This window comes from Tamandua tetradactyla, chromosome 1, assembly GCF_023851605.1.
Source record: "Tamandua tetradactyla isolate mTamTet1 chromosome 1, mTamTet1.pri, whole genome shotgun sequence".
Lineage (NCBI taxonomy): Eukaryota > Metazoa > Chordata > Mammalia > Pilosa > Myrmecophagidae > Tamandua > Tamandua tetradactyla.
The window spans coordinates 35154311-35260672 of record NC_135327.1 but is presented as its reverse complement, the minus strand read 5'-3'; the positions used below and the strand labels follow the sequence as shown (position 1 = coordinate 35260672).

Sequence of the window (106362 nt, the reverse complement as noted above, 5' to 3'; positions counted from 1 at the left end):
GATTGACTATGCCACAGCTCCCTGGCATTTTTATGCCATTCTCTAACATAATTCTGCGTTTGTATAGTTTGATGTAATGCAGTTCCAGCGACCACAGCCGCAATGATAATTCCAGTGATTCCAATGACAGCTGCAACAATGAGTCCAGTTAGTCTCTTAGTCCTTTTTAGACATTCTTTTGCCAAATGGATTAGGATTCATGTTTCTGGAGAGGATCGCCAAGGTCTTTACATCTGTACAGGCAGCCAAATACCTCTTCTTCTCCTTGCTGCTAAGATCATCTTATTTTCTGTAACATAAGTGCTTAGAGACAAATGAATAGAGAATAATTCTTGCAATTCCCAGGAAAACTTTCTATAAATCTCTCTGACTAATGTTGTATTTATCATCCCATGGATTTGGCATAAATCATCCTCTATGTATTAAACTCTGATTTAGCTTGCCTTTCCACATAGTCTCAGTTATCTCCGAGTTAGAGATGGGTGGTTCCACAGGGGCCGCATCTCTTACAATTCCATAGGAATTATTAATTATGACAACTGCTCGATCCATATGACATAAGTGCCATCCATTCCAACTTTCTTTCCCATCTAATAGGCAAGTATCATTTGATTTCATAGAGTTTAAAGAGGGATATACATATAATTACAAGAATCATTCTTAAACTTAAACCATGTAGTTCAATTACTTACTGTATAACCTATGCATATGGGTCTTTCTAAAAACGGAAGACATACATTTGACACCATTCTTCCCTCTTCGTTAAGTAGTCCCAGAAGCCTTGAATCTACTGGACCTGGGAATCCTAAACTAATATTCAGATATATTGTTAAAGTTGCATCTGCCCATGTTAGGGGCCGCAGCAGAGGTGGGTTAGGAGTATAAGCCCAGTAAGTATAATTATGTCCTATAATGTGCATTACCTATTTAGTTATTTTCATCAGAGTCGACATGTCTGGGTTTTATTCTTTTCAAGGGAATCCAAACCGAGTTTCCGTCATCTGTAATGACAAAAGCAAATCCTCTTCCCCACACCTTTATCATGCCTGGTTTCCATAAATCATCCTTAACATCTTTCCAACAGATAGGCTGCAGCTGCCTATCTATTGTCATATCTATTGATAGATATTGTAATATCTATCTATTGCCTATCTATTGTCATATGTCTTGTCATATGTCATATGTCATAATGTCATATGTCATATGGATCACAGAATTATGTTAGAGAATGCATAAAAATGCCAGGAAGCTGTGGCATAGTCAATCGCATATTTATGAACAAATCAATAATAGATTAAATGGCATAGAAACAGCATTGGTTCATACTGAAGATCAAATGTACAATTTACATCACTTTTTCAATACTATAGTCTTAGGTTTGGGGCTGTTTATACTCTTTCTGTTCCTCCTCAGCTGTGTTAAATAACAAATGTTCAAAATAGCAAGCCGCGCCACTAAGTAAAGCCATGCTAGTAGTATGGTTCTGGTAAAAACCCTTGGCTCCCTCCCAAATCAAAGTCAGAGAGCTTGACTGGTAGCCAATGATGGGTAAGACCCTTTCTTCAAAGCTTAAGGGCAACCTAAGACAGGCATAATCACCTTGGCTAATAAAATAAAAAGGGAGAAATGTAGGATCAAGGGTTAAAACAAGACCTGTGGAATTTGTTGAGAACAGCTGGCTTCAGAGTGGTGACAGTGGTAATCTGTGGAGATTGCTATTTGCTTAATGGAGAACAGTCTGGGAGAAAGAGAATGTTTGTTTTGTCTTAGCCCCAGGTTCTTTAAGGTCATCTTAAGTAAGCACTCTATTCTCACCAGGTGCATGTGTACTCTTTGTCACGTGAACCCTGCAGTATCTAAGCAGGAACCAGTTAGGAGTAAAATTGTCTGTTGTCGCTGAGCTTCAGACCCCCTGATCCCATCTGTCTCGCTCGTCATTCCTTAATATCCTTCGCACTCTGCTCCAACATGGAAGCCACGCAGTGCCTTGATTTCTTTAACAGTAGACTAGAATTAGCTGAAGAGTGAAGGAGGTAATCATTTAAGACACTGAGAACGGCACCAGGCACAGGGAGCACTCATATGCGTTAACGTCTTTATCATCTCTCGAAATAATCTCACTGCAAAGGGGCATTTATGAAGATGTTCGCAAGCATTCATTATGGGAGAAAGCAGAAGAAACAAACGACGTGTCCAGCAAAAGGAAACTCGTTAAACAAGTGTGGGTACATCCGCACAGCACAACACCAGGCCGCCCTAAGAAAGGGCAGGATTGACCCTGGTACAATGTGGAAAGAGTTAAATAGTACATAGTTCAGTGAAAAGGACAAATTTCAGAATAGTATAATCTCATTTTTGTCATCTGAAGGAGCAATTGGGAGAGAAGTTTGAAATGCAGCTTATCAAATGCAGGTTCCCTCTGGGAAGGGAAGCTGACCATAGAGAGGAGGAGACAATGAGGAATTTTTGTTTTCCATCCTTCTGCATTGTCTTTGCGTGTTTTCAAAAACACATACGGAGATTTCACAGAAAAAGTTTTCAACCAGCTGGGTCCCACACCCAGGGAAATCTGATCAAATGCCCAGACACCAGCAGAAAATAATGGATGACGCTCGGAAAATTGAAGATAAGGCCCAGTCAAAGGAACAAACCAATAGTTCAAATGAGATACAGGAGCTGAGACAACTAATGCTGAATATACGAACAGAAATGGAAAAACTCTTCAAAAACCAAATCAATAAATTGAGGGAGAACATGAAGAAGACATGGGCTGAACAAAAAGAAGAAATAGAAAATCTGAAAAAACAAATCACAGAACTTATGGGAGTGAAGGACAAAGAAGAAAAAATGGAAAAAACAATGGATACCTACAATGGTAGATCTAAAGAGACAGAAGCTACAATTAGTGAACTGGAGGATAGAACATCTGAATTCCAAAAAGAAACAGAAACTATAGGGAAAAGAATGGAAAAACTTGAGCAGGGGATCAGGGAACTGAATGACAATATGAAGCGCACAAATATACGTGTTGTGGGTGTCCCAGAAGGAGAAGAGAAGGGAAAAGGAGGAGAAAAACTAATGGAAGAAATTATCACTGAAAATTTCCCAACTCTTATGAAAGACCTAAATTTGCAGATCCAAGAAGTGCAGCGCACCCCAAAGAGAATAGACCCAAATAGGCGTTCTCCAAGACATTTACTAGTTAGAATGTCAGAGGTCAAAGAGAAAGAGAGGATCTTGAAAGCAGCAAGAGAAAAACACCATCACATACAAGGGAAACCCAATAAGACTATGTGTAGATTTCTCAGCAGAAACCATGGAAGCTAGAAGACAGTGGGATGATATATTTAAATTACTAAAAGAGAAAAACTGCCAACCAAGACTCCTATATCCAGCAAAATTGTCCTTCAAAAATGAAGGAGAAATTAAAACATTTATAGACAAAAAGTCACTGAGAGAATTTGTGACCAAGAGACCAGCTCTGCAAGAAATACTAAAGGGAGCACTAGAGTCAGATACGAAAAGACAGAAGAGAGAGGTATGGAGTAAAGTGTAGAAAGAAGGAAAATCAGATATGATATATATAATACAAAAGGCAAAATGGTAGAGGAAAATATTATCCAAACAGTAATAACACTAAATGTTAATGGACTGAATTTCCCAATCAAAAGACATAGAATGGCAGAATGGATTACGACCCAGCAATACCACTGCTAGGTATCTACTCAAAGGACTTAAGGGCAAAGACACAGACGGACATTTGCACACCAGTGTTTATAGCAGCATTATCTACAATTGCAAAGAGATGGAAACAGCCAAAATGTTCATCAACAGACGAGTGGCTAAACAAACTGTGGCGTATACCTACGATGGAATATTATGCAGCTTTAAGACAGACTAAACTTATGAAGCATGTAATAACATGGATGGACCTAGAGAACATTATGCTGAGCGAGTCTAGGCAAAAACTAAAGGACAAATACTGTATGGTCCCACTGATGTGAACCGACATTCGAGAATCAGCTTGGAATATATCATTGGTAACAGAGACCAGCAGGAGTTAGAAACAGGGTAAGATAATGGGTAATTGGAGCTGAAGGGATACAGACTGTGCAACAGGACTAGATACAAAAACTCAAAAATGGACAGCACAATAATACCTAAGTGTAATGTAACTAGGTTGGAACACTGAATGAAGCTGCACCTGAAATATGGTTTTTTGTTTGTTTGTTTGTGTGTTTGTATCTTTTGTTTTTGTTTTTTTTTCTTTTTCCTTTTTATATATATATATTATTAGTATTATTATTTTAATTCTCTTCTCTATATTAACATTCTATATCTTTTTCTGCTGTTTTGCTAGTTCTTTTCCTAAATCGATGCAAATGTACTAAGAAATGATGATCATACATCTATGTGATGATACTAAGAATTACTGAGTGCATTTGTAGAATGGAATGATTTCTAAATGTTGTGTTAATTTCTTTTCTTTTTTTTGATTAATAAAAAAATTAAAAAAAAAAAAACACATACAACTTAACCCCTGCAATTTTTTTTTTTTTGTTTGCATGGGCAGGCTCCTGAAATCGAACCCGGGTCTCCAGCTTGGCAAGTGAAAGCTCTGCCTGCTGAGCCACCATGGCCCATCTCCACAAGCAATTTTTCTAAAAAGTGAAAAACCTGCATTTTTACCTATTGAGGGTTCTCAGATTCCATCAGAAATTAAGTTGTCTTCTGTGTGTGGGCACTGAGTTGGGTGAGGGTCCAGGGTGGGGGCAAAATAGCAGCTCTTTCTCACCCCGCCTTCCGCTTAGATCAAATGTGTGATCAAATGATTGCCCAGGCCGTGGACAGTGACAAGTGCTGAGGAGGCAAAGCACCTGCTCCCCTACTGAGCCAGGTGAGCTTCCTGGAGGAGGCAGCACCAAGAGCTGAGATGAGACGTGGAAGCATGGGTGTCAACTCACAGAAAGGGAGGCTGGATCGCCTTCCCAGTGGGGAGCAGCCAACGCCCACGACCTAAGGTGAGAAGGATCAGGTTGGTGGAAATAGAGGGTGTGGGGGGAGCCAGGCGAAGAAGAGGGCCAGGCCGGGGCCCTGGCTACACACTCCCCATCTATCATGTGGCCCGCATGCTGCAGAGGACAAGCCCTGAGGTGCGCCCACAAAAAGAAGTGCAGCCATCAACCCACTGCTTGTCTGGGTTCCTTCTGCAGGGGCTTTATTTATCCATCTGGGGAAAGCATCACTGCCCTGAAAACCCATGCTGTGTGAGCCTGCCAGTTCCCTCCCAGGCACTGACATCTCCTCATGGTCTCCCGTTCTCTACCTGGCATACCCTGCCAGCCATAAGCCAAGCCTGGTGATGAGGAGAAGTGGCTGCACCAGGTAAATGGGTATGGACGTACCCGTGGAAGTCCAGGAGGAGGAACCCAGGAGTGCCCTGGCCAGGAAACAATGGGCCCCACATAATGGGAAGACCAAGAGCTGTTCTTCAAGCTGAGTGGAGGAGAGCCTACTGGTACCAAAGGGACCCTGCTCAGCTTCTTTTAAAAGACTAAGTTCCCACACACCAAAGGATTTTATCTTCTTACTTATTTTCTTACAAAGGATTTTCTTTTCCCTCTCTAGCAGCTTGCTGACAGCAGAACCATATTGCAGTCAAACACATGTGTGATTTCCTAGAAACAACTACAAGGGCTGATCTAATGAAGGAGAAGGCCCCCCATCTCAGTTCTCCCCAGAATTTTCTTCCCTGAAAGGGCCTGGATCCCAGACTCAGAGAGGCTCCCCCAGCTGAGACCCCATTGTCAAAACAGAGCCAGTGCTGCAGGGGTGGGAAGTCCTCTCTTACCCATGACTGGGCATCCCACAGCACCGTCAGGTGTGGGGGACTGGCCAACCCCTGCGGAAGCCAGGTGACAGCACATGCAGGTGAGGACAGCAAGGACAACGTGACCCTCTGTGGGGGTCAGGCCAGCTAGAGAGTCACAAACACTCACATTTCTCACCCAAATCTTGCCCTTGGGAGTCACAGGGTGGCAAGGGAGAGAGAAAGAAAACCTGAAAAATGGCATAAGGTGGAAGGCAGGTGTCATTAAAAGATATGACAGACAGGGTTTTAAGGGTTCATACAAAGAAAAATACTTCCAAAGAGAGGAATCAAGGAGCAAGCATTTTGTAGGGAAGCCGAGGCAGGACTGGTGGTTGGACTGGCATGTGGGAATAGAAGGGATGGAGGCATGGTAGAAGGAACAACGTGTACAAAGCTGTAGAGGTAGGTGGGCATCAGGCACACATACCAGTTATGTAGCACTGCATCAAATGATTCCAAACTTAGTGGCTTAAAACAGCAAACATGTATTATCTCACAGTTTCTAAGGACCAGGAATCTGGAGTGGCTTAGTTGGGTGTCAGGTTTCTGGCTTAGAGTCTTTCATAAGGTTGCAAGCAGCAGCTGGCGCTCCAGTCATTGGAAGGTATTCACGTGGTCGGAGAATCCGCTTCCACGGTGGCTCACTCACATGCTTGTTGACAAAAGGTCTCCGTTCTTTGTCACATGGACTCTCCACAGGGCTCATGACATTGTGCTGGCTTTCCCCAGAGCAAGTAATCTGAGTAGGGAAAGCTACCTCACCCTTAGCCCCTTATCTCTGAGCACATTATTCATTAGAAGTGAGTCACCAAGTAAAACCCGAATTCAAGGGGAGGAGGATTTGACTCCACCCGAGGAAAGGAGAAGTATCAATAAATGTGTGGGCAAATTTTTAAGCCACCATAGCATGCTGAGAGAAATTGGCTACCATACATGGAGTAGAGTGGTGAAAACTAAGGCTGGAAACATGGGCTAGAAGCAGAGCAGGAACGTTCCGAATGGGTGCAGGCGGGGCCCAGCGAGGCTGAGGGCACCGTGGCCACACGACTGGAAGGAGGGAACTCGGGAAGCTGTGGTGGGGCAGGAAGCAGAGGGAGTGAGAATGAAGCACCAAAGTCCTCGTGGGAGGAGAGGAGAGCCTCGCTCCAGGACAACACAGGCTGACAACGGTGCCCACCCAGGAAATAAGGTGAATATGCTAAAAATACAGCCTAAAAACGGTGGAGAAGAGGGAATCTTGGTTGCTTAAAGAAGAAAATAATTTGTTTCTACTCCCCCTTCCAGAGGTGGAGTTTAATCTCCTCCCTCAATACTGAGGGTGGGCTGCCCTTGGTGACTTTCTCCCAAAGGATGGAGTCTGGGAAGGGGGAAGGAGGCAATTCCTCCAATTCAGTGGAGGAATCTGGCCAGCACCAAGTCAGCCAGGTAAAGAAGGACAAGTTCACCTTGAGTGACAATTCATGTGGGTCCTCCCCAACCCCAGAACTCTAGTCTAATCATGAGAAACGCATCAGACCAACCCAATCTGAGGGCATTCGATATGCTATAGACCACTTGGCTGGTCCTCCTCAAACCTGTGGAGGTCATAAGGACAGAGGAAGGACAGAGGCACTGTCACTGCCCAGGGGAGCCCAGGGAGGCATGACGACTAAATGCAACGTGGTTTCCTGGATGGGATCCTGTGACAGAAAATGGACCCAGCAGAAAAATTAGTGAAGTCCAAATCAAGCCTGGAGTTTGGCTTATCATGTTGTGAAGTGTGCATTGAGGTTGTTGTACACTCTGGTCTTTATTTTGACAAGTGGGACATGCTCATTTAGGATAACAGCAGATATTAGGTGAAACTGTGTGAGGGTATATGTTCTCTGCACTATCTTTACAACTCTGCTGTAATCTCAGTGTATACTAATAGAAAAAATTGTCAATACACACACACACACACCCTAAGAAGTCAAGCCCTGTAGCTGCAGAAAGCTTCTCTTAGGGAAAGGGGAAAACTTTGCCCACCAAACATTAAAAAATATCTCACAGCCTTCGTAAACATGTAAGTGAATGAATGAATGAATGAAAGGCAAATGCTGGTGCAGAAATCCATACATAGATCAATAGTAAACAATATAAAGCTCAAAAGCAGGCTTGCAGACACATGGGACTAGATAAATGGTAAATTTGACAGTACAAAGCAATGAATAAAGGACAAATTGGATTAGAAAAGCTAACAATAGGGGGAAAAAATGTATACCGACCTTCCTCCTTGACAAAAATGGACTTCAGATTAATTAAATACTTAAATATGAACAGTAAAATTACAGAACTAATTGAGGGAAATAGCTTTGTAATCCATGGTTAAGAATAGATTCCTTAAAAATAAATAACTAACCATAGCGCAAAACCTGGATAGATTTTTCTATATCAAAATGAAATATTTTGATTCAATAAAGCACGATAAACAAAATTAACAGATAGATGGCAGATTGCAGGAAGACATTTGTAGCACCTTTCTATTATTGTTAAAGTTCCATGGTTGTTTTTTTTACTTTCATTCTGGTAACATATATACAAAATAAAATTTCTGTTTTATCCACCTCTAAATGTACAACTTAGTGGTGTTAATTATGTTCACATGGTGTGACACACCACCTCCGTCCATCAACAGTGCCCTTCCATCTCACCAATTCAACATTAACACCCATTCCTCACCCATCACGGCCCCTGAGAACCTATATTCTAGTTTCTGACTCTGGGAATGTGTTTATTCTAATTGCTTCGTGTCAGTGAGATGATGCAGTATCTGTCCTTTGGTGCCTGGCTAATGTCACTCAACATAAGGTCTTCAAACTTCATCCATGTTGTTTCCTGTACAGAACTTCATTCCTTTTACATTTGTGACACTGACATCCTGACTGGTGAAGGATTAATGTTGAGATTATACAAAGAACTTCAAATAAATAAGAAAAAGGACAGAGAACACAAGAGGGAAAGGGATGAAGGGGACAAAGAGGCCATTCAAGCAATGGGACCCTTCAGCTTAGAAAATGCAGGAAGAGGCTCAAACTCACTGGTCGCCACAAAAAAGCAAATTTTAAAACACTCATGAGGCTCTGCTTCTGTTCAAATTAGAGTAATGGACAACAGTTTGCCGCACTGTTTGAAACAACTAAAAATAAGGACAAAATATATGAAATAACTACTTCCGAGACTAGGACATCACATAACAAAACCTACTGAGCCCTGAGAGTTGGGAAGCAGCAGAGACAGCCTGGGATTGCTCCAGGAGGGAAGGGGACCCCAAGCAGAACCTGGGGGTTCCCTGAGTTCAGAAGGTGGCCAGGCGGCTAGTCCCCGAGCGAAGAACCAACAAGAAGGGCGCAGAGAGAACCCTGCGTGCCCATGCGCCCCCACGCTGTTGCAAAAGAGCTGCACAGGCATGGGGTGGCCACTGCGGAGGGCGGACCCACAAGAACGAGGAGGAGAGACAGCCGTGGCTCTCACGGGGCCTGCGATCCTGCCCCGTTCCCGCCAGCCCCCTGGACACCTCAGGTCCCCAGGACAGCAGGTGTATGCTGAGAAGCCTCCTGCCTAATTCACGGGAAAAATAGCCCTAGACAAAAATGCTGCTTGTTCTCCTGACAGTGTTTAAAGGTGAGGCCCAAATGCATTAAACTGTTTCCAAGTAATTTCATTGCCTCCCAGACAAAACTCAAAACCATGTAGAGAAATACAAAATTCTCTACCACCCAACAAGCGTACAAAGCAATAGGAAAATATGATTCATCATGAATGCCAGAAATATGAAATAATTGGTAGTAAACCTGAGGAAAAGAAGTAAGCATTCAGTGACCCTTCATCCCACTCCTGGGTGTTCTGGAAGATACACATGGAAGGATGTTCTTCAGGACCTCCCAATGGAATCAGGGCAGACTGTGGCCCCTCAGGGGATGAACTGAATGACTTAAATGCACATAAACAGCAGGAGAAAGCAATACCAGATGCCCAAGAAGCACAACAGGTAGCTCTCAAGAACATCGTGCAAGAGCAAAAATGTATGGTGCAAATTCCATTTATGTGAATTAAAAATACACAAACACGCAAAACAACCTTGCACACCTCACAAGTTTCCCCCAAACATTGTGCAAGTTTGTGGGGAAGTGGGGCTGAGAATGGGGAATGGAGGGCCATCGAGCCTGCAGGCGGGTAAGATTGAGAGAGGGGCCTTCCATGGACCAGCGATGAGAAAGCTGTGTAAAAATTAGCTCAGCTCTGCGCATGCAAAGATCTGGCACTCACCAAGCCTCCTTCCGCCCATGAGGGCAGCACCACTGGCCTTGGCAGGTCTCTGTTCTCCCTTTCTCATTGTTGGAAGAGAAGATGGAGAAAAGCAGTGACAGGTGGTTTGATAAACATGACTCTGTTAGGCTAGCTCACTTCCCGATAACTCCTGCCTATTGATATAGAACATACCTTGCACAATTCTCTGTGATAGCCAGAAGGAATTAAAGGTCGTTCCTGGTCAGCTCCTATGTCTGGTTCCAGAGAAAGTGTCTTTGACTCTTCTGTTTCCCTTAGAGACTCATGGCTCTCTGTTTCCTGTCCAGCACCTGCCTCATCCCAGCTGCACTTTCCCCAGGCAACAAATACCTGCTGGGCACTTTGTGCAAAGCCCAGTCCTAGGTGCCAGGAGATCGTCGTCTCCTGGGGCTGTGTAACAAAAGACCACGATCTGGGAAGCTTACAATAACAGAAATTCATCTTTGGAGGCTAGAAGTTCACACTCAAGGTGACAACTGGCCCACCTCCCCATGAGCTCCGGGAAGGACCCTTTCTTACCTGTTTCAGCTTGAGTGGCCCCATGGGTTTCTCCGCTGGTGGCAGCATCGCTCCATTCTGCCTCCGATTTGGCCATCTTCCCTCTGTGTGTGTCCAAATTTCTGTCTCCTTATAAGGACACCTGCCATATTGGATTTGGGGCCTACCCTGCTCCCATCTGACCTTATCTTAACCTAATTGCATCCTCAAAGACCCTATTTCAACTAAGGTCATAGCCTGAGGTTCCAGATGGACGTGAATTGGGGGCACACTATTCAACCAAGTGTGGAGGTTTGAAAGCACATGAGATCTGGCCGTGCCCTCTGAGAACGTGCCATCTGGTTACCGAGCATAGTGCAGGGTCCATTATGGAATGTACAAAGGGCCACCCACTAAAGCCATTCACTAGGTTTTCCCTCCTGTACTCATTCTTTTGGCTAATATTTGAGCACCCACTTTGGACCACCCTGCAGATTGAGCCACAGTCTAGAACATTGAACTTTAATGAGTCCTCCTGGATTGGGGGCTATTTAATAGCATCTGGGAGCTGCACTGACCCCTCTGGTGCCCCATATGCCAGTGTCTCTGCCTGGCATCACTCAAAGATTCTCTTTCCCTGAGGACCAACTTCTCCAGACACCTGGGCCAATTCTGTCCCATGGAGGAGGTAGATCAGCTCCTTCCCCACACCAGTCCGGGAAGTAAAGGGAATGGAGCTAGAGCAAGTGGCTTAAACAACAGCCATTGTATCTGCTCTTGACTCTGCAGCCTGGGCGGCACTCAGCTGGAAGGTCAGCTGGGCTGGCTCAGCAGAGACAGCAGGAGCACATTCCTCCACTCTTCTTAGGGCCTTGCGCTCTCCATGTGGCCTCTTCGCCAAGGTGGATAAGCAGCTCATGTAGCAGCTCAGGCCATGAGGGCGCAAAAGCTGAGGCCGCCAGGCCCAAGGACTGGGCTTGAAGCCAGCACAGGGTCCCTTCTGCCACATTTGATCATTAAAACAAATCTCATGACAGGGGATAACATGCAGGTGTGTATACCAGAAGGCTTGGTCCATCAGGGACCCTATGCTACTGCCACAGAGCACACTCCCAAATCTATAGCATCCCCATCTCCTTCCCACATTCCTCTCCTCCTCAGGAAACAGCCAGTCTATCCTGGGCCCTTCCATAGCATTTCAATGCACTTTGGATAGAAACTCTGTCCTAAAATTCAGGCAACTCTAAGTGGTCCAGATCCTTCCAAACTTCTCCTCCCAGAGAATCCCAGCTGTGGCCAGAATGAAACTTGAAGCACCTTGTCCATACCTGCCCAACATAGGTCTCATCTGACCCCCGGGGGGGCTTCCCCTCCTGCCCCTCCCCATGCATCCACCAATAGGCACCCCGCCCTACCAGTCACCAAGGAGGAAGAGGTGTTCTTCTGATCAGCTGTAACCAGGCATTCTTGAGGGGACTAGGGGATGGGGTACCTTCAAAGTCATCATCCTCATGGAGCCCCAACTCCCACCCCTGCTTCCTGTCCATCCCATCTTACCCCCAGCCCCTTCTCCACCCCAGGCTTGGCAAACCTGTCCCAAGATTCATACTTGGTTTGGGGTAGAAGATCTGTATTTTAATTTCCTCAGCTGTTCAAGCAAATACCATGCAACAGGATGGTTTAAACCATGGGAATTTAGTGGCTCATGGTATTGAGGTTTAAAAAAATCCAAATGAAGGTGTCTTCAAGGTGATGCTTTCTCCCCAAAGACTGTGGCCTTCTGGAGTAGGTTGCCAACAATTCTTGATCCTGACTGGGCTCCTCTGTCACATGGCAATGCACATGGGGGCCTCTCCCAGCCTCAGTCTCTTCCAGGTTCCATTGAATTTCACCTTCTTACTCCTTGTGGCTTTCTCTCTGTCTCTCTCTCTGTCTGTCCGTATTTCACTCCACTTATCAAGGACACCAGTAATATGATTAAAACCCATCTTGATTGGGCTGGGCCACACCTTAACTACATAACCTCATGAAAAGGTCCTTTACAATGAGTTTCCCCCAATGGGAATGGATTAGGTTTGAGAACATATTCTTCTGGGATACATACAGCTCCAGACCATCAGTCAGTTTGGACCATGAGCATAAGTTACAGCTGCAACTCATCCTTCCCCCGGAGCCCTGTCTGAAAGCCAGGAGCAGAGATGTCTCTTCCCCTTTATTTGCAGCTCTGCCCTACAAGATGGCTCCTCATGTTCACCTTGTGGTATTATGTGTCAGAACTTCATTGTTCTCTATGACTAAATAATATTCCATTATATGGATATGCCACATTTTGTTTATCCATTTGTCAGTTGATGGACATTTGGGTTGTTTTCATTTTCAGGCTATTATGAATGATGCTGCAAGTTTTTGTGTATATGTATTTGTGTGAACAAGTATTTTCAATTCTCTTGAATATATCCCTGGAAGTGGATTTGCCGGGACATATGATTACTCTATGGTTAACTTTTTGACCAGCTGTCAAACTGTTTTCTAAGGTGGCTTCACCACTTTACATTCCCAGCAGCAATGTGCAAGGGTTCCAATCTTTACATATCCCCACCAGTACATGTAATTGTCTACCTTTTTTATCTCTGTCTTCCTGTGGGTACATTTATTTTTACATCGCAAAAATGCAGTATACCAATTTTAGCAAAAGTCTCAAGTTACTTTCCAAATGTAATTAGTAAGATGTCTGAACCACATGTGGTGGCTTTGGAGAGCGACAGCTGTCAGGGAGGCAGCTTGTGTTTTCCCACAAGGGCCCTTGGTGCTCCTTCCACCGGTGAGTGGGGCCTGTGTTCTCTGCTCAACTCTGGACAGCTCATGGCTGTCTTGCCCAATGGGGTCTGGTAAAAGTGGCACCATGTGCCTTCCGAGACCTTGTCCTCACCTCCTGGAGCCCCAAGCCACTACGTTAAGAGGTCTGACTCATCAGAGGCCAGTACAGGGTGGGGATGCCAGCTACATAGCAGGCCACAAGGACACGGTGGTGTTCTGGCAGACTGTAGCCCAGGTGAGCCTCACCTGTGCGGGACCCTCAGGCTGCAGATACACCAGTGACAAGGTGTCCTGATTAGCCTGATGCTGGGAATGTAATTAAAAGTACTGAGTCGGTGGTTAGAATGGGAACGTCTGTGCTGTAAAAAATGTTACCACAAAAAAAATTTTAATTTTTAATTAAAAAAACAAAAGTTAAGAAAAATGTTAAAGTGGTTAAAAAAAATAATAAAGGAGAAGTGAAGTCTCCCCTCAATCCCAGCTGCCAGACCTCGGACATCCTGGAGCGAAGTCCAGCCAGCTCACAGTGGCAGGCCCGCTCCCCGACCCACAGTGTCATGCAACAGGGGAATGGCTGGGTGAGCCTGCGTCTGGGCTCACACCACCGGGCACAAGGAAGCGTGGCAGGGACAGCACCTGGTGTCTCAACTGGTACTGGCTCCGAGCGCAGCAGCACCCATAGACAACCGCGTGAAAACTCTTACAGCTGGGGACCAGGAAGTGGTACTTTGAGCATACGGCATCTGGTATCATGAACGTGGCCCTACGTGGAAACAAGGTGTCCGCAGCTGTGATTGAGTGCCGAAGAGTCATTCCGGGGCAGGGTGGCCCCTCGCCCCAGGACCAGTGTCGTTGGAGAAGAGAAGAGACGGAGGCAGACACAGAGGGGAGTGCACAGTGAAGACAGAGGTGTGGGAGCCGGCCACACGAGGATGGAGGCAGGCTTGGGAGGGATGCGGTCACAAGCCCAGGAGCACAGGTGCTGCCAGAGGCTGGGAGAAGCCAGGAAGGGCCCCCTGCCACTCCGAGGGAGTGCAGCTTGGATTTGGGCTTCTACCTCCAGAGCAGGGAGGGGAACCTTCTGTTGTTTCAGCGATGCCTTCTGTGGCCTTTGCTACCAGGCCCCATTCCCCTGAGCCTGTCCCTGCAGACTGTGCTCTCCCACAGGCCCAGACATCCCCAGGCCGGGCGGAGGCCCCAGGCAACTCCTCCCACCCACCTGGAGGCAGAGCCCATCAGCTGTCCCCTCACCCATCCCAGCTCTCCCCAACCAGCACCTGTCCCTGGGGGAGAAACCAGAAGGGGGATGTGGCATGTGCTGAAACAGGGGAGGGCGATTTATTAACCTTTCACTCTGCTCTCTTCGCCTTCCTTGCTATGCAATCCTCTGGGGGGTGGGGGTTGACTGCTCTTTGTCTGGCAGTTCAGTTGCTTCTTCCCATCATGGCAATTTCCAGCAGCCTCCTGGGGAGTTGGCAAGCAGCCCGACCATCAGCAGGGAAGGAGGCACCGCTTAGGCCCTTCAGCTTGGACCCCAGCCCCCATCCTACATACTCTCCTCCCCTTCACTCCCCTCTCTCTTCAGAGCTGGAGAGTGCACCCTCCTTCCCCCGCCTCCAACCCAGCTGCCCTGGGCACTGTGGGGTCCTGCAGCTGCCCAGGGAGGCAGGAAGAGCCCTGGGAGCTGACTCCACCCAGCCTGGCTTGGCTCGGTAGAGCCTGTGCATGGGGCTCACCCTGGGTAAAGAGCACGTAGGAACAGTAAAGCCACAGCCACTTCCTCCCTGGGGAGAGAAAAGTGGGGTGGGCGGCAGTCACCTGGGGCAGCCTGGACTCATGGCAGCCTCTGCACCAGGGGGCTGTGTGTGGAAACCCCCAGGCCTTGGCCCGACACTGGAGAAAATCCATGGGGGCTGGCTGGCCACACGGGTGCAGATCTGGTTGAAGCAGCCTCCCCTTGTCTCCCGTGACCAGCACCCAATGGGCCAGAACCAACGGTCCTGCTGTGCACAGAGCCCCTCAGCCCCTGGAGCTACGGGCAGGAGGCCTCAGGGTGGAGCACCAGACAGGACGACAGCAAGAGGGACCCACAGGCCATGGAGACCAAAACCAGCAAGTCCACCTTCCCAGGAGGGTGGGCAAGGGAAGAGGGACTAGCCCCAGTGTGTGTTTTGGTTTACTAAAGCTGCAAGAATGCAATATACCAGAAACGGATTGGCTCTTATAAAGAGCTTTGTTAAGTTACAAGTTACAATTCTAAGGCCATAAAAATGTTCAAATGAAGGCACCAACAAGAAGATACCTTCTCTCAAGAAAGGACGATCATGTCCAGGGTTCCTCGGGCACATGGGAAAGCATGTGGCAACATCTGCTGTCCTCTGGGTTCAAACGGCTCTCTTGGCTCCTTCTGCATCGCCAGATGCCTGTCACATGGCTCCATCTGCTCTTTGTATCAGCTCTGAGCTCTCTATATTTTCTGCCTCTTATTCTTTTCAGATAGAGCTCCAATAAAAGGATTAAAACCCACCTTCAATTGGGTGGGTCACATCTCCACTGAAATGATTTAATCCAAAGTTCCCATACACCATGCCGGAGACCCAGGTTTGATTCCCACAGCCTGCCCATGCCAAAAAAATAAAAATAAATAAAAAATAAACAAAAAGTTCCCATTCACAACAGGTCTGCTCTCACAAGGCTGGAATAGAAGAACATGGCTTTTCTGGGGTACACAACAGCTTCAAATCAGCACATTGTGGGATGCTTCTCGTCTGCTCCAGGAATGGAGAGCTCCCCAGCAAGGCCTCTGAGTCAGCACAGATGGAAAGCCCGGGAGGAACGGGGGCCCAAGCGCAGGGCAGTGCAGCCCAGCCCATCATGGGTGGGTGTCGTGGTCTAGCCTGCACCTGACACAAGACCAAACACCCAGATTACCCTCGTGGAGAAGGATGCACCATCTGATCCGGATGGAGAGTGGGAGGGGGTGGGGGAGGAGGCCGGCTGTGGACCCGGGACCCTACCCTGTTTTCCCGCCTGTGGCTGGGGATCTCGAGTGTGTGAGCTCGTCCCACCATGGCCCGGGTGGGGCTGCGTCATGGGCCATCCCTGTAGGACAGGATGAAGCCCACCCATCAGCGCCCCCATAGAGAAAGGAAATGTTATCCCTGGAGGCCATCACTGCGATTCAAATCATCTTAAAAGGGAGCAAATAATAATAATAACACAAAGGGGGAAGGCACTGACTTTCCATGCACAGCCTCTGCCCACCTCAGGCTCCCTCCACCGCCTGTCTTGTGGGCACACACTCCCTCCAACTAGCCGCTGCCACACCACCAGCTCTGGGTTCTCCCCTGTCCCCCCACCACTGTGAGCCCCACAACCCACCCCAGGGCTGATCAGTGTGCAGCACGCATGCCCCACCAACCAGGGAGGGCCGGGAGTGAAGCCACCAGGAAAGGTGGCCACGAAGGGGGGCTTGGGGGGTGGTAGGGGGCGGGTCGACCTTTAACCCTCCCCAACTCATGGGCTGTGGGACTGGGTCATTCCCCCACCAGCTCAGACACGCAACTGCTCTCTGCTCCCTCTTTCCCTGCCACTCCCCTTCTCACAGTCTGCTCCTGGGATTGCACCCCATAAAGAGAGCACAGAATAATGTTCCATCCTATGTATGCACCATATTGTGTTTATCCTTCATCGGTTGATGACACCGGGGCTGCATCTGCCTTTTGGCATCTTTTGAATAATGCTGCTGTGAACATTGGTGTGCAAATGTCTGTTGGAGCCCCTGTTTTTGGTTTTTTGGGTATATACTGAGTAGCAGGCTTGCCAGGTAATGTGGTAATGGAATATTATTCTGCCATAAAAAGGAATGAAATTCTGATACATGCAACAAAATAGATCAACTCTGAAGACCTGCATTGAGTGAAATAAGCCAGACAAAAAAGGACAAATAGTGTATGAACTCACTGATAGGAAATAATAAGAATTAGCAAATTCATAAAGTCAGAGTCTAAAATAGAGGTTACCAGGGCATGGGGTGGAGATGAGGAATGGGAAAGTAAGGCTCAAGATGTACAGAGTTCCCATCTGAATGATGGAAATATTTTGGTAATGGATGGTGATGATGGTAGCAAATACTGTGAATGAATTCGCAACACTGAATGGTATATCTGAGTGTGGTTGAAAGGAGAAATATTAGGTAGTAGACATGGCAACAGAATAAATATTTTTAAAAAGATTCATAGAACTACACCACACAGAAAACCCTAAGTTAAAACATGGACTATAGTTAGTAACACAATGATAAAAACGTGCTTTCGTCAATTTCAACAAATGTACCACACAAATGTAAGGTGTTAATAATAGGGTCATATATGGGAATCCTGTATTTTATGCACAGTTGTTCTGTAAACCCATGTTATAGCTTGCTAGCTGCCAAAATGCAATATACCAGAAATTGGAATGGCTTTTCACAAGGGAAAATTTATTAAGCTGCAAGTTTACAGTTCTAAAGTAGTGAAAACGTCCAAATTAAAGCAAGTCTATAGAAATGTCCAAACTAAGGCACCAACAAGAGGTACCTTGACTCAAGAAAGGCCAATGGAGTTCAGGGTTTCTCTCTCCACTGGAAAGACACATGGTGAGCGTCACAGCATCTGCCAGCTTTCTTTCCCAGTTTTTTTGCTTCATAAAGCTCCCCCGTAGGGTGTTTTCCTTCTTCATCTCCAAAGGTCTGCGGACTCGAGGCTTTGTGGCTTTGTGGCTTTGTAAGGGACTCGCTCCAAAATGTTTCCTCTTTTAAAGGATTCCAGCAAACTAATCACGAACCAACTAGAATAGGTGGAGTCACATCTCCCTCTAATCAAAAGTTAATACCCACAATCAAGTGAGTCACATCTCCATGGGAACAATCAAAAAGCTCTCAGTCAACAATATTGAATGAGGATTAAAAGCCGTGACTTTTCTGGGGTCCACCACAGATTCAAACTGGCACAACCCACAACTAAAATAAAATAAAGTGGAGTGAAAGATGCAATTGCACAGAAGCCCTTGCCCAGGGGTCTCAAATCTTGGAGAAGGATCTCGCTGTGGGAAACCACACAGTGTCCTCTGACGTTGCCTTTGGTTGTCTTAAAATAAAGGGACAAAGATGAATGCCCCCTCCAAGCGCTCTTTGCCCACCTGGCCCTCCATCCCAACATGCCCTGCACAGCTTCTGCAGGCCCACAGCCCAGGCAGAGCATCCAGCAGCTCCAGCTTCATGTGCTACAAAACCATCTCAAATGGTTTGATGGACGTGCTGGACGGCCCCCTGCCCCTCTGTGCTTTGAAAAGGAGAGTGTCCACTCTGGGCCAAGGCTTGCCACCCACGCTGGTCTCCCCTCCCTCCCAAGCTCGTAAATGAGTTTTAAAGGAATAAACCCATTACGGCAAAATGAATTGGAGGCAGGCCAGCACTGTGCGGGCACAAGATTTCTATCAGTTTCGGGAAGACAGAAAGCAGATGGAAAAGCGTTGGCGGATGAAACACAAGTGGGAGTCACAGCCCAAAATATAGGCAGGAGGGGGCAGGTCTGCCCAGAAGGACGCAGAGAGGTCCGGCTCACTGCAGGGGGATGGGAGCAAGTTTAAGAAGAATCCTGAGAAAAGAGCACCGCAGATACCCAATACGTGGGGGATTTCAGCCCTGCCCCCTTAGTCCAGAAACCAACCAGAAACCGCCCCCGTCAGCCACTGATAAACTTGATTTTCTCACCCTCCAAGAGAAGCTCTTGGGCCTGATGGGCCCTGGGGTAAGGGAAAACAGAAAGGGGCTTCCAGGGTCTTGCTCCCAGGGTAAAGGCACTGTCTCCCACACCTCTTCTACCCCTCCTTGCAACTGCCGACAAGCAACACAGCTATGCCAAAAAGAAATGCCACCGACATCTTTGACAGCCCTGCAGGCCCAGAGTCCAGGGCTCAGGCCACCAAGGGCTCAGGCGGGCTGCAGTGTCAGAGGCCTCCTGCTGCCAACTGACCCCAGCAGGAGCGGCAGCCCACCCTCAGCGCCCCCCGGTGCGTGTCCAGTGCACGTCTGAGAGACACAGTATCCTACCCGAACATTCTCTCAGTACTTAGGTAGACAAGCAAAATCAGGGGACATCAGCTGTTTGGGAGGACAGGGAACTTCCAGCCTTTATCCCTTCCTTCTCCCACCCTCTACAAACACGCAGGCTTCCCTGGGTCTGGCAATTCCTACTGCAGCAGTGGTGTCTTCCACAACTCTCGCTGCATGCTGGCCAGCTGCACAAGCTTGACGCATGCCAGCCATCTAAGCCCTGCCACACTCTGCATGTCCTACAGAGTGCAGCAGAGGAAGCCGAGGCACAGGGATGCCAAGGAACTGGCCTGTGGAGGATTGAATCGTGTCCCCTGTGAAAGGCACGGTCAGGCTCCAATCCCTGGTCCTGTGGGTGTGAGCCCATTTAAAAATAGGACCTCTGGAGATGTTATTAGTTAAGGTGAGGCCCGATTGAATGTGAATGGGCCTCAATCCAATAAGACTGAAGTCCTTATAGATAAAGGAAATGGAACACAGAGAGAGAAACTGCAGGAGAATTAGAAAGTTAGAAATCAATGGAACCCAAAAGAGAAACAAGACACGGCCATGAATATGGTCATGCAGCAAAAAAGCCAAGGAGTCCCAAAGATTGCCAACTAGCCAGAAAAGACCAACACAGAGAGGAAGCAAACTTTCTAGCCTCTGACACCATGAGCCAATAAATTCCTGTTGTTAACCCATTGTGTGGGATTTGTTTTAGCAGCTGGGAAACTAGAACAGGCCCTGAGCCACGCAGCTGGGGAGTGGCAGAGCTGGGGTCTGAGCACGGCCACTCACCCCTACAGTACTGTGCTGAGGCAGTACAATTTCCACCCTTTAATTTTTTTTTAAGTTAGCGTACAATTATATCACTCTTTTTTTTATTACAGTTAAGTGCTTTTTGACAAATGTGTAAAGTCACATACCACGACCACAGTCAAGATTCAGAAGTCACATCACCCCAGACAGTTCTTTGTGCTGCCCCTTTATGGTCAGCCTGTCCCTAGACCACAGTTATAGAGACAAGGAGAAAAGAGAAGACACCATCTTTGGACTCCATGACTTCACCCCCATCCCATAGTCATGGCCCCTGGAGTAGTGCGAATTAAGGCAGAAAACATTTGAGAGACAAAAACTTCCAACAGCTTTGTCACCTGAGTCCAGAGAACGGACATCAAAGAAGCAGCCAGGCCAGGCTCAGCTGAAGCAGAGAGGCTTTCCCACTTCCTGATTCCCCCATTCCACCTCCCCACTTGGGGGCAGCGGGGAAGGCTGTGCCCTCTGCCTTTGGTCCTGGGCTTTTAGCATGTCATGTTCTTTGGCATCTGCCAGCAAATAATATGACCCAAGCCAGGCTTCACAGCTTCTACTTTTTGTGCCACAAAACAGGGAAATAGGCAGCCACCACCTTCCCCAACCATGCATGCCCTGATAACAAGAGAAGTGAGAGTGAGCCTGGGTCTGCAGATGTTTGCACAACAGAGTCGATTACCAGGGAAGGAAAGGCACCAAGGAAATCCCCCATGTAGCTCTTCTCACTGCAAAAATAACACACACCAATGGATTCTGAGAAGTTCCAGGGAAAGGCTGGGCTGGGCTAAGGTTCTCTGTGCCCCTCATTGCCAGCTCTCTTTTATATGAGACCTCAGTGTAATTGGTAGCATTACACATCAAAGAGCACGTTCACTATCAATTTTGCTGTGTTCTTATCAATCTGCTTGTGGCACTGGTTATGACTGATTTTTGTAAAGAGGAAAAAGGCCTCATTTCTTTATATGCACAACCTCTTCTGGACACAATCAGCACTGCTAGGCTCTTCACAGAGGTCACATCAAATGAGAAATAGGGACCTGATATAATAGGAAATGGGATCATTTGTAGACTCAATCAGGAGGATGATCTTAGGGAAGCACAGATTCAAGAAGGTGGTTCTGGGGCTCTACCAACACGGAACAAGAGGCTGACCCCAACCTCGCCCAGCCAGCCCAACGTGGAAGATCGTCCTTGCCACACGCAAGGCTACTGGGATGGACCCTACAGAGACTGCAACAATAAAAACCATTACCTGAACTAGTTCTATGGGCCACATACCACTCCCACTTGGGTACACCTGGTGAGCCCTAAAGAGATGGGATTGAATTTCCCCTGAGCAAAGCCAAGATTCCAAAGCCAAGCCCCACTGGCTCTGAAGCCGACACCTGAGACCATGTGCTGCGTTGCCCACCCTGCACCCTGTGAGCCCCATTCCCTGACACCTGGGGGAGCCCCTTTGATGTCAGACCTTTCAAATAAAAGTGAGGAGGCACACAATGGAATGTATTTAGCCATAAAAAGGAATAAACTTGTGATCATCCCACATCATGGACACCCCTGAAGACTTCATGTTGAATGCAGTAAGCCAGACACTAAAATGCGTGATCTTGTTTATAAGAAACCCCTAGGATAAGCAAATTCCACAGAGTCAGGAAGTAAATTCCAGGTTACCAGGGGTGAGGTTGGGTGGGGGCGGGGGTGAGGTGAAAGGGTAGCTCTTGCTTACTTGGGGCAGACTTTGGTTTGGGCTGATGGAAAAACTGAGGTAATGGATGTGGGTGATGACAGCACAGCCTTGGGAATGTAATCAATACCATTCAATCTTACACTTGAAATTGGGTAAAAAATGGAAATTTTGAGTTGTATATATTTTACTACAGTAAAAAATGTTAAAAGAACGTATCCAAAAAAAAAAAAAAGTGAGGCAGCACTAACTCTGAAAAGGTGAGTCAGATACAGAGCTCCTAGAATGTGGTTGTATTGGCATTGGGTAAAAAATAAATCATTGCCTTTATTTTGGAGTAACACAGAAAGACTCACTAACTTCACATATAGAAACTGAGTCTGTATACATAGCAACATGAGTTTTGAAAAGTTATTTCTAATACATAATTTGATAATTTACAATATGGTTAAACATTGCACATGGCTTCAAAATTGAAGGAAAATGTAAATTTCATCTTCAATATACCAATGTTATATATAAAGGAATTAATTACTGGATTCTGCCACAGAGATAAAATCACATCCTTAAGATTTATGTTGAGTGATCATTTAAAACGTGCTAATTTATATTTGACTGAGTGTTTGGCTGTGATGGGATGAAGGCGGAGAGGGATGAGCATGTGTGCCTTGACAAAAGGATTCTAGATGTGTTTAAATCTGGGCAAAAATCTTCACAATCTTTCATGGTTATGGGCAACTTCTTGCAACCAAATAACATGAAATTAAATCAACAATCTTTAAAAAGGTTAAAATGTCTGTTTTTATTTTCGAATACCATCGAGGAATGTAAATAACGTACATACAAACTGGGATTCTGTCAGTGACAACAACTGTGTGTGGGTTCATAACAAATGCAAGAATATTAGATAATCAAATGCACAATTTTCTTGTAGTTTCCCTTAATGCGCAGATTCATCATGGTAGTTAGGTCCCTTCACTAGCTTTCTGCGAGTCTCAAACTGTGTTTCTTGTGTCATTACCATTACCTCCACCCCAGAGTTGCTATTGTTTTCTTCTTCTTTGCAATCCTTGTCATCTTCCTCTCCTGGAGATTTCCAAAACTGTTTAGAGGATTTCTTGGCAGTATAAGATATTTTTCCCTTTTGAACCTGCTTTTTCTTTCTTTCTTTTGCCTTTTTATCTTCTATTACTCTATCCCCTTCTTCCTTGGCAGAAGTATTTCTGCCTTCTCCCTCAGTTTCTGAAGATCTCTGTTGCTGAATTGCCTGGTACCCAGTAAACTTTACTCCTGGCCTATTTTCTATTTCCCACTATCCTCCATTAAATGTTTTCCATTTGTTTGACTTTACAAACTTGCCTTTGTATTCCTTATATGGGAAAAGGTATTTGGACCTGTAAGTGCAGTTTGACAGGTGCCAAAAGAAAAGATAGGATACTTATTTGCTGGAGGTTTCATAACTACTCCTGGGAGTTGAATCTGGGCTGGCCAGTGCAGGTAGCCTGTCATCTTAATGAAGACCAGGTCTCCTGCCTCGTATCCACGGGGCCACAGACACACTATCCCAGCTGCTCCCCTTCCTGGGCATCCTTGGTCACCCAGAAGTGTTAGGTCTCAGAAAGAAAATTCTAAGAGCAAAAGGAACTCTTGAAGCAGAGGCCCCTCAGCCTCCCTCTTCAGCGTCCTTGGCAGGTCCAAGGATCCAGATATAAACCTGTTACTAGTACCATCCAATCAGGAAACAACACACCACCTAGTACCCTCCCCTCCCGGCATCACTGTCCCTTTAAAACACAGCTCCAAGAACAAAGAACCGGAGCCATTTTCTTTTTCTTCAGACTCCTACCTGCTTTCTCCCTTTTGCTCTCCCACATGCTTCATCCCTGCTTTATTCCTTCAATAAATCTGTTCATTTTTTACTCTCTGTCTCATGTGGAATCCTTAATGATCCCGTGCCGAACAAGAAGACTCCAGGAGGCTGCCCCCACCTCACCCACCCAAGGGACCACAGAATGTGCAGCACTCACCATGGGCCCATCTCATCAATTTTCATGACAACCTAAGGGAGTGTGTTTTATTATCAACATTTTATAGAAGATGAATCTGTGACTCAGAGGGTTAAATAACATGTGCAAGGTGATACAGCCAGCAGGTGGTGGCACCATTGTTTGCAGCCAGCACCCTAAACTATAATGAATACCACTTTCATCACAGGCTTTGTTTTACATGGAATTTATTATAAGTAGGTAAAAAGATTTAAAAAATAATAAACATGAATGTATCATGTAATTAAAAATAATAATAAACATGAATGCATCATGTGATTATTTCTTCTGAGTGTTCTTCAGGACTGGTACAAGTTATGAAAACCATCCGATTTTCCTTATTACCTTGTCTTAGAGGAAGCTCAATGGGCAATTGCCTACTTATTTGCTGTAGTTTTCCTTTGTCATTTTTTTCCATCAACTTTCACCTACATTTACCCAATGAGCTTTGTGATACTGCATCTATTTTCATGTTTTTCTCCTATTTGTGGCATTTGAAAAAAAGGCATTTCAAATCCTTTTTGAAATGAGGCAGAGTAAGGATATGTTTAAAAGAGAGAATGAGAGTCATCTGAAGAGCGTCCTAAGAGAAGCGTGGCATGGCCAATCTTTGAGGGTGTCAGCCATGCCTCGGTCTTCTCCTGAAGGTCTCTGATGCCAAACAGAAGTCTGGTTGCACCAAGGGCACTTGCTACAGAGGCCTGGAGGTCTCAGGATGGTGAGGATGTATTATGGTCAGGCTCATGTGTCAACTTGGCCAGGTGGTGGTACCCGGTTGTCTGGTTGGGCAAGCGCTGGCCTGTCTGTTGCTATGAGGACATTTCATGGACTTAAATTATGATTATGTCAGCTGCATCCACAGCTGATTGCATTTGTAATCCTCTAAGGAGAGTGTCTTCTGCAATGAGTGATGCTTAATCTAATCACTGGACGGCTTTTAAAGTGGATTCAGAGCAGTCTTCCCTGCCTGCTTCAGTCAGTGAGCCTCTCCTATGGAATTCATCCAGACCCTTCATGGGAGTTGTCAGTTTCACAGCCTGCCCTATGGATTTTAGACTCTTCCATTCCCATGGTTGTTCAGCCAGCCTCTCCTGAGAGTTCGCTGAGGACCTTCATCAGAGTCACCAGCTTGCAGTCTGCCTTACAGACCTTGGACTCCACATTCCCATGGTTACATGAGACACTTCTATAAATTTTATAGCTACGGATATCTCCTGCTGATTCTGCTTCTCTTGAGAACCCTAGCTAATACAGTAGTTAAAACGAAAGAAGATTTGCTAACATTCTCCTCAAATTGTGAACAAAGCAAGTGGCAGTTCCTATCTTCCACTGAATAGCACATTTGTCTAACCCCACCCACCCCCCAGTTAGAGGGTAACACACCCAGACTGTTCTGTGCAGCTTGCACCTCCTCCCACTGAGGAGGCAGCCCTAGAGGATTTGCCACTCTTTGTTTTGGGTTTGGCCACAGGACATGTTTGGCGGAAAGATCAAGATGGGGGTGATGGTGTGGCTGCTCAGAGGCAAGGTCTGCTCACCCTCGGTGTGGCTGCCACTGCCCTGAGAACTCACCCACACCAGTCTGCTGGAGGAGGGGGGCGGGGCAAAGAGGACCCCCAACCTCAGCTGGTCACTCCTGGCCAATCTACACATGCAGCTGCACTTTGGTGCAGTTCCCTACATGGCAACAGTTGACACATCCAATAATGTGTCCTTCACTTGAAATGGGCCCCTGAGACTTCCAGCTTTACAGCCATAGAGGCTGAGGCTTAGTGGTAGCCAAGATCAGGTCACAGAAGTAGGAGGTGATGGGGCCGGGAAGTGACATCAGGCCTTCTGGTTCCCAGGGTAGGGCACTTTGCTCCCTCTGGTTAACTATTTGTGGAATTGAGCCAAAACTGTTTAAAATACTTTTACCAGATGGTTGTTTTCTGGTTTTGTTTCTTTGGACTCTGAACATCCAATTGTCTGGCTTCCATTAAAATCTAGCCCAAAGACATGACAGGAGGAAAGCTCCGGAAATGGAAGGGGGCCTTTCTTCAGTGGAGGTGGCCGTTGGCTCTGGGTATCAGAGCATGGTTTAATTGTGCTCTGTGTGGCAAGATCTTTGTGTAATAGACTTGGTTGTGATCTCCAGTTTCCCAGCCAAGCCTTGTCAACAAGTATGTCAAAAATGCAGCTGATCCTCTTAAAGATTTAATACCAGTTGTTAAATCAATCGAAGGCCCATAATTAAGAGATGTGGAACATTGTAAAATCAAAGTCTTCTCAGCCTGCTTCAGCTGAGGGGCTGAGTACCTCATTATTCACAAGAGGTCTAATTCCCACACTACTAGCATTATGAAATATAACTCCTACCTTCTGTTAACTCAGATATTTTTCAGGAGCCCAGCTTACACATACAAGTTGGATCTTGTAACATGGACCAGCAATCCTCTTTACATTTCTTAGACACAAGTTGTGGCAAACAAGGTGGTTGACAGACATTTCTCCTCTTCTGGCCAACAAGCCTCAAGGGTTTTCAATGGGGGGTCATAACTGGTCCAAGCCAGACTTGGGAGCCCAATTTATTTTACAGTCATTGGTTCATGGATGGGCACATGACCCAGTTCTTGCCAATGACATATTAAGAGAACTCCTTCATGAAAATCAGAGGAAGACATCTTTACTCTATGATAAAAAGAAAAGAGAGTCCAGACGCTACTACCTCTCCCTCTCTCTCTCTCTCTCACACACACACACACACTTTCCGAGTTGTCTGCTTGCTTCTTGTTTTTGAACATGATAATGAGGGGAGATGGTATGAAAAAATGAAGTCTATAGTCAAGGTAGCCATCTTGCAACCCTGAAGTAACAAACCTAAAGGCAGAGAGACAACAGGTTGAGTGAGAAGAAAGATGAACAGTGTCTTGTCTGGGTCCCAGGTGACAGCAATGAGACTGAATTGTCCCTGGAATAGCTCCCTTCCTATTCCTTGTAATGTGTCACAATGATCAGTCTGGTTCTCAATTTCTTGCAGTGGAAAGCAATTAACTCATATGCAGCCGCAGCAATTCATTTTATGAAGCCAGCATAACCTTGCTGGACATTTTAAACCTTGAAAAGGACATTTTAAGCATGGAAAACTAAAGATTAATCGTTCTCATGAGCATAGATGCAGAAATCTTAAGGAAAATATTAGCCAATCAATCCAGCAATATATTTAAGGGGAATAGCAGCACCAAGTTGGCTTTATTCTATACTTGCATCATTGATCTATGATTTAAAAATCATTTATTACATCTCACCACATTAAGAGAATAAAGAAGACTCATGAGCATCCCGATAGATGCAGATGCATTTGCTAAAACACTCATACTTGGGTGGGGATGAGAGGGCCACGATGCCACTGCTCTGGATGCTGGCTCCATGACATGCTCACTGCAAATTTTCACCAAACTGTAACTTGTGAACTGGGTTCTTTCCCACATGCCTATTATATTCCAGTTGGAAAATTTTACTTTAAAATGACAGCCCAAATAGCCGCACAACAATTAAAGAAGCCACATTTTAAATTTTTCCCATGTAAAAAATACCAGGCCCTGATGGCTTTACAGTCAAGTTTCAGTCAAGGAACAAATCAGGGACAGACCAGAGGACAGATCAGGTGGTTACATAAACTGCCCAGAGTACATAAGGGCAGCTTCATTCATGCAGATGGTAAAACCTTGACACCAAACCCAAAGAAGTTACCAGGCAAGCTTGTTCACTAACATAAATTCAAAATCCTGAACAAATGTTTAGGAACTTAAATGTAGAGACTAAAAACTGATGATATTAATTACATGGAATCCTGAATAGGGCATGAGATCTTGGTGTGATATCCTGATACATCCCAGAGTAATCTGGGCAGAGAATAAAAAAGTATTTGCAAAGTCCCCTTCAGGGCTGAGGAAAAAAGGAGGAAATATTAAGCTTCCCCATCTGAGAAATTCCTGATATTCTTGCAAGCAGTGAGGATAATCAATTCAATAGGCTGAGCCTTCAATCTTGGGGCATGCCCCTATGAAACTTATTCCTGCAGAGGAGAGGCTGATCCTACTGATAATTATGCCTGAGTCACCCCCAGAGAATCTCTTTTGTTGCTCAGATGTGGCCTCTCTCTCGAAGCCAGTTCAGCAGATGAACTCACTGCCCTCCTCCCATGAGGGTCATGACTCCCAGGGGAGAAAATGGCAACCTGGGACCTGACTCCCAGGGAGTTGAACTATGTTCCAGTAGCCTCAACTCTTGAAGACAACTGTATATAGCATTTATAATGTGACTGTGTGACTGTTAAAACCTTGTGTCTGATGCTCCTTTTAACCAGGGTATGGAAAGATGAGTAAAAAAATAAAGATAAAAATTAATAAATAACGGGGGGATAAAGGGTAACAAATTGGGTAGATTGGAATACTGGTGGTCAATGAGAGGGAAGGGTAAGGCGTATAGGATGTATGAAGTTTTTATTTATTTCCTTTTCTGGACTGAAGCAAATGTTCTAAAAATAATCATGGTGATGAATACACAACTATGTGATATATTGTGAGCCATTGATTGCATAATATGTTGGACTCTTAGTGTGTAAAGATTTCTCAATAAAATATTTTTTTTAAAAAACTGATGGCATGACAAAGTGGGGTTTATCTCAGATATGCAAGGTCAGTTTAAAATTTAGTAATGCATGATGGATTAAAGGAGAAAGATCAAGATCATCAATAGGTGCTGTGATGGTTTAAAGCTTTATGGACCCCAGAAAAGATCATGGTCCTAAGTTTAACCCATACCTGTGGGTGTGGACCCACTGTAAGTAGGATCTTTTGGTGAATAGGATCTTAACCTATTTGAGATGTGACCCACCTTTCTCAGGGTGGATCTTAATCCTCTTACTGGAGCTCTTTATAAAAGACAGAGAGAATACACAGATAAAAGTCCAGAGAAGCTGAAAGAGAAAAGCCAGGGAAGCTGAGAAACAAGGACACATACAGAAACTTAGAGAAGAAGCCACTGAAGCCAGATGCTGGAAGCAATGAAACACGAGAGAGAAGAGAGAGAACAGCAGACACTGTTACGTGCCTGGCAATATGACAGAGGTGCTGAGAAAGGCCAATAGCTAGTCTTTGGGGAGAAGGTATCATCTGTTGATGCCTTGATTTGACATTCTCACTAACAACTGTAAATCTGTAGGTTAATAAATCCCCATCATAAAAAGCCAATCCATTGCTGGCATATTGCCTTCCAGCAGCTTTAGCAAACTTAAACAGGCTCTGATACTGAGAGTAAAGTGCTGGTATTGCAAAAACCAAACCTGCTGGTACAACTTTATGAATGGATAAGGGGAAGATTCTGAAAGAATTGGGAGATGCTTGATAGAAAAGGCCTACATTGCTTAGAAGAGAATGTTGGTAGAAATATGGGCACTAAAGGTATGTTCTACTTTGCTAGCTGCCAGAATGCAATATACCAGAAACAGAATGACTTTTAAAAAGAGGAATTTAATAAGTTGCTAGTTTACAATTATAAAGCCGAGAAAATGTCCCATTAAAACAAATCTATAGAAATGTCCAATTTAAGGCATCCAGGGAAAGATATTTGGTTCAAGAAGGGTGATGAAGTTCAGGGTTTCTCTCTCAAGTGGAGGGGCACATGGTGAACACAGTCAGGAGTCCTCTCTCATCTGGAAGGGCACATGACAAACACAGCATCATCTGCTAGCTTCTTCTCCTGGCTTCCTGTTTCATGACGCTCCCTGGGAGGCGTTTTCCTTCTTCATCTCCAAAGGTCGCTGGCTGGTGGACTCTACTTCTCGTGGCTATGTGGTTCTGCTCTATTCTCTCTGAATCTCTCATTCTCCAAAACGTTTCTTCTTTTATAAGACTTCAGAAACTAGTCAAGACCCACCTGAATAGATGGAGACATGTCCTCACCTAATCCACCTTAACAGCCACTCTCGATTACATCACATCTCCAGGGAGATGATTTAATTACAGTTTCAAATATACAATGCTGATTAAAGATTAGAAGAAATGGGTGCCTTTACAAAATGGGGTTAGGATCAAAACATGGCTTTTCTAGGGTACGTACATCATTTCAAACCAGCACAAGGTACTTCCAATGAGGCCTTAGAGAGGAATGATTAATGTGCCGTTGTCAACCAAAAGAAAGGTGATCCCTGTTCTAAAGTGGCAGAGTATTGAAAACATTGAGTCCTAATGTCAGAGAGAAGGCAGAAGTTGAAAATGATGAGTTTAGATATTTAGCTGAGAAAATTTTCAAACTAAATAGGGAAAATGTGGCCTGACTTCTCCTTGCAGGTTATAGTCAAATTTAAGAGGAAAGCGATAAGCTGAGAACTGAATTCTTGGGTACAAAGAAACCAGAAATTTACAGTTTAGAAAATTCTGAACTTCCTAAAAGCAAGTCTTCAGAGGATAGTGCTACATGTGGGGATTCAACTGAACCTGGAACAAGCCAGTCATTACAGGACAAGCTAGGATTGGAAATGGAGAAATCTAGAAAGGATCTGTGGAAAGCCCTATTGTCTAATGGCCAAGACCCATATGTACTGTATGCAAAACCAACAAGTTTCTTGCAAGTTTTTTATGAATGGAACCACTGCCAACTCAGACAAAAAGGGAACAAAAAGGGACAGACAGAGGGGGAAAATAGCTTCAAAGGCAAAACTTTGCATGCTGAATTCAGAAGCAAAGACATTTTCTCAGTTGAAGAGAGTGGACCCACCCATGATGTGGAAAGGGTGAAGTTGCCCCAAAGCTTGCAGGCCTTCCATCCCATTGTTCAGGAACAGTGTTAACCACCCTAGGGCTCTCAGATGTCTGGGGGATTGAGGATACCTTGGTCTCCCTTTCATTCAGGAAGAATGCTGCTACCCCAGGCTGCAGAGACAGCAGAGCACATTTCCTGGGGAGTAGGGAGCATCCAGCCACCATCCTACTGTTCTGGAAAGATTAAAGCTGTTCCTTGGAGATGGCAGAGAGTCTGTTCGCCACCCCGATGCTTGAGGAAGGTAGGGACCGAGAGTTCGGCTGTCACCCTGATGCTTGATGAGGGTGGCAACTGAGAGCATGGCCATCTCTCCACTGCTTGGAGATTTTGGAGCTCTCAACCCAGTGTTTGGAGAAAGCATGGCTGTTGCACAAGCTCCTGGAAAGAAGAGTGGGACTGCCATTTCATCAAGCCCAGAGAACAAGGAATCTTTTCCATAGATCACTCTCAGACCTTCCAATGTAATGGAGATTTTCCGGCAGAGTTTCAGAACTGGTTGGTAACAGTGATCCCTGCTTTGTTTCCAATTTCTCACTATGGCAATAAGAATTTTTATCCTAAAACTGTCCCTTCTTTATAAATTATTGTGTATTTGTACATTGGAAACAGATAACCTGTTGTAAGTTTCACAGGTCCACAGACAGAGGGGAATTTTGCCTCAGGACAGACCACATCTGTAACTAATTGATTTTGATGAGACTTTGTACCTAATATTGTTACTGAAATGATTTAAGGCTTTTAAGATATTGTGATGGAATGAATGTATTTTCCATATGGAAAGAACATGTCTTTTGGGAGGTCTAGCAGGTGGAGTGTGATGGTTTGAAGTTTTATGGATCCCAGTAAAGATGTTCTTAAAGCTAATCCATTCCTGTGGGTGTGGACCCATTGTAAGGAAGACCTTTTGGTGAATAGGATCTTAACTTGAGATGTGACCAGCCTCATTCAGCCTGCGCCTTAATCCTCTTACTGGAGTCTTTTATATGAGGATAAAAGGCAGAGAGAAGACACAGGAAAAAAAGCCCTAGAGAAGCTAAAAGAGAAAAACCAGAGACACTGAGAGAGAAGCAGCCAGTAGCTGGAAGCAAGAAGATGCAGGAGAAAAGGCAGAGACCAGCAGACATCACCATGTGCTTGGCCTTGTGCAGAGGAGCTGAGAATCGCTTGTAGCCAGGCTTTGGAGAGAAGGAATCATCTATTGAGGCCTTGATTTGTATGTTTTCATGGCCTAAGAGTTGCAAGCTTTTAAGTTAATAAATACCCACTGTAAAAGCCAACCCATTTCTGGTATATTGCATTTTGGCAGCTTTAGCAAACTAAAACAGTTGCAGAAAAACATTTGATAAAACTCAGCTCCTCACACAAGTTAGAAGCTCTTAGAAAAATAGGAATAGAAAGGCATTTGCTCAACCTATTAGGAGTTCATGCAAAAAGGCCTAAGCAAACCTCACACACAACACAAGTAGTTCTGCTCTCAATGCACTCTGCTTTAAAATCAGAACAAGACAGCTACATTCACAACTTCTATTCAACATCGTGCTGCAAGAAATAGCTAGCACAGGAAGGCAAGTAAATTTTTTCTTAAATATAGAAAAAGTGGAAAGGAGGAAACAAATGTGTCACTTACACTTGATGTGATTATCCACATAGAAAAACCAAGAAAAAAGAAGTGACAGAAAGTTCTTAGAATTAGAGGTTCCCAAATATAAGCTCATGTTACAAAATCAAATGGATTTCTATAGACCAGAAATACACAATTCAAAAATTAATTTGAAAAATAACAGTTACGATGGTAAAAAAAAAAAAATAGAGGGAAGGAAAAGAAATAAAGAAAGAGAGAGAAAGAGATAGAGGGAGAGATGATTATTCAGAGAAAAAGAACCAACAGGATGGCAGGGGGTAGGAGTGAGGATTTATCACAGGCATTGGCTCATGCAACCATGAGGGCTGACAAATCCAAATTCTTTAGGGCAGGCCTCAAGCTGGAAGCTCTGATGACAATGTAGTATTTCTGTCTGAAGAAGAGGCAGAAATTCCTTTTTGACTTCTGAAATCCTCAATTCTGGCTTTAAGACCTCCAACTGATGGGATGAGAAGACTCCCCTCACTGCTGAGGGCAATCTCCTTTATTGATTGTAGATGCAATCAGCCATAGATGCCATCAACTGGCCATAGATAAAAATCCATCTACAAAATGCCCACACAGTAACAATCAAGCCACTGCTTGCTTGAACTTCCAACTGGACCCCATAATCTAACCAAGTTAATAAATGATATTTAACCATCATAGTACATAAGAATAAATCTAACAAAAGATATGTGAGGCCTGATGGGGAAAAAAACATAAAACTGATTGAAAGACATTTAAGGAAACCTAAGTAAATGGAAAGCTCTAGAAAGAAAGACTCAATATGGTAAAAATGCCTATACTCGGTGAAGATCAGTTGATTCAATGCAATCCAATCAAAATTCCAGCAAGTAGATCCATGGAAATTGACACATTGATTTTAAAGCATATCTGGAAGGGCAAAAGGTTTATCAGAACCCAGCCACTCCCAAGGATTTGCTCTGCAGGATGTCACAACTTAGTATAAAGCCAAAATAGTGAAGGGTGTAGTATTAAAACAAGAGTTAACAATAGAACCGCAGAATAGAATATACAGCTCAGAAGGAGACACTGCATGTAAAGGCAACTCTTAAGATCAGGAGAGAAAGAAATGAGCCTGGAGCAACTGGAAACATGCAAAAGAATGAAACTGGATCACTACCTCAAGCCACATACTAAACCAGTTACACAGATGAAAGACTTCATGTGAGTGTTGACTCCGTACAGATTTCAGAAGCCAGCAGAAGAAACCATCTTTATGAGTTTGCAGTTGTAAAAGATTCTCTAAATAAGGCATAAGAAGAGAAAATCAAATGGATATACTTACTGATGTCATTTAAAACTGTTCATCAACAGATGCCCTAGAAAGACTGGTGTTCTAGTTTGCCAGCTGCTGAAATGCAATATACAAGAAACAGAATGGCTTTTAAAAAGGGGAATTTAATAAGTTGCAGTTTACAGTTCTAAGACTGAGAAAATGTCCCAATTAAAGCAAGTCTACAAAAGTGTCAAAATTAAGGCACCAACCAGAAGTTACCTTCACTCAAGAAAGACTGATGAAGTTCAGGGTTTCTTTCTCACCTGGAAAGGTCCTTGGCAAACATGGCGATTATATTAGTTAGGTTTCTCTAGAAAAACAGAATCAACAGGGAACACTCACAAATATAAAATTTATAAAAGTGTCTCACGTGACCACGGGAACGCAGAGTCCAAAATCCACAGGGCAGGCTGTGAAGCCGACAATTCCAATGGAAGGTCTGGAGGAACTCCACAGAAGAGGCTCACCAGCCGAAGCAGGAAGAAGAGCCTGTCTCTTCTAAATCCTCCTTAAAAGGCTCCCAGTGATTAGATTAAGCATCACTCATTGCAGAAGACACTCCCCTTTGGCTGATTACAAATGGAATCATCTGTGGATGCAGCTGACGTGATCATGATTTAATTCTATGAAATGTCCTCATCGCAACAGACAGGCCAGCACTTGCCCAACCAGACAAACAGGTACCACCACTTGGCCAAGTTGACACATGAACCTGACCATTGCAGCAATGTCTTCAAGATTCCTCTCCAGGCCTCTTGCTTCATGAAGCTCCCCCAGGGGAATTCTCCTTCATCTCCAAAGGTCGCGAGCTGGTGGACTCTGTAGTTCTCATGTCTCTACTGCTCTTGTCATTCTCAAGCTTTCACCAAAATGCTTCCTCTTTTAAAGGATTCCAGTAAAGTAATCAAGACCTGCCTGGAATGGGTGGGGTCACATCTCCCTCTACTCAAGGTTAATAACCACAACTGGGTGAGTCACACCTCTGTGGAGATAACCTAATCAAGTTTCCAACCTAGAGTACTGAGTAGGGATTAGAAGACTGATTATGATTAAAACATAGCTTTTCTAGGGTACATAAATCCTTTCAAACCAGCACAGACTCCAAGGCCTTCAAGGAACACAGGGTTTCCCACACACTGAGAACCCAAGGCCTTTCATCCCAGAGAGCTTTGCAGTTGAGTGAGCACTTTCTCGTTCACAGACCACACGTTCCCGAGGAGGACCAAGGACTGCAAAGAAGTCCCCAGCCTGGCACTCCAGCTCTAAACACACAGAGGGGCCTGGTAGCCAGGTGAGGGGAGTGGAGGGCCCAATCTGAGGGGACGAGCTGGGCAGGGGAGAAACAGGCTGGAGCCAGAGGAGGCATGAGGCTCAAGCAGCCCTTAGAACAAGGAGAAAGGAGGAGCTGGTGGCTCATACCTGAGGAGACAGGCCCCCATGTGGTCATAAGTACCAGGGGCCCTGAGCCGAAGTCGGGAAATGGAAGCGTTCTCAGGACACTCCCATTTCTTAGAGCACATCGCCACCTGGTGTACAAAGTTCTGCTTACACGTCCCTGCTTAAACAGCTCTTTGGAGAGAGGTTTAAATTACATTCTTCACGGAGAACTACAAAAACAAAATAAAACACATCTTCTAACCCACCATTCACAGAACCACTGTTGACTTTAAAAAAAATACAAACAGAACAGACAGGTTGCTGAAGTTACCCCCGTCCGCTTGTCTTGACAACCTTCCCCCCATAACTTCCCCTGGGGAGGCAATTTATCCTTCCTCTAGCACTGATTATGTTCGTGGGAAGGAACCCCCTCTTATGCATGGGTAGGTGTCTTCTGAGGCCCACCTTACCCCTTACACTGACCGCACAGTCTGTGACTTTTTGCACTATCTATCTAGTAATTCTCGAAGACCCAAGTCCAGTGTGCCCGTGGGTGAACCATCATCCGTCTTCCCCCAGTCCATCTGGACCTCAGTGCTGGGCTGGGTCAGAAATTCCTGGTCAACAGGAGTGTGCAGCCAGCAGCTCCACCAGGCCCACACACTGCCCCTGCCCAGCCCCAGAAGCCCAGCAGAGGGATCCGGAAAATTCTTACCCCCATAGCAAGGACAGGGAAGACATGGGCAGGCCACATGGAGCCCCAGCTGGGCACAGCTCTGGGCACCTTCCTTGGCCTCTTTGTGCCTCCATGTCCCCACGGGTGGAATGGTGGTATAGGAATTAAATGAAGACATACTTGTCAAGTGCTTAGGGAGAGTCTGCCCGTCCCAAGTGCTGGGAACACAGCCGCTGTCATCATCATTATTATCGCGATTATTATTGTTAACAAAGCACAAAGTGAGGATTAAAAGACATGGCTTTTCTGGGGTCCACCACAGATTCAAACTAGCACAAAGGGCCTCCCTGCACCTTTGCCCACCCAGGAGGTCTGGGGATGATGGTGGATGTCAGAGAACAGGGATGACGACCATCCACCTGCACAGAGAATAGGAGGGAGGCTGAGGGCAAGCCAACACAGCTGCAAGGAGCAGTAATAATAACCTGCTCACCTTATGTCTTGGAGGCTCGAGTGAAATAAATGTCTGGGAGTGCAGTGCTAACAACCCAATGAAGGGGAAACTGAGGCACAGAAAAGCTGGTACTTGCCTCGGTTCACCCAGGTGTTAAGAAGCAGAACTGGGATTCAAACCTGGGCCCTGGCCCCAGAGCCCACACACCTACCCATTAGGCCATCCTCTGCTACCAGATTGAAATCCAGTAGGAACCTTTGGGGCAGGTGCTGCACTCAATTCTCTCTCCTTTGCCAGTTTTGAGCAAAAGTTAGGAAGCAATCAAACATCATTTGATCAACAAACACAGCTCATCTTCTGATTTCCTGCAGAAACCAGGGCGTGTGTGCTGACCTCGTCAACAGTGTGACTGTTTCTAACACTAACCTCTTTGTCCTCCAGAAGGGCAGGTCTGGACAGGGGACTTGCTTGAGCCCCTCGGAGGAGGTACCGACTCTCACCTGGACAGTCTACCTGTCTCACAAAGCCAAGTCTTTGCAGCAGGGCATGTCCTTGGGAGAACGAAACCCAAGTGATTCTGCTTTTGAAAATCCCTGCTAATTTTTGGAAAGCAATGTGTCTTCCAGGTGTGGCTCGGGAGTGGAAAGGTCACACACGGATTTATTCATCAGCCTTGCCACCCTTTCTCCTTCCCCAGCAAGAGACTACTGCTTGGAAACTCTCAGAAAGGAAGCGGTTGCCAGTGTGGTCTCTTGATCTGGAGATAGAGAGCTTCTGGTTAAAATGATTAAGCAAGAAACCCCCCGAGCCGAAAGCAGACAGGCGCACCTCCTCCACACCCCTGTGGTCTGCAGGCAGCGCTCCTCCCCTTCCCGTCCTGGCCCCTGACACCAGTCTCAGCACAGGGTGTAGAGGGCGCCTGCAGAACCTGGGCTCAGATCCCTGCGGCCCGACTCTCTGCTGTCTGCACCATGAGGCCGGCCTGTGCACTTCTCGGTCTCTGCTGCCTCATCAGGAGCATCACGGGGCGCCCTGCTGGAGGTAAGAGGAGGGCTTCCCCTCCCGCTCTTCTCCTGGGACTCAGTGCTCCGGCATCCCCAGGACGTTCTCCTGCTCCCTGGGGTGCCCGCTGACCCTGTTCCTGAGTTGTTCCCAGCGCACTTTCGACCTTGGTGGCACCAGGGACCTTGGTGGCACAGGGCTCCCCGCCCAACTGCAGAGGCTGAGGCCACCTTTTGTGGAAGGGCTTCAGGGAGAGGAGGGCCTGGGGACACCGCCAGCTCAGCCCTGTGGGCTGGACAAGGGAAGCTGGGCACGTGCGTCCTCCGTCCTCGCTGCGCCCGGCGGGGCTCTGCAGCCTGAGTGGGGCCGCCTGAGACAGGGCTCCCCACTTGCGCAGTTTCTATCTGATGGCTGCTCCTTCCTGTCCAGTGGCTGCTGTCCTGTGACTCAGCTTGAGGGAGTGTGAAGCTCGTCACCCCATCCCTCCTGCGTCTGCACCCTGGTCAGCGCTGGGGAGGGGAGAGGGCGAGAGGGGCCGAGGGAGACCAGGAGCCAGGTGGGGATGCCCACCAGCATGGAGCCCTGGGAGCTGACTCCAGGGAGCCTGGGTGCTGTGGGACCTGGAGGACCCACCCCATAACCCATGAGGAGGCAGGCGCCAGGCCCAGGCTCTGAGCAGGACGGGCCCAGAGGGAGGCTGGTTTCTGCCCTCCTCCCTCGCGGGAAGAGGCAACAGCGACAGGCCGAGGGTGCCCAGGTCAAGAGGATTAGGGCCAGTGGTCCGTGGTGGGTCCCACCCCCACAATTGTGAAATGGGCCTGAGCCTGGCCAAGGATCAGTGCCGGACTACAGGGCCCAGGCAGGTGGGGTGGGAGGGGACGACCCACAAGTACGTCTCCACCAAGTCCACATGCCTCGGGCCAGCCAGGGCCAGGGCTGAGGACAGATCAGCCCTCTGCAGGGCCCTGCCCCACCCCCCACCCCCACCATGCTCTCAGCCTGGCAGCCTCGGGCACCCCCTGGAAGTCCCTACCTTCTCCCTCTCCCTCTGGCCTCACAGGGGCCCCTCCTCCCAGGCCAGCCCTGTCCCCCCGGCCCCAGCCGAATGCCTGTTGCCTTCCTGTGCTCTGTCCCTCCCCGTCCAAGGGGCCAAGCCAGAGAGATGCTGGAAGTCCGGGCCAGAGGAGCAGGCGCCTTTGCTAGGCTCCAGAGAAGGGCAGCCTCGAGGACGGGCAGGCTGCTGCCTCAGCACCCACTGGCTGGGAGCTGACTTTCATCTTGACTGTGAACTGCTTTCAGAAGCAGCTTCTCTGTGCTTCAGTTTCCCCATCTAAAAAGATGGAAACAGTAGCAGGACAGCATGGGCTGCCCCGCTGTGAAGCCCTGGGTGACTGCTAGGTGGCATTTACAAGTGGCACTGCCCCCCACCCGGGTCCCCTCTCCCTTTCCCCAAGGACCTTCACAGAAGTAGAGGATAGTAGCCTCACCTTTCCCAAGAGAGAACATGGCAGAGGCCCCAGGCCTGCCCCAAGCCCCTCTGATCTGGACCCACCTCCTGGTCCAACCTGCTCCCTCCTCTGACGGTGTGTTCAGAGGTTCACACCCATACACATGGGGCCTTGGGGGCTCTATAGACCCCCACACCTTCTGCTGGGGACCCTAGAACATCACTAAGCCTCTGTCTCCCCATCCATGATATGGGTCATTAAAAAAAAAATTGCCTCCACCTTGGAGTTTCAAAAGGAATCAGGTCAGCATGCCCAGTGGGTCCTGGAGGGGGTCAGGGGCTGGCCCATGTGATGTGCTGAGCTAGCCACACACACAGGGTCTGGGGTGCCCTCCGCAGCCTCTCAAGCCTCCTGCTGCTCCTGAGTCACCAGGGTGGCAGGAGCTGCTCTTGCTTCCCGTATTTGACAACCAGCTGCCCAAGCAAGGACCTTGGGTTGGCTGTAGTCAGGGCACGGGAAGACCCCCTTCCCGTGGGGCTCGGGGGATGATGGGGACTCTCAGGGGGCGTCCACTGGCATCTCGCAGCTCTCACACCCGGAACTGGACCCCTCTGAGCCCCTCTGCAGTAGCTCCCCAGCCCCGGCCCTCAGAGCTCAGGAAATTGCGGCACTGCTTTCCTCAGACCCTCTTTGCAGCCCTTCTTTCTCAACCTACCTGTCTTCTTTTCTGGGAAGTGCCACTGGCTGACCTCAGCCTCACCCTTCCCCAGCCGAGCCTGCAGTTGGGGTGGGGGCGGGTCAGGAAGACCATCGGCCCCTCCCTCTACTTGCTGTGGGACATGCGGGTGGGGGTGCACATGGGTGACTCCCCAGGACAAGACAACAGTCATTCAGCTCCTATTCGTCAGGCACCTGATGGATGGATGGAGGGACATATGGACGGACAAATGGATGCATAGACACATGTGTCCCTCTGCGCAGGGGTGAATGCCATCCAATTAGGTTTTACTTCTCCTCCATAAGTTTTCAAAGCACAGGGTCTTCCACCTCCCTGGAACCTTCCACAGTCCTGCTCCGTGTGTCCTCCTGCCTCCCCTCTCTGTCCTCTCCCTTCCTGCTCCCTGGCTCTTAAGTGGCCCCTCTCATCTACTCACCATCTCCCACCCCAGGGTATCCCAGCTCTCCCCTCCCCAGCACCCAGGAAGCTGCCATAGGCCCAAAGCACTCCAGTCCTCTCCCATACCCCACCTCCCGCCCTCACACACCCCAGAGGGCTCTGACCTGGAACCTGCTCCTTGCAGACCCCATGTTGTGAGTCCAGACAAGGACAACCCCAGGGTGGGGAGACTGAGGTTCCCTGGCCCCTCTGCAGGGCCCACGTGGTCCCCAGTGCATCACGTGCTTTGTGAGTACAGGAAATCTTCCCCACAATCCTGTGAACAGGGTTTCTGTGGCCTGCGTTTTACAGATGAGGAAACTGAGGCACAGAAACACAAGCTGGCAAGGGGCAGAGACCCAGGATTGAGGCCTAGATCTCAACTCCATCCCTGGGCCCTGATGCACTCCATCTGGGTGAGGGATACCAAGTCCACCCTCCCCTCTCACCCATGGCCCCCTTAGGCTGGCCCTACCCCACCACCTCCCCCTGCCATCCCTGGGTGGGCTGATAGGCCTAGGAGCACCATACCACACCCAGGGAGACCACCCATGGTGGGGAGAGCCACCCTCCTCCTGGGGAGGGGCCAGGAACTGTTTCTTCAGGTGGCTGTGTCTGGGCCCCGGCAGGGACCACGGACCCACCCTCTGTGGTTTGAGATTTTTTTTTCCAATGGGAGCCATCCGTTTGCCCCCAGAGGCTGCCGCTGAACATCATGTGTTTGATGTTATATTTTGCAACAATTGCCCTGTTGCACGCCATTCACTGACAAACATGTTCACATGCTGCCTCCTACCTCCGTCTCCTGGGAGAGCAAGAACATGCAAGCTCAGAGAGGTCATGCAGCTTGGCCAACACGGCAGTGATTCCAGCTCTGGGTGTGCCTGTGGGTTGAGCCCAGCATCCTGTGTGTGCCGGAGGCCAGGAGACCCATGTGCTGTCCAGAGGACAGGTATCCACTCCTGTGCTCCCGAGAGACCCCCAGAACCCACAGAATCCACAGCCACGACCCAGGCTCAGTGAACTTGGATGGTGGCATGTGGGGGGAGCAGAAGGGCCTAGGCTTGGGGTGGGCAGAAGGTGGGTGCCAGCACCCCTGAGCTTGACCGGACCTGCTCTGCCCTGATCCTCAGGCAGTGAGTCCCAGGAGGACTGGGAGGACCTACGGTCTCCGCACCCAGCCCCTCTTCCCCTCCCCACCCCCTCAGGGCCCAATGGCCGTCAGCAGGAGAAGCCAAGGGGAGAGGAGCTTCCTGAGCAGGGAGCCCCCGCAGGTGACACGGGCAGGCAGCCATCCCTTCCTGTTAAGCCAGCACCTCTTACCCTGCTCAGGTTTCACAAGCCAGGGGTCTCAACTAGAATCCTCCTGGGCCTCACCTAGAATCCTCTTGGAAGAAAAGGACCCCAGCCCTTTCCCCACCAAACACAGGAGCTCCCCAGCAATGTGCCTTTAAAGTCATCGGGCTGATATGTGTGCTCATAACTTGTCAAAATGTCGAATCTAAATATCCTTCTTTTAGTATAATGTGTTCGCAGCAGAGTCAATTCAGGGGTCAAGAGTTCCAAACGTACATACGGAGTGCAACTTAAAGAAAATACTGGGAAACGTCATGAAAAATAACAGGACAATGTTGAAAACAATGTTTCTTAAGAAAAATACTAGAAACGCAATGTTAAGTCCATCACTGGGGCTGGCAGGACAGAGGGTGGCGGGACGTGGGGCGAGGGACAGACAGCTCATCCATGCACCCAGCGCTTGGCCGGGATCACAGTTCCAGGCCCCCAAAAGCTGCACGCACCCAGTGTGTCTTCATCTTTCAGAAAAGTCAGTTGAGGATGCATGCCCAAAGCTCTGTCAGGGGCCCACTCCTTCTCAGGGCGTCTGGCTACATTTGGTGGAGAGTCTAGGAAAGGTGGCATCCTGTCTAATCTACCCGTAGACACGTCACTGTTGCTGGAACCTCCCCTTTCCCAGCTTCAGTGCCGCCTGCTCAACTCTGGGTTGCATTTCCTCTGGGGAGTGTTTTTGTGAAGAGTGGGTCCTGATGAACAGGTATGGGAGCCGTGGTCTTCCACGGGCAGCTGTGGTGAGGGGGCAGGACTCAGAGATCCCGGGAGCAGGCTGCAGAAAATGCCGCTAAAGAGAAATTAGAGCAGGTGACTGGAGCTTCGGAGGCAGGGCAGGGTGAGGGGGCACTCTGCTGTGGGAAGAGGAACCATCTGCTAGTTATATGGAAAACTGGTATTTTTAAGCATTTAAAAAAAAAAGAAATCAGGACCTTTCCTTGCAATTTTGCTTCCCAGTCTGATCATTGTCAATTCCAAAGGAGTTCCTGGAATTCCTTGAACCATGGCACATGAATGTCAAAGGGGCTAGAAGTGGTGTGTGTGCAATCCCTTCGCTTCACAAAAGAAGGTGTGCAGGGAATTGGGCGCACAGGGACCCTGCCTCAGCCTCAGAGCCCTCTGGACGTCACTGGCTGCACTTTTTGCTGTGGGAAGTCCAGACCTGTTAAGGGTCAGGGCGTAGAAGGCAAAGGCACCATGTTTCACACACCTGTCCAGGTGCTCCCAACAGCTGTCCTCTACCGGCACTCTCTCCTCGGGCTCTGCCCTCATCTGCGGACGGGACCCTGCAAGTCCCTGGGGCTGAGCAGACAGCAACTGAGGTCAGTTGTAGCCACCCAGGGCCTTCCTAACCAACACCAGCTGTGCACCTGAATCCATGGCACACTGCATTCCGCACAGTGGTGCCCACGCCCCACCTTGTCCTGGAGACGATGTCTCTGTGCCCATGTGTGTCCCCCGAGGGTGGTGCAGAGCTCATCCTTCCTGTGAGGCTCACCCACTTCTCAGGCTGCAGCTTCTAGAGGACGCGGAGACAGGTGGCCGTGGTTCCTCCAGGAAGAGGTGACACAGGGAGGCCACACGAGCTGAGGGGCGTGTTGGATGCCCAGAGGAGCTCCTCTGTATTCCCAGGGAGGCGGCCCAGAAAGATGTACTGCATCTCAGGAAGACACTGCTGGGAACACTGGGAGGAGGATGGGAGGATGCACAGGTCAGGCCCAAATGCTTCCAGTTCCTCCTGGCAGCACCTACTGAGCTTCAGGCACCGTCTCTGCAGGAGGATCTCCTGCCTATCTGCATCCCCACTTCCCTCCATTCCACCCCTGCCTCCCCACCTCCACCTGAGGCCAGCTCTGCTCCACAATCTCCCAGCTCCTTCACCATCCCCTTCACACCCTCTTTTCCGAACCCACTTCCACGCCTGCCCCCATGTGGGTGCTCTCTCCCCAACTGGATGCCACGCAGAGCTTGGCCTGTCATCCCCATACCTCCCACAGCACCTGTTAGTGCACAGTTCTTGAGTGGGGATTAAAATGCTCCTTAGAATTTGGTAAGCCTGGGTTTCACCTCTCACCACGACAGGTCTCAGTCTCATCTGTGAAGTGGGTCAGCTCTCCGAAAGGCCTGCTCTGACTCTCATGGCCCCTCTAAGACTCCGCTGTGCACGTCAGAAATCCCAGATTCCCCTGAGGACCTGAAGACAGCCCAGGGGTCCCTCGGGGGTGGAGGGAGATCTTCCAAAGGGTTCCTGCAAGGCGTCTGCAGCACTGGCTGAGGCTTGGCCCAGGGGCAGGGCTCTCAGCCTGAGGTTTGGCTGTGGGTTTTCCTCCCAAAGGCAATTCGCCACTTTGGGGATGGTTTTTCTTAGAGGAGCCTTCTCCTAGTGATTCCTCTTGGCAAATCATCCTAAAAAACGTTTGACATTTAACCTTTTAGTTTAAACTAAAAACAGAGCTTTTAAAGTTTCGTTAGACAACTGCGAGACCACATGAAGGTTTATTGCCTCAAAGCCTATATTTAAGAAACACGTAGATAGATAAAAATAAACCAACTTCAGTACTTTTTGTAACACTTTTGTGACCTTGCAGGAATCCTTTAGGAACTACCATCACGTGTCTGGAAGAGACATTCGTCTGAAGCTCAGCATGACCTGTTTCACGTCGTTAAAAAAAAAATCTGTTAAATTCAAACAAAGTGAAGTCTAATACATCTTATTTCAGAACAGTTAACAGTAAAAATCATTCATGATTTTTAAAGTTTTTATTATATTCTTCTGCATTTTTCTAAATCTTTCCCAAAGACAAACTTATAATCAGAAAAGTAGTAAATGTAGTCTTTACTAATAAAAAAAAAAGTGGATAGCCGTTTTCCTTCAGGAACAGAAGAAAAAGGAAACCGTGGGCACAAATGCTCTCACGGCACCATCAGGTCCAGTGTAGGCTGCAGCCACAGGCATAAGCTAAGCTGGTTTCCAAAGCAGGCTTCTGTCAGAAACCACCAAGCATCAACCTCTGCTTCCTGTCCTCCCCCAGTGCAAGGAAGATGGCGGGGGGGGGGGGGGGGGGGAGTGTTGGGTTGGCATTAGGCCCCTCTTTCCTTCACCTTCCCCCTTTTACCTTTCTCACTGTTCCCCCCTCCTCCCACTCTTCAGGCCTCCTTTCTCTCTTCCTCCCTTGCTCCCTCCTCCCCCTCCTCAGCCCCTTCCCTCTCCACTGCCTGGGGAAATGCAGGTTCCAGACCCACCAAGCCCAGCCCAGGGGCTCAGGGAAGGAACAAGAGGTATGGTCGCTTGCCTCCCAGGGGCCTTTGGCACAGCTTCCCCCTGACTCTGCAGGAATGCACTGACGAGAGCTGCACTCCCCAAAGGAAGGTCCCAAAGGGCGCTCCTGGTTTTCTGTGGGATGGCAGGCCAGGCCCCTTGGACTGCCCGCCAAGGGGCCCTGCAGAGGAAATCTGTTTGCGCGAGTCCCCTGCCATGTCCGGCTGCTGCCCCTCCTTACCTTCCTGAGGCTCTCAAGAAAAGACCCACAGGAGCGCTCTCGGCCCTGGGTCAGGGTAGGGGCCACATGCACTCCAGGGCCAGGCACTGGCTCCCAGGGAGGCAGCCTGCATTCCCAGCCCGCTCTTCTCATAGAGTGACAGCCCTGTTAGGGGCTCCCAGCTGCCCCAACACCCTCGATGTCCCCCAGGAATGGGCCCAACTCTGTCAGTAGGGCCACAGGGGCACACCCACACCCTCCATGGGCTCCCATCCCCACACTAAGGCCTCCACCTGTCTGTGGTCCCCTCCCTGGCCCCCTCTGGGAAGGCCTCTGGCCTGTCCACTAGGCACCCAGAAGATCCTTCTGTGGACTTGGGTCATCCCCACTCCTGCTTACAGTTAACATTTCCTCAGGGCTGGGGCTGCCAGCGCTCAGCACTCCCAAAGCCCGGCCCCTGGCCGTCACATGCCACTGATCACTCTGACCCTCAGACCTCGAAACTCAGAGCTTGGCTGCCTGGTGCCACATCCACAACAGACACTGAGCTGCCACCTCCTGCTGCCCCGTGCGCCCATCACGCCAATGTCCCAGTCTTCCCGGAAAGGGGCATCCAGGGGGTGCAGAGCTGGGGTTCCCAGGACAGGGCTGTCCAGCAGGGCCCTGCACTGGCCCACCCGGGCCCCTGAGCACTTGGAACTGACCTATGTGACTGAGGAACTGAGGTTTCACCTTATGCAATGGTATTTAATTTTACTTAATTTTAGCTGATTCCATAAAATAGCCGCATTGGTCAGCGCCAGCCTAAGATACAGCACAGTGCTGGGCATCACTGGCACACAAATAGTTCGGTAAGATCTGAGGAAACCCTGAGTAAAGAACCATTTTACAAATCTGAAAGCTCCATTCCTCCTTTTCCTGCCCCCCCCCCCAATTTATTTAGATTTTCAAAACTTGTAACTCTTGATCATCTAATACACAAATAATCCGTGTTGTTGTAGAAAAATTGAAAATACAGAGAACCCTAAATTCAAGCCACCCATAAGCCACCAAGGAAAGGCCCCAGGCACTTTTTATTACATGTAGCCCACAGGGTCTTTTCCACTCATGCTCATATTCACTCATATTTACTAATAATTAAATCCAAACCCGGTAACCCGACTTACTTGGCCCTGCTCCCTTTACTTCCACACTGCAGCCCCTCTGGTCTCCTGGACTTCAGACACCAAGCCCGCTCCTGCCCATCACCAGCCCATGGTCTTTCCATTCAGATTGGTTCAGGCGTGGCCTTGGCAATTCTCCCCAGCAATAGTCTGGGGGTCTCCCTGCCTAACTTCTCTTGGAGCTCCAGGAATTTTTCTTTCTTATTCATAGAATATAAGTTTCAGCAAACATAAGGGGCTACTAACCCAGAACCTGGCAGGTCAAGGAAGGTTCTGGAAGGTGCTTGGCAAAAGTTGGTGAATAAGGTGAACAAAGTTAATGAACAGCTTGCACATTCATTTCAGCAAGATGGTTCTGACCTGAGCGGGACCATCAAGAAAAGGGGTCCTTATGTCTACCATGGCTCTGCCCCGTGGAAGCCAGGGGGGCTGTAGTATCAGGAGTCACTGGCTCAGCCTGGCTCTGGTATAGATGCCAAGGGACCTATTTGGGAGAAGCCCCTCTTGTTGTTTCCCTCACCTGTTGTCCAAATACGGGCCTTCTCAGTACGGGAGACCATGGCATAGGTTAAAGAAACTAGCCCATCCATCCCTCTGTCCATCTATCCATCCACCACAGGCTCCACATGCCCAGCTCCGGAATGGGAACTGCATGGGATCCAGTTTTACCCCTCCTGACCCCCACTCCCAGGGCTCCTGAGATTCCAGGACAGAGAAGGCCTGTGCCCAAAGAACTCAGTGGGGGCATCACCCAGGGGCACCGGGAGCCCAGCACTGTGGGAAGCTGTGGGGAGGTCAGGCTGAACCCCACTCAGAGTCAAAAGTTGGAAATAACCTGAGTCCTGAGCACAGTGTGGGCAGAGATATGGGGAAAGGTGCTGAATCTTATCTGGCACTGTGCCCACACAGCCTTCCACCCACAGCACCTGATCCTCAGCCTTGAACATGAGACTCCATGGAGGGCAAAGGGTGGGAGAGGAAGCCCACCTGTGAGGAGTAAGGGAAGCTGGGCATGATGTGAGGTATGATACCAGAATTGCTCCCCAATGACAACAATGGTCTTGTGTGTCTGTGTTTCTCTTTTAGATTTTTGCTCCCAGGACCTTATCTCAGGTGCAAAGCCAGGATTTCCTACAACCATAAAAACCAATGACCCAGGAGTCCTCAGAGCTGCCAGGCACACTGTCGAATGGTTCAATAACTGCACAAATGACATCTTTTTGTTCAAAGAGTCCCACATCAACAGAGCTCTGGTCCAGGTGAGGGTCCCTGTCCAGATGACAACCTCAGTCCAGGTGAGGGTTCTGAATCGGGTAAGAACCCCAGTCCAGCTGAGGGCCCCAGTCCAGGTGAGGACAGTCCAGGTGAGGACAGTCCAGGTGACAACCTACACAGCAGCTGTCACTTAGACAGGGTCGTCACCTGGACTGGGGCTCTCAGCCGGACTGGGGCTCTCAGCACACTATCCTGAGACCAATACACCATGGGCACTGCTCCTGGACAGCTCAGCCTCCCCCAAAAAATGCTCACCTCAGCAACTCTCCCACCTCTCCTGATGCCCCTGGTTTCGGGAAAAGCCACCCACCTTCCACCTGTGCCAAGTAACCCAAGAACTCATCCTTCTGTGTTCCTCAGATAGTGAAAGGCCTGAAATACATGCTCGATGTAGAAATTGGCAGAACCACTTGCAAGAAAACTGGGCACCCATGTCTGGACAACTGTGACTTCCAGACCAACAGCACCTTAAAGCAGGTATGGTCACCTGCTCCTCTCCTCCCCACCCCTCCTCCTTGCTCCCCAGGGCTTGGGAAAACACCCCCTCCACCACAGCTCTGACCCCAAGGCTCCTAGCTTCACTCCTGAAGTAGCTGGGTCTCTCAGCATGCCTATACAGCCCAAGGCTTTGGGGAAAAGTTTCAACTCCTAAGAGAACATGGGGTGAGGTGGGAAGGCAAAGACACTGCATCTCTCCAACTGCATGCTGCCTCTCCACCTAAAGGGCCACATCTCCAGGGAACAAACACTTCAGGCTGGGTGGAAGGGGCTGAGAGCAAAGAGGGGCTTCTGATAATCCAGAAAGTCTTTATTTATCTATACACACACATACACAGAGGCAGAGAGGAGCACTCTCTGGGGGCAGTTGACCAAGTCCGGAAGATTCTCGGTGATTCCTTCTGCTTGCAGACTTTTGGCTGCTACTCCGAGGTCTGGGTCATCCCCTGGCTCCACAAGTATGAGGTACCTGTCCTCCGCTGTCACTGAGCCCCTCCTTACCAAGGCTACAACATGGGACAGATGTGCGGCTACTCTCCCTCTTCGTGTCACCCTCTGGCTGTCACCGTGCTCTGGAGTCTTCTGAAACAGGATCTCATGTGTGAGCAGAATGGGAGGGCAAATGAGCTCATGACACAGCACGAGGAGGCAGCAGCCCACCCAGCACCCAAGCTCATTCTAGCAACTTTGCTTCTAGATAGAACTCATTTCACAGATCCCATGCACCTAGATCTAGGGCCTGGTGTAGAAGGCTGAGTTCCTGGATGGGGATTATTTGAGTCAGGGGTCGGGCACGAATCCTGGCCTTCTGAAGGATGTCAAGGTGTGGGTTTCCCCTGCCCCTGACCATCTGCTGGCCACAGGTCTGCAGATTTGAGTCCCTAGGACAGTGTTTGACCTGCGTAATAGTCACAGCACTAGGGAGGGGATGAGCCTCCTCCTGACCACCTTGACCTCTCAGGGATAGACAGTTATGAATAAAGATGAACAAGGAAAGCCACGCCTGTGCTCTTCCTTTCCAAATGCCCGGTCAGGAAGGTGGGGAAACACCATGAGGATCTTCCTCCACAAGTAGTCAGAAGAGTTGTTTCCAGAAAGCCATTCAGAGACTTCTCCAGTGATTAGCTTCTAAAACACATAAGAGGTCAAATGCCTGAGGCAAGCAGGTCTGTGCCAACACCACTCGCCGGTGGGACAGGCAGCCAACCCCCCTCAGGGATCACTGTCCACCTTTGTTCCACCTTACCCTGATGCTGGCAGAGGGACCCCAAGAGTGAATGGCCATCAGCCGGGTTCTCTCAAGAGTGTAGAAATGCTTACCACAAGCAGGGACCCCTTGGGCAGCCGGGGGTGGGGCTCCCTACAGACCCACTCAGAAGACACAGGCCCACTGCAAATAAGGCTAAGAAAGGGGGCTCATTTGAGCGCACGTTGAGGGCTCAGGAGAAAGAGAGACCACTGCAGGCTGGAGGGTGCCAGGGTCTCTTGGAAAAGACAGGCTTTGAGCTTGAGCCAGAAGTGCAAGGCTGCACCACAGAGAAGAGACTCCAGGAGAATGCAGGGGCTGGGACAGGCAAGGCCGGGGACAAAAAAGATGGCTCTTCCAGCTGTCTGTACCTGAGTAAGCCCAAGTGCCTCTCATTGGCACTTAGCCCCCCCACCCGTGACAAAATAGAGCACACAGGCAGACAGCATATATTGTCACCTGCAAAAACTATGGATTCGATTGCAGGAAACAAAAAATCTGTTTTAAATGCATATGGCAGTTTAGCAGTCTTGACCTTGAGCCACACGCTCAACATTTGATTTCCTTCAGTTATAAAATTAACTATAATCCCAAACTCTCCTGTACTTCTGCTGCCTCGATTCACCTTCTAGGCATTGAATCCAAGATGGGGGTGAAAAACAATGCTATAAGACATTTAATTAAAAGGCTTCAAGTCAACCCTTTCTACAAAGGATAAATGAGCTTATCCCAGCCCTGTCAGTCCCTGACATTCCCAACGTGGCTCAAACCTGACAGTCAGAGAGCTTTGTAGCCATCAGAGCCTTAGAACATATCTAGAGGGCCCAGCTGCACCACTAAAGGGATGAAATCCAAACCTGAACCCATCAAGGTCAGGTCACCTCGCCTTGCCTCTCAGCATCAGAAAGGCACATATAGGTACCCAGGGCAGAAGCCACAGGCTAGAAAGCAGTGCTGGCCTGCACAGAATTGGGGCTCCCCTTCTCCCAGCCAGGCCTTCCCAGGACAGGAGGACTGGGCTTGTCTTCCGGCTGTTTCACTGTAGGAGAAAGGAAACAACAAATCCTGATCTGACACCAGGAACATGTACTCAAAATCCTCAGGTTTGAAGAGTAACCTTGGACTCAAGGTTGTCAAGACATTATATGGGGACAGGTATTTATCCCACCCTATCAATTTAAAAAGAAAGAGAAGTCTTAAAATTAAAGAAGCCTGTTAACTGTGTGGCTCCGACCCAACACTCAGCCCATCTTTAAACAGTCTCTGCATGGGGAGGCCCTAAGCAGGATCTGCGGAGGGCAGTCTTCTTCCTGGCGTACCACGAAGGCTCCATGCAATGACACGCAACCATTTTCATTGTTTTGAAGCTGTTCCATGTGCTATACATCCCAGAAAAAGTGTTTCTAACTTAAGTAACGCTTAAGCCAGAGACAGTGATACAAAAAGGGAAAGCACATGGCCCTGACATCAAGTTAAGCAGGTGTGCTACCCATGGCACAGTACCTGAAACCAGCCAAGCCACGTGCACACACGCCGCCCCAGGCACCAGGGAGGAGGTCACCAGACACCGCAGCACATGCAGCCATGCAGACCAATCACTCACTCCCTTGTAACTCTCAGCTCAGACAGACTGTTCAGGCAGGTGTGGCATACCCAGGGCCGTCTCAGGGGAAGGTGGGTAACTCCAAGACCATGGTAGGCTTAACTTCTTGCTGGTAGCAGATGTCAACCACTGATGCCTGAATTCCACACTTCCACTCCCATTTTATTCAGTTTTTAAATTGATTTGTCAGCTTCCCCCCAACAGACTGACACCAGAAGAGAGGGTATCATCATCTATTTTTACTGTCACTGAGAAAATTGGGTATAGATATCCAGAACTCTAAGTTGTAGCAGAATTCTGATGAAAAAGAAGAAATGCTTCCTTTCAAGGTCTTAGCCTAGCCATACCAGAGTCAAAACTGCAACTGAGAGGCCTGCACTGTGGATGCTAACGCTTTCCTTGGTCATGCACTTCATGTACTGAGCGTGGCTGCGAGTCTCCAATGTGGTTCAGCTCAACTCCTCTTCAGATTGCAAACGGACCCAGGCCACAATGATACTGAGAAGCTGAGCCCCACTGCTGCCTGCAGGAACCACTCCAAGACCCTGACAGACGGGGGCAGGAACCACACTGCCTGCCCTGAGCCCTGCGGTCCCGGAGATACCTCCCTGTCTCCCTCATGTCCTAGCATCACACACTGACTCAGTCATCCCTGGGGGCCTTGCTCAGCTGTGGCCTGTGCCCAGGCAGATGGCTCTCCCTCAGAGCCTCAGGTCCCCCATCTGTAAATCAAGGCAATGGCTCCTTGTCCCATGGTAAGAGTCAGTGTAGGTGAGAAAACCTTCAGAAATAAAGACGGGTGTGTTGAAAATAAAAATCTCAAAATGAGGATCAATGTCTATGGGAACTGAACTCCAGAGGAGTTTTTTTAATAGAGAAGAAAGAGACACACAATGAATCACTTGGTTTAACTTAAAAAGCATGTTGGTAATTTATATAAGAGCAAATTCTTTTTTATGCTTACTACAAAAGCACAGCACATATTTAAACCTAATAACAAGGCTACAGCTTGCACATTACTTTGCCCAATTACCAGATAAAACACAGGAAATGACACTCTAAGTCAGAAAATCACGAGTCAAGGTCAAGCCTCTTTTGCTGAAAACTGTGAAAACCAATTTAGCTGCTTTTCTGCATCAGTGAAAAACAAGCACTAAAAACAAAAGCCCTCTGTTCTCTGCCGAAGATCTGAGAAAGGAACTCACAGGCCCAGCACATTTAAACTGCTTTTATGAGTGCACCCAATATAGCTGAGGCACAATATTAGCTACTAAAACTAGCAACTTGCTCCAGTAATGCAATACACATTGCAATTTAAAAATCACCTAATTAATAAAAACTCGACTTTCCTTCCTATAAAGTCATATAAACAACACTAACAGGAGTTCACTGGTACCATGTGGGTGCCTCAAGCAGGCTGAAGACCTTCCTGGCTCTAGTTCTGCTGGTTCCCCACCAAGTCAGCCCCACACAGGGCAAGGTGGCAGGGTCCACCAGCATCCACATTTCCAACACTTTTGCCCCCTAAAATGAGGCCTGACCAGCAAGTGGGGGTGTGGGGGGTGACGGGTCTATTCCGGGGAGAAGGAACAGAGGGGTAGACAGCCAGTGGACAAGACCCAAAAGACACAGGTGTCACAGCTGCCAACGGTCTCTGATTTCTAATGCCATCACCTGTTTAGACACGTGTCTAAAATACACTACAGACAAGGAAGGTGGGGGGACCTATTAGTCCCATTTGATGGGCTGAAAACCAGGGGAGAAGATTAACATCAATGTCCTCAAGAGCAACATCGGGAGGCACGACGCTAGGATACTCCCTGAAGGTGGGTGGCAAAGTGGGTGGGCCTGAAACTTTCCTTCCAGAGAAAATCCAACAGATTTGCTTGTCACCAAAACAAAAACCTTTATATCCACACTTGCTGCCATTACATTTTCAGTCACTGTATTTTAAAGCAGAGAAGGAATTTCAGACAGGACCATAAAAAAGGTTAATCAGCAGAGAAAGAGATTTAATTTGACCATTATTCCATGGACCTCCCTGACAAAACCACAACCAGTGTGTAGACAAGTTGACAGCAACTCAGAGCCTCAAGTGCTTGAGAAATCATGACATTAGAACACACCATTGGTGCCACCAGGCCAAGAGGGGATAGGGAACAAAGGTGCATGTGCAGGCCCTCCCAAGTCCAACTCTGTGGTGCTGAGTCCCTGAATCATTTAGCTCCAGCATGGCAAGTGGTCTACAGGAAGAGACCCAGTGAGGTCTTCTCAGAGTTGTCAGAATACCCTTTCTTAGGCATCTGCGGCCAGGTCCTTGTTTGTTTCTAACAGGGACCAAGGAGTCTTAGGAGTCCCTGGCACAGAGGGAATCCGAACCGGCAGGAGTGGTGGATGCTGCTTTCCCTCCTCACTAGGGAAGGTACACCAGTTCTTGGTCTGCACAGTGTCCACCAGTGGCCTCAGCACACTTCTGCACTGTCTTCCCACTGCCCATTCCAGGCACACCCAAAGATAAGCTATTACCCCATCTTTACAGCAAAGTCACTGAAGCAGGCAGGACAGAGACAGAAGCATAAACAAGATCCCTGAGCAGCTCCCTACTACTCTACCCACCAAACCCTGAGCCCTGGTAAAAGTGTATGAAGTGTTCCACCTCCTAGAAAACAAGTCTACACTGACAGCTTTTTTAAAAAAAAGAGAAAATGGCTTTACAAGGATTTATCTTCCACAGTAGATACATGTCCCTTCAAATAGAAAGCCGGACAAGGTGGGGGTAGGATAGACAGGTAAACATGGACAACGAGGCGCTCACAGCTCCCACAACCAAACAGCCCTCCCCAGATGCCAGCAGCCTGACGATGCTCTAGGGGACACATTCTGGCCAGCTCCAGCAGCTCTGGGGGAAGGAGCGCCAGTTAAACCAACTCAAGACTGAGCCTGCAGATGAATGGGGCCTGGAAAGAGCCTAGGTACAGGTGCCCATTGTGCTCGTGCACTTCACTGACGTAACTGGCTACCACCCCACTGGGGTCATGCAGGCTTCTCCGGAAGGCCCCGCTGTCGCTGAGTTCCAGGACAAGGCTGTACCGCGGCACAAGCTTCATCACCGTATCCCGACTGAAGAGCTGGAAGGAAAGCACAGAACAAGGAACTCAAGGTGAGCAGCCTGACCACACAGCCAATTCCCATGTGATGATAGTATGTTCCCCGCCATACCCAGGAAGGATGGGCTGAGACGAAACTCAGCCCAGCTCAGCTGCCAGTCCACAACTGCCCACCATACAAAGAGGCCCTCTGCAACTCAGATCCAAAGATGCAAGGATACCCTGGCCTGAGAATGGCACATTAAAGGATAGACAGCAAATTTTCTTGGGCCTGGCTGAACACAGAGAAATCCAAGTCCATCTGAGGAGGACATGATGCCGAATGTGAGGTGCCACCAGAAGGCTGGGCCAGCACCAGCACAGCTTGACAGATATAAATGTCAATTCCTGGGATTAGGTTTAAATATTTCAAATGTGCAAGGTTCCAAATGGATAACTGAGTAGTTCATATAAAAACAAATCTTTTAGGGCTGAATGGGCACGTATGCACCCCATGAGATAAGGCTCCTGTAAGAAGACCCCTCAGCCCCAATCTGTGAGGACTTCTGTTTACTCAGCACTGGTTGGAGCACAGGCTAAGGGCTCAGGCTTGGATTCTGGGAGCAATCAGACTTCGGAGGGTTAAAGAGAGAAACCAGGTAGCAAGAGTCACAATTTCTGGCAGAGCAGGATGATAGCTAAGAAATTATACAAAAATACACTATTGCATAAGACAAATGAATGAAAATTAGTATGCAGATTTATATATATATATATATATATTTTTTTTTTTTTTTTTTTTAGAGAAGGAAGGAAGGATAGAAGGAAGGAAGGGAGGAAGAAAGGGAAACATCTTTTAAACATTTTCTTGTTTTTATTGTATTTTGTTTCTCCGTTTTTGTTACATGGGCTGGGGCCGGGAATCGAACCGAGGTCCTCCGGCATAGCAGGCAAGCACTTTGCCCGCTGAGCCACCGCGGCCCGCCCCAGATTTATATTTTTAATGTAAAGAAAATATCCAAATAATCCAAACGTCTAATGAGTAATGTCTCCTAGTCACAAGAAAGTCTCAAGCAGACATACGAGTAAACTACAGTGCTAGGGTAAAGTTGCATTTTACTTCAATCTATCCCAAAAGGCTCTTGTGATCCCTGAAATGCTGTCTCCCACTATCCTGGACCATCTAATCCCTGAGAAAGTTCACCCTTCTCATTACTTCAACTTTTTACTTTCCCAAGAAGTTCTCACTCTCAAATCTCTACCCCTATTTCCAACCCCCAGTGCTAGATTCCTCAGTGCCACCCAGACTTTCTAGCTGTACTTTCCCAATTCAGCAGAGAGGACCCCTTCCACCCAGCTGGGTAATCCACGATCCCTGGGTTCCTGTCCTCCTGCACCTGACAAACTCCCTCCATCACTGTGTCCTGCCATCTCCAAAATATGTTGGTATTGGACTAGAACTGGAGGTGTCAGAGTGAACTTGTGGAGCACAGGTGTAAGTGGATATGGACATGTATATTAAAACATACGAACACACAGGCACATGCTCACTTGCTGTGTCCACTGAAGACATGTGGGTCTGTAACCCCCAAAAGCAACAAGTACACTCAGCATCCCAATCCCTTCCAGAAGAAACCAGGCTCCTAGGAGAAATAGCTGACAGCAGACCTGGGGCAAGGAAAGTACAAGACAAGGCTGTGGTGCCTAGAACAGCAAGTAGTGCCTTGGGGAACTACTCAAAAAGTGATGAGATGTGTCCAAAGGTCAAGGAGCCACATGGAGGGGCCCCCATAAGCCATACCTGGACAATTCGAGTATCAAAATAAATAATCACAGCCACAGATTATAATCCATTGGATAAAGTAGGGAACCGTAAGATCATATGATTAAATTAGTTATAAAATATTCATTAAAAACAAATGGAGAAGGAGAACTGAGCAGCAGCAAAACCTGGCCTTCTCCAGCATCAGGTGATCAGCTACCTCCCCCAGTGAAAACAGGCACCACCTGACAGGTGAGAAGACCACAACCTCTACTCCAGTAGGGTTCCTGCCAAAGATGCATTACCTATGCCTCATCATGAACAAACATCAGATAAACCCAAAGTGATAGATGGTCCAAACACAACAGAAACTGGGCAGCTGTTCCACACTGAAGGAGAAAAAACTTGTTACAGCTAAATGCAGTGCTGGGTCTGGGTTAAACCCTACAGTCATTAAGGGCATGCCTGGACAGCTGGAGGCATCTGAGAGGGGTCTGTGGTCTGGTTAGCAGCCACGTATGCCTGTGAATTTCTTGATTTTGTGAATTTGGGTGGTTAGGAAGGAAAATACACACTAAAGTATCTGAAGATGATGGGGCCTCGTGGCAGCAATTTACTTGCAAATAAATAGTTCAGGGACAGAAGTTCTTTCTACTCTTCTATAATTTCTTTTTCTTCTCTAATATTTTGAATAAGACCTAGTCCCCTTCCCAAATCTATCTGGCCATCAGTGCCCTCTCCCTCCTCAGTTCCTTCTAGGTGATTCCTTCCAGAGAATATTTCATAGTTTCACCCATGAACAGGAGGAGAAAGCTCAGGCTGTGGTTGTAGGGCCTGTGCCCGGTCACTGATGGGCTGTTGATTTTGTTTTAATGGGAAAGAGCTTGGCATGTTAGAGATCAAAGGGTAGGAACCTGCGGAAAGGGGTGTCCATCAGGGTGGTTGTGAGAAGGCTTAGGGGGAGAGTGGAACAGAGGTTGAGGTAAGTTCATTTACGTGAGCGGCCTCAGGGCGATGAGGACGGTCCACCGGATGACTATATTCTTGGTGAAAAAGGAAGCAGCGTCATCTGCCAAAAGTACATGGAGGCAAAGCCTCAGGGTCTTGAGGGGATGAAGGAGGTCTGACTAGTCGTCACAGAGAGGGGAGCATGGCCGGGGGCACGGGGGCAGGAGAGAAGAGAATGAGGAAGATAATAACAAAAAGACCCAGAAACAGAACTCATTTGAGGACTCTCATTTCCTGATTTCGAAACTTACTGCAATGCCATTGTCATCAGAACAGTGTGGTATTGGCACAAGGACAGGCATACAGACCAATGAAATAGAACTGAGATAGAAATAAACCCACACATCTGTGGCCAACTGATTGTTGACAAGGTTGCCAATGGAGAAAGATCAGTCTCTTCAACTAAAGGCGCTGAGACAACTGGATTTCCACGAGCAAAAGAATGAAGTTGGATTCCTACCTAAAACCAATACAAAAATGTAACTCAAAACAGATCAACAACCTAAATATAAGAGCTAAAACCATAATATTCCTAGGAGAAAAAATACGGAACATCTTCGTGATCTTGGACTTGGCAATGAATTCTTAGATTTTACTCCAAAAACCATATGCAAGGAGAGAAAAACAAGGCAAACTGGACTTTGTCAAAAATTTAAAATGTTTGTCCATAAAAGGACATTATCTCGCAAGGGCAAAGAAAAGTGAAAACAATGAGAAAAAAATAGCTAGAACCAAATTATTATCCAGAATATATAAAGAACACCTACAACTCAACAACAAAAAGACAAACCACTCAATTTAAAATAGAAAAAGGATTTAAATAGACATGGCTCCAAAGAAGATATGCAAATAGCCAATAAGCATGTGGAAAGATGCTCAAAATCTTTCGTCATCAAAAAAATGCAAAGCAAATCCATGAGATCTCATTTCACACTCACTAGAATGGCAAGAATCAAAAAGACTGATGAGAAGTCTTGGCAAGTGTGCTGGTTTGGAAGGATGTATGTCCCCTAGAAAAGCCATGTTTTAAATCCCATTTCCTAAAGGCAGAAAAATCCCTATTCAATACTGTATGTTTGAATCTGTAGTTAGATTATCTCCCTGGAGATGAATTTGATCAAGAGTGGTTGTTAAACTGGATTAGGTGACAACATGTCTCCACCCATGTGGGTCGGTCTTGTTAAGTTTCTGGAGTCCTATAAAAGAGGAAACATTTTGGAGAATGAAACAGATTCAGACAGAGCAGAGAATGCTGCAGCACCATGAAGCAGAGAGTCCACAAGCCCAGTGACCTGTGGAGATGAAGAAGGAAAATGCCTCCCCGGTAGCTTCATGAAACAGGAAGCCAGGAGAGAAAGCTAGCAGATGATTCCGTGTTCGCCATGTGCCTTCTCACTTGAGAGAGAGACCCTGAACTTCATCAGCCTTCTTGAACAAAGGTTACCTCTCCCTGGATGGATGCCTTTGATTGAACATTTCCACAGACTTGTTTCAACTGGGACATTTTCTCGGCCTCAGAACTGTAAACTAGCAATGTATTAAATTCCCCTTTTTAAAAGCCATTCTGTTTATGATATATTGCATTCCAGCAGCTAGCAAACTAGAACAGCAAGGATGTGGAGAAACTGGAAAACTTGTGCATGACTGGTGGGAATGTAAAATGGTACAGCTGCTATGGAAAAGAGTTTGGCAGTTCCTCAAAAATTAAACAGAATTACCATATGACCCAATAATTCCACTCTCAGGTATAGACCCAAAATAACTGAAAGGAGGGACTCAAATACTTGCACACCAGTGTTCATAACAGCCTTGTTCACAAGAGCCAAAAGGTAGAAGCAGCCCAAATTTATAACCACTGATAAATGGATGAACAAAATGAAATGTGTCCACACAAGGGGAGATTATTCAGCTGTAAAAAGGAATGACATTCTGAGACATGCAATAACATGGATGAACCTTGAAAACATATTGACTGAAATAAGCTAGACACAAAAGGATAACTATGTGATCTGATCATATATAAATATTTAGAATTGGCAAATTCATATAAACAGAAAGCAGATCACAGGTTACCAGGGCTGAGGGGAAGGGGGGGAAATAGGGAGTTATTGCTTAATGGATACAGAATTTCTGTTTGGGGTGATGAAAAAGTTTTGGAAATAGATAGTAGTGAACATTGCACAACATGGTAAATGTAATTATGCCATCAAATTGTACACGGAAAAAAGGTTAAAAAAGTCAAATTTTACGTTACATATATTTTACCACAGCAAAAAAAAACAGAAACAAGGAAAAAAAATCCAAGGGTTAAAATATTTAAATTTATATTTTAGGCAGAAGAATGAAAAAAGTTTTTTTTTTTTTAACATGGGCAGGCACTCACTGGGAATCGAATCTGGGTACCTGACATGTTAGGCAAGAACTCTGCCACTGAGCCACCGTTGCCCACCCTGAAAAGTGTTTTTTAAAAGTAGTCTTTAAAACTATGAAATATTATACGCAGAACTAGAATTTTTAGGGTTATAAAGGTCAAAAAATGATACATTCATTTCAGTTTGTTTTTTTGACACTATAGTTTTTAGAGTTACCTTAAAAATTATTCTTTTAATCCAAGGCCTCTCAGCTAAGAAGTCCAACATAGAAAACCCAGGGTTGGAGCGGACTGTCGCCATGCCGAGCCAGTATCCCCCGGAGCTGCTGGGTCGGATGTTATCTGGAAATCCAGGCAAGTTCTCCACAAACACATCTGCCCCTCCCTTCATCAGGCCGGACACGTAAAATCTGAAAAATTTTCCCATGTAGACACTGAACAGTAGCCCCTGCTTTAAGGAAGAAGTTGTGATCAGCACCAGACCAGTTTGGGTCAGGCCCAATTTTCAGAAACAAGTGCAAATGTTCCTGTCCTGAAGGGGGAAGAGCGCAGGACCTTGCCCAGGGGCCAAGGACGGGCACACTGGTAGCACAGCAGGGAAATGGGCCTGGATGCCGCACCGGCCTTCCATCAAGCTGCCCACACAGCTGGCCACCATCAGGCCACCTGAGACATAGGAGGAAGGATGGGGCGTGATTGCCTGATGGTGCCAAGGAGGACCTGCGCATCTCAGCTCTCAGCAATCAGTGTTTACGCGCCCGCCCGGCCATGATGAGCCTGGCAAGTCCACAGCAGTTCTGCACGCACCTGTGGATTCTGGCCATGGTGGTTTCAGCCACCAGGACAAAGTCCTCCGCAGGGGAGAGCTGGACTCCATTAGGAAATCGCAACTGGTCCAACAGAACCTTCACCTCCTTGGTCACAGTGTCATACTCAAGCAGGCTGTGGAACACAGAAAGGAAGGGTCCCAATCAAGGAGAATCCATGGTGCCTATGGAATGCAACTCAGCCTTACACAGGAGAAACGGGCCTCTCCGGTGGGTTCTGCTTGGACATGGCTCCAGGGCGGCCCATGAAGGCCCTTCCCTATCCAGAGAGACCAAGAGCATTATCTCTGAGGGACCCTGCACAGTCTTCTCATTGGCCTCGGGCATGTGACTGCCCCAGGGAAACCAAGCATGGTTTCAGCCCCCTTCAGAGGGGTGACCCAAAGCCTAGGCTTGCCAGGATCACTTAGAACAAACACCCAGTTGGACAAGCTGAAGACAGGCTGTCCCCAGAAATGCCCTTGACTCCTGCCAGCATGGACCTCCTCAGGGAATACCCCTCCCACACCTGTCCTGGCAGCACCCTTCTATTTCAACGTGCTCATCTTTCCCCTGGAGAGAAGGGCCACTAGTGCTCTCCCTGTCTTCCCCTGAGAGTGGGGAGCCTGAGGGCTGGCCTGCAGCTGCTACCATCCCTGTGCAGCAGACTGCACCTGAGCTGCAAGAGCAGCAGGACTTCCCCAGAGTAGACACCACATGCCACGTCTCTCAGAAGGCCAAGTCCTGCAGGACAAATGGCTCCAAGGCTCCGTCAACGTGCACCTCTTTGGAATGCCTCCAACAGTAGTCTCTGGCAGGATGCATCCCATGTGAGGACTACCTACTGAAGAGAAGGGACACCACCGAGGTGCCAGGTCCAACTCCACCTGCCACAGACACTGTTTGCTACTCCTACCTATATAGTTTATCCACAGACCTGACAGCCTCAAATGTCTGCCTCAAGCAGAGAGGACCAGGACAGAAGAGAAAGCAAAGGGTGGTTAGGAGTCTAGGGGACCCCACACTCTACTCTAGAGAAATCACTCATTTTCTTCCTTCCCTGAACATCCCCACCATGAATTCTCGTGCACTCTCCAAGGAGGCAGCCCCAGGGTGAGGATGCTGCCACTCGGAGCTGAACCAAATCAGTGAAACAGTAAAAGGCCAAGATGCAGAAGATCAGCACACAGGAAGAGGGGCAGCTCAGTGCTGGGCTGAGGGACTGCACAGATCATCAATACGACAACCCTAAAGAGATGTTAGTCACATGGAGGGAAATGTCTATCACAAATCCTATAATGTTATTTCTGGCATCTTGCTCAGTTTTATTACATCCATCAACTGTTCCCAGAAGCCACAAGGTCTTACTTTGAGGGCTGAAATAGTGTGCAGTGAAGCACTCCAGTGATTCCTAGAAGCTATAAACTCTGCTGGCATTATCCTGCCTGCTGATTGTTTGACTGAGTAGGAGATACATACCGCCCATCAGCAGTTCCCTCCATAACCAAAAGAATATAATCTCGTCTCTGCCATTTGCTGCTGGAATCCGTAAAATAAATTTTTCTTCCATCCTTAGTTATCGTGAGATCATTGACAAAGGACATTTTCTTTCCCTCAATGGGTGTATCAGAAGATAACAGCAGTTTCACTTCACCTGTGTTTTAAAAAAGGAAAGGAAGGAAGGAAAAACTTGCTTTCATTCTATGAACTTGTTTCTTAATAATTTCAAAATAGTAATCAACCCAATTTGATATAAGAATAAAAACTAAAATAAGTTTCTCCAAGCCGTATGTCAGATGGTTCCCTGCTACCTAGAGCAAAAAATCAGTATATTATCTATTCATGGACTAACATTATCAAAGGCAGAATCTTGCTTCTAAAGTTGAGAAACTTCTTCTTTTATTGAGGCCAACTGACCTTAAAAAAAATGTGTTGGGCCTTAGGTAAAAGGCAATTTAGTTCTGTTTTATTGAGAGAAATATAAAATGTTCCACTCACATGCTTTATAAATAAATCAGCAGTAGTAACTCGTTAGAGTAAATGGGCCCGAATGTTTACTGAGTGCTGAGCAGCTGCCACATATAATCTCACTTACATCCTCACGGCAGCCCCAAGGGGCAGGCGCAATTACCCTCGAGGAAATGCCCTGGGGTTGCTGCCCAAGAGAAGAGCCCCTCAGAGTCTAAGCAGCTCACACAAGCAAGGAGAGCTCTGGTTAAGTGAAGTGAGAAGGACATAGAGGGCAAGGGGAGGGAGGAGATTGAGAGACAGTAAGTATTAACAAAAAAATAAAGACAGAAGGACAAACCTTCATGCCCTAATATCCTTAAAATGAGACCCTGTGGCTGAAATGCAATTCCAGGGTAATCAGGGCAATGACCAAATACAGTCAAGGAAGGGGGTTACATGAGGATCAGCTGATACTTGTAGCTAATGCATGCAGCACTACTATTCAACTGATAAGAAAGCATTACAGTCTCCAACAGGCTATATTCAGTCAGTTCTATTAAATCTGCTTATACACATATTGTTTAAAGGATCTGAAATCTTCACCAGAAGAAACACAATGTTGCCACGTACGTTTCCAGGGATTTACTTCAAACAGTCCCTTATATGCATCAGCCACAAAGAGAGTCCTGTTGGGCCCTGCCCGGATGCCCAAGGGTCTCCCACAGACAGGCTCATCATCTCGGGTTTCTAGGAGAATAAAAAGAGGAATCAACAACTGGCCCAGGATTTCATCCGTGTTCTCCTCAGTGCCCAGATGCCTCATCTGTCCCTTCATAAATATATATTGGGCTTTATAGCGCTCAAAAGTCATGGCATAGAGTCAACCCACCACTTACCTAGTATTCCAGCCTCCTCAGGACTTAGAGTGACCATCCAATGGGTCCAGAGGACGTACACATAGCCACCAGTATATAAGCATCCCAAGACTTGAACAGCTGACTCAGGAGCAAAATAGGACCCAGACACCCAACTCCAGAATCCACTCAGAACCTCAGGAGTTAAGAGTTTCAGCCCTACAACCTGACCTAACACTTGTGCCCAACTATCAAAATGAAATAGCTTTCTCTCCACCTGGTACAAGGTGGAGACACCTGTAAGTAGACAATTCACCCACTCCACTACCTGCATCTTTTAAATCTGTGGCAACACATTTTTACAGCAAGGGTGCTTACTGCAGGGTGTTTACTGCAGGGAGGTTCCTACAGGGTGCTTGCTGTAGCATTCTCACCATAGTATGCTTACTGCAGGGGTGATTACTGCAGGATGCTAACTGTAGGTTGTTCACTACCAGGAGTTCATTGCCAAAATATGGAGTGGAAAAAGGCAAGTTAAAGAACCACAGCGCAATAGGACTCCAAAATTAAAAACTGAGAAGGGGTGAGGGGAGGGTATCCATAAACAGAAAGTTGTCAGAAAATCTATTCACTAAAATGCTAATAATGATAACATCTGAGAGGACTCAGAGATGATTTTTACTGTCTTCCTAGTGTCTTTGAGTTGTTTGCACTTTAAAATAAAAATGCATCAGTCTTATAAAAATATTTCAAACTACTAAATAATGATAACTAGTAACTAATGGGAATGCAGCTGGTTACTAGTTTTTAAACAGTAAGATTCTTGTTCTCTAGTTTACAGAACTCAGTGACTCAGGGTATTTCACTTTGAACAGCCCTGCTGAATCCTTGTGCTGGTAATGCAGGAATGACATGCAAATAAAGGCAAAGTTTACTGCTTTTCTACAGTACCACTCTGACAGCACCAGTGAACTTGGGTCTGAGTGGGATGGCAGGCTGGGCCCAAGGATAAGCAAGCACTTTCACCAATTAGGCTTTGGGAACTCCAGACATCATGCTGGAAAATAAAGAGCTCTTGGTACCACCCACGGCCTGTTCTGTCAAAGACCAGTTAGCTCAGGGGCTTTAGTGACTTCTTTGGAAAAGGAGTCACACATGTTTCCTTCCGTGTGACCAGGGAGACATACAGTCATGGGGCACAGCCAATGACTTACTGCATGGGCCTGTTCCAAATCGGGCGATCGTCTCTACTTCACCATTTTCAAGTTTTACTACCCGGCCATCTGCTGTACCACTAAACAGCACATCTATTTAAAAAAAGAGAAAGGAGTGAGAGCATTTCCAGGCTGGACCACAGAGCTGCCACCATGCTTCTACTCTCCTACAACAGGGGTGGGCTGTTTATGTTTTCATCTCCACTAGGAGAGGGCCGTTCTGAAGACGAAGTAGAAGTGATACCTGGGAATAAAAATCATGAAAACAGAGCAATAACACCATGGGAGCCTCGGGATTCCAGAGCAAGGATACAGGAGGATCCAGTTATCAGAAAAAAAAGGACTGGCTACTCCCAAAAGAGAGCCCAACCACCCTGCAGGCCTCAGGCTGACGCCAGCAGTCAGGGGCGGGTGCTCAGATTTGCTTCGCATCCACGTCTACTGCTCATGTCAGTTAGATCCACCTAAGGAGGAAGAGCTGGTAGGAAGTCCTTCAGGATCAAATGAAGCTCGTTAACTGATGATCCCTGCCCTTCAGCGCTCTCCTGGGAGACTAGTTCCCCTCCACCGTCAGCACCACGCCAGCCACCCACAATTCTGGAGGGGGACAGCGGTAGTGGGTCTCTAGAACCTCCCTGTGGCTCACATCAGTGGGGGAACCAAAGGAACCCCACAGGCCTCACGAGAAATGTCACCCAGAGGATAATGGCACCATCCACGTGGGGAAACGACAAAAAAGGTGAAGTCTGGTGAAAAAAAGACGAGCAGTCAGGCCAGGAAGAAAGGGAGAAGACAGGAAAGCTTCTCTTGGAGAGGTAAATAAAAGACCACTGCATTGCACTTTAATGCCTATAAGTTCCAGTTTTAAATATCAGTATCTGATTTTTATCACCAACCAAAATTTATGAAGCTTATAAATAAAATATCGATTTCGTTTTAAGAGAAATAAAAAGTTGTATTAATAAATGGCCCACACGAAGTATTTATCCTTCCTGAAACAATTTTGACTTCACCAATACGACTGCAGAAATACTCTAGCCTTTGGGGCATGTCAAACAGCAAGGAAAGGGCAAAAAAAAGTAGTCAAATACCTCTGGAAAAGGGGCAGCTACTTTTTCCAGATCTGCTTGAAAAAGAAATCAGAACCCTGGACAGAGGTCTACACCCATGTCATGGACAAATATTGACATGTTGAAAGATGAGGAATATGTCAAAACAAGCTGTTTGTAAATCCTTACACCCTTTCAAGTTCACAAACTTTCCATCAGCAGTAATTCACGAACTTTTCATCACAGTATTTTTAATTCCTGCTTTAACAGTTAGAAAATGCCTTGCTCCAGACTGCTAGAGACTCAAGTAAGAGAACTGGATCTGCCTCTGGTTCTCAGGTTTAGGCAAGCGTGATGCCAATGGTCAGCCTTAATTGCAGACACCAACATGAGCTTTTAAAAAAAACAAAACAAAATGGAGGAACTAATGAGGACAGTTCATCATCATTTCAAAATTGAAATCTATACAAGGACAAATAAAGCTAAAAAAACAATGTTAAGTAATACCTACTAACTTTGATAAATGAATTCATCTCCAATGTCTGCATTTTCCTTTCATTTTAGTGGGCCCAATACTTTCAACAGAGTCAAGTGCTCCATGGAGATGAGCTCAAATTTGCCCAGCCCTCAAAGGGCATTGGACCTGGAAGGAGCCACTCCCAAATAGAGCCTGTGGTCGCTCCCAGGTTGCTGGAGTGACCCACAGTGCACATGGAGCTAAGCAGATAACCCAAGACCCCCTGTAGCTGGGGGTCCACTGTGCCCACTCCCACAGAATCTATCCCTCAAAGGGCTGCTGACCGTGAAGGCACCTCAGTGCCACACTCTGAGGATCTAGGCCTGTACTTACCCCCGATGCTGGCTATGGACTCAGGTCCAATTAGTTGATTTTCAAATAACCTTTCCGCCAGTCGTAACTTCGTATTTGGTTGTAGAACACCGAGCAAGAGAGGAGGTTCTTTGAAACTGTAAAAGAAGGCAATTATAGGGATTTGCCCATAAAAACAAGATGAAGAAAATATTCACTGAGGTGCTATTACATGCATGATGTCCCATTCTTCAACAAAAAGAGTGCATTCCCATAACATCCTTAGTTGCTGCAAATGCAAATGTTGAGGAAATAAACTTTTCTAGAACATCAGAAAATAAATATGTTTCAAATAAATATGAAAACATGAACGTGGCTTAGGCAACTCCTTCATTGTACGATCAGCAGAGCAGTCACCTGTCAGTCACCTGCAACCTGGGAGCACCTGGGGCCTCTGCCCATCCCCAGCCAACTCAGCCCCTCTGTCACCACTGTCCAATGCCTGTAGCCATTTTACTTAGACAACCCTGGCTTTACTTTCCCAGCCCCCATGTCCATGTCTTATCCTGCCAGCCCCCACCTACACTTCAGCTGCCAGTCTTGCTTCCTGCTTCAGAGAAGACAGAAGAAATCAGGGGAGACTGTCTTCAGCTGGACACATGCCTCCTGCCCATCCCCATCCCTCCACATGGCCCATCAGGTGCAGTTCCCACTCCTCACACACTCGTTCTTTTTTCTCAATGGGTCAGTCCCATCCATGTGTAAAAGTGCACTTTTCCCAGTGCATCAGCAGACCCTACTGCTGCTGCCTTCACAACACACACACAGTGGAACCACTTCCCCTGTCCTCTGCCCTTAGTATAGGGCCTCTGTCTCCTCCCTTCTGCCCCACAGCCTGGGATCAGCACAGCAGACAGGGTGAGCCTCCTGAAAGGACCCAGATACATCATGCCTCTGTTCAGGACCTTGCAGGTCTCCCTTCTCAAGTACTGAACACTTGGCCCATGACCTCATGTGAGGTACTCTGCCAGCGCCCACTTGCTCTGCTCCAGCTCCCAGGCCCTCCTTGCTGCTCCATGCACAAACCCCATGTCTCCATCTGACACCCTGTGGGCTGGTGGGGCCCCCTCTCCCAGAGCACTCCCTCCCTCACAGACCCTCACGTATGTTTCTCCTTCTCAGTGGGGCCTACCCTCCCCACCCAAGTTCTTGTTCACCCCTCAACGATGCTCCCCTTGCCCTGCTCTGATTTTTTCACAGTACACGACACTTTCTCACATCCTATCTCACTGACCTCTCTGTTATTATCTGTCCATCCCCATTAGGTCTCAGCTCCTCCATGAGATCGGGGATCTGTTTCTTTCTGTGTTTTTCTCTGCTGTGCCCCAAGCACTAGGCCCCTTATTTGGCACCTAGAGACTACCTGGGAACAACAATGAAGGAAAGAAGAACAAGGAAGGTCCTCCAATTCCCTCCCTCGTGCAGGCTCCTAGCCTACCTCGCAAGAGTGGGAGAACCAAAGGGTCAAAGGTGGTCACGGGGTGGAAGGATGGAAACTGCTCTCTGCCCTGCCTGTACCCCACTTCCAGGCAGAGCACTTCACTCCTAAGCATCCCCTCTGAGTCGACACCTACTCAGGACATGTACAATCCTCCAATTCAAGGCTCTCTCCTTTCTTCTTCACCTGGCCCCAATCTGTGGCCTCCTACCTGCACTTAGAAAAATACTCCTGGTTTAACTAATGAGCTCAATTTGCACTGGGAGACCAAGGAGGCACTTGAAGGTGGCCTGCACACTTGGATGAAACAGCATGGCGTCAGACCCAGCAGGGTTCAAAATCTAACTTTGGGAAGGTCGTCCCTCCCACCTCAGAGGATACTGTGTTCTGGGGTAAAAGCCCCAAGACAGAGAGTGGCACCCAGCAGGTCCTCAGCCGCTCCCCACCCTCCTGGGCTTCAGACTGGGCCTGATTCCTTCACATAGGAAGTACTCAAAAACATTTGTTCAATTAAACTAACCACTCTAGGATGCCCCATTCCTGCCCCCATGAAGTCTGGCTGTAGGTAGGTAGACAGGGAAGCCTTCTATAAGATACAAAGGGCAGGCAGGAAAGGCCCCCTCCCCACAGCAGGGCAGGGAAAGCAGCAAGGAAGGGCAAGCACAAGCAGCACCAGCCAGCAGCCAGACCACAGGAACTTTTGCTAAAGCAGGTGTTGGGGGGGGGGGGGGGGGCACCTGTTCACTCTTAGTTGTGTCCTTGACTTTTTTAACAAAAACATGGGACTTTATGTTCAATTTGAACTTTCATCTTGTTTCTCCCCATGGCTTTCACTGGTCAGGCTCTCTCTTGAATCTACCTGCCAGTTCTGTCATCCTGCAAACAGGGTCTACATGGTTGGGTAGCCTCAGGGCACCATCTAGTGGACACCAACTCAGGCTCCAAACCTTTCAATCTCACAGCCCAGAGTCACTCTAAAAAATAACCTGGCTTCTCTGGAGGTCACTCTAATGCAAGCTTCAGTTAGACATTGCTACCTATCATATCTATCACTGCTACTCAAACCCCAACCAAAACCATTCCTGCCAATCCTGAAGAATACCTAGGGCATTATATAAGATTCTACAGAGGTTCCATGCACTAGGGTAACTTTCCAGAAGCCTACAACCTCCAGATGGGTTCCTGGACCAGTTAAGTCCTGAAATGCAGAGGGGCCAGCCTCTCCAGAACATCAACTGGTTCCATCCCCCCATCCCATATTATCGACAGTCCCTCCCAACATGAAAAAGTTAGAATGGGCATAGCCCAAATACCCCTAAAAAGTGGGAGAAAGATCAAAGGTGATGGTAGAGTTATACAGTATAGTGTTTAACAAATGAGTATGTTTGTTGAATCATTATATTGATAGTTCTTTTAGTTTCCAGAACCTTAGAGCAGCTAGAAGTAAAAACCTAAAATTGTGGAATTGTAACCCATACCAAGCTCCGAAATCTGTTCTACAACTAATTGTTGTGATGTACTTTGAAATGTATTGCTTTTTTAATATATGTTATTTTTCACAAAAAAGAAAGGAGGAAAAATAACCTGGTTTCTACTCAAAAGAAACAAAATGATTATATTTCACTAGAAACAATTAGGTTTCTAGTTATTTCTTAAAGGATCTGTATCAGTAGAAGTAAACATTAAGGTAAAAAAACACCTTAGTGTTTTAAGAAACAGATTTTGTTGCTAGAGTTTTAAAGACCAATGGGAACTTTTCAATTAGCAGTTGAAAGCCATTTCAGGACTGTCAGAAGTACATATTTTGCTACCAGGGCAAAACTGTAAAACTCAAAGACAAAAATAAAAAATAGCCACAATCTGTATGGGTGGCCAGGGGCATGAAGAATCAATAGAAGCACAATAATTAAAACTCAGGGAGCACAGGAGATGTGCAGAGGAGGAGACTGAGGGAAGCACAGTGTTCCATGCTCCCTGACCACCCACAGCAGAAAGACATGGACACTGGCAGGAGCTGATTCTCAGAAACACTTAAGAAAACCTCTTGTCCATCTGGGCCAGCCTGGAAGCCATCTGCAACTGAAAATCATGGACCATTGCCATTTCACTCACATCTCAGCATACCATCAAAACGTACCCTGAAGGCACCATCAAATTTCTAGGCAAACTAGTCTGTCCACAAATGCCATGTCTCTGGCTTTCCTCTAAACTTTCAAATAACAAAAGGAAAAGGAAGGTCCTCTGCGTGGCAGGTTTCCCATAAAGCCCCGCTGTCTTCCTGCTGAGCTGCTCGCTACACTTCAGCCTCAGAAGCCACCCTAAAAGGGTTTCCACCTTTCTCCTCTTGGCCCACTCCAGACTTCTGGTCTACCTGTTCCCTGTGATTTCTCAGAAATTCCTACCCATTTCTAAGATCCCACGGTCAGGCCATTTGGCTCAAATGCCTTTCAGTCAGCTGGATGCCCACTCCCACCTGACTGTCTGGCAGTGCAGATGTACAGTTTATCATCACAATACCACACTCCCAGTGGAAGAAGATGATGGAGGCAAAGCAGATGACTGTTCTTCTGTCACCATAATGTTGTCCCAACTGTCCCAAGAGTGGGTCTCTTCCTGGCTCGCTTTGCTCTGAACAAAGCATTCAAGAAGCCCTCTTGGCTGCTGCTATTTGCATTTTTTCCCAAACCTCACCACATTCCTGTTCTCACACTATACCATTTTAGAGCCCATCCTTCCACATTGGAGCAAGGCACTCGTGGAGTCTAAGCTGCAAGGAGGACTCTGTCTGCATGTGGAGCTCACTGAGTGCTTCCCTTTCTTCCTTCTCAGCTTACCTGTGACTCCACAGACAGAATCAACTTTTTAGAGTCTCACATCCTTCTGGGATGATGTTTCCTCTCAGTTTTAGGTCAGGGGCACAAACCTATCATTCCTCTAATATTTCTAACTGCTCTTTGCACACATAAATTCACTTTTACATTATGGAAATTTAAGATTTTCAGTCCCTTAGATTCTACCCCTCCCTCTTCAACTCAAGCACTCTCTCCTCCACTATTCTCTTCTCTTTCCTCCTTCTATCTGTAGAAGGTCCCCTCTTGTCCAAGGCCACCTCATAATCCATGCTTTGGTCCCCAGGTATATACTGTTCCACTCATCCTGCCTTAGCCAACTAGATTTTTCAAAGAGGCCAATTTCTATTTGGGGTGGGTTAAGAAGGGGTAAAAGGAGCAAGGGTGCCTCCCCCAACACATCGAGGGAGCCTGGGGGATGCTGATCCAGGCCGTGCTGAGGTATGCTTTGACCCATTAGGAGAGATGACCCAGATGTCCTCATGCCTAGCACAGGTGGAAGATGTACCTGAATTCCCCCAGGACAGCAGGAATGATAGAGCTAAGCCCTCACAGCTGTCCACAGGCCCCAGCTTCCAACCATTTTCAATCTTACATGAGCTAATCATTTGTTTACCGCACCCTGTATCTTGACTAACTCTGAATCCAATATAAAGCTGATTCTTGTGTACATGTGCCAGTATAGAGTCAGAAATTTGTCCTCGTATATCTTCGAATCCAGCTGAGAACCCACCATAGGCATCCTAGGTGACATTTTTATTGAATTGGATTCAATATAAAACCTTAATTTTTATTTATAGAAAACCACCTTACTATTCAGTTGCATATGCTATATTTGCCCTGTAATTTTACATGGTTCTTGTCTGAAGTTTTTAATGCTTTACATGGACTAACTCATTTAAAATAAACTTTAGACAACTTTGCTTCCCTTGCTTCAATGGGAAATGCAAACTTACTTAACTGCACAACCCTTTTGAAACCAGTTCTACATCATGTCATAAGTCAACACAACCAATAAAAGTATGGAGGGATGAAGATATCTCATGGGGCCCCAGGTGATTACCATTTTTTTTCAAGTGGCACTGGGCAGCATTACTTGTAGATCTCCACTGGTGAAAGGTAACTTAGGAAAAACAGAACATTATAATCACAGCTTTGTAAAAAATCAGTTGCTTATAAAATTCAAACAAAGTGACAAATTAACCTCCGTGAATGGGTGCTTTTATTACTTAAAATGAACTGAGGTTAAACTATCGCTAATACTTAAGCTTCTCTTCAATTTGGATTTCCCTGACTTTTGGCTGTGTTTTGCACAGCCTCATTTCTGAAACAATGGCATGAGCAGCACCACATGAGCATTCTGCATGACGTCTAAGCCAATGTGAGGTCTGAGGCACTCAAGACACCACCATAGTAAGCTGCCATTAAGACCAGATTGGTTTAATGAGTCTCTCCTCCTAGAAGTCATTCTGGTTCCTTATCTGCTGCCGAGAGGCTCACCTGAGAGGCTGTGGGTCGATGGTGGAGTCCAGCAGCAGCATGGCACCGAGCAGGGGCACAGTGAGGGAAACAGCAAGCATCAAGAAGGTCACTCGGAAGACCCGGCCACTGAAGGAGCTGCCAGAAGTGAACACAGAGGTTCAGAAACGAACTCAGCAGAGGCTGGCACTGCAACCAACTCAGCTGTCTTTTAAAGCCAGTTCTGACACAGGACCTGTGAAGCAAGACCTCATGCCCAGTTTCCCACAACACAGTCACTGACCTCTGGGGCCTGTGGTTTAACTTGATCACTGTGTGCCAGGCTGGGCAAACAGGCCCTTGCTCTCTTGGAAAATCTTCCAGCTCTGGGGGACACTCGGACCAGATATTTTCCAGATATGATAACAGGTTATATTTTTAAAAAGGGCAAACTCCCAGAATTAATGAAAACAAAAAGTAATGGGAGAAAAACAACTACTAGATGCCTACACCCTGATTAGAACAGCAAAAATCCAAAATACTGACAACACCAAATGCTGGTGAAACCCACAACCGTGAATTACGTTTTGTAACAACTGAATTACTTTATAAAAACAGATTTTATTTCTATTATATCTTTATATATATATATATATACACACACATACATATATAAATAGTAAAAGCTTAAATGAACTGTAACCAAAAAGTGTGCTAACCTTTGATGTCACCAAAAGACTCTTCTTTCTAAAATATAAAAAGCCTCACTGAAGAAAATAATACTAATAATAATAAAATTAAAAAATTGTAAAAAGCCTCACTGAACTATATTCTCCAGGTCTGTAACCTCTTGAAGAAGCCAGAAGTGAAAACTCATAATTATTGTAAGGCACTGGACTGTAACCCAGATGCCTGATGCTCTGAAAATAATGCTTTACTGTATGGCAGTACAGACCATTTTGTAAATGTAATGTTTCCTGAAGACTGTGACTGGCTCTTCAGTAAACACCTATCTTGTCTTAATGTCTGTTAACCTTTGAAGTAGCAAATACTTGTAACAGTTTTAAGACCCTGAACTGTAGCCCAGGTGTTTGAATGCCTGGACAATGGTATTTTACAGTATAACTCATGACTGGCTCTGCCAACACTCCCTATCTCAATTCATATAACTGGACAGCAAAAGGGCAACCCATGACTGGCCCCACTTGTATCCTCTTAACACATGTTACAACTCTGAAGCCCGGTCCCTGCTTCACACAGCTCCCTTAATAATTATTAATAAAGTAACTCGAGCCAGCTCAGAATTAATAATGCCCATGACCCTAAGCCCAATGCCTCTGTCTGAATACTATACAACTCTTCAAGTTTCTGCAGTTTAGGGAGACAGAGCTGAGGTTTTAACCTCCTGTTCTCCTTGTGCTGCTCAGCACAATTACAGTTCTTCTGCTCTCTGAAATCCTGGTGTCTCAGAATAGGTCATTAAGCACATCAGGCAGTGAATTTGCATTTTTGTTTGATAACAACCGATGACCCAGATGGGACGGATGGCCCATAGGAGTCCAACTGCCTAAAGTACTGAAGCCCTGGCTGGACAGGTGAGCAAAGTAACTGAATCTTTGTGGCCAATTAGAACGGTTAGTCTAGAGACTCGGCAGTATACCACATATATGAGTTTATCCCACCCAGCTGGTGTTCCAGGATTGCTGGCACTTTTCATTATTTCAAAGGGAGAAACAGTTTCAAAACCAGACAGCAAATTGTGTGAGTAGGTTATCAAGGCAGAGGCGAACCAGGAGGAAAGAAAAAGGGTTAGAGTCCCACCTCCAGAGAGTTCTGCTTGCTCTAACTACCCTACCTTTCAAAAGAGGGTTGGAGGGTGATACAATGGTGGCTTAGTGGCAGAATTCTCACCTGCCATGCTGGAGACCCAGGTTCGATTCCTGGAGCCTACCCATGCCAAAAAAATAGGTTGGAGTCCCCCACATAGGGGGTTGAGTCCCCTAACAATAAGATTTGAGTCCCTGAATGTATACACACACCTTGTATTAAATATACATGTGTATGTGGTTTACTGGTTTATGATTGATTGTTAAGCATAAAAATTGGTAGTTGTTGATACTTAGAGTTATTATTAGCTATTATTAATAAGTCTGTACTAGAAAATTACTGACACGGGAAATGTTAACACTATCCCTTAACATAGCCCAATTTGCTGCATTCTGAAGAACTGGGATAAATTTGCCTATCGCCTATGAAAAAACAAAGAATGGTGCATTATTGTAGCACTGTTCGACCTGGCCATGCTTTAGAAGCAGAAGGGAAATGGCATGACAATGGAACAGTGGATAAGTATATTTTAGATATTTTACTGCAGCTAGAACGATTCTGTAACGGAAAAAGGAAATGGGATGAATTAATGTATGTTGAATATTGTATTTGCCTTTCCCAACAAGCTGTGCAATCAAGAAATGGTATTATCTTACCTGAGATGTCAGTAAAAACTCAAACAGAAGTAAAAACCATCCCCGCTAATTCTAATCCTGAGGACCCAAAAGACCCTGTATTAGCCTCCCATCCACTCCTCTGCCTCCATCTTACAACCAAGAAGCGACAAACTGGGAGGGGAGGTGAAAGGGAGGGAGTGCCTCTTTCTCCCTCTCCACCCTCTTCTCCCCTTTGCTTCCACTCCACTGCCCTCCCTTCCTCTGTCACTACCCCACACTGCACGATACTTTCTCCTTCAACTCTGTATCCCCCCTTAACCAAACCAAAGAAATCAAAACTAGGAACAGAAGTGGTCTCCCCCTCAATTGCCCAACAGGATACCTAACTTGGCCAGGGCAGGTCTCTAAAACCAGCAGAAGAGCCATCGGAAAAATATCTTTCCTTTCTACAAGTACTGGCAGGAACAAGATAAGCAAGGGAGACCAAGGAAATCTATATACATACAGACCCCCTTTTCCACCCCAGATTTGTACAATTGAAAAAAAATAACAATCTTCTTTACAGAGAAGATACCAGGAGAATGGAAAGTTTAATCTCTTCCATATTTGCAACCTACAATCCCAACTGGCCAGATATACAAGCTTTATTAAACACACTAATAACAGGAAAAGAAAAGAGGTTGGTAATAGAGAAAGAAAAACAAGAAGCAGATAGAATATGAGATGAATCACCCAGTAATCTAGCACATACCAGAGCACATTTGACTCTACCAGTAACAGACCCAGAGTGGGATCTAAATTATTGTTGAGATTGAGCCAAATTGGAACATTTTATAAAGACTGTATTAAAATGGGTATACAAAATGGAGTTCCTCGACCAGAAAGCTGCCAAAAGTTGAACAATTAATACAAAGACCAACAGAAAATGCTTCAGCCTTCCTAGAAAGAATTTACAATACTTACAGACAATACACTGATTAGATCCAGAGAGCCCAGAAAATGCCAGAAACATAAGCATGATTCCAAGCTTAAATAACTTTTTCCCCAGAATGTTTATCAAAAGAAGTGCCTCCCAGACAGGCCAGTACCCTACAAGCTGCACTGCTGTTCACAGAAACAAACATGCTATCCATATTTCAGAAGGATCTTGAAAGTTCTAAACCCTGAGGTTTGAGCCAACAAGAAGCTGGGACAAGCAAACACTGCAAAACCAGTTCTGGTAAAGCACTGACAACTAAGTAAGCTACGAAAAACAATATTCTCTCAAGCTAGACAAGGAATTGCTCCACTAATTGAAATCTTTCTAAAATATCAACTAATATGGCCTTGTCAATCCTCTTATAATACACCAATATTGCCAGTCAGAAAAACCAATAGGATAAGGAAATATCACTTTCCACAAGATCTCCAAGCCATCAATCAGATCATGGAAGATGCATACCCTATAGTTTCCAACTACTACACCTTGCTCATGACCTTATCAGGAGACCTCTGCTGGTTCATGTCTTAGACCATAAAAGATGCCTTTTATTGTATATTTCCTGATCAAAAATCTCAAGAACTCTTTGTTTTCAAATGGGAAAATCCCACTACAAAAATAAAACAATACTGTTCTACTGTCCTACCATAAGGATTTAAAAATCCTCTGGCAATATTTGGAGAAGCATTAGCTAGAGATTTAAGAGACTTACAACTCCACAAAGGAATATTATTATAATAACTAGATGATTTCTTAATTGCAAGCTATACTAAAGAAGCATCTAATCAGAATACTATACAGACTTTAATTTTAGGGGCTATAAAGCTTCTAAGAAAAAAGCCCAAACTTCACAATCATCAGTAAAATACATACGGTTTAAATTAGCAAGAGGACAAAGAGATCTACCGCCCAACAGAAAAAAAGCTTTAGTCAGAGTAGCAGAAGTCAACAAAAGATAACTTCGAGGATTCTTAGGAAGGGCAGGGTTTTATAGAATCTGGATTCCTAGCTTCAGACTTAAACCAAAGCCATTACAGGAAGCCCAAGCAGGTCCTAAAGGCACAGGTTAAGTTACATGAGGAAGTGGCCCAAATGCCCACGGCCCTCACTTCTGCCACATTACCTTCTCTTTCCCAGCCCAGAGCTATTGCCTCTTGGGGCATTCCTTACACTCAGTTGATTGAGGAAGAGAAACTCAGGCCTGATTTACATATGGTTCTGCACAATATGCAGGTACCACCCAAAAGTGGACGGCTGCAGCACGACAGCACCTTTCTGGGATGTCCCTACAGGACAGTGGTGAGAAGAACACCTCCCAGCAGGCAGAACTTCGATCTGGTTCTTCATTTTGCTTGAAAGGAAAACTAGCCAGAGATGTTTTTGTATCCTGACTCACAGGCTGTTACTACTGGTTTGGCTGGATGGTCAGGGGCTTGGAAGGAGCACAACTGAAAAACTGGCGGCAAAAACACCTGGAGTGGGGGGGCAGGTCATGGTGGCTCAGCAGGCAGAGTTCTTGCCTGCCATGCCAATGGAGACGTAGGTTCGTTTTCCAGTGCCAGCCCATGCCAAAAAAAAAAAAAAGATCTGGGGAAGAATTATATGGATAGACCTTTCTGAGTGGGCAATATTTGTGTCCCATATGAGTTCCCAAAGGAGGGTGACTTCACCAGAGGAAGGTTTTAATAATCAAGTGGATAAGAGGACCCATTCTGTGACTACAAGTCATCCTCTTTTGCCAGCCACTCCTGTCGTTGCCCAAAGGGCTCATGCACAGAGTGGGCATGGTAATAGCAATGGAGGTTATGCATGGGCTCAACAACATGAACTTCCACACACCAGGACCAACCTGGCTACAACCACTGCTGAGTGCCTAATCTGCCAGAAGAAGAGAGCTAAATTTAGTCCCTGATATGGCACCATTCCCTGAGGTGATCAACCTGCTACCTGATCAGGTAGCAGACTGATTAAATTGGATCACTTTTATCATGAAATAGACACTAACTGGAATAGATACATACTCTGAATATGGGTTTGCCTTCCCTACGCACAATGCGTCTGCCAAAACTACCATCACAGACTTGAAGAATGTCTTATCCACCATCATGGTATTCCACACAGCACTGTGTCTCGTCAAGGAACCCAGTTCAGAGCAAATGAAATGTGAGGATGGGCACATGTGCATGGAATTCTCTGGTTGTACCATGTTCCCCACCACACAGAGGCAGCTGGGTTGATAGAATGGTGGAATGGCCTTTCGAAGACTCAATTATGGCGCTAACTAGGTGAATACCTTGCAGGGCTAGGGCAGTGTTCTCCAGGAGGCTATGTATGCTCTGCATCTGCACTCTATGCTGCTGTTTCTCCCATAGCCAGGATTTACAGGTCCAGGAAAATAAGGGGTAGAAATAGGAGTGGCATCACTCACTATCACCCCTAGTGATAACAGTTGCAAATCAGCACACTGGCTCACTACTGGTCATTTTATTAGACAATCCAACTGTAATCCTAAAAGCTTCCTCGTACTTAAACGCATCTACTCTTCTTCCAAAGTGGGAAAGAAGCACCATATTTGATTATTTAAAAACAGTTGATGAAGTCTATTCCTGCTGACCAGACCTACATTGAGGAAAAAAACCTGCAGGTAAATATATATACCGACTCTAAACATGCCTTTAACATAGTGCATGCCCATGCAGCAATTTGGAAAGAAAGAGGACTTTTAACCTTTGGAAAGAAAGCAATCAAACTACACAGATATAATTTTAACATTATTAAAAGCAGTAATTAAAAAAAAAAGAGTAAGACCAAAAGCAGTAATGATGTCTAAAGAAGTAGCTATAATGCACGGCCACAGCCTACCAAAAAGGAGATATAGAGTCTATAAAAAGGAAATCAAAAAGCAGATACAGAAGCTAAAACAGCAGCTAAATCAAAAGTCCCAAACACACCACTAATAATTTCTCTTATACCAGATATGAAATTTTAAAACTTCATACCTCACTAGTTGACTGATAATATTTTCAGAGCAAACGAATGGTGTTTTTCTATATATAAAACAGATATTAAGTACCAACCCAAGTTTCCATACAAGTGATTCAGATGAAGGATGGCTCATTAACGAAGATCGGGTAACTCTCATCCCTGAGTACCTAATGGAAAAGGATCTCACCTATTTGTATCAGAGCACTCATCATGGGAGAGATGCTACTTATCAATGGCTTAAAAACTATATAATAGGGCAAAAAATGCAAAGAACTATTCATAAAGTAACTCAAAGTTGTTTAACTTGTGTTAAAAATAATCCAAACATGGGACCCCACCTTCCATATAAGGAATACAAGCAAGAAATGTTACTTCCACTGAAAATTGGGAAGTAGACTCTGGTGTCACGTCTAAAACATATGGAAATTACAAATAATTTCTTGTCTTTGTTGGTACCTTTACAGGATGGGTTTTGCAGATCACACCTTTAAGAATCCATAAGGAAATTCTAGCTTTTACTCTGGTATATAAGTCTTACAGAGATTGACAATTATTCACATAGATTTATAAAATCACAATTCAAATCATCACAACTAAACCCTTGGGGAAAAGGTCTGAAAGGTACTTTGGGAATCTTGGGTGACAGTTTTTGGATAAATGACCAATAGTGACTGAAATATCTCTCAGCCAATCCATGTATTTTACTTCTCTTCTGGTAAACAAGTCATCTGTTAAACAAGATGGAACATTTAATTTATTGCTCCTTAATAAAACTCACAGGATCATTACTTGCTTACATTAATTGCATCCAAATTTCCTAAACATTTGGCATAAAGATTAACTTAAAGCAGGGAGTTCTGGTCAACTACGATAGCAGCATAGGATGCTCCAGGGTTCTGTCCCCACACAGAACAACTAGCAAAAACTGGCAGAGCCATCTTCCCCAGAGCTCCAGAAAACAGCCAGAGGGTTGCAGTAACATGGTAAGCACTGAATCAAGAAAATGCAGCTTACAAAAGACAGGAGAGGTTCATAGCCCCCTTTCTGACTCCTCCCCGGCACAGTATGGATCCAACTTGTAATATCAATGTGCGTCCCTGGACCTGTTCCAGAGGAAGCCAAGTAAGCCCTATGCACATACTGGGGTGACTGCATGTTAGTGCTAATCTATCAGGTGACAGTCTGAAAGACTGAATGAGGACATGTCTCGATTTGCCTACACAGAACTTGCACTAGAGGCAGAAGCAACTGCTGACAGCTAAAGAAGCCTAAGAAACAACCAAATCGGACCACCCCTGACAAAGGATTACCAGTTTCAAGGTATACAAAAAAGCACCTGGGGGAGAGAAGAGGTCTGTCTCAAAGGGAGTAGCAGGGGCATTTGGATCCCTCTAAACAATGGAACACCTAAGGCCATGAGTGTATGTCCAGGGTAAGATATATGCTCAGAAAAGACAAAGGACCCAAGCTTTAGCCTTTGGTGGCTCTTCTTGATAGGAAGGCTAACCTCTGAAGAAGAGCACCAGCCAACAGAGAGCCAATTTACTAAGGCTATGAAAGGAATTTTTTGTTTTAGACTGTTTATTTTTATTAGCTCTCAGCCCTTAAGGAAATTGTTGTTATATCACTAGCTAGAAAAAAACTTAAGGAACACAAATATTGTATGATCTCACTGATGAGAATTAATTATAATATGTAAGATATACACATAAAATATAGAATATAGGCTCCCAGGATATAGAATGAGGCTAAAGAATCAGGAGTAGTTGCTTAATATGTGCAGAATGTTTAACTAGGGGTATACTTAAACTTTTGGAAATGGACAGAGGTGATGGTAGCAGATTAGTGTGAGAGTAATTAACAGTGCTGAATGGTGTGTGAATGCAGGGGAAGGGGGAAGTTTCGAGCCATTTCCATCACTAGAAGGAAAGCTGGAGGTTGAAACATGGGAACGTGTAACACAGTGAATCTTGTGGTGGACAATGACTGAGATTAACTGTACAAATAAAAAAAATTTCATTAACTAAAACAAATGTATGACACTATAATAAGGACTTAATAATAGAGAGATATATGGAAAAAACATTACCCATTACAATTATGGACTACACTTAACTGTAATATTTTAATACTTTCAACTATCAAAGTAGTGACCTAAAACAAACCCAGGCAACAATTAAACCCTAGACAAGAAAGAGAAATTGACCTTCAGAATAGACCCATCAAGACAATCAGATGACCAGATAACAGAAAAAAATCAAGAGGCATACTAAAACTCAGGAAGAGTTTGGCCCAGTCAAATGAACAGATCAAAAAGTAGTCAGCAGGCCACAGTGGCTCAGCAGGCAAGAGTGCCTGCCTGCCATGTCAGAGGACCCGGATTCGATTCCCGGTGCCTGCCCATGAAAACAAAAAAAACAAAAAAAAAACCTTAAAATTCGGGCAGGCCACAGTGGCTCAGCAGGCAAGAATGCTCACCTGCCATGCCAGAGGACCCGGGTTTGATTCCTGGTGCCTGCCCATGTAAAAAAAAAAAAAAAAAAAAGTAGTCAGAGGAAATAAAAATAAAGAAAAAAAAAGTCAGAGGAGATACAGAATCTGGTACTAATCAAAGTTATGCAAACAAATCTAAATCAATTCAAAGAAGTGAAGGAAAATGTGTATAAAGAGATACAAGATATTAAAAAGACACTGGAAGAGTATAAAGAAGAATTTGGAAAAATACACAGAAAAAAATAGATGATATGGAAAAAAAAGACACTAGGATAAAATTAAAAATATACTGTGGTTCAGCAGGAGAATGCTCACCTTCCATGCGGGAGACCATGGTTCACAAAACAGAAGATTTAAAGAAGCAAAAGAAAGACTCAGTGAGCAAGAAGACAGATCAACTGAATTTGAATGGACAAAAGAACAAATGGAGAAAAAACAGAAAATTTTGAGCAGGGTCTCAGAGAAATGACTGACAACACAAAGCACACAAATATATGCATCATGGCTCCCAGAAGGAGAAAAAAAGGGAAAAGGGCCAGGAAAATATTCAAAGCAACTATGGCTGAAAGTTTCCCAAACCTTATAAAAGACATAAATATGCAAATACAAGAAGCCCAACATACTTCAAACAGAATAAATCTATATAGGCCCACTCCAAGACACATAGTAATCAGTGAAAGAGGAGAAACTTCTGAAAGCAGCAAGAGAAAAACGATTCAAGGGAAGGCACCTAAGACTAAGTGCTGACTAGTCATCAGACACCATGGAGGTAAAAAGGCAGTGGCATGATATATTTAACATACTGAAAGAGAAAAATTGCCAGCCAAGAATTCTCTGTTCAGCAAAGTTGGGAGAGTTTCAAAAATGAGATAGAGTTTAAAATATTCCCAGATAAGCAGGAGCTGAGATAATTCATTAGCAAGAAACCAACCCTATGAGAACTAAGAAAGGGAGTCCAGCTGGATGAAAAGAAAAGATAAGAGGTCTGGAGGAGGGTACAGAATTGAAGAATATTACTAAGGGTAACTTAAAGGATAAAAAAAAGAGAGAGAGAACAAATAGATCTGACATATAAAAACCAAAGGATAAGATGGTTGAATCAAGAATTGCTTTTACTGTAATAACTTCGAATATTAATGGATTAGACTCCCCAGTCACAGACTTCCTTCTGCTAGTCCCTGATAGACTAGTAGAAGGGATTAGAAAACATGATCCATGTATATGCTATTTACAAGGGACTCATCTAAGAAACAAAGATGCAAATACACTGAAAATAAAAGGATGGAAAAAGAAATTCCAAGCAAGTCAAAACCAAAAGAAAGCCAGGGTAGCTATACTAATACCAGACAAAATAGACTTTAAATGTAAAAAATGTTATGAGATAAAGAAGGACACTATATAGTAATAAAAGGGACAATTCAACAAGAAGAAATAACAATCATAAACATCTATGCTCCTAATCAAGGTGCCCCAAAGTACAAAAGGCAAGCACAGGCAAAACTGAACGGAGTAATAAATTACTCTACCATAATAGTGGGAGACTTATACACACCACTCTCTCCAATAAATGGGACAACTAAACAGAGGGTAAATAAAGAAACAAAGAATCTCAATAATATGAATAATGAACTAGACCTCAGAGACACACATAGAACACTGCATACCAAAACAGCAGGATACCCATTTTTCTCAAGTACTGATGGAATATTCTCAAGTATATACCATTTGCTGGGGTACAAAAGAGGTCTTAATAAACTTTAAAAGAATGAAATTATATAAAGTACATTCTCTGATCATAATGGAATGAAGCTGGAAATCAATAACAATGGAGAATCAGAAAATACACAAATACATGGAGGTTAAATAGCATACTCTTAAACAATCAGTAGGTCAAAAAAGATCTTGCAAGAGAAAGCAGTAAATATCTTGAGATGAATGAAAACAAGAACACAACGTATCAAAACATATGGGATGCAACAAAGGCGGTGCTGAGAGGGAAATTTATAGCCCTAAATCCCTACAATAAAAAAGAGAAAAAATCAAAGACCTAACTGAACAATGGGAGAAACTGGAGAAAGAAGAGCAAATTAATCCCAAAGCAAGCTGAAGGAAAGAAAAAAGAAAGAAAAACTTGAGCAGGAATAAATGAAATGAAGAATAAGAAATAGTAAAATAAAATAAACAGAATCAATAAAATCAAAAGTTGGTTCTTTGAGAAGATCAATAAAATCAACAAACCCTTAGCTAAACTGACAAAGACAAACAGAGAGAAGCTGCAAATAAATAAAATTAGACATGAGGGGGAGGCATTACCACAAAAGCCAAAGAAATAAAAAAAAGACAAGTGGCTACTGTGAATAACTGTATGCCAGCAAGACAGACAACTTAAATAAAATGGACAACTTCCTACAAACACATGAACAACCTACACTGCCTCAAGAAGAAATACAAGACTGAACAAACCAATCACAAGTAAAGAGATTGAATCAGTTATCAAAAACCCTCCATCAAAGAAAATCCCAGGACTGGATGGTTTCACAGGTGAGTTTTACCAAGCATTCCAAGAAAAATTAACATCATTTCTGCTCAACCTCTTCCAAAAATCTGAAGAAGAGGGAGCACTACCTAACTCATTCTATGAAGCCAACATTACCCTAATACCAAAGCCAGATAAAAATACTATTAAAAAAGAAAACTTCAGACCAGTCTCCCTAATAAATATAAATGCAAATTGAATCCAATGGCATATTACAAGAATTATACACCATGTCCAAGTAGGTGTATACATATGATTAAATATTGTGCTGCTACAAAAAGGAACAAAGTTGTGAGGCATGCAACACTGTGAATGAACCTGTGGGACATCTGGTGAGGCAAAATAAGTATGGTTTCATTTAGAAAATGCTTGTAAGAAAACAGGGGTCTAGACTGTAAAGTCTTGTAGCAGTCACATTTTGTCTAGAGTGGTAATTATTATTTCTGGATTTGAGAGGCTGTTTATATATAACTTGGTATTTAGAGATAAGAATGATCTAGAGATAAGATATGATTTAGAGATAAGATCAGGTCGCTATTAAGGTAATTCAGAACACAGGGGTAAGGAAGACATAGTCTATATTCTTAGAACCACACCTACTCTTTGAGAGCAAAGGAACAAAAGTTTATTTTGTCCAGAAACTAAATCTTCTGTAGCACATAATCTAACTCAACCTATCTAGGTAACTCATCTAAACAACTGAAACACAGGGAGTCCAGAATGAGAATAGAAGACTTTGCTGGTTTGAAAGGATGCATGTACCCTAGAAAAGCCATGTAATCTTAATCCCATTTTGTAAAGGTAGCCATTTCTTCTGATCCCTATTCAGTACTGTATGTCTGAAACTATAATTAGGTCATCTCCCTGGAGATGTAATTCAATCAAGAGTGGCTGTTAAGCTGGATTAGGTTGGAAACGTGTCTCCACCCATCTGAGTGGGTCTTGATTAGTTTACTGGAATCCTACAAAAGAGGAAACATTTTTGGAGAATGCAAGAGATTTCTGAGAGAGCAGAGAATGACACAGCCACAGGAAGCAGAGAGTCCACCAGCCAGCGACCTTTGGAGATGAAGAAGGAAAACGCCTCCTGGGGAGCTTCACGAAACAGGAAGCCAAGAGAGAAAGCTAGCAGATGATGCCATGTTCGCCATGTGCCTTTCCACTTGAGAGAGAAACCCTGACCATGTTCACTATGTGCCTTCTCACTTGAGAGACCCTGAACTTCATCAGCCTTCCTGAACCAAGGTATCTTTCCCTGGATGCCTTATCTTATCTTTCCCTGGATGCCTTATCTGGAGACTTGATCTTGTGAAGCTTATATAGGTAGCGGAGAAGCTTAGCCTACCTATGAGTATACCTAGGAGTTACTTCTGGGGGATCTCTTTTGTTGCTCAGATGTGGCTTCACTCTTTCTAAGCCCAACTCTGCAAGTGAAATGAACATTTCTATAGACTAGTTTTAATTGGGACATTTTCTTGGCCTTAGAACTGTAGACTAGCAACTTATTAAATTCCCCTTTTTAAAAGCCATTCTGTTTCTGGTATATTGCATTTCAGCAGCTAGCAAACTAGAACAAGGACATTTAATCCTGTATAGCTTAATGTAAGGCCTGGTATATCCCAGAATGTACTAAGCAGATAATCAAAAAGTATTGGCAAAGATCCTTGAGGGGTGGGAGAAAAAATATGGAATTACTCAACTTTACCACCAGGGAAACACCAGATACTGGGTCAAACATTAGGGACACCCAAATCAATAGGTCAAGCCCTTGATCTTGAGACTTGATCTTGTGAAGCTTATGTAGGTAGCGGAGAAGTTTAGCCTACCTATAAGCATACCTAGGAGTTACTTCTGGGGGATCTCTTTTGTTGCTCAGATGTGGCCTCACTCTTTCTAAGCCCAACTCTGCAAGTGAAATCATTGCCCTGCCCCCTACATGAGACATGGCATACAGGGGTGAAAGTCTCCCTGGCAGTGTGGGAGATGACTCCCAGGGATGAATCTCGGCCCTGGTGCTGTGGGATCAACAATGCCATCCTGACCAAAAGGGGGGAAAGAAGTGTAACAAGTAAGGTATCAGTGGCTGACAGAGTTCAAATAGAGTTGAGAGGATACTCTGGAGGTCACTTTTACATAAACTCCAGTTAGATACTGTTACCTATAATAACTTACCAAACCGTAACCAAAATCATTCCAGCCAATCCTAAAGAATACCTAGGGCAATATATAATATTCTACAAAGGCTCTATGCACTAGGGTAACTTTCCAGAAACCTACAACCTCCAGATGGGTCCCTGGACCAGATAAGTCCTGAAACCTAGAGGGCCCAGCCTCTCTGGAGCATCAGCTAGTTCCATCTCCCTACCCCTTATTATTTTTTTTTTTTTTTTTTTTTTTTTTTTAAAGGAAAGACAGAGAGAAGGAAGGAAGGATAGAAGGAAGGAAGGAAGGAAGAAAGGGAAACATCTTTAAACATTTTCTTGTTTTATTGTATTCTGTTTCTCCGTTTTTGTTACATGGGCTGGGGCCGGGAATCGAACCGAGGTCCTCCGGCATAGCAGGCAAGCACTTTGCCCGCTGAGCCACCGCGGCCCGCCCCCCCTTATTATTGATAGCCCTTTCCAACATGAAAAAGTTGGAACAGGCATAGCCCAAACACCCCTAAAGAGTGGGAGAAAGATCAAAGGTGGTGGTGGAGTTATACAGAGAAGGTAGGGTTTAACAAACAAGTATGAGTGCTGAATCATTATATTGATATTCCTTTTAGTTTCCAATATCTTAGAGCAGCTGTAAGTAAAAACCTAAAATTGTGGAATTGTAATCCTTACCAAACTCTGAAATCTGTTCTACAACTAACTGTTGCACTGTTCTTTGAAATTTACTGTTTTTGAATGTATGTTATTTTTCACAACAAAAGAAGAAAAAAGTCGATTGCGATGATATAAAAATAAATATTCCTTCCAGCCTCCAATGTTCTGGAGCAGCTAGAAGGGAAAATCTAAGATGATGGTAAGGCAGCCCATGACAAACTGTGGGAGCTGTCCTGTAACTATTTACTGAAGAGTGCTTTGAAAACTATTGCTTTTTTATTTCTTTGCTTTGTATATATGTTATATTATACTATAAAAAAGTTAAAACAAAAAAGTTACTAGTTAAGATGTTTGGGAAACCATGCCAATTGGCAATATCTAGCTGCAGCTTCCATAAGAGAAGCCACCAGAAAAGCTTCTTGACATATTTGATCTCTTTTAGCCACTGATACCTTATTTTGTTTCACATCTGTGATGCTTAGATTCTGGTGTCAACCTGGCCAAATGATTATGCTCAATTGTCCGGTCAGGCAAGCACTGGTCTGCCCATTGTCACAACGATATTTCCAGGTTGGTTGATAAACTGGAGGGATGGGAAATCAAGTCATCAGTCAGCTGACTGCATCTGTGGCGGATTATATTAGCAATCAACTAAGGCATGCCACTCACAATGAGATAACCCAATCAGCTGCAGGCTTTTAAAGAAGAAGAGAGACTCATTGTTTCTTCAGCCAGGGAGCCTCTCCTGTGGAGTTTGTCTAGACCCTTCATTGGAGCTGCCAGCTTCACAGCCTGCCCTACAGATTTCGGATTTTTTCATTCCCAAGGTTGTGTGAGATACCTTTATAAATCTCATATTTGCAGATCTCTCCTATTGGTTCTGTTTCTCTAAAGAACCCTAAAGCCAGACACATCCCTGGGAGTCATGGCCCTCATTGTCAAGAGGACCCTCACCCCTGAACGCCATGTCCCATGCAGGGAGGTAGGCAATGGTAGACAGTAGATGAAGCTCTAAATATCATCTTTTACCCTGTGTTTGGTTTGCAAGTTGCCAGAATGCAATATATCAGAGACAGAATGGCTTCTAAAAAGGGGAATTTATCAAGTTGCAAGTTTACAGCTCTAAGGCTGTGAAAATGTTCAAATTAAGTCAAGGCTATGAAAATGTCCAATCTAAGGAATCCAGGGAAAGATATCTTGGTTTGAGAAGGTCAATGATGTGCTGGAAAGGCACATGGCAAGATCTGCTAGCTTTCTCTTCGATGGCTTCCCCAAGGCTTGGTCCATTCTGTTGGCTCTGTTGGTTCTGGTGGCTTTAAAGCTTTTTCCAAAATGGTTCCCTCTTGAAGGGCTCCAGTGAGCAACCCCACCTTGAAGGGAAGGAGACACATATCCATGGAAACCACCTAACCGAAAGTTACCACCCACAATTGGGTGTGTCATATCTCCATGGACACAATTCAAAAGATCCCACTCAATAATAGTGTATGAGGATTAAAGAACTTGGCTGTTCTGGGGTACACAACAGATTCAAACCAGCACACCCTATATTCTCTTTTACCTTAGTCCCAGAAGATTGACTTCATTTTTATCTCTAACTGAAGCCTGTCTCTTTTTCATTTACGTTAACTGCTATTATATGTAGCAATGCTAACTTTCAGGGCTGCAGAACCCCAGTTCTGAATCCTAGATGTCACAGAGGTACTCAAAGCTCCAGGGAAATACCAGCATATACACATATAACTCAATATCTTAGAATCTAGAAATACACTCACAACTTCAGACTAAATATGGCAGCTGTAAGAGCTTAAAATCTAGACTCCAACTTTCTTAAAAGTATTGTCTAAAAGAGACCATAGCATATTTGTTCTTTTGTTTCTGGCTTCTTTTATAAAACACATTGTCCCCAAGGTTCATTCAGTTCATTGCTGTCGTGGTCAGGTCCATGTGTCAATTTGACCAGGTTGTCTGATTTGGCAAGTGCTGGCCTGTCTATTGCTATGAGGACATTTCATAGAATTAAATCATGATCACACTGAATGCATCCACAGCTGATTTCACTTTTAATCAGCCAAGGGGAGTGTCTTCTGCAATGAGTGATGCTTAATCTAATCAGTGGAAGCCTTTTAAGGAGGATTCAGAAGAGACAGGCTCTTTTTCCTGCTTCGGACAGTGAGCCTCTCCTGTGGGGTTTGTCCAGACCCTCCATCAGAGTGATGACTAGCTTCACAGTCTGCCCTACAGATTTTGGACTCTATGTTCCCATGGTTACATGAGAGACTTTTATAAATTTGTATCTACAGATATTTCCTGCTGATTCTGTTTGTCTAGAGAACCCTAGCTAATACAACTTGGTACCAGGAGTGGTTCTTAAGAAACACAATCTTAAAAAATGGGTTTTTACAATTGGTTTTCTACTCTGACTGGACTCAAAAGCACTAAGGACTCTGATTCCCATAATGAGAATGATACTTCCAATCCATGGGGTGAGTTGGCAAAAGAGATAGTCAAAATATCACCATTCGGGGTGGGCCGCAGTGGCTCAGCGGGCAAAGTGCTTGCCTGCTATGCCGGAGGACCTCGGTTCGATTCCCGGCCCCAGCCCATGTAACAAAAACGGAAAAACAAAATACAATAAAGCAAGAAAATGTTTGGAAATGTTTCCCTTTCTTCCTTCCTTCCTTCCTTCTATCCTTCCTTCCTTCTCTCTGTCTTTCCTTTAAAAAAAAAAAAAAAAAAAAAAAAATATCACCATTCGATTTTTCTAATGCTTCGCTTATATGAAGCCATGCTCTGAGGGATAATGTTTTTGACACCTTTACAGAGTTTTGTGGAAGTAGGAAGTATAGAGATGTTGGCTGGTTGTTGTTAGATACACTGTATACATTAATGAGTGAAAGGGATGGGCTTAAGTCTTCAAATGAGAACCTTATGCGCCATCTGATAGATGTAAATGTTTCTATGAGCATCCTGAAGGAAAATCTTATTTCCTCTTGCCATGACTTGAGATCTCTGAAAATCAGACTCAGAATCTTACTGTTAGAGTAGCAACTTTACAACGTAAACTGAAATCTCAGTTTTGTATGGTGTCTGCTGTTATAAGTGACGGCATTGATTGGAAAGGAGTGGGACCCTGAAAAATGGGATGGGGACATATGGATTGATAATGATGTCGGTGGACAGGCTGAACCCTAGGTAATGCTGAGTCTTCTCTAGATAATTCTGTAATAGCCTGCCCTGAGGACATAGCCGCCCCACCTCCAGCCTACCCTGAGGAGTTGGCCACCCAACCTCCACCTGAAAGAATTAGCCCTAGAGTGATTAATCCTGGTTCACCAGATAAAACTGAAAATGAATGTCCTGAAGCAAATGGCTTGGAAGATACTTCTAATTCCATTCATGACCCACCCCACCACCCCTCATTTCTTCCAGATCTATAACTAAAGTCCCAACAGGCCCCAAAAGGTGAGGTACAAAATATCACCCATGAGGAGGTACGTTATACTCCAAAAGAACTGTGTGAGTTTTCCAATTTATACAGACAGAAATCAGGGAATATGTGCAGCAATGGATTTTAAGGGTGTAGGATAACGGTAGGAGGCATATAAAGCTGGATCAGGTTGAATTCACTGATATGGGCCAAGAGATTCTGCATTTAATGTTGTAGCTCAGGGGTTAGAAAAGGCATTAAGAGTTTGGATAGTTGGTGGAAACATGGATCAAAAGATGGCCGACATTATCTGAGGTTGAAACGCCAGAACTGCCCTGGTGTAATGTAGATGAGGGGATCCAGAGGCTTAGAGAGAATGGAATGTTAGAGTGGATTTATCATGCAAAGCCTGCACTTACACCCCAGAAATGTCTGGAGGATGCACCGTTAACCAGAACTGTAAGAAATAAATTTGTGAGACTAGTGCCATCATCCCTGAAGAGCTCTGTAGTTGCATTTCTCTGTAGGCCAGATATTACTGTAGGAACTGCTGTCACTGAGCTGGAAACCTTAAACACAATGCAGATAACCAGATCTCAAGTTGGCAGAAGCCAGGTGGCAGCACTTAATTGCCAAAGACAAGATGGACATGGCTATCATAATAGACAGCAGACTCAAAACAAGAGTCAAAACAATCTGACTCACAGAGACTTGTGGCATTGGCTAGTAAATCATGGGGTACCTAGAAGCATAACAGATAGGCAATCTACTAAATTCTTGTTTTAGCTGTATAAATAAAAGAGTTCTAGGTCAAGCAAACAGAAGTCTAACTTGACTTACAAAAACAGAGAGTCACGGCCCCTTAATTAATTTCCAGACTTGAGACAGATCCAGAGCCCCTTGAATGAGGGGGAGGCCAGGTGTCTTTGGGGAGGGACTCCGTTACACTACAACAAATTTATACTGTTAATCTTCCTCCGAGCCTTCCCCAAGGAGACTGGCAGCCTTTTACCAGAGTAACTGTGCATTGTGGAAAAGGAAATGATCAGATATTTGGGCAATTATTAGACACTGGTTCAGAAGTGATGATAATCCCAGGGGACCCAAAACATCACTCTGGTCCACCAGTCAGAGTTGGTGCATATGCAGGTCAGGTGATCGATGGAGTTTTAGCTCAAGTCCATCTCACAGTGGGTTCAATGGGCCCCCAGACCCCATTCTGTAGTTAGTTCCCCAGTTCCAGAATGTATAATTGGAAAAGACATACTGAGTAACTGGCAGAATTCCCACATTGGCTCTCTGACTCATGGAATAAGGGATATTATGGTAGGAAAGGTCAAGTGGAAGCCACTAGAACTGCCCCTACGTAGCAAAATAGTAAATCAGAAGCAATAACCAGATTCCTGGAGGAATTGCAGAGATTACTGCCACTCTCAAGGACCTGAAGGATACAGGTGTGGTGATTCCCACATCCCCATTTAACTTTCCTATTTGGCCTGTGCAGAAAACAGATGGGTCTTGGAGGATGACTGGGGAGTATCATAAGCTCAACCAGGTGGTAACTCCAACTGCAGCTGCTGTTCCAGATGTGGTATCATTGCTTGAGCAAATCAGTACATCCCCTAGTACCTGGTATGCAGCTATTCATAGCTGGCAAATGCTTTTTTCTCAATAGCTGTTAGTAAAGACCACCAGAAACAGTTTGCTTTCAGCTGGCAAGGTCAGCAATATACTTTCACAGTTCTACCTCAGGGATATATCAACTCTCCAGCCCTATGTCATAATCTTGTCTGCAGGGACCTGGATCGTTTCTCCCTCCCACAAGACATCACCCTGGTCCATTATATTGATGATATCATGTTGATTGGACCTAGTGAACAAGAAGTAGCAACTACTCCAGACTTATTGGTAAGGCATTTGCATGTCAAGGACAGACATAAATCCAACAAAAATACAAGGGCCTTCCACCTCAGTGAAATTTCTAGGTGTCCAGTGGTGTGGGGCCTGTCGAGATATCTCTTCTAAGGTGAAGGATAAGCTGCTGCATCTGGCCCCTCCTATGACCAAAAAAGAGGCACAACACTTAGCTGGTCTCTTTGGATTATGGTGACAACATATTCCTCATTTGGTTGTGCTACTCAAGCCCATTTATCGAGTGACCAGAAAAGCTGCTAATTTTGAGTGGGGACTTGAACAAGAGGAGGCTCTGCAACAGGTCCAGGCTGCTGGACAAGCTGTTCTGCCAATTGTACCATATGATCCAGCAGACCCAATGGTGCTGGAAGTGTCAGTGGCAAACAGAGATACTGTCGAGCCTTTGGAAGGCCCCTATAGGAGAATCACAATGTAGACACTTAGGATTTTGGAGCAAAGCCTTACAATCTGCTGCAGACAACTACTCTCCTTTTGAGAAACAACTTTTGGCCTGCTACTGGGCCTTAGTAGATACTGAATCCTTAACCATGGGCCACCAATTTACCATGAGACCTGAGTTGCCTATCATGAGCTGGGTATTGTCTGACCGACCAAGCCATGAAGTAGGGTATGCGCAGCAGCACTCCATCATAAAACGGAAATGATACAAGATAGGGTCAGAGCAGGTCCTGAAGGCACAACCAAGTTACATGAGGAAGTGGCCCAAATGCCCATTGTCTCTACTCCTGCCATATTACCTTGTCTTTCCCAGACCAGAGCTATGGCCTCTTTGAGTTCCTTACAGTGAATTGACTGAGGAAGAGAAAACTCGGGCCTGGTTTACAGATGGTTTGGCACAATATTCAGGTACCACACAGAAGTAGAAGGCTGTAGCACTACAACCCCTTTCTGGGGTGTCCTTGAAGGACAGTGGTGAGGGGAAATCCTCCCAGCTGGCAGAACTTTGAGCAGTGCAACTGGTTGTTCATTTTGCTTGGAAGGAGAACTGGCCAGAGGTGCATTTGTATACTGACTCATGGGCTGTTGCTAATGATTTGGTTGGATGGTCAGGGACTTGGAAAGACCATAATTGGAAAATTGGTGACCAAGAGGTCTGGGGAAGAGGTATGTGGATAGACCTTTCTGAGTAGGCTAAAAACATGAAGATATTTGTGTTTCATGTGAATGCGCACCAGAGGGCGACTTCAGCTGAGGAAGGTTTTAATAATCAAGTAGATAAGATGACCTGTTCTGTGGATACCAGTCAGCCTCCTTCACCAGCAACTCCTGTCATTGCCCAATGGGCTCATGAACAAAGTGGTCATGGTGGTAGGGATGGAGATTGTGGTCATGGTGGTAGGGATGGAGATTATGCCTGGACTCATAACATGGACTTCCACTCACCAAGACTGACCTGCTGAGTGCCCAATCTGCCAGCAGCAGAGGCCCATACTCAGCCCCTGATATGGCACCATTCCCTAAGGTGTGGCAGGTTGATTACATTGGACTACTACCTTCATTGAAAGGTGCAGCAATTTGTCCTAACTGGAATAGACACATACTCTGAATATGGGTTTGCTTTCCCTGCATGCAATGCTTCTGCCAAAACTACCAAATGTGAACTTACCGAATGCCTTATCCATTGTCATGGTATGCCACATAGCATTGCTTCTGATCAAGGAACACACTTCACAGCAAATGAAGTGCAGAAATGGGCACATGGTGGTGGAATTCTCTGGTCTTACCATGTTCCCCATCATCCAGACGCAGCTGGATTGACAGAATGGTGGAATGGCCTTTTGAAAATTCAATTACCATGCCAACTAGGTGGCAATACCTTGTAGGTCTGGGGTGATGCTCTCCAGGAAGCTGTGTATGCTCTGAATCAGCATTCACTGTATGGTGCTGTTTCTCCCATGGCCAGGATCCATGGGTCCAGGAACCAAGGGGTGGAAATGGGAGTGGCATCACTCACTATTACCCCTAGTGATCCATTAGGAAAATATTTTGCTTCCTCTCCCTGTGACCTTGAGCTCTGCTGGTCTACAGGTTTTAGTTCCAAAAGGGGGAGTGCTTTCACCAGGGGAAATAACAATGATTCCATTGAACTGGAATCTAAGACTGCCACCTGGTCACTTTGGACTACTCATGCCCCTGGATCAACAAGCCAAGAAGAGGATTAAATTACTGGCTGGGGTGACTGACCCTGAATATCAAGGGGAAATAGGATTGCAACCATACAATGGCGGTAAAGAAGAGTTTTCCCAGAATATAGGAGATCCCCTAGGGTGTCTTCTAGTACTACCATACCCTGTGATTAAAATCAATGGAAAACTGCAACAACCCAATTGGACTACCAATGGTTCTAAAACTTCAGGAATTAAGGTTTGGGTCACCCCACCAGGCAAAGAACCACAGCCAGCTGAAGTACTTGCTGAGGGTAAAGGGAACATGGAATGGGTAGTGGAAGAAGGTAGTGATCAATATGAACTACGACCACATGATCAGTTACAGAAATGAGGACTGTAATGCTGTTTTGTTCATGTCATAGTATTTAAGTTGTAAGATATCAAGTTTAAGAATGTATATTATCAAAGGACTTGCACTCTATTCTGGGTACATTTAATGTGTTTCCGGTTGTATGCAGGACATTTGAGTATTGTTAGGTGAGGAAAACATATGTCTTTTATTGTCTTCTATGTATAAATTAAGTAAGGTTTAAGGTGATGTGTATAGCTGCCAAGTTGACAAGGGGTGGACAGTCATGGTCAAGTTCATGTGTCAACTTGGCCAGGTGGTGGTACCCATTTGTCTGGTTTGGCAAGTGCTGACCTGTCTGTTGCTATGAGGACATTTCATAGAATTAAATCATGATCACATCAGCTATATCCACAGCTGATTCCATTTTTAATCAGCCAAGGGAAGTGTCTTCTGCAATAAGTGATGCTTTTTAAGGAGGATTCAGAAGAGACAGTCTCTTTTTCCTGCTTCAGCTGGCAAGCCTCTCCTGTGGAGTTCATTCAGACCCTCCATTGAAGTTGTCAGCATCACAGCCTGCCCTACAGATTTTGGACTTTATGTTCCCGTGGTTACATGAGATACTTTTATAAATTTTATATCTACAGGTATTTCCTATTGATTCTGTTTCTCTAGAGAACCCTACCTAATACAATTGTGTGTCTCACAACATGCTTCTTTCTCTATAGACACACAATATTCCATCATACAAATATATCACAGTTCGCCTTTCAACTTCTCAGTCATTGTACCCTTTGGCCCCCTCCATCCATTATGCATCATGGATAATGCTCAAAATAAACAAACCATATCTTACAGTGCCCTCATTTTAGTTGTACAATCAGCAGCACACTCAAGTTTAGACAATTTTCCTTGGTCCAAAGAGGCAAAAAACTAAAGAACACAGCTTCACTAAATATCAAATCAAAACTTCCCCTAACTCTTGTCTCTTCACCCTCCCCACACACAATTATTTACCCTGGTATTACTGTGATACTGTTAATGTCTTCCTGTTAGATACTGGTCATAGCATGCAATTTTACTTTCTCCCCCATAGCCCTCTATTATTGACTCTTTAGACAAGAGCAAACCTTTGAAGCAGTTCATGCGAGAATATATTTATAACTGTAGAGTTAATAGGTGGGACACATGGCACTATAAATCCCTTTCAATCACATTCACCTTCAATATGGCAATGTTACTCATAACCCCACTAATTAGTTACCATCACTTCTATCAGGTCCCTTATATTTAAGTTCAACCTAATTGGGTAACCTTCCCCTATCTCTAGCTTCTGAGTACCTCTAGGTTCCCTATATTCTACACTGTAAACCTCTGAGATTACCTTTACTAGAGTCATAACAGCGAAATCATACAGTATCTATTCTTTCGTGTCTAACTTATTTTGCTCAGCATTATGTCCTCGAGGTTCATCCATGTTGTCATATGCTTCAGGGCTTCATTTCATCTCACTGCTGGATAATATTCCATTGTATGTATGTATGTACCACATTTTGTTTATCCAATCGACTGTTGATGGACACTTGGATTGTTTCCTTCTTTTAGAAATTGTGAATAGTGCTGCTACGAACATCGGTGTGCAAATGTGTGTTCGTGTCACTGCTTTCAGCTCTTCTGGGTATATACCTAGCAGTGGTATTGCCAGGTCATAGGGCAACACAATATTTAGTTTTCTGAGGAATCACCAAAAAGTTTTCCATAGCATCTGCACAATTATACATTCCCAAAAACAGTGATTAAGTGTTCCAATTTCTCCACGTTCTCTCCAACATTTGTATTTTTCTGTTTAACAGAAGCCATTCTTACAGGTGTGTGAGGTGATATCTCATTGTCATCTTGATTTGCATTTCCCTCACAGCTAATGAAGATCAGTATCTCTACATGTGCTTTCTGGCCATTTGTATTTGCCCTTCAGAAAAGTATCTATTCATATCTTTAGTCCATTTTATAATTGGGTTGTTTAGGTTGTTTGCTCTTTTGTTGTTGAGTTGTATAATTTCTTTATGTACACAGAATATCAGACCTTTATCCAACATGTGATTTCCAGGCAACGGTTTCTTAGACTTTACACTAAAAGCATGAGCAACAAAAATGAAAATAGATAAATTGGGACTTCATAAAAATTGAAAACTTTTGTGCATCAAAAGACTTTATCAAGAAAACAAAAAGACAACCTACAGTATGGGAAAACATATTATAAATCATTTATTTAATAAGGGTTTGTTATCTAGAATATATAAAGAATGCCTACAACTCAACAAAAAAAAAGTTAAAAATAATTAATTTTTAATAAATACTTTTCCAAAGAAGTTATAGAAATGGCCAACAAGCACAGGAAAAGATGCTCAGCATTCTTAGCCACGAGGAAAATATAAATCAAAATCATAATGAAATACTATGCCATACCCCCTAGAATGGCTACTATTAAAAAAACAAACAAAAATAGGAACCGTCATGCATTGTTGATGAGAATGTAAAATGGTGCAGGTGCTGTGGAAAATAATGTGGCTGTTCCTCAGAAAGCTAAGTATAGGATTACCAGACGACCCAGCAATCCCACTGCTAGGTATATACCTAAAAGACACATACAATGGAATAGGATTTGGCCATAAAAAGAAATGAAGTTCTTATGTATCTACAGCCTAGAAGAACCTTGAAGTCATCCTATTGAGTGAAATCAGCCAGAAACAAAAGGACAGATATAAAATAATAATAATTTGCAAATTCATAAAGTCAGAGGCTAGAATACAAGATACCAGGGACTGAGTGGGGGTGGAGAAGGTGAAGTTAGCACAAGTCTTTGGACTATACTTAATAGTATAATTATAATAGCACTGTTTCATCATTTGTAAGGAAGTTACCAAACTAAGGGAAAATGTTGATAATGTGGGAAATTGTGTGTAAGTGGGGCAAGTATATGGTAAATCTGTACTATCTAAATGATTATTCTGTAAGCCTTCAACTGTCATAATAAAAAAAAAAGCCAAAAAATAAAGAATAAAGATTAACAAAGCAAATAAAAATCACCACCTCCTATGACAGAAAATCTTTTCTTGATAAAAGAAAAAAAAGTTGACAGAACAAATAAATCAAAACTCACACTTAACAACACGAGCTTGATTTAAGGGACAAGTTGTTTGGTTTTGCTTTATTTTTTGTATGTGTTCATTTTTTGACAGAAGGATGTTCTGCTGTTACTTCCATGTGGTTTACTCTGTTCCGGTACGATGTAGAAATGGACAAAGGAACTAACTTTCTCAACAACCACCTGAGTAACTTTAGGCAAGTTTTTCCCCCAAAAGCCCGCTAGTTCCTTGTTGTAAATCTGGGCTTTGGAGTACGGTAACCTCAATATCCCAGCACGGTCTAAACATGCAGGATTTTAAGAAAAGAATAAAGCAAAAGAATTCTGTTTCTAATGAGAAAGGCAAAGGGAAAGACAAAGAAGGAGCAGGCAAGGGGCAGATTTTAAAGCACCCTGGACAGCGCCTGGATTCCGTCAACAACCTGAATGAGCAGGAAACAGAGCAGCTACCCCCAGAGTACAGTCCTGCCACTCCTTGATGCCACACTTTGATTTCAACCTAGTGAAACCTGGCCCAGACTCCTGACCTACCGAACTGTACATTAATAAATTTGTATTAAGTCACTAAGCTTGTGGTCATCTGTTATGGCAGCAACAGATAAGTAATACAGATTTTGGTGCCTGGAAGTATGGCTGCTGTGACAAATACTCAAACAAGAAGTGGTCTTGGAATCAGGTAGTGGGTACAGGATGGAAGAATTCTAAGAACCCACTTTACCCAACCCCAGGCCTGGTAAACTGCCAAGTTTCACCCTCTTTTGCTAGCTGGGAAAGGAGAATGTTGAAGACACATCTGGGGAGAGGCCAAGAGAGCCCAGGCTCCTGGAAGAGAGCAGGCAGCCAGGAAGAGAAAGTCAAGCCAAAACTTCTCCCACAGTCCTCTCAGCACAACCCCAGAGCCACACAATCTTCTTTCAGTGTAACTGATACTGGTCAAAGGGCATAAGCTCCAGATGTATGTGAAAATGCCTTATCTAACACAGATGAAGAAGCCATGCATTGGTGGCAGGCAAAGGCAATGGGAGAGGTCCTGGCAGAAGGGAAAGTTGGAGTATGATAAAAACAGTAAAAATAAGAATGGACCATGCAAGATGCTCTACGTGGGTAACAACAAATCTCTCTGCTTTATAAACAAGGTAAAAGGGCAGAGAAAGATTCATGTGACTTGAGTGCAGCCCATAGCAAGGAACTGGAAGAGCTGGGATGAAAGTCAGACCTAACTCTAAGCCTGCAGCCCATGTTAGCAAACTGCTACCAGAGGACAGGACAAGTGGTGAGGCCCTGACCCAAATAATACCTTCCGAGTCAGAGCTTGAAAGAACTCTCTATTAAGGTGCTAACACTGAATATACTAAAACCCACTGAGCTGGACAACATAAATGGGTGGATTTTATGTTATGCTTTTGGAGATGTGGTTCCTTAAAAAGCAGAATCCTAAAGAGTGACAAATGCACTTCTGTCTTTGGGAAGACACATTAACCATAAGAGCTGCATACAAGTAACAAGGAGGGCTAGCTATATGCAGGAGACAGAGCAGATGACATCTGAGGAGACCTCCAGGAAGGTGGGGCAAGAATAATCTGGCAGAGAAAGTAAAGCACAGTTAGGACTTGCATGAGCCAAGGACAAATACCCTGAGTTCAGTTTAACTTGAGGTCTCAACTCTTAACCATGACCGCAGAGCAGAAGAATCCAAAGAGTAATGGGGAGGCTGGGGCAGAAAGGGGAAGGTAGTGGAAGAGAGGTCGGGCCACGGGCAGCCCCGCATAGACTGGAAGGCCAAGGAGAGCCTCTGACAGCGTGCACAGAGGGCAGCCAAACAGAACCTCCCCAGTCCACCTCCTAGTGAAGTCCTGCTTCTTGGGCCACTGCATGCCTGTGTTCAGTTCTGACCCCTGGAGCCGCACACTTCAGTCCTCCCTGACAGTGCTCCCAGAGTACATACCCACTGTCATCACACTGCCTGGCAGCTCTCCATCCTCCAGGAAGCAGCCCTGTCTCAAGCAAGTGCCTAAGATGGTGGGGTGTGCAGAACATTCTCTCTCCTGGTTGTTTTATGGTTTCTCAAAGTCTTCCACAAAACTAAAGGAAAGCTCTATTCTAAACCATAAACTGCCACTCCACAAAAGGGGTTTAGTTCCCAAAACTGAAAAATAAGGGGATAGCGCATAAAAATCTGGGTTTCCAACTTCTCTTGGCCTTATGAAACCCCAATGCCACAGGGCCACAGGCTCTTCAGGTGACACCTCGCTCCATTTCTTCCCAGTGCCCACACTTGTATAGAGCCCTGTCAGAGCCAAACAACGGGATATAGGTGTGACGCTAAGATCAGGACTGAACACAGCTCACCAAAGCACAGGATTACCACTAGGGGCAGCTGCCACTCCCCTAATGATACCTCTGCCCACTCCCTGCCTGTCCTCTGGAGGCATGAGTCTGTGACAGTCAGGTACAGAAATGGCGAGGAGGGGCATGTCTGGACTCCAACACCCATGCTCTAGGCACCACAAGCGTGGCCCAAACTTCATTAACTTCTTAGCAGGCTGATCTCACTGCTGCTTCCTACAAACATAGTCAACTACAACTCTCTGCCTTTCTCCCACATGTGCTTCCCTCTGGCCTTGTGCACCTGCATTGTCAGCTTAAGTAACAAGAGGACCTTTATTCCTCTCAATTCACACTGGCAAATGCTATGTTCCCATCAGAATTTGCTTCTCAACCTGTGTTAACACGTTCAGGTGAGGTGGCAACGTACTCCCCAGGGGTGCTATGGGTCATCAATTTGTTTGTCCCCATCTCTTGGAATAGCCCCAAGCCTCGTTTAAGGAGGTCTGTACCTGGAAATTTCATGCAATCTCTGAGGGCTAGTAAGCAAACATGGTGATGCAATAGGATCTGGCAAACAGTGTTGTTGGCTCAGCTGCAATTTACAAAATCCTCTGTAGGTTTACAAAATCCTCTGTAGATTCACCTTTCTACATGGAATATCAGAGTCTTGAGTCCTGATGGACAGGCTTGGTGAAGTCAAAGATGACCTGTGATTTGTGAATCCCAAATGGGGTGACAGTACCCACACAGAAATCAAGGTAGCCCCTCCAACTTAAGAAAGTCAAACAGCAACAAGCATGGCCTTTTTAGTGACTGCTTCTTGCACTTCTCATGTTTCTTTAAACTGGGGATCCTAGGCTAGAGATGTCATCATTTTGGCACCGAAAAAATTCAAGAAACGAGTTAAAAACATTTGAAAACATACAGCAGGGCTGGAAGAACACACTGGGCTCCTGACTGCTCAAGGGGTGCCCTGTTTCTCCACCCTGCCTCCCTCATTCTTCAGTATTGGAAAGGAAAAAGGAAAATGGACGAATAGAGATTTTGTAAATTAGTTTACAATCCTCTTATTGCAAAAGCAACTGTTTAAATTTTAAAAGAAAAAGGAAAACCAACCTAGTAGCGCTATTTTTTAATTAGTCTAAAATCCATTAGAAGTTAATTGAAAAGACAGCTGTTACATTTTCACTCTTCACTCTTGAAGAGCTACATACAATGTTAAACAGCTATTTTCTCTTCTCAGACAGAGCTGTCTTCCTAAATAGAAAGAAGTTTCACAGTGTACAATTACTCTGCCAAAAAAGTTTCTAAAGTGTCAGGGAAAACGGATGCCAAATGGAAATAATTAAAAGCTTGCCCTGGTAGGGTAAAGCGCTCATCTTATCTATGTTCTACCCTGAATAAAAGGATTTAACAACCAAATTGTCCTTACAGCTCTCCATTATATGGAAAGGCAAGGGCTTTGGCATAAAATCTCGTTGCTGAAGCCACAATTTTAAACGTACACTTTTCAGTCCTTGTCCAGCTACCAATTCTATCCCTTTGTCACTCATTTTCATTTCTTTCTAATTCTATGACTAAGTTTATATAAACTACTTCACTCACACAGACCCCCATGACTTCTTCACAAAGGCAGAGCTAAATAGCCTTTCATGCCCAGGTTTAGGGGACCTGCCAAGGTATCGCCAGGTGTCCCTTCCACGGCTAAAACCAACTGTCTGCCTTCTGTTCTGTTCATCAAGTAACATCTTTCAAGCCTTCCTAAATGTTTTATACAGTTGTCACCTTTCTGCTTCCTTCAAACTCCTTTGCTTCACCCACTATAGACAAGGCTTTCCTGCCTTCCTTATACCAAACCCTCAATGTTTAAGGTAATCAAGAAGATAATCAGAAGAAATACTAGAATCTATCAGAAAATAAATGAAAAATAGAGAATTACAGAAGAAAAATAAGGAAAACAGCTATAGTGTTATAAATAACAAATGAAGGAAGATGAGTGACAAGAACTCACTTTGAAAGAGAATCATCAGATATATAGAATAAGGATCAAATAAATATGAAGGGAGGGCAGGCAACAGTGGCTCAGTGGCAGAATTCTCGTCTTCTGTGCCAGAGACCCGAGTTCAATTTCTGGGGCCTGCCCACGCAAAAAAAAAAATAATAATAAAATATATATATATATAAATGGAAAGAAGAACACAAGAATATAAGAACAATGTTCATAGGCACACAGGTTCAGAAATTGTCTTAAACTTGAGTAAAAGGAACACTGGAAAAGATAAGGCAGCAGAAAATGACTTTGGGACTTTATCCTGCCATTAAAGAAGAAATCCCCACAGAGAAACTTTCACACAAACAACCTAATTAACTCTGCCCCTTGGCTTTGGGGCCAGAAGAGTCAAAGGTGCAATGCCAAGGGTTGGGGCCCTCTTACAAATGCCCTGAGCTGCCTCAGGACAAACTCAGGGCCTGCCTCTCTCTCTCTCTTTCTCCCTCTCCCTACCCTCCAGCTGTCTTTCATACGTGTTTCTCTTATTATCCTCAGTGAATCTTTTGGCAAGCCCAATCACTGCTTCTCATTCCATATGTACACATGTCCTGGCACCCTACTGATAACCTATAGATATTTCCAACATTTCTATCAACATATAAGACATTTACACATCTTTGAACTTGTCCTATGGGACCTCTTTGTTCTCCATGAAAACTCAAAGTTGTGAAATTCAGAATACAAAGTTGAAAAAATAATCCTAAGAAGGATTATGCTTCAGTTGTTAGCTAACAAAACAAGAGCATACTTAAATTCTGGAAGGTTGGAACACGAAACAAAAGTCAAAAGCCTATGGTTTCTTTGATTAAGCATGGACAACTGGTTTCCTATGCTTCTCCGGCCCTACCAGGAAAAAACTGCAAGGCCAAATTCCCAGACCAAAAAAAGAAAAAGCCTAACAGTATCACTTCTGTTCTCGGCTGTCTGGCAGATCCCGAGAGTATTTTCCGGCACCGCGCAAATGCAAGGCTGTGGCCCAGGTGGCGCTCCCGGGGACTCAGGTAAGCCTGCAAAAGGACTGCGCGTGGGGCGCGGAGAGCAGGCAAGCCAGCCATCGCTCTGGAGAATGTCGCCAGTGAGAGGCAGGAAGGGTCAGCACTGCAAAAGGCATTCTCAGGTCCCCCGACGGCCGGGACGCTGCGATTGTCGCCTCTACCCTGCCGCTGTCACTATCGTCCTGCTTGTTGGGAAGTGGGGATCCCCACCCCTGGCGCGGACCTCCCCGCGCAGCCCGACTCCAGCGTCCGCGTCTGCGGGCCCGGCCTACCTGCCGTCCTTGGCCTCCGGTGCCTGGCCATCGTCCGTCACCACCTGCGGCCGCAGGGGCCGACGCTGCCGCAGCCCGTCCGCCTCGCTCATGGTGCAGGTGCAGGTGCAGGTGCAGGTGCAGGTGCAGGCGTCACCCTTCCGACCACAGCGCGGACTGAGCTGCTCATACCCAGCTCAGGAACCCCAGCCGCGCTCGCCCGGATCCTGCTCGAGTTCCCCCGGCCCCGCGCCGCCCTAGCACCGCTCTCGGGCCCGCCCCGACTGCCCCGCGGCGCGTAGAAATGACGCCAGCCCAAGTACCGAATCTGCAGCGCCGGCCCCGCCCTTACGGCCGCCAGCCGGCAAATTCGATCAGAACAGTCTGGGTCCCCGTGGAGGGCCGGAAGCTGGGCCGGGCTGGGGTGGAGGGCGGGGAGCGGGGAGCGGGGTGGCCCTCGCCGGGCGCCGATCTTGGCCTGGGCTGCAGAAGAGTTTTTCCTTTAGTGAAGGCCGTATGTTGAGTATTTAATCTTTACGTGAAGGTTACAATAGAAAGACATTTAATGAAGGGTATTCAAGAGTTATCCTCAGGATAAAAAGTGAATAAAAACTTCACTAATAAATAACGTTTAAGAAAGCATGATTTTGCTTGTTTCCCCGGACCATGCACCTCCCAAAAAAGAAAGCATGAAGCTGGATTGTATGGTGTGTAAATAAAACTTTAAAAATGTAAAACAAGAAACATGAAATCCCTTGAGGACTGGAGATAAAATATGGAACTACTAAAATTTCCCATTTGGGAAATATGTGATACTCATTCAAACGTTAGGGACTCACAAGTTAATAGGCCAAGTTCTCATCTTGAGGCTGGTTCTTATGAAATTCATTTCTGTAAAGAAGAAGCTAAGCCTACCTATAATTATGCCTAAGAATCACTTCCAGAGAACCTTTTTTGTTGCTCAGATGTGGCATCTCTCTCTAAGCCCCATTCTGCAAATAAACTTACCGCTGTCCCCCCCTACTCAAACATGGCTCCCAGGGGTATAAGCCTGGCCCTGGCATCTTGGGATCGACAATGCCTACTGGACCAAAAGCGGGAAAAGAATTGTAAGAAAACAAGTTTGCAGAGGTTAAGAGATTTCATTATAGAGTCAAAAGACTATTCTGGAGGTTACTCTTATGCAAGCTTCAACTAGATATTGCAAATTGCCACAGTATGCCAAACCCCAACCAGCAGTATTCCTGAAAACCCTAAAGAATACCCAGGGCTTTATCTGAGATTCTATAATAGTTTCACTCAATTTATTTTTCAGAAACCTAGAAACTCCAGATGGTTCCTAAGCCAGAGAAGTCCTGAAACCCGAGGTACTAGTCTCCCCAAGAGCATCAACCAGTTGCATCCCTCTATTCCGTAATGTCTACACCCCTTCTCAACATGAAGAAGTTAGAATGGTCATTGCCCAAATATGCCTAAAGATTGAAAAAAGACTCAATTGAGAGGGATGATTTGCAACAGAAAAGATAAGATTTAACAAATGAGTATGACTACTAAATCATTACATTGATATTTATTTTATTATGTATTAATTTTATCATAATCATTATCATTATATATTGATATATATCATTATATCTAATACATATCATTATATTGATATGTATTAGAGCAGCTAGATGGAAATAACTGAAAATCTGGAACTGTAACCCATACCATACTTTGAAGTTTGTTCTATAACCACTTGTAAAAATATGCTTTGAAATCTATCACTTTTCTGCATATATAGTATATTTCACAATAAAGAATGTTATATATAAAAAAAGAAAGAATGCAGGAAGAAAATGTCTTTAACAGTATTTTAGGCGAGCTAGGCGCTGGGAGGTTGATGATGGTGAATAAGCTCAGACAAGGGCCATCTCTTACAGAATTAAACTAATAGGAGAAATAGTTAAGATCAGATCATCATAACTATGAACATAAAATTTGAAACATAATAATTGCTTGAAGGGAGGAGGCACTGAAAGTTGAATGGAATTGGGATGGCCGGAGAAGATGCGGTGGGGTAGAAGCGGAGAGGCAGATGGCTGATTTCCAGGCAGAGGAAACCCAGTCCTGTTGCCAGTGGCACTGTAATCTCTGAAAAAGGCATGTTCCAAAATGGGGTAATAAGAGTGAAATTATTTGCTATTACAAGGAGGCCTTTCTAATGCAAACTTGCTGTTGCCTTTCTCATGGGTGGGTGGCACTAAAATGCCACATGAATGTTCCGTATGAGCAGAGCCAAAGAACCAGCATTAGAGAAGTGGAGCATTCGTATATAAATCTACCTCTGTAGTGACCCCAGATTATACTACAGGCATGGTAACATTTTAATTCATGCAATGTCATTAATTGTAGCCTAAACAGGTATAACTCAGGGGGCAGTTTTAACAAACCTTTCATGACTTGGCCACCCACCTCTCTGGATTATCCACATCTTAAATACCTGATTCAGACACTCAGAATAGCTTGCCATTTCTGATTCCAGGGCTCCCTGCCTTTGTCTGTATTATGCTTTCCACCTTCACTTTGCCAAAACTTTTTTTTTCTTATCATTCTGAACTCACTTCAGATATCATTGCTGAAAATCCCCCAAATTTCCCAAGCAGAACTTCTTCTTCTTTGTTTCCAAGGCAGATTGAACATAACTATAGCCATGAACCCACTGCATTGGAAAATACAAATTGTAGAATATTGTTCTGTGCTCATTGTTAAAGTCACGACTGGAAATAGCCAGGAACACATCTGTAATAAGTATAATAATATCAATAAATTTAGGTGTCCTGAACCAACCTGTGAGACTCCTCAAAACACGGGAGTCAGGGAAGGGTACTCCTGCGGTTTGGGGGGATAGGAGTTAGACATAAGATGGTCTTGACAGGGATTGGTCAGGATCTGTTAACTAGAGAGTCTTTATCTTTGAAACCCATGAGTCCAGGGAGAATTATTGGTAGAGCAGCTTGAGGTCCTATCTTGGAGCATATGGGCTTGAGGGCACTGGTGTTAAAACAGTCTGAGCTATCATTTGGGTTGCATAACACAAGTCAGTGCAGTTTTTATATTGATCACTATGGTAAAGTCTGCTTATTTGTGGTTTGTTTCAATTCTGACTCCCCGTGCTGCACCTTCTATTCTTCCTGCCAGCCAGGTTGATGCTCACCTTCTCTTCATAGCTAAACCAGGTGCTGGCAGGGAACTGAGTCCACTGTGTTTGCTTGGACAGGGTTTGTCAACCCTATCTGTTATATAAGTGAGCCCAAAATGGCCTAGGTGGTGGCCCTGTGTGTCTGATAAAGCACAGCAGCTGAGGTCCGTTAGAAACACTTGCCGGTGCCAAATTAAAATTCTCACGCACCCAATTGTTTAAAAAATAGCCAAAATAAATGTAACAAAATAAGATATCATTGGCTAAGAAAGTTCAAGTAGAATCGAGAGGCTGTTCTGAAGGCTACTCTTATGCAAGCTTCAGTTTGACATTGTTAATTGCCATGGTTTGCCAAACCCCAACCAAAACTATTCCTGTTAAACCTAGAGCTCTATCTGAGAGTCTACAAAGGTTTCACGCACTGTGATTACTTTCCAAAAACTACAACCTCCAGATCGTTCCTTGGCCACCTAAGTCCTGAAACACAGAGGGGCCAGCCTCTCCAAGAACATCAACTAGTTCCATCCCCCATCCCATATTATCAAACCCTCTTTCCAACATGAAAAATTTAGAATGGGCATAACCCAAATACCCCTAAAGATTGGGAGAAGAATCAAAAGAGAAGGAAGAGTTATAAGAGAAAAGACAGGATTTAACAAATGAGTATGATTGCCCAATCATTATATTGATATTTCTTTTAGTCACAGATGTCTTAGAGGAGCTAGAAGGAAAAACCTAAAATTGTAGACCTGTAACCCAGACCAAACTCTGAAATCTGTTCTATAACTATTTGCTGCAATGTACTTTGAAATTTATTGCTTTTTTTTAATATATGTTATATTTCACAATAAAAATGTTTTAAAATAGCCCAAGTGAGCAATCAACCTCAGCACTACTGAGGTTTGGGACCAGTTAATTATCTGTTGTGGAGACTGCCCTGTGCAATGTAACATCCCTGACTTCCACCCTCTGGATTCCAATAGCAACCCCTTGCTTGTGACAACCACGAATATCTCCAGACACAGTCAGCCCTAGTAGAGAACCACTGGGTTAGGCCAATCAGAACCCACCCCTGGAACTGGG

General features: G+C 45.4%; 2 protein-coding genes and 1 pseudogene across 2 annotated transcripts; 1 reads left to right on the top strand and 2 right to left on the bottom strand.

The window, feature by feature from the left end:
- Nucleotides 1–23012: 23012 nt before the first annotated feature.
- Nucleotides 23013–23921, bottom strand: LOC143680505 (hepatoma-derived growth factor-related protein 3 pseudogene; annotated as a pseudogene).
- A 13272-nt stretch (nt 23922–37193) lies between these two features.
- On the top strand, nt 37194–48691 carry CST7 (cystatin F). Its single transcript, XM_077114301.1, has 4 exons — nt 37194–37368; nt 47009–47181; nt 47558–47674; nt 48107–48691. The coding sequence occupies exons 1-4, from the start codon at nt 37299–37301 to the stop codon at nt 48182–48184; spliced, it is 438 nt and encodes a 145-aa protein (XP_076970416.1). The 5' UTR covers nt 37194–37298; the 3' UTR covers nt 48185–48691.
- A 3840-nt stretch (nt 48692–52531) lies between these two features.
- APMAP (adipocyte plasma membrane associated protein) lies at nt 52532–102252 on the bottom strand. The gene is made up of 9 exons (XM_077114286.1): nt 102117–102252; nt 71300–71416; nt 65495–65610; nt 63596–63688; nt 62158–62274; nt 61057–61231; nt 59579–59713; nt 58989–59181; nt 52532–53672 (listed from the first exon to the last, which is right to left on the bottom strand). The coding sequence occupies exons 1-9, from the start codon at nt 102206–102208 to the stop codon at nt 53463–53465; spliced, it is 1248 nt and encodes a 415-aa protein (XP_076970401.1). The 5' UTR covers nt 102209–102252; the 3' UTR covers nt 52532–53462.
- Between the last annotated feature and the right edge of the window lie 4110 nt (nt 102253–106362).

Coding starts and splice junctions, on each gene's coding strand:
- CST7 (XM_077114301.1), top strand. CDS start 37,299: ATGAGGCCGGCCTGTGCACTTCTCGGTCTCTGCTGCCTCATCAGGAGC. Junction 47,182..47,557: donor TCAACAGAGCTCTGGTCCAG/GTGAGGGTCCCT, acceptor TGTGTTCCTCAG/ATAGTGAAAGGCCTGAAATA. Junction 47,675..48,106: donor CCAACAGCACCTTAAAGCAG/GTATGGTCACCT, acceptor TTCTGCTTGCAG/ACTTTTGGCTGCTACTCCGA.
- APMAP (XM_077114286.1), bottom strand. CDS start 102,208: ATGAGCGAGGCGGACGGGCTGCGGCAGCGTCGGCCCCTGCGGCCGCAG. Junction 61,232..62,157: donor TGAAGTAAATCCCTGGAAAC/GTACGTGGCAAC, acceptor TTTAAAACACAG/GTGAAGTGAAACTGCTGTTA. Junction 53,673..58,988: donor TTAAAAGAATAATTTTTAAG/GTAACTCTAAAA, acceptor CTTTCCTTCCAG/CTCTTCAGTCGGGATACGGT.